This window comes from Dicentrarchus labrax, unplaced genomic scaffold, assembly GCF_905237075.1.
Source record: "Dicentrarchus labrax unplaced genomic scaffold, dlabrax2021, whole genome shotgun sequence".
In the NCBI taxonomy this organism is placed as follows: domain Eukaryota; kingdom Metazoa; phylum Chordata; class Actinopteri; family Moronidae; genus Dicentrarchus; species Dicentrarchus labrax.
In genome coordinates, this window is record NW_026136719.1 from 8,357,995 (window position 1) to 8,461,251 (window position 103,257).

Sequence of the window (103,257 nt, forward strand, 5' to 3'; positions counted from 1 at the left end):
ATAGATATTGTAAATAGTGTATTACACTCTAGTACTAGTACAAGAATACACTGGCTCAACTTAGAAAATGAAGGTAACAATTTGCAAGCATCTTTTGCAGTATTGAGTAAATCCTTTTATGGTCACACTAGCCGAATGAGTTTAGTACAACAAACATCATTTGCTTTGACATTTGTTTTGATTAATATTAATTCAAAAGCTGTGGATACATTATTTTAACTTCTTTTCTTACTTTCACCCAACTCAGAAATGTCTATGTAAATTTTGGTGTTTCGAACTTCTCTAATTTTTTTTGGTAGCTGGTCTAGCCTTTATTTTGAAACCCCTCTAACCACTCTCTCTTTGAGGTCTACTTCCCAGGGTGTGTTTTCATGGAGTGCACACATGAGAATGCAGGACTCAATTGGATGTCAATCAACCCATTAGGCTGTACCAAGTAGTCAGGAGGGGAGAGGGGCAAGGGGAGAGGAGTTTTTTTGTTAAACTCGTCTTTTGTTCAGTGTTTCTTCAGTTTATTATGCAGTTTGTTTCATCTGTATTAGTTAATAGTCAAGTGTATTTTGTTCATGTAAATACTATTCAGTTTTAAAGCTAAATGGGAGGGGTTTGGGTGCATTCACTGTAGCTGTGGGGTTGGTAGAGGCTACAGGTATAGAGGTTAGGTGGGGAAGCAGTGTCAGTGTGTTATAGAGAGGGGGTTAAGTTGGTTATCTCCCTGGCTGCTGGGAATCTGCTGCAACTGTAAACCTGCTCTTTTCAATCAGCCTGCTATCTCTGTGGTGAGGATTGTAGAGTTTGTGGAACCTGCTTTTGGACATAAGTAAAAAAAAAAAAAAATCAGAGCTCTGAACAAAAACATCCTGCCTGACTGATCCTGCTTATTTCTGCATTATGCTAGACTCGTCAGTTGCACTGGTTTTTATCTTGGCTGTAAGAGTTTCTCACTATCCAACCCTTACAGTGTGTGTTGGTGAGTCCCTTCCTGTCTAGGCTTTGAGGACAGCAATATGGTGGCTGTTTCTTTTCTCATCTAACACGGTGAATTAAGGATTTATTTTGTTTCTGTCTGTGTGTTTTACGTTAATCTGCAAGGTAAAATTACTGTTTTAGTCAATGGAGATCTGGTCTGAGACGCTGGTGCTCTAGTGTGACACCTAGTGGCAGATAATTTTGAATATAGAAGTCTAAAAAATAAACATAGCAATCCCATTTTTAAAAAAAAATAAAACTCTTCATTTACAGGTAGTATATCTAAACTATGAACTATGTCATACAATCATCTGTGCACATATGCCCACTTCCAACAAAACTTGGACAAAAAAAAAAAATTCTCATTCACAAATGGGAAGAAGTCTATTCAGAAGCTTCAACAGAGCACATCGAGTCAAATATTTGCAGGCTTTCACCAGGAATTTGCCAAACAAAACAAAAATGACAACAACTACGATCATTAATTGTAATATGATACGATCACCTACATTTTGGATGATGCATTGATTGCAGCAATGATCTGACTACTTCTTATTCTGCTGGTTAAAACCATGTCATCCTTTTAATTCATTACCTCTTACATGGTTTTAATTGAGATATTTGTTTTGTCAGACCTTCTGCAAAGAAATTACTTAGTTTGAATTGGCTTTAGGAAAGTTGAAAATGAACATATTCTCCCTCCTGTCTAGGTTTCAGTGGGAAATCAAATAAAACCATGTCATCCTTTTAATTCGTAGCCTTTTTATTTCTCAAAGAAGTAACGGCTTAATCTAATATGATGGTCAAATTAATATCTCACGGGAGAGGTTCAAACTCAACATGTGCTCTTTTCTGCCAAGGCTTCACTTGGAATTTAAAACTATGTCTTTTCAATTCACAGCCTTAATGTAGAACTCTGTTTCTCTTATGCACAGAAGCATTTACCGTATTGTGTCTGTGCACATCTTTCCCAAACACACATTGTATGTTAAGTGTTTCTTAGGTGTTCACAAGATAATGTTACACACGGTCGGGTGGCAAAACATACAAATTGGGTTGTTTTTCATCACATCCATGCCATGGCCTTCTAAATCCACATCTACAGCTGCAACCCTGTTGCCATCCCTGCGGACACACCCCGACCCCTCTCAAACAGATACACTCCAGAGCCCTAGAGGAAGATCAAAAGCCAGCCGGTCAAACCACCTTGGAGAGGGCCTAGACACCTAAGGACTCAGAATCTCCTCTGCCTGAATGGGATGTGACCCAGAAGAGGAAGAGGATGGCGAGCCAGATGTTCAAGGCGCTACGCTTCAGGGAGCGAACGAGGGCTGAAGTAAGCCCGAGTGAGCAAGTGAGTGACAGACGAAGTGACGTTTGTGGTGTACGGTACTGTATCTGCATGCGGAGGGATAAGAGCCACATGTGAGCCTCTTGTCAGCACACAGGAGCTTTACCCTGATGTGCGTCCCTATAGCCGCTCCTTCTTTCAACAGATGCACCGGTGACATCTCCTAAAAGCTGAGAGGCAGCTCAGTGAGAGGTTTTATTTCACACAGCTCTTCAGTATTAGTCTGAGGGGAGCTTGAAAGCTACCGAGGCTCAAAGTCTCTCACTTCGCTGAGCCAGTCACTCTCAAATTGGAGGAAATGTAAATGACTTACATAATCAGCGCCCTCCTTTTACATACACAACTGAAAAAATGTGAAGTCAGCACTGTTGATTACTGTAAATAGCCAAATATAATCAGTCATGTTCAGCAAGTGAATTTTTAGTTTGACCAAGTGAGCAGAATAAAACTGACATTTTATGTGGCTTCTTCTGCTGCATAATGAGGCTCATCCCTGACCCAGAGTCATGATCATCATGTGGGTGAAGTAGAAGCTGTTACTCTGCATTAATCATACTGCTACTACAATCCGCTTTTGCATGTTGTGGATTCTAATAAACGATAAGACTGTATATAAAGTGTGACTATGCATACATTTGGCCTGTGTATGTGCACAGGTACACGAGTGAAGACAGTGAAGCAACTCCTGTTGGTAGCGAGTGGATTTATTTCAAAATTACTGTGGATTTTTTTTCTCTTCACGCAGGATTTTTCCAATTAATTTCAATTTCAGTTGGCAGCCCTTGACTGCTGAGACAAAACACTTTTTTCCGTTTTATTGAGACAGATTGGCCAAGAGTGTTGCTGCCATCTACAGACTCGAGATTACATTTGCCCCCCACCCCCCAACACACACACATACAAAATGTAAACACCAGAGGCCTTGGATGAAAATGAAATGACCTGACACGTCTGCCTGCAGCAGAGGCGCTCCGAATGCACAGCATACATACAGAGCAGATTATGTTTAGATTATGTTTAGCACAGGGTTAGCTGTCTGAAAGTCACAGCTATAAAGGTTCAGGGCCCTACAGAATTACCCATGGTGCTTCCCTGACATCACCATTGCTTTTTATGTCGTGTACACTCAGGGATGTTGACATACAGTCGCTGTTGGTACTTTTTTGGCTTGTGACCCTTTAAAACAATGCAATGTCTATTTGTGGCCCCCTTGTCAAAGGTTGCATATCTCTCCCCATTATGGCTTGTTAGTTAAAGAATAATTTTGAGGGGCATGAGGAGGAAGTCATTTACAAGAAAAAAAGCAAAAATTATAGCTGTCTATAGTCTGAAAAAATCTACATAAGTTTGAGTTGCAGACAATATTGTTCAGTCCCTCCAAGAAGTTGCAACAATTAACACAAATTCAACCAATCCCCATGACTTCTGCACAACCTTACAATTTTGTCCTATAATCACAACTTTTGTGACCAATCGTTGTAGTTTCATGTGCAAAATGTTCCAAATCCAAAAACATCTCCAAACTCACTCCCTTGTTTCTAGTTGTGAAGATGCAGACCATGCAGACATGTGAGATGAAAATGCCTAACATTTACCCTGTGCAAACAATGCACTAGAACAAGTTGCCATAGTTTTTAAGGATTTATACAAAAATGCAACATGCATTGAGATATTTTAGAAACGCTGACGTGAAATCAGGCACCATAGGCCGCAAAAATTAAAGAAAAGCCTTCAAAATCCCGGATTGTTTACTTCCTAATAAAGTAATTAATCATCATAATTAATCATCCTGACCCCCTGAATTTCTCTTACAACCTCTTTGGGTGGTCTTGACAAGTTGGATAGCCATGCAGGGTTTATCTCTGGGGTTTACACTCATGTCCTTGTAGGTAATGCTAAACTTAACCATAACTGATACTTACCTAACAGTAACATCCACCTGACCCCAGTGAAACAGGAACTGTTTGAGCTCATGATAAATGTAATTGCTGTGAAACCAAATCAGAACCAACAAACTGTTAACCTCAGCACCTAAGCTGTCCCCAGTCGACTAAGTTTAAGTTAAAAATTATACAAACTATACCTAAAATTAGATGTACACACAGAGGTTGCTGTACCCTTTGGTTCCCCTGCCCTTGGGTGACCCTGGGAACAAATGCCTGCATGTCCCTCCTCCTGTCACCAGCTGCAGACAAACTATAGCACAGCTCCCTGTTGTCTGTTTGTCCTGTAGGCACAGAAATCACATCACCTACCAGAAAAAAAGGTGGAAGGAGAAGGGTATACAAGCCCCCCCATCTGAACTGAAAATAGCATACCTCTGCTGGATGGACCAACAGGCCGAGGTGCAACGGGTGACATGTGCACCGAATGGACAACTGCTTAGAGTATTGGAGGAGATATTTTGGAAATGTCATGCACTAGCATTATTAACATACCCCTTGTGTTAGCCTGTATGTGGGCTGTCACAGTAAGCAAGCAGAACAGGCAGGGAGGCTTGCACGGTTGGCAAAGAGGAGGGAGATTTATTATGGTTTTCATCAACAGGGCACAATTGGGTGGGACACACTAGTTGTTCAAAGGCTTGTCATAATTTCTGTCATCTATTTAAAGTCAAACTCAGGCAACAAGCAAAGGCAACGGCTGTGTCAAGAGCAGGGCAGACGACTTGCATTCCACAGATGTCTGCTGCTTGGAAAAGCGCCCTGTAAAAATTGCCATGTGCTGAACTACTTTCACTCCAATGGAAATGTTAACTGCTGAATCCCCCCTATGAGGGAAAAAAAAAAACACTCACAGGCTCATTGTGCCAGGTATGACTCAGCTTTCACGAGGTGTGCTGTGAGAGCACCTTCAAGGGGTATTATGACGATACGCATGGATTTCTGTTGTTTCGTTCACCATGTGCGCCTGTTACACAGAGGGGATGTTTTTACACCGCGAACTTCACTAACTGAGAAATGGCGTAATATGCATTGTTAGCAGTCCCAGTGGAAACCAATTAGTAGTCTGTAGCTGTGAGCTGACCAGTTGCCATTTGATTTTCTTTCGGCTTGTTAGATAGCACACTGAGAAGCATATTTTTTTGGATGAATTAACTGTATGTTTTGCACTAAAAAATGCAAACAGGTAAACTGATATTTGTCATTGTGAGCATGCCCCCCCCCACCTGCACACTTTTGGGAACCCATATTAAAGCTTTTCTGCCATTCTGAATTAGAAAAGAGTGTGAATGTGTTTGGGGAGGGGGTAATCCTCAATAGCCTCTGGGTGTTATGCACACACTCTCACCAGCTGTTTTCATCAGTATGGTATTGTGGTGGTGGAAGCCTGGCGGGTGCTGCCTCCCTGTGTTTGCACACAGTCACTGCTGCTGTTGGCAGTAATGACACTGATGCACAGTCACTCTCAATGATACAGGGGGTCAGATGAGCTGGCCTCGCACTGAACAGCACAATAACTCCCATTACAGGCCATATAGCTGTCATTGTATAGGTAATACATTCCAGCAGCAGCTGTCAGAAATATGGCTCACATCCCAAATCTGCATCACCACAGTACAGTAACATTAGAGAATTGACTTTGGGTTAATACACTAATGTACCTGTAAGCTGGTGCCAATTGTGTAAGGGCCACTGGTTACAGGCACGTGGTTTTATCTTTACACAATATGGGGTTTTTTTTGCCAGTTTTTGGGATGACATGACCTGATAACTGTGAGGTGAAGGTGCTGTTTAAAGTTATTAAAATACTTGGTTCATTGTCAATTTGTGTTTTACAAATTTGAATCTCTCACACTGAATAAAAACTGTAGATGCTTGTTGTTACACTATTCATGTTGCGGACGGCCGCTTGACTTCTGCTGAGAAAGCAAACACAGCAGAAGCAAAGTGTGTCTTTGATCCATGTTTATTCAAGCTAAAATTATTCCTGGATTATTGTTATTAAGACAGAAATACAGTAGGTTAATCCAGTGTCGACTTTGAGGCACATAGGAAAAAGATCATTGCTGACAGTGAGTGAAAAAATCATTTTCTACCATGTGTCTGTTAAATACAATAATATATTTATGGTCTATAGAAAAGTAAACACAATCTTCATATATGAAAACAATCTAAAAAGAGAGACATCAGTAGAATGAATAAGGCTAGAAGAGATGCAGTAGGTCCTTACACAAAGTTACAGTTGACAACTTTGGCATCAGTGGATAAATCCCTTGTATAAAAAAGAAAAAATGAGGCACTTTCTTATGAGCAACATTAGTGGCACTGCTTGTATGTATTCAATCACAAAATCACTTCATTAATATCAGACTTAATGGTTAAAATGCTGGCTTTGCTGTGTCAAATGGTGCAGTTATGCTGTTGAGTGAGGCACTTATGTACCTTCCTTGGCAGCAGGTCTTTAAGGTTTTAAACATGATCAAACACGATGAAGAAACATTAGGCAAATAAAGCCTCATAGCTCAAAAGAAAGTGCCTCACATGTTACAGAAAATAATCATGTAAAAAATACAAAAACTAACAGTTCAAAAGTTTAAAAAGGCCACTACTGAAAAAATATTTAAAATGCATGACTGGCTAGTTAGCGTGGAAACAAAATGCTGCTGCAGTTGAAAGGGGGGCCCCAGAGTTCGGCTTGTTAAACCGTGCTGCTGGGAAAGGAAGGCTGCTGCGACCAAGATTAACATTTTCTGCAAAGTGCCAGTTTTACTCCACCGGTCTTTACTCCACTCTTGGGTGCAGCACCTGGTCCACAAACATAAATGTACATCGAGGGAATCCGAGTGGAAGAAAACTACAATGTTTTAGTCCCAAGGAGGCTGTCCCACGCTCATTTACACAATCTGTGTTAAAATTCCCATCAGTTTCTCTCGAAGGCTTTTTCTCACAGTGCTGTGATCTTGAAGATGTAGCTGAGACTGCAATTTGAGCACCTAATTACTTCAAGATACCTTGTAGTGTTTTTCCACCCTTTGTTTACCAAAATGAGATCCTCAGATGTGCAATTTGATCCCTTGCCAAATTTTCCTTCCCCTATGTGCAAGGCAAAGAAAAGAACCTATGGGCTATTTGAGTATGGCATGTGGTGATGAAGTTACCTCCTACACTCACACACTTTTCTTCTTCTGCTTCTCTTAGTATGGCTCTGCCTTTAGACTTCGATATAGGCAGCATGTAAACACCATCCCTATGATCTGAGGATTGGATGGAGGGGAAAGGAAAACATCAGTAAAAGTGCAATCTCCACAGATACACATTTGTTTAAATCTCTGTTTATTTGTTTTAGCTCACCTGTACACAGGCAATCCCAACACCCACTGCTCCAATGATCTTCAGATGGTCCAGGATGAATTTCTCCAGTTTGGTGATGCAGCCGCCCTAAATGAAAAACAAAGTGTGTCTTTATGTTGCATCAGTTGATGTGGGAGTGTTGCTGAAGTCTCACTGCAAACAAATGTTATGTATACGGTTCGGATATGACAGCTCTTCTTTCTCTGCTCGTCTTACACTACACGATCCCAATGCTAACATACTGAGACATGATAGTAATACTGATCTAGCCACCTGTACTGAAAAGTCAGCCCCACTGACACCCCCTAGCACCCTTCATCCTCTCACCTCCACCTTGTAGATGTTGGATGGGTGGTCCCTGCGGCCACAGAACTCAGTGGGAGTCTTACAGCAGCTGTCAGGCACATGTCTTTGGCTTGCCTCTAAGGAGCGAATCCAGACGCTCTGATTCCAGTCGGATGAACTGTTGCTGCCACAGCACTTGAACTGACAGGAGGAAAAGACAGCTTAAGAGGGGAGTTTGGATGTTAGCAAATAAGTATTAAAAGGCAGTTAAAGTATGTAATGTTAGTATGAAACATTAAAAGTTGGTATAAACCAACGGCATAATTATTCAAATTCACAAAAGAAAAGACAAGCGAAACTCGGTGTAAAGGAATAGTTTGACAATTTGTAAATAGGTTGATTTTTTCTCACCAATATTTGAGAGTTGATATGAGAAGATCAATACGAGTCTGATTATGTGCAGTTAATGTGAACCCTACTGCAAGTGGCCAGTTAGCTTCACTTAGCATGAAGACTGAAAACTGAGAAACAGCTAGCCTGTCTCCAGAGCATATGAGCGGAGCAGGGAGCGGAAGGATTTTGTGTTGAGCGAGGAGCGGCAATTTTTTTAAAAGGTGGAGCGGAGCCTTATCTCTCGCTCCAATTTCGCTCCGGTCGCTCATGCCCAACCCAGAATGCATCTTTGCACCTGCGCACACATCCACACTATTTTCTTTCAAAACTATGGAGTTTAATGTGTACTTCAGAAAAGTAACTGAGAAGTCGTACAAGTGTACTATTCCTGTAAAAGTAACAGATGGGGATAATGTGGAAGAAAAAGAATGCGCTGACATTGTTGCAGTCGGTAAAGAATCGTTTTGGAATCTAAAAGGACACATTTCTCGGAAACGCGGCAGTCTACTACAGGAACTCACTGTTTTTGTCAGCTTAAAAACGAAACATTATCCTTATGTCTTAGTTGAGTTGGGTTGTATTTTTTAAATGAAATGAAAATACGTAGCCTGGGGAAAAACAGCCAAGCTCGTGTTTTATTTGTGAATAGAAGATTGCAGGTGAAGGTTGTACGATGCAGGTTTTTTTTTTTTTTCGAGTGGTGAGCGGAGTGGTGAGCGAGTGGAGTGGGATAAAATTTATGATGAAGTGGAGGGGAGCGGAGAATGCGCAGAACCAGGCGGAGCTGACGAGCGGCACAAATTGACAGATCTGTGAGCGAGGAGTGGAAATGGTTATTATACACTCATGAAAACAAACCTCGTTAGATCCTCATCAATGTTACACGCCTTTAAGTAGTGAACTGTAGCGGTGTTGGTAGACGATTTTGTTGCTTCTGGACAGAGCCAGGCTAACTGTTTACAGTATTAATTTTCAACTGAGTTACCAGAAGCTGGCTACAGCTCCATCAGTCTTCTCATCTAACTCTCAAGAAAGCGAATAAGTGTATTTTCCAAAATGTGAATCCAAATAAATTACTGGAAATAAAAAGTTTAGAGGAAAAAACAAAGAATAAATGTTGACATCTGACAGCCCCGGGCTTCTCATGCTTAAAAAACTGAGCATAAAAAATGAACCAACTGAAGTTTCAACTGCTGCTCAGATTTATCCATTCCTTCATGTGCTGTCAACTGGTATAAGCAAAAAAGAGGGTAAATTACAGCTGAGAGTGCAGACAAGTCCATCATGCTTAGCTGAAGTCGGAGGGACTTGAATCGGATTTATTTTGACTCGCCCTCATCACCAAAATCTCTAATCTGATGGGATGATAGGTTACCAAACACTGTCCAATCAAAAAATCACGTGTGAGTCCATGTGACTTTTGCTTTGAAGCTCTGGTTCACTCTGGTTGACATGATGGTGTGGGTGCAAACAACTAGAGAAAAGAAAAACTGTGGGTGCACTCTGAAAGTAAAAATCAGTTGTCATTTCAAAAGTTTGTGTTAGATTGAATGAACCTCCACCTTGTGAAAGTGGTAGTTGTGTCCATCCTTTTTTACACAGACACTTACCTCTTGCTGCAGTTTGTCTACAGCCCTGGTGACTTGCTCGTGGCCTTTCTGTTGATACTTCTGGGTCATGGTCTCCTTCAGATTCTGCTTCAGCTCGTCATTCAACTGTTCAGACATACAGACAGAGACACATGCTTTAGCAGCTCACTACATAGCAACACAAAAATCTAAGGGCCAGCACCGAGCATGACCAAGTGTTAAATTAGTTGCAATTGTTGACTCTGCTGGTGATGAGATTCATAGCACACAGATTTTAAACGCTCTCCCGACAATACATGTCATGGACAGCGGTTCTAGCAACAGAGGAGCAGATGAAACCGGGGCGATGGCAGAGGAAGTCGGTGTTTTTTTGTTCTCTAGACCAGTGGCAGAAAGCGCTCGCTGGAGGAGCGGCAGGTCTGGGGGGCTCAGTTTCTATGGCAACAAGCCAGCTGGGAAACCACTGTAAATCAAAGCGTGAAGGAGATATCAAGGGAATGAATGATGAAGAGAAGAAGGGAGGGCAGAGAGATGAGAGACGGGAGGTGAAGACAAAGAGGAGGAGGGGAGGAGGGAACAGGAGGGATGTGGTGGTGGGGGGGGGCGTCAGAGGGGAGGAGGAAACAGGAGGGATGTGGTGGTGGTGGTGGTGGGGGGGCGTTGGAGGGGAGCTTCTTTATTTTACCTGTTGACAGTTTGGGACACGCTGTGCCGATGAAGGGAATAGCTGCAATTCAGGTTTTAAAATGGCTCAGTAAGTAGACTCAGCGGCAGTGAGTGAGCAGCATTATGTGGCATTGTATGCATTAACCGCATACAAATAGAAGCAAACATGAGTTCAAGCATCTATTCAGGTGATGGCTGCATGACCGTGAAACCAGGATGCTCCGGTCCAACGTGGACGGCCAAGTCACAAAAAAAAACGTAACAGCAGCAGTTTAGAAGTGCAGTAAATGTGCGCCATCTACAGGCAAAGAAGGTAACAACAGAAGTTCACAACAGTGTCACCTGAAGGCAACGGCGGCTAAAGCTGCTATACTTTTTTTTTTTTTACATTTTTGACATTTTAAACTTGCAAACTGAGAGAGCTGAGAGCATATTTTCTGCTGAACACTGGTCAGAATACTAAGTTCACACTCATATCCTCATGTGTCCTCATTTCCCCAGAACTGTCCTTTTTGTTACTAGAGGGTAGGACTTTTTAACCAGACAAAATCTAATTCATTATGTAATAACACCCAGATTTTTGAAACAATCTGACGCATTTTGCAATAAACAGCCTGAACCCAATACGCAATAGGTTTTCCCACTTTATAACATTTGGTGGCCCTATAAAATGTGGGCGTTGCACTTTTATGAACTGCATTTTGAATAAGCTTTTTGGGGAAACCTCACACACAGAAAACAACAGCTACAAAACTGCAGATGAAGCACTGATTGCCTGCAGGTGGTGGAAAAAAAGTGCAGTAGTTATTACTTTCTTTGCCTGAAGGAGGCAATGCTGACGTGTTGCAGGTCTAAACTGCATTACTTCCCTTTACACTAGGTGGAGCTGGTTGACATGTGTAGAACTGGATAGACAATGACCAAACAGCCTCTCCTCTAGTGGAGAATCTGCAGCTTGCTAAACATGAATAAATGTGTTTGTGAGAGAGTTACAGGCAGTTTCCATGAGGTGTTTGGCATCTTGGAATAAAAAGCAAACGTACAGTTCTCACAACTAATTACCAGAGAGAAAACTGAGGAAGAACAACAAAGGAGGAAGAACAGAGGCAGAGAAGAGGAGTGGCTTTAGAGATTTGAGCAATTGATGCAAGAATCTTTTGAAGCGAGTGAAGGAGAGCTTTAGGAAGCAGGAGAGAGTCATGGAGCTCAGTGCCTGCTCATGTTCAGACGACTTGTGTATTATGAATGAGGCAGTTATAATGATAGCAGAGGACCTCTAGACTGAGAAAAGTCCTGTTGCTGAGCTACAAGCCACCAGGCTTTGAGACCAGGCAGTCGGACTGTTGCTGGTGACGAGCAAAGTCATGTTAATATTACACGAGGAGAAACGAAATTCTATTTTGTGAGTGCTTGCAGTATAGTCAGTATAACTCTACACTGTTAGAGCTGAAATGTGCCGGGGGAGGCTGTCAGTTTTCACATTAACTACAGAACATGAGATAAGAAAATAATCACTTGTAAGCAGGACTGTGAGCATTTAGCACATTCTTTGGGCTTAGCAGTGTTTTTACTCTCTTTAGTCATGTCTTTGTTTATCCTTTTTTAAGTGTATTTTAGTTAAAAAATGCATTTAATTGATTCTGACACAGTGCATTCAGCCTTGTTGTTGTTGATGTACTAATGAGGCATTTTTCATTCCATTTGGACTAAATGTACCACAAGTAATATGGTCAGTCTGATATTTGTATTTTTAATGGGCCGTCTTATATTTCCTCCCTGCAGTCTCATTTATCATGCTGTAAAATTACAGCGCAGCACATGCCACGTGGGAACTGAGACAGCCGTCTGTGTTTTTTTTCACCTTTGACTACGTGCTCAGATTAAGAGGCACAAAATATGTGCCAAGCATGCTCTATTGATGTTTAAGTACAGTACATCATCGCTGCTACACACAAAAACGGTTTTAATGTCAGATAATTTTCTATATTATGGTAGACGAATATACGTAGACTGTTCACGACTGTTTTCTTTTTTTAAATTCAGTGACAATAAAAAAATAAAATAAGACTTTTGTAATGTGCCAAAACAATTCCATAAAGACTGTATTATTACTTAAAACAAATCCTAACCTCTGTGTCAGATTTTAAATGACTTTTTTGTCATTTGAAATCAATCATTTTGAAATCATATCTGTCAGCTGCTCCTCTGCAATCCCATGCCTACAACCTAACATACAAATCCCAGGGTGCATTGTAAAATACATTTTGAATAGAACTTTTATTGGCCTGAGAGTGATTACCTGCTGGTAGTAGATATAAGCCAGGATGCCAGCCAGGATCTCCAACAGGAAGATACACAGCAGCAGGACAAAGTACTGGGGAGGAGGAGAAGAAAATACAGTTAGAGGATGGAAATGTGGTGAAGCAATAGGGGATGGTGAAGCATTTAAAGGCACACATGCAGCACTGTTCGAAACCTAGAGAACTAACTCTATTGAAGGGACTTTAGGACAATCTATTGTGATGTTAATTAGAAATAAAAATATTGGAAAACTCTGTCCACTCCAGGTTGGACAGACAGGTTGACTGCCGTGAAATATGAGCTGGGTTTCTTGCTGATGGCAAAGTGACTCTGTCCCAAATCCGTTAAACAAACTAATTCTAAGCAGATTTTGGGTATGTAGTTATATCCAGCAGTGTACTGAAAACAGTTCATTTTCCCATACACTCTTGATGTACACTATTCTACCAAGATGCAATGCACCAATGAAACGGAGGAGCTGGAGGAACAAACTAAAACAGCTGGTAAGTGAGTCGCAGCTTCTGACGTCTCAAGTACTGTATTATTTATTTTGTTGATTTGTTGCTATAGAGTACTTAAACCTGCAATAACTGATTTTTATGGCCACTCGAGGGCAGCAGAAACAAGTTGTGAACATGACATTAACATATCACCACCTTGTAAGCTGAAACTTTGTTTGTTAACAGCTGCTTATTTACACATCCAGCAGTTACGGAGAAACATATTGTTCACTTGAGTCATGTTTGGATCCACTTGCTGTCCTTTAACCATCATACATATGTAAATATAATGCAATCAAATACAACTGCACCACCAAGTACAGCCTAAAAAAACCTTCACAAAAGTAGGATTTTATTGCAGGCCTGGTGTTCTGGATTGCATTAGATGGTACAGGTGCAACTAATAAACTGGTAATAGTACTGCATACTACAAGTACAACTGTGCCAGCCCATAAAAAGAGGCCTCACAACAGATGACAAAACTTAGGCAAATTGAGGTAACCCCATTGTGCTTTCTCATGTTCAGCTCTTTCGCTCAACGTTGGTTTATTAAAGCCTGAAACTGCCAAACATTGAGTCATTGCCCAGTGGCTGGCACATCTTATACTCTGTGCCTTTTAAATGAGGTTTGGTGTTCAGAGTTTATCGTCAGTATCTGATTCGTGACCAGGCCCATGAGAGTTAGAGGGAAGGTCTGCTTTTCATGCCAAGTGTCTTCAGACTTAAAGACAAGAAGAGATATTATCAGACCAAAACCTTGACCCAAATTCCTCTGGCCCTGCCGCTATCAGAGAGAGAAAATCAGCCTGGTAAAGTGGACTTGGTCCTTGATTTGAAAGCTTGGGCTGATTAAATCTCAGAGTGGCTCTGAGCCTGAATGCTGAGCAGACTATAAGATGCATTTTGATGTTGTGTTGGTGGTTTGAAGGGAAGTATGGCAACCTTTAAAGATGCCAGAGTCAGATTCAAAGAATCAAACCTATGACACTAAAAAAGATGTGTGAAGATTTGATCCAACAAATTTTATACCCCATCCTTTATTGTAATGGATTTGGTGCATTACAAAATCTCCTCCCATGATTAGATTAATTCCAATACTTCCAAAAAGTACCCAAAGTGATTCAACAATAATAAAGCACATGTTAACTCGAGTTCTACGTCAAATGAATAATAAATGGTCCTACAGCTTGAACAATACATCAGCAGACTACGTTTTCTGACTTACAAAGGGGGAAATTGCAGCACATACTTCAATGTAAACATTTGTGCTGCTGTTTTTATTTATACTACAGTAAGGTTTTCCATTTAAATGTATGTTGTCTTCAATTTTCCGTTACTGTCATGTTTGATAATAGTCTAAATATAAAATACTCTGCCTCAGGAAATGTCTTTATCACAACTCTCTTTAAAACAGCTATCAGCTAATATGGTTTACTTCTTTCCTCAAAAATTGGCCTTGAAACTGCAATATCCGTCAGGCAGAATATGAAAGTTATAGGGATGGAAGCTGAGCAAAAACATATCAAATCTGGAGGAAAATAAATCGGTACTGCTATATAATAAAAAATAAACATCTTCCTGCTATTAAGTGGTTTACATCAGTCACAAATTGACTGAAATGAATTTCATGGCTATTTTTTTAATAATCTATTATTTTCACCCAGAGTAGAAATTGACCTCACAAATTTCAGTCAGTGAGGTAACTGTTCTTCTAACCGAGCTAATGTCTTACAGAAATTCTCTGCAGTTGTTGCTGAAAACAAGGACGGTCCGTTTTTCTGACTCTACCATACTTGTGGTCATTGTCTTTGCCTACGCTCTCTCTCTCTCTCTCTCTCTACACACACACACACACACACACACACACACACACACACACACACCAAAGCATGCTTCTCAGACTGATCCCACACAGACAGTGATGTGTACAGGGTGTGAGAGAGAACCTGTTGTTGGCTGTGGAGACTGAGGTGGTTGAATTACTGACTGCAGTGACTCCAGAGGACTCCTCATGATCTCTGGCACACACACTGTCTTACAGACTAATTTTATGTCTGAGCTGGCATTCTTTTCCCAGGCGACTTAAGGGCACAGTGTAATTACTGCCAAAATGACTCTCAGCAGGTTCATATGTACAAAACCTTCTTTTTTTTTAAAGCTCTGCAGTGGCTTCAGACTCAACAGCCTGCTGTGCTGTAGGCTTCCTGGCTAAAAAAGATCTAACATCTCATGGTAAAGTCAGACTCATCCTGCTGAGGTTGTTAGAAAATATTTGAACAGTTTCTTTTCACTTCTGTGTCCCTCTTCCACAACAGCTGGTTATCTCCAGAGTTACTGTAGTTTCTTTGCTTCTTTACTTTTCCTTCCTTTTCATGCACTTCCACCAGCATCCAGCAAACATATAGGAACAACACGTATCTGGAGACAGGATACACACATTTGTATGCAGCCCTGTATTTGACATTAGAAGTGTACTGCTGCCTTTACAATCACTGAGCGAGTTCAGAGTCACAATGAAGGTGACTTTGATCAGATAACAGTTGGACACGTGTTAGTTTTTGAAAGGAGTGACCTTTGGGCTGTATGGTGGACTCTCTGGCCTCATACAGCTAATCAATCAAACCTTTAAACTAACTCCAACTTGATGCAGACTCTATCAACCTGTGTCCAGCAGCTGGTGATTATCAAACTATCTTCAGTCTGGTGTCTAACTGACAGCGACGTGTGTTGTTTGTGTGTAAAAGTATAAAAGATTTAGTTGCAGAGACACAGCAACACGCTACTCTTCATTACAGTGAAATGAAAGCCCAATGTTATCAATTAATCCGTCACCTGCTGAGCTGAACTTATCACCTCTCCATCAACTGGATGACAGCGTAAATAATCATGAAATAAAAACTCAAATACGCTGCCTGTGCTGTCTTATATAGTGGCTCTATTCAGCTGATTATTTTCTTGAACAATCGATTAATCATTTGGTCTATAAAATGTCACCCAGAGATTTTCAATTTACTATGATATAAAACACATGCAGTTGGATTCTATTAAAAAAATAAATAAGATGATCAGTTAGAGCCATTATAGAATAAAAGTGAAAGATGTCAGCTGTAGTTTTATTGACGATTTGTAATTCATAAATAAAATATTTTGTATGAAGACAAACAGTTGGACGAGTAACGAGTTAAAAATGTTAATTCTTCCAAGATGCAGCGACAATATGTCATTCCATGAATTTACTTCTTTTGATGGGTGACATAAAGGCACACACAAACACATACACACACAAAACTCCATTATGTTCTCCATCTTTGGCAATCTCTAGCGATCCTCCCTGTCTCCTGACAAGTTCATTCCTTCTCTGTGATTCATGGCTGTGATCTCAACTCCTCAAGATGCACCATGCATTAAAAAACTCAGACACACACAGAGAAGGTGTGCACAGATTTCAAACTAAGCACTAAGCACTGTAGACCATATAAGATACAGACCACCGTTAAAAGAGATGCACTGTTTTCTTCACACCCAACTTGGCTGTATTTAAGTTATTCAACACCATATAGAAATGAATTGAAATGAGTAGCACTGTGTTTTAAAATACTTTTCATCTAACTCTTATGCCTTTGTTGAACCCTAAAAGACTGTCCTAAGAAACTCTGCCGTGCAGCTGAATAAATGCCTGCCGTTCATGAGCGAAGATCTTAACCAAGTCATGAAAGACTCATCAGGTTGCGGAACAGGAGAGCGGAGCAGCCTGACACAAATGAACTATGAAGCAGAGATCTCTTTAACCTTTGCTTCTGCTTACTGCTCTGCCAGCCCGTTGCCTCATTTAAAATCCAATCCAATAGAGAGACAGTGAAACAACAAATATAGCCAGATAAGAAAAAAAACAAATACAAAGAGATATAGAGAGAAAATAGAGATGCTGAGAGGCACTGAAAGACAGATAGTAAGCCGAGGGTTGAGCATTTTCCTTATATTTGACATATAAAACTTGTCAATAGCTTGATTGATAATAAAAACAGTAATAAATTGCAGTCATATATTTTTTACTTATCGTCATTTTCCTTATATTTGACATCCTATACATTAATATCATTCAGTGTAAATTACATATTGTAAAATACTGTATTGTGTCTCTCTGCTCATTTATTTTAAGTACCAGTGTGTTGGATTTAGTGGCATCTAGCTGTGTAGTAACAGATCGCAACTCTGTTGCTTCACCGCCCCCTTCCAAGCATGAAGGAGAAACTACGGTGGCTGCGAAACGCACAAAATCACAACCACCCCTATCTAGAACCAGTGTTTGGTCTGTCCCCTCTGGGCTACTGAAGAAACATGGCAGTTCAACATGGCGGACTCCATGGAAGAGGACCCGCCCCTTCTATAGTTTAAAAACGGCTCATTCTGAGGTAGCAATGGATATTATATTCCATTTCTGCCAACAGATTGTCCTAAATGTTACACACTGGATGTATCTGTATTAAACATAAAGTCCTAAATTAGAACTGAAACGATTAGACAATGGGGAAAATTAAAAAGCCCAAACATTAGTGCTTTTGTTGTTTTTAGGTTTGGACTAGTTGAAGGGCTCAGGGAAAGAGGGAGAGAGGGAGAGAGAGAGAGAGAGAGAGAGAGAGAGAGAGAGAGAGAGAGAGAGAGAGAGAGAGACAACTAAAGAGAAAGACAGACTGAGACACACTGAGACTTGTAATATGTCCAGACTAATTGTATGAAGTCAGTTTCTCCACAGGTGGATCCAGACTCTGTTAGGACTGCTTTCCATTTGGCTCCATCATTCGGAAGGAAAAACTTTCTCCGTCCTCTCCCTGACTCATTACACTGTTCTGTCGCTTTTCTCCTACAAAACAATGAAGCTGTGTTCGCAGACACACACCACACCCCTCTTCATGTGGGAGCGCTTTCCTCTTTTTCTCTTTGTCTTACTGACTTCCCTCATACTTTCTATAGCTATCACTAACAGCCCTACAGAAAGTCTGATAAGACCTTTAATCAACTGCAGCTACAGTATCCTGGTGATGCTATGGCTGCATCAGCTTTATTGTAGTGAGAACTTGTGACCTTTAGGTTACAGGACAGTGTTACCAATCACTGCTGCTGCTCTCGTGTACTCTCAGCAGGTACCAGGCACTCGCCACATACAGGAAAACAATTACTTTACCTCCTCCCTCCCCACCACCCCGCCCTTATGTTTGCCCTCTTTAACAATCTCGATAGCATCTCTCCTTGCCGACAAGTTCATTTCTTCTGTGATTCATCGCCCTAATCTCGACTCTTCAGGATGCACCGAGCGTTTCAAAACCACACGGGAGAAGAGGTGGTGCACGTATCTCGATTTACAAGTGCAGAGTGCTAAATCAGGTAATCTGAACGTAGTGGGGACTTCATTTATTGCGTCCAGATCTATTGACTTTTCAGTTATGTTTTAAAGCTTCAAAAAAACCTCCCCACACTGGTTGCCCTGGGGACCTGAAGTCAACACCCACATCTGAGCGTTTTTTCCCCTCAAATTTCAATGTCAACTAAAGCCAAAGACAGCTCCTTAAAAACTATTACTATCCAACACAAAATAGTAATCTCAATCTCAGTCTCATCCAGACAATAGAATATCTAGTTTTAGGTAAAATGAAACTGGTTTTGCCATTTTACTGCTGAAAAAGAATTGTATTATTAGAATTATTATCATTATATTACAAGAGTAACACATCCATTCCACTTACCCTTGACAGAATAGTTATATATTTTCTAACTACTGTTTTCATTTTTACAGATATAAATACAGCTATTAGCACAGGTGTCCCAAACTTACATGGATGGAATAAAAAGTAGTTTTTTGTCAGAAATTTCAGTCGTTACAAGTAATAAAATGAGCATTGACAGATGTGGCCGACAGTTGTTTCATAATTTGAACTGAACTGACACCGCTTTTCTTTAGTAGTTAAATAAATGTGTGTGCCATAACTTTGTTGTATATGTTCTCCTTTCCCCACGTGCTACTTCAGGAATGCTACGTATAAATACACTTTGTATGCCAGGTATGTTTTGGCTTCTGCCTTGTCTAAAGCTGACAATATCTAGCTGTGCAGAATTACGTGGACTCGTCTCCGGTGAAAATGGATAATGCCAAAGATGACGCATGTTCTTGCAGAGCTTATACGATGCAAACATTTGAGCTGCACACACAGTGGTGTGCATGCATAAATTTGCCATGTTGAAATGTGTGGATAACCGCCTGAGCAGTGTGTGTTTTGTGCATGAGTGTGTGCATAGTAGTGTGTTTGTATTTTGAGCTGGTTCTAGTGTCATGCAGGTGTCTCTGTTGGCAAAACCAAGTGCTGTGTAGAGAGTGTGCCAAATCAAATATGGGCACACACGTTCCTACTGTATGAACTTTTTGTTTTGTCTGAACTGAACGCAACCGAGGCTGACACCTTGACCTTGGCTGGCACCACAATGTCCTTTTAACAAACTATTACTTCTGGAAGTTGTATACGATGTCCCAGATTTACTTTTTGGTTTATTGTAGAGTTGAAAAATGCCAAGAATGACCTCAGTGACAAAGAAACTGATGCACATCTTACTGAAGAATATGCAATCCTGCTTTATTTTAGTCATGTTTTGTGCACAGAATCACTGTCTGAGAATGTCATTTACTTCTACAATGGATGTTAATTAAAAGTCTTTTGTCGCTTCACATCTGCTTAGTATCACCACATGAAAAATGTTTTGTTTCTTTCAACAATACGCTGATTAGCCGTCTGGCTGAAGACGGGACAGAAAGTTTTACTGAAAGTTACGGTTTTGCATCGAACAGAATAACAGACAGCAGTCTGCAGTGTTTTCCTTTGTTTTGTACCTGTGCAGGTGGTGGCCTACGGTGATCGACAGGGACCAAGTTTGAGAAGAATACCTGAAAAGTAGTACATTCCCTGAGGCTATTCAACACTAGAATGGTAAACCTTTGGCACTTCGAGGTGTATATTGTACAATATCTCATGTATATAATGGCTTTAATAGTATGACTGAATGTTGTCCTGTCTGTTTTGCGCTCACCAAGGCAAGTTACTAATAATATTGTTATATATGGCAATAGAGTTAACTCAGTTCAACAGTCAAAGATTGGCTCGTTTTTTATTATTAATAGTGAGTATGGCTTGGTTGGGACAGATTTCTTTCAGCATTAGGGTTCATTTTCAAATCACTGAACATTTTTTGTTTTTTCCACATCTTCAAGAGCCATTCTTCCTATCCCACTGTATAATTTCGTTTAGGTTGCACAGTACAAGTGATCTCTGTTTCACACACTTGAATATTTTCACGAGCGTGCTGTGTGAAGCTTCTATTATCTCTCTACCCTGACGTGATCTCTTACCACTCGCAGTAGCCTCCTCTGCTCCTTGAAGGTGGCACAGCAGCCCAGCACGCCTGTTACCATGACGATGGCTCCAGCCAGGACCAGTATGTAGGCGGAGGCAGCGTAGGTCTTGGAGGAGAGAAGGCTGATGTAGTCGCTCTTCTCAACCAAGGTCCAAACGCCCACCGCCATCACAACGCCCCCTGCCAACTGGGAGAAGAGCACAAGATAAGAGTCTGATGTCTGCCAGTGAGACTCTGGTCCCCAAAACATCACAGACAAAAACAGAGAGTGACAAAGAGGTTTCAATTATTTGTCATCCAAGTCGGCTTCAGAGAGCCGAAGGAGGATCCTGCAATGAGGGCCTTTCAATTGTTGAATGTGAACTGATAAAAACGACCCACCGCTGCCACACAAGATAATCTAATCTTGAATTAGTTAATGTTGCAAGATAATTGTGAATGAGCAAAAAGGAGCTGCTGAGGTTCGTAATCCAGGGCTGTCACTGCTACTGTGCTTTGATAAAAGTATCAACTTAACTGCAGGCACAGCGATTTGTCAGGTAATTAGACTAGAATTTGTCAATCAATTAATTTGGTGTCAGTTATTTTTCCAGCAAAATGCCAAATATTCAGCTTCTCAAATAAGAGAATGTGTTGCTTTTATTTGAACTATATCACAGTAAATTTTATATCTTTGGGTTTTGAACTGTTGGTCGGACAAATGAAAAACATGGCCATGGGCTCTGAGAAATTATGAATAGCATTGTTTTAACTTCTTTAAAAAAAAATTAAATGATTACTTTAGAAAATAAGTGGCAGATTAAGCAATAAATAAAATAATTGTTAGTTGCAGCCCTATAAAACCCTATAAATGCTAATTTTTAACAATTGTCAGTGGGGGATTAGGCATTTCTAAAAGGTTTTGACTTTAACCATACAGAGCAATCATGTGGTATAAAGTCTGGGGAATTACAAAGCATTAAGTGAATCCTTAAGCTCACAGGATGGACTAACTGTAATTACAAAACAGCATAAGAGTCGATGCTTCAATCCAGAATATATCTTTCATTGCTCGACATCTTCAGCATTATCTAAGCTAACAGTTAAAGACGATATGAGGAAAATTAAATTATAAAGATATCACAATGACGAGTCAGCAGATGGTGCAGCACTGCAACAGATATCTGTCATCATGCCAAACAGCCAATCTGACAGCCTGCCTAATTTAGATTTAATTTATAAAGGAAGACGATGGCTACAGAAGCGAGACACTGAGTCAGACTGTACCACACCCAGAGACAGTGTGGCAGGAAAACACACAGAACAACAGTGTTGAGCAAAATATTTCAGTCATCACTCTTTACTAACTATTAAGAGTAACCACAGTGCTTTACTAACTACCCAACGGGAGCAGTAAGTAGCTGATGTTACATTACTGTACATGTTCATCATTTTAGTAGCTTCTGTTTTAATTCACACTTTCATTACAGTTCATAGGCGCAGTTCAGAACAGTCTACACATGCCCACTAGGTCATGTCTTACTCATTGCTCATGACCACTAAAAAACAAAAAATCAAGAGCCCTGTCATCAGCTGCATTTAAGACTTGAACAGTTCAATCCAAACAGCTGTTTTCCTTTAAGATATTTCCAATGTATTGTTTAGAAATTGTTTCAAGAGAGACTATTCATCATGTTACCCATCACATTAAAAAAGTGACAATATTAAACTGGTGTGAAGTGATAATAACTTGTTATTATGTGGTTTTGTTCTTTACATAAAGCATCTCACAACTCTCCAAACATCATCTTTCATCATCCACAGAAGGATCCCAACCCTGAGAACCACAGTGTTACGAAACAGAATGAGGTTCAGTCTTTGCAGTAATCGCTCCATGTGGAGAACATGATGCTGGCTGTGGCTTTATCTGCTGTTAAAACTCAATGAACCACAGGAATTAGTGAATATTGAGTGTAATTGAAAGCGGCACAAGGGAAATTCAAACTTTGGCGACCTCCAGTGGCGGCAAGAGGTAGAGACTGGAACATGTGAAAGTCTAAGGACCCTGAAGTGAATGTAATGTTGTATCATTTGTCCATTCATAATACTTACAGGTTCTATACATGTTTCTTTTATATATCCATTATTACAGCCACTAAAGGCTTTGTTTAAAAAGGCACTGTTGACTCACTGTTGATTCAAAGTTATGTCCTTGGCCTTCAAGATTACAAGGTTTGTTTATGTTCACAAACACAGCAGACATGCATTTGAGGTCTGATGGCCATTCAAGTTTAGTCAAACTTATCTAGATTGTAGCTGTTGTTACATGAAATGTAACTTATGTATTTTGAATCAGACTGTGTCCTGAAAATCGTAAATGATTTCAGCCTAAAACTTCAAAAGGAGGATCGTGTAATACCCTACTAATATTACATATCGAAGGAAAAACCTCAGAAAATCCATAGCCAGCGTTCGTGAGCAACACCTCAAAAAAGGCAGACAAACAGAAATCCATGTGATCCTGCTCAAACAACTGTGATTCCTGAGCAAACAAAAGATTTAATTTAATAAGCATTCACTTTTTGTTTTTCACTCAATTTGGTGTCTTGAGTCCTCCTCAAAAAATAATTTTACTAATAAATATGAAACAGACATAGTGACCATATGTTACTCCTGAGGTAAATGGACAGCTGCCATTCAGTAAAATACTTTATAGTGTTGCAGTGTGTTCATTTTGCTGTCTGAAGTTCAGCTCTTTGTACCCACACTAAAGTATTGTGAAAAATATTGAGTCAAATTTAGTCAAAAGATTTGATTTGGTCCTGAAATATCCATATGGTTATAACTTGGGCATCTGGCACTGACAAGACTCTGTATTGTTTGCCTGCCAAATTCAGAGAGATGTGATTCTTTGGCAGACAGATGATTATCACATATGGGCAGAGCTGTATGTGCGACTTCACGCTGGGAACGAGTGAGAAAGAGACAGACACCCTTCCTTTGCTGACAGTGAGGCTGCCACACTGATGTTTGACTCTTATTTTACACGTAGTACATCCAAATGATGATCATCGTGTTATTTGTAGTGCTTTCCTCCTGGAACATCACGTTCTTGACAGTGGAAAGTTTTGGGGAATTAGGCTTTGAATGCATCTTCTGTGTCCTCCGTGAAAGTATGCAACTTGGCGTTGATTCTGCAAACAGCCGGCATTTATTTGCTGCCTGAATAAAAAGGCTTTGTTGAAGGGTTCAGACAGAGTTTTATCAGCTAATTCTTCCCATTTATGTCATGTAAAAAGCAAATTATTCATATAAATATGAGAACATAATGTGTTCATGTGTATTACCATCTCTATGTAGTGAAAAAAACACTGCCTTTATAGCTTTAGTTTGTTCAAACCTGAAATACCCTTTCCTTATCTTTATCAGGGATTGGGTTATTTATTGAGTTGTTTCTAGTTTAATCAGTATTACAATTTGGGCTGTTTATGGCTCTGATAAATGACCAAGACCACTGTGTTGATCCCCCTGGCTTCAGTCAGACAGATTTGTTTTCATGGGATTAGAGCAATGGACTTTAAAACTATGCACAAAACACAGACACAGGTATGGGAATGAGGTAAAAATGTATTCCTAAAAACATCTGCAGCTAAATGTATCAAGATAACACCTCTGACTATTCATATTCATGTCTGTCTGAGCTTAAGTGTGGACGATCAACCTTAAATTATTCATCGGTTGTGTTTCTGATTTTGAAATTCTGTGAATGGAAAAGTGGAGGGAATTGTTTGGTTACAGGGCCCACTCTTTCCCTGTACCCACCTTGATGAAAGTTTAAAGGTAAATTCGTTTTCATTTGTTTTGTTTTAAGTTTCAGCGTCACGTTCCGTGTAATAAAATACCAAACCAAAATCATTGCCAGCAAACACAATTTAGAGACTGAAACACAATTTTTGTAAACTATTTTGCCAAATTATGTAAACCACTTTATTTGAAGGTAAAACTATATCTCAGGAAATCTGCGTGAGAGCAAAATGATCTGCAAACTGTGATAAAGGCTTACAACAGAGAGTTTGGTAAATCATTTTACTGTCTTCCTTTGTTTTCTCTTCCAAATACATAAAGTTTGGCACAAATGGGGGTTTGTTTAAAACCTGTATGATTATCTGACAATTTGTTTCACTTCTTTTCGCTGTGTTACAAAATCTCAACAATTACCTTGCTGAGTGAAATGTTATTATAACCAATAAAAATGATGGCCAAGGCCAAACCAACAGACACTGCCCAAACTATGCAGGTGCTTCAAAAGCACTTCAGTCCAACACAAGCACTTTGGCCATTAAATCCTTTGTGCAGAATGGAAACTCACCCAGAAGAGAAAGTTGAATGTAAACAGGAGGTATTTCAGGCAGACGGTTCCACATGTTTCCTTTTTCTCCTCATAGACCCCCATGCTGCAAAAGAGAGTGGGAGTCATTTTAGTCAGTGCACACAGCATGATCAAGAACTACAATCTTGAACTTTCTCACAAAGAAATGTGTTGGTAAAGATAAATGTGAGCGTATAAAAACTCCTTTCTGCTAGCATTAGACATGGTTTAAAATAAGTTTGATACTACCGCAATATATTGATACCCAAGTTTTTGTGCCAGTATGGAACCAATCCTTTTTTTGATACCTAACTTTCGGAAATTTACTTTCATATTTGAGAAAGAAAACCAGCAAACCCTCATACAAGAAACTGTAACCAGAGAATATTTGGCATTTTTAAATAAAATATAACTGAAACATTAATCAATAACTAAAACGGTTGCAGATTTCTGTTGGCCGTTGTATCTCTTAATTGAATGATACCCCACTATTGATCCAATATAAAATAAGCTATATAAGTGCAATGTAAGCCAGCAGCTGGCATTGAGGATACAGAATTAGAGCTTGGGGTGCTTTTAACAAATGAGACGTTACAGGGCTAATGCAGAACATGGGGGAGTAAGCATCAGATCAGCAGTGTAGGCAGAATCAGTGAGCTGAGTTATTACATGTGTATACAGAGAGATCCATGACTAAGCACTGAGTAGGAGCTGAGAGTCGGCCAAAGGCTGGAAATTATAACCAACTGCTTCCCTGGTGCCTGGTCCCAACATCCAACGCCTCTAGAAGCAAAAAATCATGTTCTTTTACCAGCAAATGAATACTTTAAGCAAGCTATGTTTTATAAGAGAGAGGCAGCTTTAGTTAAAAGCAATTACTTTTACTTACATTAGATTAAAAATGTCACTCCAGTGTATTTAAAACAGGAGTGACTAAAGCTTATCCAGACAATCTCAGTATTTAAACCACAGTAATTGACACTGTATCAAAGTTAAACAGTGCTGTCACCACAACAATGCCAAACACGACTCTCCAGTTTGAAGTCTGTTAGATTTATAGATCCCATCACAGAATAACACTTGCTACCTGCTGCCTTTATGTAATCTTTGATTCCCACGTCTCACATCCTCTTTTTTATTTTTTTTTATTTTCAACCTCACAATTTTCTTGGCTCACTTGCCAGTCAAGCCCAGACTTGCCCTCCTCTGAGTGCCTCTTATCAAACTCTCCTTCCCCTCCTGACTCTCCCGTCTGCTCCCCCACCCCCACATGCAGTACTGTCAATTCAGATGAGCACTACATGAATGAGTAAGTCTGTCTGGGTTTTCTGTCTGTTGACCATCTGGTGGGGTGGGCCCTCTTAGTGAGATCTTGTTAATGAAATTCAAACAAGACTTAATTGACAACTCCCTATTTTACTTGTTAGAGCCGGATAGGAAACAGCTGAGTCAAGAAAGTAAGTCAACTGTTTAAAAAAAGTTTACAAGCTTTCTTTCGAAGATGTAAAAAACACAGCAGAAGAAATATCCCTTCTGCATGAAGGGTTTAACTATGGAGAGTTACACCGATGTGCATCTTATTAGCTTTAGTTTATTTCAGGACGTGATATCTTTATTCAAGGGCACATTAAACAAGATGGTAAATAAATCGGAGATATGCCACCTGTCTGACACACTCACCACAAATCACATTTAGTAGATAATGGCTGTCTAGTCTACCCCACGAGACTCCATGGTGAAATACTTGGAACGGCTCCAGTAAGGTTTTTAGTGTTATGTTGCAGGTTAATTAAGGTAGGTGTTTCCAGACCTGCTGGAGAAATAGTTGCAAAATTGCTGCACAAACCATTTATATTTTCTATCTACAACGTGTCATCGTTTGCTTTACGTTGTTAGAAATGATCCAAAAGTAATAACTTGGATAAAGTTTAAAATAAAACATCCCCACATGCAGCTACTATATTTAGTTTTCTCTGTAAACCAAGCTGATGAATAGAGGTATATAGATAGATATAGTACTTTTAAATTCTCTGATTCTAGCTTCTGCAAGAATTTGCTCGTTCTCTTGTTCTTAGACAGAATATTTTCTTGTTTTAGACTGTTGGTTGAACAAAAAAAGACATTTTAAGATCTCAGACTCTGTGATGGACATTTTTAACTGCATTGTATGGACAAAACAATGAAACAATTGAGAAAATAACCTGCAGCTAATCAATAATTAAAATAATAACTTAAGATAATTCAAAATATTCAGACTACAAATCTCATTTCATTCTAAAATCCGGTATTTTGACTTGACTGTCCACACCAAACTGTAAATAAAGCTTGCAGTATACTGTTATTTGCAAATGATGAAAACACTAAGCTGCTGATTTGAGCTGTTAAATCTCATTTGAATTGGACTTCATACTACATCTACAACTAGACTGCATTCAAAATGTCATTTCTGCACAAAAGTCATGGAGGTGTTTGAAATCCAGCATAGGGAACAAAAGAAAAGTATCATCTTGGATATTGTCAATTTAGGACATTTTTATTCAACAACAAGGATCTTTTGAGCTGTTAAAATTTGATTTACAATAAGCATTTTTGATGTATTCTTCCAGGGTTTCCCGGAGGAAACTGTTTCGTTGAGCCACTCAAGTCTCCTCCTGATCAATTTAGTTAGTGGACAAAGGCCAAAATGAAAGTCACAGCCATTACATGACATTAGCCGGGTGAAATAATTCTTCTGCTCTTTTCCCTTGAAAGCTTATTGTTTAATTTAAAAAAAAAAATGAGCTCATTTATAGAAGTAACCCAGGCTTGTAAAAACAAGTGCTCCGATTTAGACGTGTGTCTGCTAAATGTTGTGCTACCAGTCTGAACACAGCCTTTTATCTGGAAAGAAGAAAAATATACAACTGATATGTGAGTCATTGATCACACCTGTGACCTGACTCATTTTACTGTAAAAACCCAGTGGCATAAAAACCACGCTGTTGACTAGCTGCTTACTGAAACATCCTTAAAAAGAATACAATCAGGTTATTATTAATAAGCAGTGGCGTATGCACAGGTATACGCAGAATACCCACTTCTAAATCCCCTCTGATGTGTCTTAGCTGTCCTGGAAAAGTAAATAAAAGTAAGTGAGTGAGTAAGGAATACTTCACTCACTGTCTGTGGGGTAGTATTGATTCTTCTATGGCTCATTGTGAGTTCATTTCACAATGATCCTCACTGGTTGAAGTCAAGCAGAAGTGACCATGTGCAAATACTACTGCCTCATTTCTGTTAAATATGTAAGAGTAGTCTCACATTTCACTGTTTATAACACAGGGATGCTTATCCTTTGCTTTAACAATGAATTATGGCATACATTAAAGAGTATTTCCTCTTCTCCAGGTACCATCACACTATTACTAATAAGTAGTGTTATATTACATTATCTAAAGTGACGACAAGGGAAAGTTATGCTCGCTAAACATTTCCATTACAGATCACAACTGTGTCCTAACAACGGCTCAGCTCTGAAACCACTGGAAATATATATATATAAAAAAAACGATTTGTGAGATTTTGTACAGAGTTTGAGTTCATAATAACCATCTGTGCTGGGTAATCCCATCATGTATTCATTTATAGGACTGCCCACATTGATAAAAATCACAGTTTTGTATGTTTTCCTCGCTGAGTTTCAACGCATCTCTTCGCCTAAGCTAACGCTAAAGTTACACGTCTTTGGCTGCCCTCTGTGCTGCTGCTGCTCCAACAAATGTGGACAAAACGACCTATTTTATCAACATATTCTGCTTTTTAAAGACGGCAACAACATGGTAACACATTGTCAGGTAACCTAGCCTCCGTGGAAAGCTATAAAACGTTTCGGCCATATCGTGAAAAAGACGATAAATGCTGCCTGTCTGGGCAATGCGACACCGCAGTATGAGCTAACACAGTTAAATCAGAGAGCACTTCCTGCTTCCCCCCCCCCCCTCACTTACCTGCTGTTTCTGTAATCTTCTATCGACGTAGAGCAACCAACAATATGTTCAACTATTCCTAGATGTCGTCTGTTTTCATTCCACTTCCCCCCCTGGATAAAGGGCCTCTCCGACAGCAGGGTGAAGCTGGAGGCTAGAAAAATCAAAATGCTGAGCTCACGTCCAGAAAGTGAGACTGGAGCTGCTGCTGCTGCTGCTGACTCCACCCCGGGCCACCTTGCATGTTTCTGGGATTTTTCACTGTCCTGGGGCAATGGTTATGTGATGTAAGCAGATACTGTGGGATAAAGGGGGAGAAAAACCCAAGAAAAGCATGTTTGCAGGGATTTCTGTGTGTATATATATATATATATTTTTAAATAATCTTTACTTTACAATAGGGCTGCACCATTATGACCAAGTGCATGTAATTTTGATAAAGGTGAAATGTGTGACAAAACAGTGTGATGAAGTACTTTAGTCTGGTCTACAAATCTTGTTCTCCAGATTTAAATAAAACAGGTTTGTTTAATTCAAACCCCCCAAAATTTAACATTTAATGCATGATTTTAATAGATTTATTAGGGAAAATTTGTGTTTTTACCATATTGTGCAACCCTACTTCACAATAATATTGATTGATAATCCAAGGGTGGAATGTAACTAAGTACATACTAGAGCTAATTGTACTTGAGTATTTCCATTTTATACTCAGAGGGAAATATACTTTTTACTCCACTACATTTATTTGGCAGCTTTAGTTACTTTGCAGATTCACATTATTAATAGGCTACAGAATATAACCAACTAATACATTATGATGTATTATAATAGGTCAATATAAGGGGATACATTCACAAGCTAACAGTGTGTAAAGTAGCTGAAATTAGCTCCACCTTTAAAGTGGTGAACAAATGAATGCATCAATAATTAGAATCCAATGTTATAACTGCACAATGAGTACTTTAAATATATTTGGATTACTTTTGTACTTTTACTTAAGTAAGATTGAATGCAGGAGTTTTACAGTGTGCTATTGCTACTTTTATTTAAAAGATCTGAGTACTTCTTCCACCACTGTGATAGTCTGATAAAGAGGGTTTTTATCCCCACTATCAGCATATTACAGCATTTACACGTTTCATTTAGTTCCTATAAAGTAGGATCATTTCTATTAAATTTTAGTCAAATTAACATTTTCAAAGGGCTGAGATATGGCCCATCTCTCTTTTATGGTTGCTATGGGAAAAGTCTTTTTCGCCGTGGTTAATACTCGGCTTTTCCCTGAGGAAGCTGTAGTAAAACAGAAGACTCAATGATGATCTTATAATGACTATTATGGTCAGTTCATGCGACAATTACACAGTTCTTATCCCCAACCATTAGATTTAATCTAATCTGACAGTTGCCCACTTTACTCAGATGTTAATACAGCATTTCTTAAGTACTTGACAAGCCAGTATTTGAGTACAACGGTTACACCAAGTTTCCTGCACAGGTAAATGGGGCAGCATTGTTTTTTGTGTGTGCAGAAATGCACATTCACCACTAGATGGCAGTGGTTTTCTGTTTTCTTCTGGCTCAACTCCAGATATCCTTCCTAGAAGCCTTACCGTAATCTGGAATGGAAATGTGACTGAAGAAGCACAGACAGTGTCCACTTATAACCCATCTTCATTTACTCATACTTAGCTACGGCCGTGACTTCTTGTCCTTTGTAATAAATGTCAGTCCATAGTTAAAAAAACTGAACTTTATGTAACAAAGTAAATGGATTTTGCATTATTGTTTTTTTCTCATTCAAGTTTTTATTTGTTTTTTAAATAAAGAGTTGGTACATGTCAGCATTTCAGGGTTACAGGAGTAACCCGTAGTACCAAACACGGTGTAGGAAATAAGAGATAAGTTAATTAAATACAAATAAGTAGCATAATCAGAGGTGAGAAATACAGTCCACAATAAAATGAAAAGAAAACATTGCTCTTTATATAAATCCAAAAAGGTCCCTGGAGGAAGTCCCACAACCTAAACTACATTATAATATACTGAGGATCATAGTATGCAATCTCTACCATTGCATCTTTCAAATTGGGAGCTTATGTTATATTTTAAGACTTCATTTTAGTAATAGCTACAGCATCCTGTCACTAGGGTGTATGTACACAAAGCAACCACAATCCATAGTATGTCATGACAAAACTCTTGTGCCTGTCTATTAGAGAGCAGGCGGGATAAAACCTGTTACTAGGACAGACACAATCTGTGCTGCACAGTGTGTTGTTTGTGGCCACATGCATCATCCGGACAGATACTACCTCATTCTCTTCTGATCAACCTTCATTTACAGGTACATACACTTTTTTTTTCTTTAGGCAGCAGTTTGATGGTAGAATTGATATTGTAAAATAGTAAAAGGGAGGATATATATTTTCTGTGTGAAGCAACAAGCTGCTACGGAGTTTCTTAAGAAGATTAAATGGTGCAGTACTAAGAACTACAAGTTGGGAACACATTAACAACAACAAAGGGTTTCTAAGTTACACCACTATATTTGTCAAAGGAAAATTTATTATTTGACCAACTGATATATTTCTGATTACAGTTTATAAAAAGCGAGAGTAGAAATTGACGACTCTTTGTCTCGGATGTGTATCCACGGCACTGGACAACCTTAAACAAGCTGTCTCACCTTTTAAGACTGGTATTATTTTCTGTTTTCTCAGTTTCTGCCCAGGAGCCAGTAGGGCTGCTAACCCAGAATCTCAGTGGGACAGCTTCCAAGTATAGGTAGTCTTCTGGTCGACGCTTGACTGTTTAGAAGTGGACATAATCTTCCACACACCTGCCATGGCCATGCCAAGCTATAAATACGGGGGTCATAAGAGGATCCACCTGGTGTCAGAGTGAGGTAGCCTGCTGTATAGTGATCCTGGCTCATAAGAGGCCAGAATAGCCAAGGCAAAGATTTACAGTACCTACTTAACTAATACTCTCAGTGGCGCAACGGTAGTGAAAGGAGGACTTGTTTTTCTCAATTCATAACAAGCAAGTAAATAAATAGTCTGTTTTAATGTAATGGATGAGAAGTAACCTGAAGGAATATATACAGGAAAGGATGTTCTTTTGGGAGGCGAAATGCTTTTTGACTTAACGGTAAACTGTGATTTAATGTTTACTTTAATGTTTTTAGTGTAGAATTGTAATTGTATTTAATCTTAATATGTGTTGTGGCTTGTTTTGGAGGTTTGTAATTCAGCTGCCACCAGCTGTGTCTGGATATTTGCAAAAATCCCCCAAGTATAATTGATTTTATTAATTTCAGGTACATTTTTGTTGTGCTTAAAGGTTTGGTTTACCCAAATGATTAACATACTATCTCACCTGCCTCTATTTGCAAATAGCCATGCAGATAGTTCTGGTTTTATTTGTCCAGGTTTTGAGATATCCAAGAGGCCAAGGTCCATGCCATTACAATAGAGGTGAATGGAATTTCATTTTTGGTGCTCTCGGTGTTGAAAAACAAATACAGGACATCTCTCTCCAAAATCAGCATCCCAGTCACTCTTGAGTATTTACAAGAACTGTTCCTTTTAGTTGAAAGTAGTTCCAACAAATACGTTGGATGGATATCTCAAAATGTAAACAAAAAAAACCCCAAATTATCTGCATGGACAGATACTACTGACCTGCTACTGAATTATTAAGCAAGGCCAGTCCAAGTCGTTTGGATAGTACAGCCTCTCCTTAACAGTGAATAGCAACTTGTGTGAGTTGCATTCAGTCATCAACATGCCAGTCCATGTTTAACTTCAGCAAACTGTTCTTGGTTAGTCATACTTTAACCACTGTTGCACGAGTTGCTGCTAGAAGCATGAGCTTCCTCCCTTTGAAAAGTGTGATTCACCAGGTGAAGGTTTATTTTGTCATCTGGGTTTCAAATGCTTCTATTAATTAATAAGGTCAAACAAGTTGAAAGTTTACTGATAGTAAATAAGGACCAACCCTCATCACATCATGTGGCAGTTAAATGGATTCACTCCATCAGACAATTTCTGTAACAAGTCTGATCATGTCTGGTAGGAACATAACAATATCTGTTTTTTATTCTCTTTCGCATTAAGTCCATGCTTTAAGTGCTTGTAAATCTGCAACAGAACAAGACTCACACTGTACAGTAAATACAGTCTTTCAGCATGATGTGTTCCAGCAGAATACTAATGTGTCTCTGCTGTCTCCTTCCACAGAGTCTCTTCAGGATTTACTTGGGTGTTCATCACTTTTGATAGGAAGAAAACCTTTACCCTCGCTGATTGACAATGCTGGAGGTATCAGCACACTGTAGACTGCACTGCGCTACCACATCTCTTCATGTTGGAGCTGTAAAAAATCAGCAGTTGTGACATGTTGGCATCTGTGACTTCCAGGAAGCTCATCCCAAAACTGGACTGTCCATTTCTAATTTTGAAAAGACTTCAGTAAACAGGACTAATTTTAACAACAGACATGGAGCACTATTGTGTGTAACTATCATCTGCATTTGGGCAATCACAGCGGAGCCATTTGAAAATCTCACTAAGATCTCCAAACAGTCAGGACTGTTGCGTGTGGATTGATGTTTCTATGTAGTGTTTGTACGAGTGCAGTGCAGCCTTGGATCCATCGTGGAACCACAGTCCGCCCGGGCGCCCAGCCTTCGGGCCGGAGACGCTCCAAACCAGCAACTACTCTCTGGTGTTATTGATTCAGCTCAGCCTGCTCTCCTTCGACCTGTTCGTCAACTCCTTCAGCGAGTTGCTGCGGGGTGAACCGGCTGTCCAGCTGGTACTTTTCATGTAAGTAAGAGTTCCTCATTGTTTCAGCTGCCAAGCATTAAGTTTGGCTTGAGGGGAAAACAAATCTAAAAATAGTAGGCTTTAGATGTCTATAATGACTCATTTGGGATGCTGGGATGGAATTAAATAGCACTGTACAAAGACAGTAATCTTTTTGTTCCTGCTGGTCACATATTTTCTTTTCTGTCATCTTCTCCTTTCCTGTATGCCTTTCTTCAACAGTATCCAGGACATTGCCATCCTGTTTAACCTGATCATCATTCTGTTGATGCTGTTTAACACCTTCGTGTTCCAGGTTGGCCTGGTCGCCATATTGCTGGAGCGATTTAGAGCTCTGCTAATGCTCTCTGCTCTCTATTTGACCCTCAGTATCATACTCCATTCCTGGCTTATGGTACGTACTGTATGGGCCCAAATGGGCAGAGATGTTATTTAAGTCCTTCTAAATGTTACTTTATTCCTTTTACATGTAATGGGGTATTCTCTTCCCCTGTTGTTGTTGTTTTTTACTTGTAAAGTGCACAGAGACTCTGAGTGATGTGCACTTTAAACTGAAGTTAAAGTTATAACGTTATGAACTAAATGCACTGCATGCTTTTTTAATTTCACATATTTATGCTTCATTTATAAAAAGGTATTAGGAGCAAAATCCTACAAAAATGTGACTAAATTGAAATATGTGGCTTGGAAAATTTGCAAGCAGTGAAATGTTTAATTTGTCATTTATAGCCTTTTTAGTCTAACTTGTCAATTTGTCCCATCAGTATAGTTTTATAGAGTAAATATACATATGTTAGTGTTTTGGTTCCTTTTTTAACATCTTTTTTATTAAAAAGCACCACAAGAAAATGATTAATATTTTCTGTATAATCTTTACAGAATTTGCGTTGGCTAAACACCAACAGATTTATATGGACAGACGGCCTTCAGGTTCTCTTTGTGTTCCAAAGAACAGGTAAGATGACCAAATATATTTATTCATCTTATCTGTCCACACAAGCATATATATAAATTACTGTCTCTAGAGCTATGTTAAGGACTTAAAAAAAAAGTAATTTTCCCTTAGAGCAGAAATATTAACAAGAGAGTCAATGCTGCTTTTCAGGTCTAAACATAATTTATAGAAGGACTAAGTAAACTGTAGCGTAACCCTCCCCACACACCTATAGTGAGTGTGTTCCTCCCTCCTCTCTACCAGCAGGCTCCAGGAAGTGATCTCACACCGCCATGTGGGTGTGACTTTCATACACGTATAAGCTCATAAGTGGATAAAGGATTTATTGTCTAGTTGTTGTTCTCTGTAGGTGATCCCTTATTAAGTATGAGTACAGAGTGTAGAAACGTTTTGTCTCTCTGTTTTGTCTGCTACTTAAGACCCACCCATACGGTTACTAAGTGTGTGATTCAGTGTTACGTCACCAGTTCACAAAATCTCTTTCATTATGAACAAACCTTAAGACACTGAAAACTCAGCTGGGCTGAGTTGTACTTTTCTGATCCTATACATAGTTGTAAATGCTGGTGGGAATTTCCCATTTCTGAGTGTGTTTTTGCAATGCTAACGTCCATGTACAATTACATATCATCTCTCAATTAACCTTAATTATTGTGCATAGTCATAACATACGCAAATTGGTAATGATTAATGCTAACTAAAACAGGGCATTAATATATGTATATACACTAATGACATTTGTCATGTTTTTATGCAGTTATCTTTTAAATGTAGTTATCATTGTTTTGGTTATGGATATTGGAAGTGTGCAGTGCATTTCCACTGAACTGTAACTGCAGTGACTCAATGTGATGGATGTGAAGTATTTGCAAGTTGATTTTCAAGACAATATTGAAAGTTAATATGCAGCAATTGCATGTTTGTAGTAACTGGGTTAAACAGACAATATATTAACATGGTCTCTTATTTGAAAATTTAGATAAAAAGCCATAATTTCCCATGTTAGTTATTGGGTTGGCCGACACAGGACAGTGACAGTCCTGAAAGTTGATTGAAAAGTGTATTTTCTGTATGTTTGTAACATATTTTATTCTGTTTACAGCTTCCGTGTTGTACTACTACTTGTACAAGAGGACCTCAGAGTATCTGGGTGACCCTCGCCTCTATGAGGATTCACCATGGCTGCGAGAAGTGTTTGCTCAGGTCAGACAGTGATCCCACTGCAACAGAGCACATGATGGCTCGGAGTCTAGAACTGGTGTAAAAATGGCACAATAAAAACACATGAGAAGCAAATTTGGTACAATAAAGTGTGCATGTGAAATCATACAATGAGAAAACATAAGCCACTTCAAAAACAGTGTATTTTAAAGGTACAGGAAATATATATGAAATGCATTTTCCAATACCACGTTTTGCGAACACTAATTTGCTAATTTAACATAAGAAATCCATTCAATGCAACATCAGCACTATAGATGTATTCGACAGGAACATTATATTCCACATAACATTTAATTCCAAAGCAAATTGTGCCAAAAGTAGCTTAGAACAAGGCTGGGATGTTTCATCAGGCTTGTTTTGCTGTTCAGATGGTAAAAATGACATGAAAAGTGAGATCATGGTTTTTCTAAAAAATAATCTGATAATACCAGTCACCACATGCCCTTTTTCTTTTCTTTTGTTAATGGTGTACATTTTTTTGTTGTTGTTTTATACAAATTTAAGAGTATTTGAGTTTGTTGTAATGTTGAAGTTGAACAGGGTTTAACTTTTTTATGGCTTGGCCAGTTACCGATCTCCTCTGTAAAATATGACTTGTGCATCTGAGCCGGCTGTGTTTCATTTCACAATAAATGTCACAACGTAAACATGTTTGTGTGTGTGAAATGTACTTGGTCATTTCATTGAGACCCCTGCTTCAGAGCTTGTTCCGAAGCATGACACTAGCCGACTGAAGCGGAGCTGATCCTTCAGTTCATTGAACTCTTTGAGGAGTGACTCCTTCTGCAGATTGAACTGTACACCAAGAAAAGAGGAAAGGTTTTCATCAGATAGGGGTTTCTTTATGTGAAATGAAAACACTGATATGATTTTCAAATTGATCTTGGATAAGAGGGACATATTTAGTAAAATAAATATATTATGATAAAATGAATAAATACAGTAAATACAAAGGCTTAGATTTGTTTGTGACAACAAAGCAAAAGAAACTAAAAAAACCTTTTGACTGTAGATTTTTCAGCACTATTGATAATAAATATTAATCCAGAACTACTCCCAACACCATTTTTTTAAATCACTATGACTGATAAAAACACCAGACTAACTCACCTTTGTTGCATATTTATAAAACTGCTCTGCTTCCTCTTGTCTGCCAGACTGAAAACAAAAGGTTTGTTACAAGGTTAGTTCAGGTCTCTGCGGCCTGCTTTAGACAGCGAAAAGGTGAATCTGTGTTTAACTGTGTCCCAATTCAGGGGGTACATTGCTGAGGTGATGTAGCTCACAAAGGTGTTTCCTTCTTTGGAAATGAGGGTCAAGACCTTGAAGTGGTTGAGTCACTGAAGAATATGACAGGGTCATTGTGTCATATCATGTCTTGAAATATAAAAGTAAAAGGAGGCAGAGCGGTTTGTGTGTTTTCAGAGTGTCATCATCACTCACCCTGAGGCAGATCAGAGATAGGTAAGCCCACACCTCTGCATTCTGGTTGTTCAAATGGTTGGCCTCTGTCAGTGCTTCCTCAGCTATACACAGCTCCTCCAGCTACACAGACAGACACACAAACACAACCAAATCCTATCCCATCAGCTCCACAGCTGTTTTGTTTACAACTTGTTGGCTTACGACAGTACATCCAAGAGTAACCTGGCTTCTGTTCACATTAGAATTAGGACAGTACTTAAATCTTGCAACCGCATTGTGAGAACAGAATATTTTGTTTGCCCAGCAGTTTTGTTAAGGAAATAACCCCAATGTTAACTGCCTCTAACACCATAATGTCACAAGATACATCATGTAAATAAGAGTTTCAAAAACCTTTCAAAACCAGAATTATTCAGGTTTAAATTTCAGATTGCCATAGTTTTTATCACTATTCTTGTGCTGGAGGTATAGCTTTACCCGATAACAGGCAGTGCCCAGGCCCAGCCAGGTCAGGCAGGACGGAGACTGCTCACAAGCCTGCAGGTAGATAGCTTTGGCTTGGTCAAACTGAAAGTTAAAAACACAAACATAAGAGATTTAGTTACACTGTAGGTTTTTACAATTATAATGCCGTGCTTTAACTTGAAAATAACTGTAACCATTTCTGTCTGTTCTATAGCAGCATGACTCTCATACAGTTATACACATTCACATATAGAAATACAACAGCAACTCAATCATAATTGTGCTGAAATTAAAAGCTCATTGTACCTTACGACCTTTTGACCAATTTTGCTATTTTAGAAAAAACTTATTATGACTAGTTTTTCCAAGGTGTGTGAGAGCCTAGCTTGTACGAGGGGGAAAATGCGTAGTCTCTCCTGGAAATGCACCAGGTGAAATCCCCTGACTCATCATCAGATACAGTACACATGAGTAAACTGTCTGACTGATCAGATCAGCTTGTCTCAATACCTGACCTTCTCTTGCTGGAGGTAGATGGATCCCAGGCGGAGGAGGACAAGGTGGGAGTCTGATGGCTGCCGTAGGAAGTTCAGGCTCCGCTCATAGCTCTCCTGGGCATCACTGAACGCCCCTTGCAGGTAGTGACAGTGACCATTCAGAGCCCACACGTCTGCATCCTGCTCACAGCGTAGACAACACTTCTCAGGTCAGTGTTCAGAAGAGATGCTAGTTTAATCAGGCTTATGGTGTCAAAACCAATAAAAAAATATTATTTAATCAAAAAGAACTGGTTCCCTACAGCCAATTAAGAGAATGATTCACAAAAAGTATTTCATTCACAAACATACCACGGTCAAGGAAGAGTACATTTCTGGCTTCACCAACAGGCCTTTCAGAAGGAAACAGTAACTAACTCCCTCTTGCTGTCAGTGTTAATGGAACTTCAAAAATTTTAATGAACTAACTTGAGATTTTGGACCAATTTGAATCAATTTAACAGCCATGGCATTATGTTTTGTTTCATATTAACAACAAAGTGTTCTAAATATGCTAGAACTCTGATTTATGGATTTGGTGGCAAAGCAACAATATAGTATTAAGTGCTTTTCACACACTAAACTGTGGAACAAAAATGATTTGTCATTAAGGAAGGTGTAACATTTCTACGTAGTTGCAATAACTTTGCTCTTTAATATAATCAAACTACTTCGGAAACATCCAGGTATGTGTTGAGGAGCACTGAGGCATTAAAATCTGGGGACCAAATGCTTCCTTGGTCAACTTCACCCATTTCCTCTTTCTATTGTAATATTTCAGACATAATTTCAAGGCAGCACAGGAGAATCAACTGCAGACCTACATATACATTTTGATAAAGCAATTAAAGGTAATAAAAAATAAAGTCAGTTGTCTGATAGACTAGTAACTGTACAGTTATTGTAGATACTAGGAACAGTAATGCCCTACATCCTTAGTAAAGGTAAAGTAATCTCCAGCACAGATGATTACATATTTTATCTTGAAATCTGTAAAGATCTTTAATAATATACGTATTATATTACTATACATATATATATATATATATATATATATATATATATTACTTAGTCCTCTTTGTCAGCTTGCACAAACAACAATGAGGTCAAAGAAGTTCATAAATCCCAAATTAAATGTGAATCTTTGCTGCATTTTAAATATGGTATAACTTACAGACTGTGGCCGTCAAAACAGCTCAGAATAATAGAGCAGAACAGAAGCAGTAAACCATACATGTCACATTTTCCACACAGTTGCTCATTGTTGCAGCCTGTAGTCAGAGTGTGAGTACCTGGCTGCTGTGAAACAGCACCTCCTTGAGGCTGGCACCGGCACTGCAATAGTCAGCTCTGAGCAGCTGCAACTGGGCCAGATGAAGAAGATAGGAGACACTGCGACCACTGTCTGACCACAGCAGCTCCTGGGACAGCGCATGCTCCACCATCTGACAACAGTTATAAAATTACCATTATTCATTTGCATATCATTTTTTGTCAAAGCCACGGGGAGTCACTGCAGAGGGGCTAAAGAGCCATCTGTGGCTCCGGAGCCACAGGTTTCCTACCCCTATACTTAACAGAGGGTCACATAATGACACTACAGCAGAACTATGAATTGTAGGTTGTTTTCATTCATATTTTACCAGTGTGAGTGACACTATGAATGTTTTTACCTGCAAGGCAGTGTTCTGCAGCAGGAACTGAGCCGTCTCTGTGTAAATGGTACAGGACAGCTTAGCTGGATCTGATTTGGTGCTGATACTTTGTGCAGGAGGTTCTTCCTGTGCCCCTGAGTCCTCGTCTCCATATTCTGGGTCTAGGAGAAGAGAATGAAGATAACATGATGACAGTAGCATTGGCTGCTCCAGAAAGCTATATTCACTGCCACAGGCCTTCAGGCTGAAGTGCACTGAGAGCATCAGTCGGTGTATGACAGATGTAAGAGATAAGACACGTCTTGCCAACAGAGTGCATTTAAACTGTGTACAGATTGGCAGTACTTACTTTTAATCTACATTTTAGGTTTTCTGTCCTGACAGATTAAATATTTACATAGATACACTGCAGATCCATCCACCGAAGGGCGAAATGAAAAACTAACACATCATTATTAATAAAGAAACAGTACACTCTTCTTCTCTGACTGCTTTTACTCCAACTTTATCTCACCTTGCTTCACAGTGGGAGACTGACATGCAGGAATGGTCATCTCCTCTTCCTCCTGCTGATGTTTCTCCTTGTCTTTCTTCTCCTCCTTGTCTTTCTTCTCCTCCTTGATCTGTGTGTGTTTCTTTGCCTCTTTTGACCACAGCTGCCTTCTGGCCTCCAGAAAAGCACTCTCAGACAGGATGGATTCATTCTGGCTCTCATGGAGCAAACCTGAACCGCAGACCCAGAAACGTGAAAGAGAGACGACACATTTCCCAGCATGCAACTCTCCTGCTTTACTGCTCAGGGTCATTTAGGGTCAGGCAGATGTGAATGTTATTCAACCAATGTTGCCAAATGCTGATATCTGTGCTGATTTATGATATCTTGTGTATTTTCATTATCAGGTATTCTGCCACTTTATTCCAACTTTCCCAGAATTTCAAAAACTTACTCTATAATGAAACATGACAAATGAATTTAATGTTATTAGCTTTTAAAGACAGATATACCTGTCCACATGATGAAGTTAAACTCTGGGATCCATCAGTTTAATCATATCATTCTGTGTGTCTATATGTCTATATGTGCTCTGTGTTGGCAGCAGGTTCACAGGTTAATTCAATTCAATTTAATCTCACCCAGCAGCGTCCAGGCCACCACAGAGGGAGGGTCTATGATGGTGGCTCGCTCCAGGAAGGTCTGGGCCTCCTTGTAATGCTCAGACATCGCTGCCAAGACCCCACACATAATCAGGCTGGAGAGACAAGAGGATACAGACACACAAGTCTTGACTTCCCAGTTCAGAGACACAAAGTAAAGTTTATGAGTTTGAGCGTTTATCCATTTATGTTAGTGCTGTGTTGCTTAGCACTGATTGGGAGCAGTAAACTAGAAAACTAACTAAATGTTTGTGGTGTCCTGTGACACCTGACAACTATTTAATTCTCTGTTATGGATATATAATCATGATATACAGTGCAGCACACACATTCTGGTTTTCAGTGCTCATGGGTCCCCCTCCCACAAAGCAGGAATCACCTGTTTCTATATTTTCTTGAAGTACAGTTTGATATCCTGTAGATATGTTTTGTTTTCAATGTAACTGGACCATTTCTGACCTGGGTTTGTGTGCCTGTTGGATGGACACAGCGTCATGAAAACATTCTTTAGCCTTCATGTAGTCTCCGGTCCGCATGTAGAGGCTTCCCCACTCAAACTTGTAGGAGGGCTCACTGGGGTACCTTACCACTAGCTGTAAAAAAAATAATAATAAATGCAGTAGCTACCTTAGTTATTTTACCAGCCAGAGTCATTATCTGCATAGAGATCATAATGCATTACTACTGCAACATGACTCTGCCACCTGATGCAACAAACACACAAAAACACTGATATTCTCCAATGGCAATAAACAAACAGAAGCCAGGGTGTACATTAAGGCATATTTGTATCAACAAAACAATTTAGCAGTCATAGCCATGCATTTTGGTTTATAGGTCTGAAAAGTGAATACATTGACATCTGTGATTGTCAACCCTGCTGTTTAATTCATTTAAATGAATATAGTTAAAAGTTTTACAGCAAGTTCGTTCCCTCGTTTATTCAGAGTAAGGAGCAAAAGTATTAGGAAAGGCGAGCATGTTATTGCACCTCTTGGTAGTACTGAACAGCCTGCTGATAATCCCCAGTAAGCTGAGCCTCTCTGGCAAAATGTCTGAGCTGAGAAGAACTCAACTGGATTTCATCTGGCGAGTCATCGTCAACATCATCTGAATAAATCTAGTTAGAAGGAGAGGATACAAACATAAATATGTAGTATATATATATATGTGTGTGTGTGTGTGTGTGTGTGTTACCTTGTTGAGCGCTATGTGCATCTCATCCACCAGGTAAACATAGAGTTTGCTGACAAAAACCTTTAGCTCCTGAGGGTCAGTGATTGGCTCCGTCTGCTGCATCGTGTCACGTACAATCTTCACCACTGCATGCTACACACCAGAAACATAAACACACACACACACACACACACACACACACACACACACACACACACACACACACACACACACACACACAACACAGTATTTATAAAGTCAGATAGTAATGGAAGAGCCACCACCAGGAGAAAAATCAGGGCTGCAGATCTTCTCCAAAAAATTAGGATTCCCTCTACTTTTATCCATCTACCAGGGATGTGTGCGGTTGTTCTGACCTTCATCTGTTCCTTGAAGGCAAAGTATCTCGCAGAGACACTGAGCGTTCCCATCAGCTGAACCTTCATTTGCTCCTGGCTGTAGTCTCCTGACGGCTTGCATCTTGCTCCAAACAATTCCATATACTGGTCTGAAACATGAGTCACCATGTTGCCTACCTGCTTGTGGAAGTCCAGCACTGCCTGCAGGAGCACAAATGGTGGAGAGAATTTAGAAAGTAAGCAAGTCTCCACTGGTGTGTAGTTATATTGTGTGTATTTATCTGTATATGTATATCTATCTGTGTCTGTGTTTTACTCTTTCTGCTCTGCTAGGACCCGTTGGAAGTGGAGATCTGGGTGGGATCAACTCCTTCACCCTGCAGGAAACAGAGACACATCTTAGCACATTTTCACTCATTTGTGTTCCACAGTCAGCCAGAAACCCAAGAAGCAACGGTAACGTAATACACCAGAGGGCAATTGAGTTCATTTTAATAACCAGTTGACTTCAGAAGCGAACATTTTCTGATAGCTCACAAGTTTTAGCTCAGGGCCACAATCTAGCAAGACAGTGTAACTAATAGAACCAGGTCAAACTCAGTACCAGTAGTAACCAGAAGACAATTTATATATTTATATAGCACTTTACCTTCTGGCCAGCTCCTCTGGAGTTGTTTTGGGTACCAGTGGTTTCTCCAAGGCAATCTCAATGATAATATAAGTTCTGGCCTCTAGATACATCTGTCATTAACAGGAATGAGGTGTTACAATGCTGAAGGCCTACCAAAATATTGCATCTAGATCTAGGTTTATAGTGTATTACAGTATTAAGGATGTATTGCAGAAATGTAACCTTAAATTGCTGCTGCTGTCACTGCATAGGTATTAAACTATAACTTCAACCACAGTTTCCAGTAAATGATGCCTACTGTGTTTGTGACTGCACTACTGTATTGAGTTGTGTTGCTGTTTAGTGGAAGCTTACATTTCCCTCCGTATTGACTTGCGTTGGCTCAGTTTCGGTTAGGCTGTCGGTCACACTGCCAGCCCCAGCCATCCTGCTCTGATTGCCAGATTGCTGACATAATGAAAACAGGATACATTAGGGTCCAAAATTTACAAACACAAACTGAGACTTCCAAGGTTACAGTTTGGTGAAAATATAAAAGAAATTTGTTTTTCTGCTGTTGAAATCCTGTGAAATCATTTGTTCGAGAGGTAAATAAAATCAACTACTGGGTTTTGCCCAGGTTGGAAAATTCAAAAACTTGTTTTACAGTATACGTTTTATATGATTTTCCAAGGCCTGGGAAAGGTTTTTTAATTAAACTTCCATGTAAAATGAACCTCTTCTGACCATCGGGACCTTGCTGACCTTTTTGGCTGGCTCCTTGGAATCCTTGGCTCCCTTGTCCAAGTTCTTCCCTGCCTTACCCCTGTGCGAGCCTGCAGCTGAAGCACAGGCTTTGGCTAGGTTGGCTGCAGCCTTGGCCTCCTCCTTTAACACACTGACACTCGAATTGGCCTTTAAGAACAAGATCAATGACAAACTCACTTTAATAGGCGCTTTACAGTAAACACACTATGTGACCAGTATTAGGCTAATTTAGTAGAGTATTTTAAGTGAGGTCTTTATTCATGTTTCACACAAGACACAGCAGGCCTGTGCAGTATGCATTCTATGACTTATCACTTTACTGAACTCACTGAGACCAAACTGATATTGATTGTTTTTTTTAAAAAGCAGATGGAATTCCATATGTGTTTAAGTTATTCCTGGTAGACATTATATGATATTTGATCCTTTAAATATAGACTTAGATAAAAAAAAGAAATAAATAAATGAACCAAAATGAAAGCAAATTATTTATATTTATATTTCATATTTGAGTGACCTTTTGCAGCAACTCAGCCTCAGAGAAAGGCTGAATGCTGTATGCTCCTCGGATGCGGTTGACTCCAGGATACAGCAGCCGGCCCATGTCCACAAATGCCACGCCATGGAAGGGGATCTCTGGGTTCTCCTCAGCTAGCTACACACAAACACACACAAACACACACAAACACACTGTGTGACTGGATGAACTTGCCAGTCTGTCATGGATCTTTGCTTCAGGTGTTAAAACCTTCTGAACCTGTCCTTCGATAACAAAGCCATCTCACCAACTTGGTTTCTGCTGCCTTTGACAGCGGAGCCGACGACCTCATAATCTCCACTGGCCAGAGTCTGTTCTCAGTGATCCTATACCGCAGCCTGAAATGACATTGATATACATATTTTCATGTGTTTTTCTGAATCTGCATCTCTCTTTCTGTTTTGTCTGCTAGTGCTATTTCCACACCCAGTGCTGCAATTCACTGATATGCATTCTGTAGTTTTATTCACAAGGATCTGACTTTTATTCCAAGCATTAAACCTGTTAACTTCAGTGTTACACAGATCATAGAATCCTAGGTTTATTGTATGGTCCCGCGGTAAAAAGATCAAAAGACTTTTACAGATTTCCTTTCCATCTGGCGTGAAAGACATTTTAGTACACTCAACTATATTCCTGAAATGTTGTTATTTTGTAGAAAAGTTCAAGACATAGCCCCAAGAAAATTTTCCCTTTCTGGAATAATCTCGTAAAAGTCATGGCCAACAGGTAGCATGATGGTCAGGAAGAGTGAGTTGTGTGTGCAGATGACCTGTTAATTCCTTCTGCATCCACGAAGCAGCACATCTCTGTGTCCCAGCTCACCCTATTCTTCATGGTCTCTGCCTCAGTGCGAAACCTCCGGTCCTGTTGGAGCATTTAGACCTTCAGCCTCAGACCTTCCATGCTGAGTAAAATGTTTTATATGTTTCAATCTTCTACAGTATTAGATATGCTACTAAGGTCAATTTGCTTTTCCTACTTTAGATATACATTAACTAAGCCTTTGTATCAAATAACTGGCATTCTCTTTAAGCCTGTCTATCAAATGAAAGGTATTTTTATGGCATCCTCCACTTTCACGCAATGCCATATATGGACAGTTGGTGACAGTAATGTGCCATACTGCAAAATCTATCAAGGCACCAAGGCATTAGACAGGATTGGCAGTATTGCAGGCTGCATTAGCAGTTACCTCTAAGCCAGTCAGCTCACCATCCTCCTGTTCAATGGGCTCTGCCTGGAAAAAGGCAGCAGGCAGAAAATGGTTCCCTGGGACCAGCATGGCCTGATGTGGCCTCTTCCTCTGTCGGCCTATTTCCTCCCTCTGCCCTCCAGCCATCAGCTGCCCTTCACAGAACACCAGTACCTGATCTTTCTGGGAGTCAGAGGAATAACACAGCCACTCTGCGGCATGACAATCATAGATAATGAAGGCTTGAAATGTCCCTACAATTTTGTTTTCTTGGAATGCTTGTTATACTGTTATGTTATACTTGCCTTAAACATTCAAATGAAATGTTATGTGATTGTCACTGGTTCTGTTCAGTGAAACGGCATAAAGAAACTACATTAAATGGCACTGTGTAACACTCACCTCTGCACTAAGTGGGACCTCCAGGGCTGCAGTGTATGTGCAGGGGGCAGGGCCAGGGCCAGACAGCAGCATCCATGACTCAGGGACGGAATAGGCTGTCTCCACAGTTACCCTCAGCAGGTTGGAGGCTGAGAGTTCAGCCTCAGACAGCACTGGATCCGATACACTGACACACACATCCAGAGTCGACTGCTAAAGGGGGTCAAATCATTAGGCACATTCATGTTTTATTTATAAACTGTTATATTGCCTGCAAATGCCATTTTTAAATTTCCTACCTGTGGTTCTAAGCGCCATTGCAAACACTGTTGGGAAAATATTGAGTCATTTACTTTTTTGGACCTGAAAGCTTACACTGAGTGAATATTGAAACTGAGTGACTACTATTAGTTGATCTCTTTGTTTTTTGGGTTTTTTTTTTCAATTCTTTTCATACTGTGCACCCATTACATGCCGAATTTCCATACTGTTGAGACACCTGCACTGCAACCTACGGTGAGCAACCGGTCACTAAGACCATGACATGAGAAAGCCACGAGAGCTTTTTCATATGATAGTAAAAGGTGTCTCATGGTGACATGTTGCAGGTTGAATATTCTCCCTAGTGAGCACAAATGGAATTACCTTCCTCTTCCACTTCAAAATGACTTTGCTGACCAGTGACTTCTGTGTGGCTTTAATTGCTGTCTCCTCATTCCGGCTGCTCTGTGATTGTAAGACATTCACTGATAGAGGAATCAGAAGAAACAACTACCATCTATTTAAGGTCTCATACACCACTAGCTCACTGGATTAACTATACCAGGGGTGGGAGATATGGATAAAATATGACATCACGGTATATGTATTAAGTATTAATATTATGCATTAATGTTTTTTTCTACAAGAATACATATTGTGAAATGGTAAATGTTCCGGAGACTTAATAGAGAAACCATTTATAGATAAAATAACCACATGTGTTTGCCTCTTTATGGCTCATCCACTAAATCAAATATCAGAAACATTAAAGGAATAGCAACAGTACCTCTATTTTCTCACTCTAAATATTATCATATTGCCCAACCCAAAACTAAACCACATTTTACCAGATAGCAGCAAAATGTTTTTAAATCCCTGTCTAGTGAGTAAAACAAGTTAGTATGTATTTTTTCTCATAGGATGCCTGCCTTTTCCAGAATATAATGTATTTTGGATTTTTGTGGTGAAATGTGCAATTAAATAAATGATAAAAAACAACAACAGCCCAACTGACACAAAGCGTGTTTGAAGAGTGTGTTTGGGTCTGAGGGCCATGGGGAGTTTCCTGCTTAGCCCGACTGGTAATCCAGCCTTGGCTGCTGGTATAGTTTAAATGGATGGATGAATTAAGAAGACAAATTCAAGGGCAGAACTCAGCACAAAACACTGACAGGAAAACTAGAAATAACATTTATGACATTTAAATTCATAATAGATAACTATAATTAATTTGACAAGTAGTATCAATTTCACTTAGAAAAGTAACAACAGTATGGAAACCATTAAAACTCTACTACCAACACATCTCATTAGTGAGTAATTCATGCACATATAATAATCTTTTGTCAATGTAGAAGGGAATATAAATGAACACATCATGTGAACCTTTTGCTATAACCTTGTGTAAACTTCAAAAATACAGGATGAGGATGTGACCTCAGTTATTCAAAATTGCTATGACACCAACAATAACAATGATATTATTGTCAAGACGTTAACCAACCGACCTTGCTACTGGAGTCCTGGACCTCTTTGGCTGGTGAGCTGGTCACTGGTTTCAGTGGGACTGTGGACGAGAAGCTGCACTGACCTGACGACAGAAGAGAAAATCATTCCAACATGAAAGTCCTGCCCTGTAAGGGAAGCTCTTCGAAGTCCGTTTCTGCTGTCCTGACCTCTACATAAAGCAACTGACTGTGGAGAGAACCCGCTTTGTTTTATTACAATTCAAAAAGACATAATTACAGGTACAGCTGTACCTTGTAGCAGTGGCAGCAGGTCGACCACAGCTTGGCCCAGCACCGCTGTCTTCGCCTCAACTTTCTTCTCCTCAGGCAGGACTTCTATCACTGTCACTGACAACATAACCATTCACATTAAACAGTGCTGTGAAAACTGAGGGCTGTACGGACTGGCATGAAAACTCCCTCTGCTTTCATTCAGCAGTTTGAAAATTAGTGTTTTTACAATGTTTAGTGATCATTGTTTCAGTTTAAGCTGCACTAAGAAGACAGTATACTCAATTTTTTAAGAGACTTATGGGGAATGGACTTGCTGTGCCAAGGCAGAATATCTGCACAGAATAAGTGTTGGATGGTTCACATTATCAATATCGCCATAAGTGAACTACAAAATTAAAGTATAATCTGGTTATTTTCACAGTTAAGCCAGGTCTTCTGAAATGTAATGGAAATGGAATTTATTTTGTCAGTTGGTTATCAATGCACTATTTTGAATTTAGGGCACAACTCTCACCTTAGTAAAAATATTATGCAATATGAGACATTTCCCACGTAATTATATAAATATATTAACATCACGTTAAAGCCTAAATCTTTTCATCCCATGCTCCCTCTGCCATCCATAATGAATTTTGCCCCTGCTGTCCACAAACATCCTAAAACGATGTTGGTATTCTTCAATTGTATGAGGAGGTGTGGCATTTCCTGTTGGTGTATGGTGATCATGAAGACATAACCAGCTAAAGTATGTGTGGCAATCAGAGAGACGCTGATGTCCAATTTGCAGGAAGTCAACTAGCTGAACTGACCGTTAGGTCAGACATCAGGAGACAGAACAACAGAACCACTCAGCTTACGTATGATCGGTTTATGGGCGATGTTACTGAGAGCCTGAGCATCATTGGGGTAGTGGAAACTGCAGGTAAAGTCATAGTCAATATGCTGCTCCACAGGTTCAGACAGCTTCTTGTCTGACTCTCCCAGCACTGTTCCATCCAACTGAATCTCCAGAAAACTCTGTAAGCTGTCTGCCTTTTTTCCTTGCTGAAAAGAGAAGAAACAGAATATGTAACATTAGGTGGAAGCTGTCATCCACACGCCTTCTCAGCTTGTCTGGCAATGTTAGTAATGTATAAAAGCAAATCTCATTAGGCTCATTGGTATGCTGCCAAGCCCTCATGGGACCTGTGGGATGGCTTTTTGATCGGTTGTTTGGTTTGATGCCTCTGAAAAATGACAATGGTATATAATCTGAAAATACAGGTTTGAAGTTATATATAGAGAGGAGAACTGGGCAAACACACATCAGCTTATGTTGAGTTTTCTCATTTGGCAAAGATACAGAAAGGATCAGAGGTGATTGTTAGATGACAATTTACACTAATATTGTACTGCAATTTTGAGACTGGTGCGTTGGACAACTTGTTATTACAAAGTAACATATTAAATGCATCACTTTTACGTTTAAATTTTTCCTCGTTCCCCGCTGGTGAATGTAATAATACAGATACAAACAAGGGAAAGGACAACAACAACTGAGTGAAACATCAGCAAATGAATTCTGTAACTGTCTTAGCTCTAACTAAGTCTTTGTGAAAGGAGGACAATTGAATCAATTAACGTTAATAATTCTATTTTTTGTGTCTTATCATTTAGTAACATGATCCATCTCTCATGGGATTACTGAGGAACATCAACAACAAACCAAAAATACATTCAGCCTACTCGTTATCCTGCCAGATATCCATCAATGCTATTGAAATAAATATAAACAGTCTCACATAAATACAAACATAAAGAAACATAACGCAACCATAAACAAACCTACATGTAACGTTATGCACCAGTTTATATCAGTTAACACCTTGTAAGCAATATTCAGTCATAATTCATAAATAATACTGTTGCTTAAAACTGTTGTTTTTATAACAGCTCGGTCTATATTGGTTTATTTTCTTATTTAACTTTATCTAACTAAAAGGTAGAGCGCACATTCATATTAAGTTAAGTGACCTTTAAGAACACTTCCATCAGTTTAGACGTTAACTTAGCTTAACGTTAGTTAACAATAGTTATCATGTGTAAAGTGAATCACTTTTGTTACACTAACTAACGCTGAATGAGCTTACCAGGTTATTTCCACGGACGACAGTTACTGTTATAGTTAAATCTGTTCCCGCAGTGCTGTCAGGTGTCTCCATTGTGCAGACAAACGGTAACGTTAACGTTAGCTGCCGTTTTCAACCGTGGTTGCTGTCTTCTGTTAGTTACGCCGTCTCGTTCCCACGGCAACGGTGATACTCACTGTGGTGAGTTCACGTACAATCTGAAATATACCAGTAATATCTATAATTCAGTTATTTCCTAAATGCTTTTCAGGCCAGTATAAAAACATGAATGATGAATTAAATAATGAATGAACATCAGCATCACAGGAGTAAAACAAAATAACAATAAATTAAATCATATTCTATGTTATTTCTGCTTTTATTGCTGCTAAACTTGCATTGCCACTGCATGATCTGACACCTGCTTTCTGTCTTTTTCCACTTAATCAATGGTGAAAGTTGTTAAAGGAAACTTTTACAAATACTTTTCACTGCAGGAGGAATACATTTATGTAGTTTTAGCTTTTAATGTTGGATAAAAGTAAGAAATAGAAGTCTGTCCTACTCACTTTCCTCTTTATTCACTACACAGTACCATTTATCATGCTGCTGTATCCAGGGCTGTATAAATGAGATATTGAGCTCTGCAACAGTTTACTGTTTATGTAACTTATTTTCTCAGTCAGCTTCTTACTATGAATGATGTTGTCCTACTACACATTTTTTTTTAAGCCACTGTTATTGCAAATTTGTTTGTTTGTTCAAATTGTGAGGTTGTGATTGTGTCTGTCTAACCGAGCTCCTCTCACTGGACCAAGGTTTTGTTTTGTACTTTTGACATGCTTGAATAAAAAATAAAATAAAAATAATAGCACACTGTCTCACTTACTACTGTTATCTTTATTTATATAGATACAGGAATGATAAGATAAGCCTTTATTGATCCACGGGGGGAATTGCAGGTGTAACGGTAGCAGAAATAAGTACAGATAAATAGAGAATGGTTAAATAATAATAATAATAAGTAATCAGAAGTATATAAAATAAATAAATTACTTTATATACTTAATTGTTGATTGTATTTTGAATATTTGTAACTATAAGCTGTCAAAAAAAATGGATTAAAAAGTGCAATTTCAACAGCAAAAGTAACAAAAGTACAAAAGTAAAAAGCTGCAGAAATTATCAACTCCTCTAAATTGTATTTAACGTTAGGTAACGTTATCTGAGTAAATATAATTTAGTTACTTGAGTAAATGTAATGTAGTTACTTGAGTAAATGTAATGTAGTTACTTGAGTAAATGTAATGTAGCCCTCCTCGACACTAGGGGGCGCTCCAACCCGGAGTCAGCAGCCGTCACCTTGCTCCGCTCCATGTCTAAACGGCTCAGCTAACTACTTCCGGGACTTTTATTATCAATGATTTTGTCACTTTTGGGAGATTAAAACACTACTCAGGTGTTTGTCTTTTGTTGTCGTCAAAAATGTCGTACAACTACGTGGTAACGGCCCAGAAACCAACGGCAGTCAACGCCTGCATCACAGGTAAATATCCGCTGTTTGTCGTTTGTTTTTGTGCAGCGACGAGCCGTTCGCCACCTGCATGCTAGCTGAGCTCCCGCGCTGCAACTACAGAGCCCCACACGGGCCTGTAGTAGCCACTAGCTCTTGTTTTTGCTATCTCAAATGTTTACTTGTTTGTCAAGGCACACTTCTCTGTGTGCGAGTCAAAAAGCCACACGCGTTTTTTATGTTCAAACGCACATACGATCGGGTCAACCTTTCGTCGGATCTTCTTTTTGGATCGTTAGCTGTTGTCGTCCCCAACCCCTCCGCAACCCCTCCGCAGATCAAATGCATTTTCGTCTTGCTATCAAACATGATCCTATCGCCACACAGCTTTGGCAAACTGTGTGAAACATGCAGCCAGAGTGTTTTTATATTTATTTATTTTCTGTAAATAGTTCCTCTCTTGGAAACCTGATCAGAAATCTGGTGTCGTGGTTCGTCCTAACGTGTGTGGGCCCACAAAAATACAGGATGCGTAAAAAGATACCGAAACCAAGACTTTGGTGGCATTGTTGAGTCAATATTACCCTGTTTCACATTGCACGAGGTCCCAACACTATTTGGTCCTCGATAATCACCATGTTGATACCGAGATGAACATAAACGGGCTATGCTCCACACGAGTTTATCATTCTGCAGGAGCTTGTAAAATAAGACAAGTTAATCCCTTTTAATAAAGTCCAATCCCTTATGACAGGCCTATAAAGTGCTGTGTGAAGGCATCATGTGTTGTCCTTGAGTTGATATGGTTCCTTACGATCATGTCCTTGGCCTGTTTGTTGTATGATTTGTTAACTTTCTTGTATGACTGTTTCATACTGCAATCAGGGTGTCCTTTAAAAGAGAGATTGGTCCTTCCTGTTTAAATAAAAGTTATAATAATGATAATAATAATGATTATAACAACAGTTCTGGTCGGTATGACCTAAAACGAATATCATATATTTAAAAAAAATAAAATCAGGCAGTTAATATCATGACTGGGCCTAACACTGTAGGTTTATAGTGGCTTATACTACTGTCAGGAGCACATATAATATATAAATACAACACATGAAGTATGAACAACATCATATATACTGAGGGCTTTGGTTATTATAGGGTTTTCTTGGCCCCACAAAATGATACAATATATGGAGGAATCAGAATGTAAACAATTTGTATTGTGCAAACTGAAAAGTTGTAAAAACAGAACTTAAAAAGATATACCAACAATTTTAACATCGCTAATATGCTTTGAAATAGTTGTTTAAGTGTTAGTGTTAAGGGCTTACTAAGTAAAAAAACAAATTGTTACACTTTTTTTTGCATAATGGTGTTTTGCCCTGTTAAAGAGAGTTAGTTGTAGGTTATAACCATCAATAAGAAGGGTACGCAGTTAACAGGGCTCCCCTCTCAATACACTACACAGCTTGCTCCGACTGTAGCGCTCTTTGTGCCTAAAACAATATTGCTGCTGCCTATTGAAGAGTTGTTTTCAGCTGTGCAGCGGTAAATTAAAACCGGTATACCGGTTCATCCGGTATGTTGCCCACCAATAATAATAATGCATTTTACTTCTATGTAACATTACGCTTAGAATTTGACATGTAGCTACACATTAGATGTTTTAACTTCACCTTCCTTGAACTTTTTAACAGAATTCCCTTCGATACTAATGATGTGATTATAAATAGGTTGCATTCTCCATCTATATCTCTGTATGAAAATGCTTCTCTACCGGCCTTCATCGTAATTCACAAAATATTATAGTGATATAGATTTAAATTTGAAATGTTTAATATCGCCACACTATCAAGAAAACTGGGATTTTTCGATGTTGTTGGGATATCTCTCCAGTCCCATCACTGATATTCATCCACTTTTCATTTGTTTGTCGTATTTTCCTCAGCTACTATCACCTAAACAACAGTGTAATAATAACGTTATAAATGTTGGTGCATCTACAGGTCACTTCACCTCTGCGGAGGACCTGAATCTGCTCATAGCAAAAAACACAAGATTGGAGATCTATGTGGTCACAGCAGAGGGGCTGCGGCCCGTCAAGGAAGTGGGCATGTATGGAAAGATTGCTGTCATGGAGCTCTTCAGGCCAAAGGTATGTGTTTTGAGGGTGTGAGATTGGTAGCAGTGTGTAACAGTTTCTTAAAATGAACTAGTTGGTGTGCTGTGGAACAACTGGTCAACTACTAATTGTCACTGAAGATCAATGTATTTGTGATTGCACCGTGGTGTAAGTTACTTGGCTAACTCGATAATAAACCTTGTTATTTTAGATAGAATGCATATCCATTTCTTCTCAAGGCACGGGGCAGAAAGTGCAAAAATATATTTCTGGTCTATTTTGTTCCTTAGTCATCTTTGTGTTTATTAATCCATAAATGCTTTTTTTTTATTATCAGAAAAAGGAGGTGATGTCACACAAATGTTGTACCTCATAGACATGCCCTAATTACCTTTTATCACTGAAAGTTAAAGAGGAAAAAAACAGACACATCCCAAACATTAGTTATTATTATAGCCAAAAATACATAACCCCAGTGGAATATTTGCTGGTGACTGTAAAGTGAATTCATGAACTGGTAAGGTCTATCCCTACTAATTAGGCTGGTGGCGGTAAATCAGATGGCTGATGGCCTATAGTGGTGAGCCAGTTTGATTAAATTGGAAATCTGGCCTTTGCATGTTTGGTCTTTGATGGTTTTGGTGTCTTTTTTCCATTCGTGCCAGGGTGAGAGCAAAGACCTTCTGTTCATTCTCACATCCAAGTACAACGCCTGCATCCTAGAATACAAACAGAACGGAGAGAGCATTGACATCATCACCCGTGCCCATGGCAATGTCCAGGTGGGTGAGACAGCAGCACAAATATCATTCTTGAAATTCACTGTATGGTAATGTCATGAAAAAAAATCATGAATTTAAGGTGTTTCGGTCTTATTGTTTGTTCATTTGAAGAACAGTATGTATTTTGACTTTCTCTCATTAACTTTAGTTCAATGCACCACTCTTGATATCTGTCCTCATTAATGAGACTTAAGTTATACTGTCTACATTTAGCCAAGTGCTGTGCACAGTCCCATTTTGCACTTGTTAATAGAATATGCTGTGATTTAAATTGGGAAAGAATGTTTTTCGAAACATTTCAGTGTTGTTGTTTTGCTATATCAGCCAAGTTGTGCAATTCTTAGGTACAGAATACATTAAAACCTTAAACCTTCCAAACCAAATAATCTTTTGCAGGATCGTATTGGGCGTCCATCAGAGACAGGTATTATCGGAATTGTAGATCCAGAGTGCCGTATGATCGGCCTGCGGCTGTATGACGGTTTGTTCAAGGTGATCCCATTGGACCGGGACAACCGTGAGCTCAAGGCTTTCAACATCAGACTGGAGGAACTGCAGGTTATTGATGTTCACTTCCTGTACGGCTGCCAGGCCCCAACCGTCTGCTTCATCTACCAGGTACTGTAGGAGGAGTGGTGTTTGGATGTGGGAGTGTTTGTGTAAGGGAATAGAAAAGACTATGTTGGTAAATTCATAGAGGTACAAAGCATTTATTGTGTGAATTTATCTAGTTTTATCTCGAGCCCACAGTCATAGTAAAACATTTTATTGTAGTTTTGTGTAACAGCAGTTTGACGGTAAAGTTTAAAAGGGGCCCTGTGGACTTTTCCTGTAAACAATCAAAAGTCATGTTTACATTCAGTGTTATACACCAAAATACAATGTGTGTATCCTCGAGTTCTAACAAATGTGCATTTCCTTCCTTATGAAACATTTGCGAAGCTGATTTTTAAAGTAAATCCACCATTGTACATCCATGTTAACCACTGGTAGGACTGTGTGTCATGCCACCTGTATACTTGTATATCGTAGGACCCTCAGGGACGCCATGTTAAGACCTACGAGGTTTCTCTGAGGGAGAAGGAGTTCAACAAGGGCCCCTGGAAACAGGAGAACGTGGAGGCTGAGGCATCTATGGTCATCCCAGGTAATCAGAGCGTATACTGTATGCATTTGTGATATGATCAGTCATTTACTCAATTAGTAAATCAACAGAAAAGGAAGAACTGCTAATTATAGTTGTAGCCTTTTTACCTGGATTTTGGTAGTATAGTTCAGTTCACATCTTCAGATCAGATGTTTACAATTTTTTTTAAAGATTCAGAATAAAGATCTGATGATAATCAGTCCTACCCATTAGTCAAACAAAAACAAGCTGTTTAAAATGGATGGTTGATATTTTTTGACATTAGATGGTATTTATTAATGTATTAATTGGTAGTGATACGATGGATCTATGGACATGAGCTCAGGCTACATCCTTCTTGTGGTTAAAAAGGTTCTGACAAGTCAGCAGCATGTCAGCAAAACATCTATAATGTATGTATGATGAATAATTGAAAACAGAGCTAATTGATAAATTGATAATGAAAATGTCATCAGCTGCAGCCCTACTTTAATTTATACCTGCTTAAAACATTCAAATTGTTTCCGTCTGAAATTGTACAAATTGCTGACTCTCGTGACTTTGTGCTTGTATTTTAGTGCCAGAGCCATTTGGTGGAGCTATAATCATAGGACAAGAGTCCATCACCTACCACAATGGAGACAAATACTTGGCCATTGCACCACCTACCATCAAGGTAAAGACATCAAATCATACTTATTTGTAGTGCTCTGTTTTTGTCATTCATCTAATGGAAAAGTAAAATATTTAGTTGTTCAACTTTAGTTATTTTATCATTCAGCAGTCAGTTGCAGGATAATAAAGTGTAGAATTAATTTAGAGTGTCTAGTAACACCCCAAGAAGGATGTTATTTTCACGGTGTAATAATATTATTTGAGTAATTATGGTTTCCTTCCATAATTGGGATTTAAAACAAATAGGACCAGACTGTTATAATTTTAATATAAAGCTCATATTCAGAGGAAAGGAGAGGTTTCAGAAAATGTTGTCTAGTTAAACAGGCATTTTTTGGGAAATTAAGTCCCTGATGCATAGCTCTGCTTTGCTCTTTGATATAATGAAGTAAAATAAAAATGGTGGTATTAAAGCTGTCGTTAGAATCTGTATTATATGAACATCATATTTTAGACCCTGAGGTGAACATGTTGGGGTTTATTTGTGATTAATTGATGTTGCCTTTAAAGGCAAGTTAATAACAGCTGTGATGATGACTTCAGCTCCACACACACCATTGCTTTTAGTGTTATCTTATCAAGATTAAGTTGCAGTCTGTACTGCTCTGCGCATATTTAACAAAGCTCAAGGCCCAGAGGAGCTTCTCAACAGCATCCTGGTTCTATAATTAGATAATGTTCTCTCACTGCCTTGCTGCGTTTTGGTACCATGGCCTCATACGTTTTTCAGATTGTTCAGATGTAGTAACTTCTAATTCAGAGCTGCGTATTCATGATTTAAAAAATATATGTTTTTGCTTGACTTATTGGCTCTGTTTATAACTAACTTATCAGTCTGATATCGGGGTGATTTTGTCCTTTTTCAAAATTCATTCAACATTGGCCTTTTTTTTAATGTGGACATTTTGGAAGGCAATACCAAATTATCTATGTGTTACACCAGTTTGAAATTTAGAACTACGAGTTCCCATTCAGCAGCCTACGGGTAAATGTTCAATCCACCTGCTGTAGATAACAATGCAAGAATGAGATACTTTGTTGTGCCACAATAATTGAGTTTCTTACATTTCAGTTGTTGTATGTAATTTGATTACCCTTCAGTTTCAGTGCTACCAGAAATTGTAACTAAATATGTGTTGATTGTTTTGTTGGTAGTAGAAATATCACTGTTCAGCGCTTGTTGTCCCTTTTTAATTTTATCGTCCAGCACTCGTGCAAATGAAAGTTCTCAATTAACATCTTTGTTTTCTTGGACTTTAAGGGCTGCAACATAACCTTGTGTTTTGGACCACAGTTTGTGTATAGTTTTAAGTAGTTGCTGTGCAGTATTTAGATGAAACAAAAACGGTACTGTGTGAGCACCACATTAGAATCTACAAGGTAGATCAACAAGGTATTTTGCTTGTATAGTAATTTTTGAGGTGGCTCTTTTGTTGTATATTTAGTTATGGCACACCATTTACTTTAATTACAGATTCTGTTCATTTTCCTGTGACACTATGATTTGGATCAACTGACAGACAAACAAACTAACGTAACGTCCTTGGCAGATATAATAATGAACATGAAATATGAATTTTCCATATTCAACTCAGTAGGAAATTAGGCATTCCTTAACTCAGCATCCATACATGTTCCATTACATTTTGTTAAGTGTTGTTTGGCATACCACAAAGTCGTCCTTACCTTGACCCTGTCAAAAATAATAAATAAATAAACAAATAATAAATGCAACACAATTATAGCTTCAAATGCTCCAAGTCTGCTGTTGTGTCATCGTTGTCTCATTATGGACTGCAGCTCATATCTGTGTCCTGATGATATGGTTTGTCTTTTAAAAGCCTTAAACAGCCGGCACACTTACCCAACTCACAAGCTGTCACGTCTCTGTTACAACTCTGTTTCCACAGTTGCATTGCCCAACATTGCTTAGCAGATGTTTTATGGAAGATGTAGCCAAGCATCTGTTGTCACTATGTGTGACTAATGAAACCCCACTCTAAATGAAGCTAAAGTTTTTATGTTCAACTTTTTTTCACATCAAATGCGACATTAGTATTCGACTAAAATACGCTAATTCCAGCACTGTCAAAAAAACACAGACGCGTATCCTTTGATGTATAACAAAACTTTTGGCAGCTAATTAATATATTGTCACTCTTGAGCACAGAAGTGAAAAACTAATGTGAAACGCCAAAGGTTCTGCCTGTATGGAGGTCTGCTGAGTGTGTCTGAGCTTACATAATACGTTTTGTAGACTGGTCTATGGTGAGCCAGCTAACTGGTTTTGCTTGTAGAATCCAACAAGCTACCCAGCTGCCATTCAGTCAAGAGGGCTGCTAGAAGTTTGTTTGAAAATTGTGGTTCCACGACTTTCCAGAAGAGGTAAGCAATGCTGCTGGCAGGAGGATTGTGGAGATAAGTTGTGTAAAGGATCGTTCAAGTGAGAAATTGACTCAGCTTGTACAGTAGACAACGACAATAACAATACCTTCTGTTGAAAGAAAAGTAGCGCAAGCTCAGTCACACTACATGGTTTTAATGCTAATTCCAATCATGGCTACTATTCTTGCCAGCTCATCTTGTAGTTGTAATGAAGACAGCAGACGGGCTCTCCCGCTACTCCAGTTAAAACCTCCTAAGATGTTTTGCAACCATGTTTTGGTATTGCCCAGTGTAGTTAGGCTCATGTTGTGTGAGGCAGCCAAAGTCTAACCAGGACTGAAAGCTGTGAGTGACTCTGACAATATCCAAAGGGAGTTTTGTTCAAGTGGAAAGTAAAATAAGACATGTTATGTGTTATTCAGTCCTTTTCTAAGCTCACTAACTTCACTCTGTTTAAGTGGTTCTGCAGCTTTATTTGTGGAACATCCCTTATATAATACTGTAAAATATGACAACATGCATCTATGCAAAAGTCTGAAGTCACGTTCATCCCAGCCAGGTTGATGGTATCAGCCAGCTTAATCGCAGATGTATTGGTGTCTGGGTATATATCTGCTTATAAGTCAGTACAGAAATACCAAAGATATGTTTCAGATCATTTAGAATCAGTGTAACTGTTACTGTTGCATAATTTGTTAAGTTATTATTCAACTATAAAATGCCCTGGTCCATACATATTTTGGCCATATTTTAATTATAAAATTTAAGGACCCTTATCAATATGTCTGCTTATGTAATGTGTTGTATGTAAGTATTGTACAAAAGTCTTTCCTATAAATACCAATGTGTCTCATTATATTTGTAGTCAACTTCCTAATTGTAGTCTCAAGCATGGAGCAAATAACTATAGATGCCAAATCTCTTCAAGCATGAACCTTTGTATTCCTCCTGCTGCAGTGTACGCAGGTTCCTGACAGGACAGCAGGCAGACTTGTTTAGTCTGTACTTTTCATGTCAGGCAAAAATTTGAAGAGTCTCTAGCTCAGTGAGTCAGATTTAAGCTGTACGCTGGGGAAACTCGTCTGAGTATGTTTTCATAATGAGACGGAACAAAACAAACACAGTGAAGACAGGTCTCTCTGGCTGTACTTTGACATGCTCATATATTAATATATATATATATATATATATATATATAGATATAGATATATAGATAATGCATGGTGAGGGTGAAGACTTTATTTGTACTAGTTAGGCTTATTTTTCTCTGTGAGCGCTGTTTTAATGATTTGTTCGTGTCCCACTCTCATTTGCAGCAAAGCACCATAGTCTGTCACAACCGGGTTGACCCGAATGGTTCCCGCTACCTGCTGGGGGATATGGAAGGACGTCTGTTTATGCTGCTGTTGGAGAAGGAGGAGCTAATGGACGGCACAGTGGCTCTCAAAGACCTGCATGTGGAGCTGCTCGGAGAGGTCCTCTATTTATCTTATTCTCTATGTCTCTTTATCTCTGTCTGCCTTCACCGTGTTTATCCACCTGCCTTTCCTCTGGCATTCCTCCCATCTGCTTTTCTCTACCTGGCTCGGCCACCCTTTCTGCTGCTTGTTGATTTTCCTCCTGCTGCCTTTTCCTCTCAGTACTCCCTTTGTTAGAATTGACTTTTTAATGGTTTATGGCCCTGACAGGAGCTAATGGATCAGTCTACACTTGAAGTGAAGATGAAGATGATCACACCTCTTTGTTGTGCCTCTTTGCCAGGGGGTCACTTATCCCTTTAAGTTGATTTAGACAATGACTGTATGTCAATACTGTGCTTGAAGCTAAATCTCATGTTAAAGGCACACAGCGTTTGACTTGTGGCACCTATCTCTAATGACTTGCCTAGGAGTTTAGAAAGGCAAAAAGCTTTTCTGCTAGTCCACTGAGTGATGCTGGAACTAGAAACAATCAAGCCATCTAGGACTGCTGAGGTAGAGACAGATTGCTTTTCAAATCATTCTTAACTTTTTATGACCAGTCTGCTCAGTCAACAGGCAGCAGCAGCAGCAGCTCTGCATTAAGATGTCAAAGAAAAACGCTTATCTTGTATCAGTATCGAAATCAATAGACATTTTTTACAGCAGCCATTTGACACAAAATAGTAGGGTTAACACTGGTATTACCAATGGCACTAATTAAGATTCAATGTTTCCTGAGCTGAACCTTTTTAAAGTATCATTGGTAACACCTATGTTTACCCTACTATTTCATGTCAAAACGGCAGCTATGAAAAAGGAGTGTGAAAACCATGTTCACGTCAGGCTAAATCTGAAAACATCAATTACGTGACAGAGTTCTGTTTGTTTATACATTACTTTGATAAAGCGAACGCCCCAGAAGTGAAATTTAAAACAGTAGGAAAGTTACTTTTTGTCTTCTTCCTTCTCTTCCATTTGGTAAACAACAGAATTATACATTAATAATGTTATCTGCCATCATTATTATGACTTAGCCTAAAGTGATGCCTCGTAATTGCTCATTTTGTTTGGCCAACAGTAAAAAAAGAAAAAAAAATGTTGATGTACATTTTTTTGGGAAAGATTTGATATTATTACTCAGATGACTTATATAATAATAATTAGATTATTTAATTAATAATTCATGTAATAGTAAAGTGAATATCTTTCTTTTGGAGTATTGGTTGGACAAAACAAGCAATTTGAAGATATTCACTTCAGTTCTGGGAAATTGTTCACTACTTTCTAATATTTTAGAAGCAAAATTATTTATCGAGAAAATAATTATTAATTGACCAACGAAACTAGTCTATAGCCATGCTAGCAGCTCTGCGAGGCTGTACTTAGGCATCATCAAAGTTAGCCGGATGCATTAACGTGGTGGGCAGACTGACACATTAATATTGTCATCCCTGTAACCATGCTGCTAGCATTGCTAAAAATGATATAATCGTGCGTTGCAGCTCTAGTGTTGATGTGGCCTTCAGCTGTTTTTGTGTCTCCAATGACAGACATCCATTGCTGAGTGTCTGACCTACTTGGATAACGGTGTGGTCTTTGTCGGCTCCAGGCTGGGCGACTCCCAGCTAGTGAAGGTAAGCAGCAAGAAACTGTTTCACACCTTCTGCAATCATTGAAATTCTGTGAAAGTCTGTAAAATTCTTCTGCTGTTAGTAATAAAATCATTTTATAAAGTGAGATGGAGTTCTTTGCACTGTATTATCTTGACATCTTTTTGAAGTACCTTTTTACATTTGCATTTTGATTTCTTAAACTTCTATTCTTGATAATCGTTAACAGAAGTGGCAATTGCATGGCAGCCGAAATTATGTTTGTCGCCCCTGTTTATTCACTGATTTCTAAAGAGGGTTCTGTTCGGTTTGTCTCTCTGCAGCTCAACGTGGACAGCAATGACCAGGGCTCGTATGTTGCGGTGATGGAGACATTCACCAATCTGGGGCCCATTGTGGACATGTGTGTGGTAGATCTGGAGAGGCAGGGCCAGGGTCAGGTAATAAACAAAAGCTGATTCCTTTTTAATTCTATGAAAAGAAATGCCTCCAGCAAAACAGGAAAGACACGACACATGTTATAGCACAGTTACAAATTGAAAGCAAATCATACAGATAGAATAAAAGGTTTCTTAGGGCGTTCGCCAGAAGATGTAGACATGACATCGTGATTACTGAAAACCTGCTTAACAGTCAATGGAAACACTTTATAGCTTATGGTGAGTCTTCATCTGTGTTTTCATCTTTATCATCCTCTTTGTCACAGCCTTCAGGGAATCTGGCCTTATACAACCAAAGCAGCCGGCTTCTTGAGTAGTGTTAACAGTGTTTTTGTCAGCAGAATTAAGCATGCAACGTACTACAACACAAACCTGCCACTGGCCAGAATAGCCGGAGACAAATTTTCAGGAGATTCTTGCTGACATCAAACACATGGCGGCTTCCTGCGCCTTTTTATAGGCAGTCTGGGTGTTCTTTATTTGTCCAGTCTATTTTTTTTGTTGCTTGTGGTCCCTATTTGCCTGGCATTAGCATGCGCTTGGTATCTCAGTTGCATCTAGATATGATTTATCTGGACTGCAGTTACACCTGATGTTAATATGCACCTCTGGTACACAAACTTAAATTGGCCTTCTTGTTCCATTGCAAAAAGGCAGATTGCTGTGCATGTTATTTCCTCTAATAATATTTACACCCTTTAAAACTGACAGTGAAGACTTTGCCTCGCTTGTTTCCTGTCTGCATTTATCCTAACAATCCATCATCTTTAGCACTTCTGTATACTTAAATTTGTTTACCTTCAACTGTTGTCAAACAGTTTGTATTCTAAACATAATGCATGCAATATAACCCGTATTGCATATTAATGTCAAGTTTAAATGACAACAAAAAGACACAATTTCATTTTTCTACCCAGTGAAGGAATTTATTCTTCCTGTACCAGTTCTTTATATGTTAAATGAAACCAGATGCTGCTGAATTAATATGTTTTGTTTCTGGAACATTCTTTGAGATGTTAATGCACAAAATATAGTTGGCAAAAAAATGTTTTGATTTGAGCATTTGTCCTCCTTGCGTGAAATCAGTGAGGCAAAGGAAGATGAAACAGTGGAATACGAGAGGGATACAGTACAGAAGGTTTTGTTGGCAGGCTTTGACTCCAGGCCTCAGGATACTTGATGTGGTTCCAAAGGCAACGGTCCACTAGAGCACTCAGCCATTCTCTGGGTACAGACCAGCACACTATCAGCCACATACTGTATTCATCCACAGACACTCGAGCTCATTTCAGTCTGTTGAGTCCCAGGACTAAAGCCAATCTCAATTGTTTGAATTTGCCATTTGCTGTAAATCCACAGAGCATTTGACCTGGTTATTTGGTGTGGACACATTCAAGACAGTTAAGACAGTAGAGGTGTCTGAGTGTGTGTGTGTGTGTGTGTGTGAGAATAAGCTCGGAGGAGTTAGGTGAGGTGCCAGGTTCACAATGGTTATTTCCATTAGGGTGAAGCTGTTGGGTGGCAGGTGGTAGGGTCTGAGATTATACAGGCTCTGGTATTAATCCTGTTAGTCTACCATGACTGGATGAATGAATAATATTCTGATGCAGACACCAGAATTATTTACCTTCAGGGTGTTGGATCTCAACTCTGTTGCCATGTTACAACTGGCAATCTGAGAGAAGCTTCAGAAATCCTTCACTACTAACTGCTACTGCTATAACACTGACTCCTGCCACTACTTCTACCTTAACTTGTACTTTGTGTGACATTTACACCAGCATTAATGAGTACCAGTGCTTGTGCCTATGAGGTCTACTATTGTTACTAAGATACTGTTTAAGAGTAAATAGTAAAATTAACAGAATTGGGGCACATGGTAGCTCAGGTAGGTTGGGTCCTTACCACAGCAATATGTGTTCGATTCTGGTCTCTCTCTCTCTCTCTCTCTCTCTCTCTCTCTCCTCCTGTCTATCTTCACCTGTCATATCTAATAAAGGCTTAAAAAATACCTAAATAAATAACAGAATCAACCCTTTTTGAAAAGGGGGAAATGAATGCATCCCTCATATCTCAGTCCATGTCTTTGTGTATTTTTTTGTGTTGCTTTCAGCTGGTGACATGCTCAGGTGCATTCAAGGAGGGCTCTCTTCGGATCATTCGCAACGGCATTGGGATTCATGAGCATGCCAGCATTGACCTCCCGGGAATCAAAGGTTTTTTTCACCACCTCCCTTTCGTCTTGACTTTATCTGGAGCTTAATTCTTTACTGACTTGACAGTAGAGCCACTTCACTCTGCACATCTGTTTGCCTGGCCTTGCCAAGACGCCAGCTGTTGCTCTTCCATGCTTAGCATGTGAGTGTGAGCAGATGGCTCAGATGTCATAGGACCTAGCTTGGTACTTTCAAAAGAACAGGAGAATTGCCAAGGTTGTGGTTGGAAACATTTGTTTTCATTTAGTAAACCAATGAGCACTGCTATGTCTGCGATAGTTAACTGTCAAATTGAAGAATCCCATCAGGTTTAACAATGGCAGACACCTCTTAATCTCAGAAAATGAGGTTCCTCTCCCAGGACTGTTCACTGATGCTTAAATGAGACACACAGGCCAGGTTAGGTCTGCTTGCACTTGTAAGGCTTCAGCTGTTTATTGACCATCTCTGCCCTAAAAGTCTCAGCTGCTGCCTCTTTCCCTTGGCCTCTTGATGAGAGGCAATTATTCACTTAGCAAATCAATGGCTCTCTGAGAGGGATCGGCAACCTGTACATCTTACAAAATGTCAACATTTGACAGATGGAATACTTAAAGATCGGCATGGGTACTGTCTATATATTGTATTTCTCCTGCTCTGTAGAATGTTTCAGAAAGTAACTTTTTAACGTCCCCTCTTGAATTCCCCTTCAAGGTTTGTGGCCGCTGCGCTCTGAGGCAGTCAGAGAGACAGATGACATGCTGGTGCTCTCTTTTGTGGGTCAAACACGGTGAGTGTTTGTCATGCAGGATGCCGGATAAGTGTAGCATCACTTCTGAATGCCTGTATCTTATCATAACCGTGTGCTTTCCCCCAGAGTTTTAATGCTGAGTGGCGAGGAAGTCGAGGAGACCGAACTTCCTGGCTTTGTGGACAACCAGCAGACATTTTACTGTGGCAATGTGGCGCATCAACAGCTCATTCAAGTTCGTATACACACACACACACACACACACACACACACACACACACACATTCAGACTTGCAAACACACACGCATACATCCGTAAATAGTTCTGTGTATAAAGTACTTGTGCCGTCACTGTCACTGCCCATCAGAACATGCTTTGGTTAGTTGGTCCTCTCTTAGAATTTGCTGACTTGCAGTATTTGTACATCCCAGTTGAAAGCAGAAATAGCGTCTAATTTTACAAAATTCAAAATTAATTATAGAAATTAATTATTAAACTGTGGCCTTTCTCCATTTAATAAGATATACTTTGCTGGAGCTGAATCATACATGATTGAAAGGGGCAGTTGTGAATATGAAGGGTGCAAAAGGACTTCATGTATTTTACATTTGGTTAAGATGAATATTGTACTTACATTTAAATTCAAGTGTTAGCCTTCCTCTTTTAAAACAAGGATGAAACCTGCTGGGAATTCTGCCAACATTTAGACCCTCAGCCATAAATCTTTAGGTTGTTATGACAACATTGCTTGTGTTTTAACTCTCTTGCCTCTCTGAGTTTGTATTTTTACATTACGTTGTTTTTACACAACTCTGGATTTCTGGCCTAAGAAGTAAAAGACGTTAGTTGTGCTAAAAAAAGCTGTAGAGATGAATTTTTTTTTTTACTTTGTCCTTCAGTGGTTTTATCACAAAAGACACTGCAGTAGACAGTGTCAGGGACACTAGAACTGATGGACTGAAAGCAACACAGACTGCGCACATTTTCCTTTATAGTTTTGTATCGTCATTTTAACTTTGCTTTAATCACATAAAGTAGTAACAGTAATGTTTTTGATACTAACAATGAATCAAATTACTTAATGTAACATGAAAGGGTACACAGAGTCATATAATTGGAGATAGTGCTAAACCCAATAAGAATGAATGCCAGACTCTGCAGGTCTTTTTAGTTTTTAGTTTGTTGTTGCTCATTATTTCGGTCCCCTGTCCCGCACATAGACTGTGTGCTTTGCAGCTCCGATTAACCCTGCAATAAAAACTGCTGTCTCCAGCAACCGAGCTCAGACAACTATGAAATTGCAACATTTAAAGTGTAGCACCTGTTAAACAACGCTGAACATCTAGAAAAACCCTGATATTATTTTCAGGGGAAGTTGGGAGACCATGCCGTAGCTAAAAGGCTACTGAATATTGGAATTAACATTTGGCCATCAACACTCCAAAGCAATTATCGTAGTGCCTATATGCCAGCATAGCATAGCATCTGCCTACCGCAATGTAACCAGATTTAATAGTTAGCCATTGGCAGTTTATATCCAATTGTTTGAGTACCAACTACATGCAAACATACAATACATTACATACAAAGTATCTATAACTGCATGCACGCTGACATTAGAAACTACTACACTATGTGGTTAACGCTGAACCTGATAAACTGCATATTAGCATTTTCATTTTGAGCTTGTTAGCACACTGAAGAGCTACTGGTGTGACTGTGGACTCTTGTTTGACAAAATGCCCTCCCCAATTGTTTGCACACCAGCTGTTTCCCAACAGTGTGTTCTGACATAAAATGTATCTCATGAAGAAAAGATGTTCTCGCTTACATTCACAACAAGAGGTCGAATTTAAATTGATTTTGTCTCTTCGGTGCAGTGATTTGCACTGGAAATGGACAATATAATCTTCTTCCAGGTACTCCATTAAGGATCCTATATTGAATATATGCTGTAGTTTCACAATTCATTACACCACTGTATTATGTGAGCCCCCTAACAGTGCACCTCCATTTATAGTTTGACTGTTTGTACCTACTGCAGTCTGTTAATGAGGCTCTTTTCTGTCTTGCTTCTACAATGCTGAATGGCTCTCCCCATCACATTATTACATTTTCAATATTAAAATGTGTTTCTCCTTAACCCGAAAGGCTTTTACGAGGTATTCACCATCATCTTTGCTACATGCAATACAAATGCATTCCAATTAACTTTTATAACAATATTAATAGGTCTTAACTAGGGATTTTTCCTCCGATCTGAGTCATTTAATATTGAATATCTGCCGATACTGAGTCCCAATCTGATTTATTAAGATAATACAGTTGCACAGTGCATGCTTCAAGTACAAATTTACTAAAATCAGTCCGATGCTTTAAATCAGCCCTTAATGCTTTTTTTCCCTCTGTAATCTTTTGGTCTTATCGCTGTCTGAGGGAGTTTCTCTCTTCAGTTTTTGATGCTTCTGCCTTTACCTGAGTTACCTGAATGAATTGTCTGTGTTCTGCTGAGCCTTTATTTCTGTTGTCTCTACATCTTTTGCACGGATTACATTCATTAATTACTCTTATTGGCTTTTTGTTCACGGGACTTTTGTTGCACTTGCAGTGGTGTGTTTAGTGTGGTTGTGACAGATCTCTACTGCTTTCTCCTCCTGCTCTCTCAGACACACACAGAGTTGAGCAGAGTGGAGATAATAAACAACGACAGAGTTGAGCTTTGTGAGTAAAAACATCTGTGTGACAGCTGTGTGACAGCTGATGTAAAACAAAGTATCGGATCGTATCAATAAAGCTCAATATAGCAAATAGCGTTTAGTTAAAAAATGCCTTGATGTGTGCCGATACCGATTGTTGAGATCAGATCTGGACATTCCCAGTCTTAACACAAGAATAATAACACAGTGTCTGTTTTGATGTTTCATAAAAGGGATATATGTGATCAAACAAATGCTGGACATTTATCTGTCATTAACATTTGTGTTGTGATGGAACTGCTGTGTTCTCCTTTAATACATTATAATCCTTCAGTGGTTTCTAGTAAGCAAAATGTCATTGTAGACTTCAATATGTTTCTGCTCAATTCTTCACTTTTATCTTCTCTTCCTGATGGGTTGCTGTAAGTGCCCTCATAGTTCTTAAACATTATCTCAGCACTCAAAGATCTGGTACTTTCTCAAAATACAAAATAACTGGAGTGGATTAAATGCAAAGTGATTTATTTTCTCTCAACCATCAAACACACAGTCTCATCACATTTATATTTACAAAAATACAAATTTTGTGTAAAAAAAGTCTCTTAGCAATGAATCAATTTCTTTTCCGTCATACAAAGTGCACAAACAGTGCTGGTACAGAAACACATATAGGCAATGGGATTTGCTTTGAAACTGCTTTATATTTTAGCTCCCAGTCTCCACATCATCCTTTCTGTCACTTCCCAGAAATACTGTGCAAAATAATATTTTAAAAAGGAAAAACTGTGTGCCTCCAGATCACGTCAGGCTCTGTGCGCCTGGTGCTCCAGGAAAGCAAGGCATTAGTGAGTGAATGGAAGGAGCCACAGGGCAGGAACATCAGTGTGGCTGCCTGCAACCACACTCAGGTGGTGCTGGCCGTGGGACGGGCCCTCTACTACCTGCAGATCCTGGCAGGAGAGCTCAAGCAGATCAGGTAGGACATATATACGGAGACACAAGGGGATAGACCCATTGTTGGTTAACTGATATTTTCAGGCAATATTTGACTTGATGATAACTTTCTATACTACTAACACAGCTGCTCCAGGCCATGCTATAGCACTTTGAATCATGGATCATACGGTTACCCTTATATCTACAGTACATTATATATAAATCAATATTACTGACTTCTTCTTCAGGATATCTGGAGATTTCTTGGTGAGATATCTAAAAAAGAGATTTGTGTGCTGTAAAGAAATAGTTTGACATTTTGTGGAAATACACTTTCTTGGTGGGGGTTAGATCAGAATTTGAAACCACTTTAATGTCTGTACTGAAAAATGAAGCTACCACCAGCAGCTGCTTGGCTTAGCTTAGTACAAAGAAGAAGAAACTGCTAGGGTTGCTCTGTTCATTCAACATGATATAACATGTTTATTGATGAGAGGTGCTGGTAGGCAGATTACCTTCTTGTTACCTGTCTCTGCAGTTTCCAGTCTTTGTGCCAAGCTAAACTAACCGGCTGCTGGCTCTAGCTACGTTTTTACCCTACAGACATGAGGGCGATATCAACCTTGTTATCTAACCCTCAGCAAGAAAGCGAAAAAGCCTATTTCCCTAAATGGCAAACAATTCCTTTAACGCCCACCATGTCTGTCTGTGGGTATGATGGTGAGACACCTACAAACTGTGTCAGCTTGCAAGTTCAGAAAAAGCTTAAGAGTAAAAAAAAAAAATCCCCTGGCTGTGATGTTTATAAAGATGCCTTTAGTGTGAAAGCTACACAGCCATTGTTAGTCAGTTAACCAAATAACTTAACTTTTGGGTAAGAAAGTTGACTGCAGAGAGTCTTGATGCCTTGCCAGGAAACAATAACAATCAAGATATAGTGCTCCAACTTACTTATGTTAACAGATTAGTCTAACTAATAGAATTGCAGGTTAATTGAATAGTTAATATGAAACAATAGCAGGGAATAATCTTACATATGACTGCATACTCAATACCCAGCAGAACTGTTGTATGAAAACTTAATTAATCAAACATTAATTCACTGTATTCCCAATAGTTCAACAACTTTGTCTGTGACTCAGTTATGTGTTATTATTATCCTGCACATCTTACCTTCATTTTAATATCTTCTCTCCTGCTCTGTGGTAAAGTTTGAGATGAGGGATTTGCATCTCATTTTTAAGTCCGAAGTGGCTGGTGCACTAGAACTGTAGTCTTACTTTTTATTATATTTCTGTCCTGCTGCTGCTGTTGCGGTTTACCCTTGTGGCTGTCTTTGTGCCAGTATTGCAATAAAACTGCTTTGAGCCACTATTTTTTTTTTTACACTAGTTTAAAAAAGGAAAAGAAATCATGGATACACAAAAATGTGTTGGGTTTTTTTTTTTCAGAGAGAGACACAGCTTGTAAAAATGGCCACCAGGGCTCCTTGAAGCACAAAGTGTTTGTTTGCAGCCCTGAGAGTCGGTGGTTGATGGAACAATAAAGGAGACAGAGTAAAGTGTCTCACAAGAGCTGTGAAATAATGTTTGGTCTACATCAATAAGTGCCTGGATTCTTGTGTGAGCCGCAGAATTCTGTAAATACTAGATAGTCATAGTTGGATTAAAGGTGTTTACATGGCTGAAATGCCCTTCTATATTGAAATTAAAGTGTAAGTGCTCAACACACTATACAGTGATTATCCTTACATTTGCATTATTTAGTGGCCTTGTTCTATTACAATGCAGAAGTTAGTCCTGTTAATTAACAAATGAACAATTTATATCTTTTTTCAAACCTTATTTAAATAGCCTGATCTGTTTTTATTATATTTCTGATTTTTTTGAAATGATAGAGAGTGGGGTGGGAAATACAGATAAAGTCCTTTTTATTATTGTATATGTAATCTTTATATTGTGATGTTGAGATCTGTCCAGAGCCTGTTGATAAAATAAATAGACAAGAATGCCTGTGATTGTCAAATGCAGTGATTTAAATACTTGACAAATGAAGATACTTGATCACATTGATGGGAAAATCAATATATTGCCATGAATTGTTCCTAGTCTGTGATTTGCAATGTTCTCTACAGTAGCCTTCTACAACCAGAGATATTAAAGAATAGCTATAATATAATTAGACATGTATATGATCTCCCAGCATTGTCATGTCAGACAGCTCTGAAATACTGTATATCGAGTGTTAACCAGACATTTAAATTCAGAATAATGACACTGGAAATATAATTCATCCCAAAAAAGCATAGGCACTCACAAACTGCTAAACTTATCTTGACTGATGTGTTGCTCTGTGTCAAAGCTTTTGATGAATATTTTTTAAGTATTAAGAATTTAAGACTAATAGGCAGACTGTTCAAAATATTGTTGCTCGGATTAAAATTTCACAGAATACCACTGACCTACGGCAGGATGCCACCATTTGTCCAAAAATTTTGCCTAAGTTTAGTATTCCTGCAGTGTTTGTGGAGAACAGGTACAGGGGAAATGACTGATCAACTGCTAATCATTTTGGCATTTGTCAGGTGGAGCTGCTGTTAAGGAAATAAATTCAGACCAGAGCTTAAACAAGAAAGAGCAAAAATCTAATTATTGGGTAATGATCAAAAATCATCATCATGGCCAACTGACCTTAGAGACAGAAATCTTGTTGCCTGTCCACACACTGGCCCCCGGTGATCCCTCCAGTTTTGATGACGTAGATGTAAAATGAATGGTTTTCTGGGAACTTTAGCCAGTGTGAACTCACAGCTCAGGTCTCTAGATGAAACTTTTCTCAATCTGCATTTCACTTGAGAAAAATTGTAAAATGTGTAACTAACACATTTATGCCGTTTTGTTTCTGCTGTGAGTGTCAAATTTTGTCACACACAGTCCACATTCACACAATGTGCAGGGCAGCTTGCTACTGTGTTTCTCACATCCTCTACACCTTTTTTAGTACCACCGAGATGGAGCACGAGGTGGCCTGCCTGGACATCACACCTCTGGGGGAGGGTGGCGGTGAGTCACCGCTCTGCGCTGTGGGACTCTGGACCGACATCTCAGCCCGTGTGCTCAAACTGCCCTGCTTCACAGCCCTGCACAAGGAAATGTTGGGCGGAGGTGAGAGAAAAGAGAGGCAGGGTGCACTGACGTTAGAAATGTAAAGCTGTTACTGGCTTGTGTAGAGGGGTAGGTAGACGCAGACAATTTCAAATCAAGTGAAGTTTATTTCTTTAACCCAATAGCATATACAAAAGTCTGGGTGGGCTTACCTAACCTAACCCAGGCTCTCTCAGAAAGCAAGAAAAAACTGCCCAGAAATTCTTCACACATGAAGGGGAAACGAATCCACAGCCTGAATACAGGCCAGCAGGGTTTGTTACCTTACTTGGCCGTACAGTTAAATCCTTACTAAACCAGGACAAACTGTAAGTTGTTTGAAAGCACAAAGCGTCACAGCTGTATCTGGGTGAATAATTTTAATCTCTGTGTCACTGTGATAATGATTATTTAGTAATAAGAGTTACATTTTAAACTAAACATAAAAGCCCATAAACTTACATTTTTATACGTTTTTGCCTCTCTGAATTTAGTTTTTAGTATCACATATATAAAGTTTGATTTTCTTTTTTATTCCAGGGAAATTTCAAAGAGTAACCTTTTAAACAAATATATAAAAATAATGACTTTAATAAAAAAAAAGTTTAAGCTCAAGTTTTTTGGGGTATGTAATTTTTGTATTTGTGCACAAAAAGTTGAAGTCGTTTTTTTTATGAATGTTCTTGGGTAATCGACCAAAACTATCTATATTGAATTCACATTGTTCAGCCCTCACATCCATGAGGAACATACAGGGTAAAGAAAAAAATAATTTGTACAATTTGTCATTCACATTGTTGAATCAAAGTTGTAAATACAAATAAATTGGTCATTAAATGAGCTAAAATTAGTTTTTTTGTTTAAAATCAATTCCACCTTCCCATGAACCAATAGTGGTAGAAGCAGTTGCACTGGAGGAAGACATTTAAATAGAGATCCCCTCCTGTCAGATGGCTGAAGCTGGGGAAAAAGATGGATTCAGCAATGGGATGATAGTAATACACTAGTGTCACTAGTCCAATAGAAACATAGTAAATCCAGTAAAAATATTAATATATAATATAAACATTTCTGTTTCTTGCTTAGAATTACACAAGAACATTAATACCCTTTTTTTCAACCATTGGAGTAGGCAGAATGTGAAACTATTCCTTTCAGAGGGCCAATAAATAAGTCCAAAGAATGGATCTATAATGTAGTAGCGAAAATGGACTGTATATCCAGTTTAATTTAATGGATGTAAATGGAATCTCCCATTAAGTGCCACATTTTTTAGCACTTGAACATTTACTGTGCTACCAACCCGAATGCATTTAGTGCACAATTTAGCCACTTGAAAAGTTTTTAAACTTGTGTTAAAATATGCAAGAGGGGACTTGACTACTTTTTTTGGTTAAACTTATCAAAAAGTCAGCAGCAACTGGAGACAAAGTTTCATAACATGGTGAACCGGTACAGGAAGGACTCTTACTTTCCAATTAGAATTCTTCATCCATGAAGAATATTTCCACACTCTGTCCCACAGTGGCACACATTATTTTCCAAGTGCATTTGATTGACAGCTGCTCGATGCTCAAACTCTGCAAACTGTGCCGTCTCCCCTAACTGGGACAGTCTGAGTGCAGACTGTTATAAACAGGAAACCTTCAGATTAAAAGCTAATATGCTATAATAATTGTTGATACTGTTAGCTATGTCATTGGAAGTAGAGCATTTTAACAATCCCACACTGCACAGTTGCAGTTAGTTATTTTAGTTTTGTCAACCTATATTTTATATTTTTAATTTCTATTAACTTTTCTGTATAGCCCTGTGTTTGTGTTTTAATGTTTTGGCCTGTTTATTTAAAATAATTGACGTACATTACCATGGAAACATGCAACCTTTAAAGTTGCTACGTTGTGCAGACTTTAACACTGTCGCTTTAGTGAGCCAGCAAGCATTTAATCAAAGCCAATGATATAATTGGCCTGCACTTAGAGAAGACATGGATAGGAAAACGGAAAACACAGAAGACTTTATATTTACCCTGCAGCATTAGAATGTTTTTGTTTTTTTCAAAAAGTTGCCATTCAGTCTAGCCGATAACCCTTATTGATTTTTCTGACAAGACATTTTTGCAGACATTTATCACTTTGGTATACATCCATGAACCTGTGACTCCAGAGTACAGGAAATATAAATCATTTTACTGTCTGTGTCCTCAGAGATCATCCCGCGCTCAATCCTAATGACCACCTTTGAAGGCAGCTACTACTTGCTGTGTGCATTGGGAGACGGAGCGCTCTTCTACTTTGGTCTGGACCTGCAGACTGGTAGGTCATTCACACAACCATCACTACACCACTTTTCCAAAGAACTTCTCAAACTTCTCAGACTGATAAGGGCCTCCAGGCAAGGCACGGGCAGATGTCTGTAAACATTTACATTTTTAGAATATTATTTCATGGAGAATTGCATAACTGTCAGAAATATATTTGAATCCAATAGTGGAGAAACTTTGCTGTCTGAAGAAATTAATGCAGTGAGTTTGGTTAAAAACCTGCCATCTGACTACAAAAAGAATTCAATTATATAATCAAATGCTGTTATTTCATAGAAAGAATAAAGTCCATCAAAGGAACTTGTCAAGTACGGTCAAAACTACCAGGAGTAACTTTTATTGACCAAAATGTATCATTTTGATCATAGCTGTTTTTATATGGAATTAGACACTTGTTTTGAAGCCCGACTATTTACTTAAAGTAGGTAGTGGTCAAGCGTCTCTTCATTTTATGTTTTTCTTTTTGATGTAGCCAATCAGGAGCACTTTAAAGCTGCAATAACTGATATGTGTAAACAAGTTGTGAACACAGCATTGACAAGTCATCACCTTTTTAAGTTGATATGGCAAACTTGTTAGCAAACAGTTGCTTATTCACACATCCAGCAGTTATAGAGGAACATTAAAGCTCCGTAAAGCTGGGGGGGGCAGATTCAGGTAATAATTCTTTGTAGGTTCATTGGTAGCGTTGCTCAACAAAATGTATTACTATTATATATTATATTATTAGTATGGGTCAAGCTCCAAAAACACTTGATCCTACATTTTCTATTATACAGCTCAGTAGTGGTTTAGTTAGACGCATGCATGCTGAATGCTCAAAGCTTTTAAACTCCACAACCCCAGCTTGTGATGAGAGTCACTGAAATGACATCACCCAGTCTTGGGATTGGAGTTATCAAGTTACCCAGGTGATGTCATTTCATGTAATAAAAATAAATTAAAAGCCACTGAAAACATTGTAAAACTGTTTTTATGGACGTGGAATAGCCCTTTAATTACTGAATTGCTCGCTGTTCTAGCTAAAGCTGGCTTTAAGGTCTCTCTTTTAACTTTTAAATTGCTACATGAACGGGAAACATCTTATTTATGAGGCAATATGTTCCAGCATTTTTTAAATGATTATTTTCTATTACTTAAATTACTATATTTGAAGAGTAAAGAGGAAATTAGTATTAAGGAATTGGAATTCTTTCTCATTACCCAGCAGAAAAACTGACATTTGTCAACATTTTTAAATTAAGACTAAAGAAGCAGCTTTTTCACCTTTTTGATTTCAAAAAATACATTTCAGCACACAATTGCAGTATGTTTTTTCTTGATGAATTGTTTGGTCCCAAAAATGTCAGAAAAAAATGCTCATCACAATTCCCTAATGCAGGAGGTGACATTTTCAGATTGCCTGTTCTGTCGTACCAACAGTCTAAAACTAACACATGATCAATTTGTTATCACATAACACAAAGAAAGACAGTAAATCCTCACATTTGATAAGCTGGAATCCAAGAATAATTAGCTTTTGTGATTTAAAAATAGCTGAAGTGGTTAATAGATTATTAAAATGGTTGCAGCTTAATTGTATGTTTTTTGATGATTGATGCTGATCAATCGACTAACTACACTCAAGTGTCCAGGCAGTCAAAGAAACCCCTGCAGACAGTGATCAGAAACCTGGGTGTTAGAATCATGTACACAGTGATGAATCAGGTTTTTCTATGTTCCTTGTAGACATCTTGTTCTGAATTTAATCAACAGAATAAGACTCTCAACCAGGATAGTAGTTTGCATATAAATGTGCTCATTCATTTTGCTTTAGTCTGATCTGCCCATGGTCTTAAAATGTGTTTGGTGGTCAGAATGGACAAATGTCGAGGGTATTAAAAGCCAAAGCTGATGCAAACTATACACTACTAACTAATGTTAAGAAAAGAATTGTTGTACACAAATTTAAGGAAAAACTTAAATGAGTAGAGACAGAGGGCTCAAGGGCGCATCCAACCAGTCAGGTTTGAAAAGCATTGAAAAAGAGAATAATTTGCACACAAGGACAAACTTTCTAGGCTAAAGGCAGTTAGCAAGTGGCTCTTTTGACCCAAACAATGATTAGTACACCCACCTTTCAAACTGGAGTTAAACTTGTTTGTGTTTCGATCTTTTTTCCTCCCCTCAGGCGCCCTGAGTGAGCGGAAGAAAGTCACACTTGGCACGCAGCCCACTGTGCTGAGGACCTTCAGATCGCTGTCCACTTCCAACGTCTTCGCCTGCTCTGACCGACCCACCGTGATCTACTCCTCAAACCACAAGCTGGTCTTCTCTAACGTCAACCTCAAGGAGGTCAATTATATGTGCCCACTCAACTCTGAGGGCTATCCTGACAGGTCAGCAGCGGAACTTTTACTGCTCGGGCATTTTATCGGCCTTCCTAGAAAATTCTTGTTGTTTTATGTTTTCTTCCTCTGTGCACACAAACAAACTCTGTTTTTTTTGTTCCAGTCAATACCTGTTCAACAGTACAAACGAGTACAAAACAAGTAACAGACCAATCAGTATTTAAAAGGGAAGGCTGTGTCACACATTCAAGAAGCATGGGGGGAAATCACATCCCTATCAAAACTGTCATAGTTTTGCACATCCCTATATACAGTACAGCATTAGAAACACTTAAACATAAACAAATAAAGATAGCCAACTAATTAAACCGGGGGAGGCCACTAGGAAGATCTAAAACAATATAGATAAATCAAAGGGGGATTAGAGACAGCATCCAAAAGACAAGCACTTACATTGAGGGTATATTGTAAACCGTGCAACCCCATAGCAAATCAGCTGTATGTATTAGTATATCGCATGGTTTCCTGACTTAATCCACCAGACCCTTCAGCACATTGACTGCCAGTGTAGTGTCAATTCTACAAGTGGGGACCAAATTTTATAATCATACACTTACATCATCAACATCAATCATACACACACACAACCTGTATGTCAAATACTTCATAGGTATTTTTCTTGCATAGAAAGTAAGAATACCTAGTAGGGATGTCCCGATCAAGTTTTTTTTAGCCCCCCAGCCTGATCTGAGTCGTTTAATATTGAGTATCTGCGGATACTGAGTCCCGAATCCAATACTTGTATTATTTTTTTAGATACAGTTGCACAGTGCATACTTCAAGTAGGCTACATTAAAGTTATTAAAATCAATCCAGTGTATATGCTTGACGATTGAATAGCTCTGCATTGCATTAAGAAAAAAAATGCCTGCATCAAACCTGTTCCTGTTCGTGGAACTTGTTGATGTTGCAGTGGCGTGGTGAGTTCGGTTGTGTCGGATCTCTACCGCTCTCTCCTCCGAGCGCGTACAACCCTGCCCACGGTGAAACTCTGCAGCGGGCAGGGCTGCTCCTGTTCTTACTCACCCACAGAGAAGTGTGGAGGAAAGAAATAGTGAAAGAGCTGATGATGGCTGGAGTAAAACAAAAAGATCTGACCGATAAAGCTTAAATATAGCCGATACCGATCAGTTACAAACTGCCCTGATCGGGTGATTGTTGAGATCGGATTGGGACATCCCGAATTTTTACATAGAGGTCTTTTGGAATGTATACGTTTAACTTATGTGTGTCCCTTTGCTAATGCTGCTGCATCTTGTTTTTTTTTTTTTTTTTTTACAGCTTGGCTCTGGCCAACAACAGCACTCTGACCATCGGTACCATCGACGAGATTCAGAAACTCCACATTCGCACGGTTCCCCTCTATGAGTCTCCCAGGTCAGTCCCCCTGCTCAAACACTGAGTTAGAATTGACCTTCAAACTAACATTTCAGGCCCATCGTGTGTACAGATATACAGCTTGTTCCTAATGTTTGCAGTGACTTTGTCTGTTTGCTCTGATTCAAGCGACTTTCTCCTGTTTGTTTTGTTATAATTCAGCTGAATAAGTTTCTGTCCCCACTTTTTTTATGCTCAAAAGTTTAAGCGACAACCATGACTCAGCGTTGTTAAATAAGTTATTAAAAGGTTGATTGTTATGTTATCCAGTCAGGAAACAGAATGCAGTCCCCCACTGCATCTTTTCTATTCAGTTTACCCCTGTTTGTTCTTTTCATGTTTACCAGCGTCTTCCATTTGTTTTCTCTCGTCTCTCTCTCTCGCTCGGTTAACACCCCACCAGGCGGATCTGTTACCAGGAGGTTTCCCAGTGTTTTGGGGTTTTGTCAAGCAGGGTGGAGATTCAGGACGTGAGCGGCACCACATCTGCCGTTCGCCCCAGCGCGAGCACTCAGGTACTGTAGCTCTATGTTCTGTTTGGATAATAAACACCCAAGGGCTTCTTTGTTTTGTACTCTTATCTAACCATGCATGCTGACTAAGAACATTATTTATAACATTAACTGGGAACTTGTCAGGACAACAAATGTCTCGTCCCATAGTAAGTGTATTAGAACTACAATTTTCTAAACCAAGATTTAAATCTTAATGATGTTGTGTTCAGTTTGATCATTTATTATTATAGTCTAAGAGTTTCAGAATTTAATCCATAATTGAAGCTGTTACCAACCCCCCTGACAACTTTTTGTTTCAGCATTACTCCAGAGACATGTAGGTAGTAATTGGAGAGTGCAGTGAATGAAGACAGTCAGCCATTTATTGCATTTACTAAATTTAGCTATTGCGAGAGTTCAAATAGAGTTCAAATTACATTAAAAATAATCATATTTTGTTTGATTTGTTGTGAAAGAATACTGACAGTGAGGTTTCAGCTGCCAAGAAAGAATAGTAGGACCAACATTGAAAAGAGATTTATACTTGGAGAGCTAATCAAAAAGTCCTTTCAGCCAGATTTACAGTGACAGCATGTGTTGTGTCCACTCAGCTTGGCTCTATAGCTTCCCCAAGGGGACAGGTGTGTACTTTATTTGTGTTTGTATTTATTGCTGCACACACAACTTTGTGGAAACAAAAGCAGAGCCAGAGCCTCTCACACGTGATGACCAGAAAGATGTTTACCCGATTTTAAATGCTGCACATCTGGTGCTACAGATGGTGCCAACTGTGTTGTTGAGCTCACGCAGAAATAGAGATTTAAATTGCTTTATACTCTTTATTAGGTTTCTCTTTGTCTCTACCTCTCTTCCTGTCCTGTCTCATAAATCTGCATCCTTTCAGGCTCTCTCCAGCAGCGTGAGCTCCAGCAAGCTCTTCCCCAGCAGCACCTCTCCCCACGAGACCTCCTTCGGTGAAGAGGTGGAGGTTCACAGTCTGCTAGTGGTGGATCAGCACACCTTTGAAGGTGAGAAAGCTGAATGTACATTTCCATTTGATCTCACAGACCTGGCGCTTTCATATGGAGCTTCTGATGGTAAAATATTGCACTCAGCTCTTAGAGTAACCAACTTAATGCAGAAAACTCTATCCACAGTCTGGTCCCAGCACTCATTCAGCAACCTCTTTGTTTATATCTAATCTTAAAATGGATGCACACCTATTTTTACGCATCAAACTTATATTTATCTGTTTCATTGTCCTCAATTTAGGCTTGTGTACCTTTTGAATATTTATTAAGTTATTGTTTGTACTTACATGTTCATAAAGGTGCCCCATAAAATACAGAATATTCCTCAATATCTAAACTCAAACAGGCTCTTTACGGAGTAACTGAATGATTGAACATGTCGGGCGTCATGCAGCTCATTTCCATGGTGAAGCCCACTGAATGTGGCAGGTTTTTGCTCCAGTCTGTTTTGCAATGCAGATTTTCACTGCACCAAGCCTTCCTTTTTAAAAATCCAAGAGTTACCCGGCCCGCATAAATTAGGGTATGTTATATGTTAATGATATGTAAAGAAGGAACTGGTTCAGCACGTTGTGTCCCCAGCTGGATCCAATTTATCAATGTGCGATCAGATAACTGCTCATTTAGATTTTCATCAATCAGACGTGAAGACATTCTTATGCAGTAGTGTAGTGTATATACTGTGCATTACACTGTAGATGAATGTTCATCTAACTTCGGTGTGTTTTTTTTTAAAAAAAGAAATGCAGGGTTCATATACATAGTGTTATCAGTTATTCAGTTACTGCTTTACACCACTGGAAACTAGTTAGGTCTAATAAGGTTTGTCTACAATGAATGTTGCTGTTACAGTCACACACCACTGTATAATCATCATTGGATGTGTCAAATATGTTTTTATTGATGCATCATAAAATAAACACTGTGTAGGTTAGGTCCAAATGCTGGGGATAAAAATGAAACATGTATCCAATAAAACTAACAGTAGAGTGAGGGAGATGAAAACGTAGGTAATGATTATGCAGATCTAATTGGGCAAAATACAGTAACTGAAAACATCTATGTACCATGGATGTGTTATGTCCACAATTTCCGTTCATAACATAATTTCCACAGTGTAACTGGCTTGATCTGGGAACGTGGCAGCTATCGCTAAAACGACATCTAATGCAGCAAGAAAAACAGTCAGACATGCATATAAGTTGTAAACAAACTTTAACAATGTTAGCCTGAAGTTATTATAAAGAGAAAACAGAGGCATATTGTCCAATTATTACCCAAACTTTCCATTTTATATGTCCATCACAGTTTACAAACAGAGTTCCTGGGACAGCTTTGACATAACCGTTTTTTTCTGTGATTGTTTCGGGCATTTCAGGTGTGCTCACTTTCTTTAAATCCCGTCTGTGTATTTGACCACTTACATTTTCCCTTGTTTCATGTTTTCCCTGTCAGATTTTGTTGTAGCAATGTTAGCTTATTCCTAGAAAATAAAGACTCCAGTCGTAATAAACCAGAATTGTCCTTTTAAAACTGAATACAGAAGAACAGATAAATGTATAAAATGTATTATGCTGCTTACTCTCTCTCTTACCTAAGATATATGTATGTTTTATTTCTTTATCAGTTCTCCATGCCCATCAGTTCCTCCCCAGTGAGTACGCCCTTAGCATGGTGTCATGTCGTCTGGGAAAAGACCCGTCAGTGTATTTTATTGTCGGCACCGCCATGGTGTACCCAGAGGAGGCTGAGCCCAAGCAGGGACGAATCATCGTCTTCCACTACACTGACGGTCAGTAGCCAGGCTTTTCTTCAGCTTTCTCTGTTTTCAGCAAACCTAAATGTACTTTGTTGTCTGTTCCTCAATCTTATCCTGTTTGTCTTCTCATCTAGCTAATTTTGCTTTGCTCTCTCTATCCTTCACCCAGTTTCATTTTCTCCTCCCCGCCCTCTGTCCTGTTTTCTCATTCATGGACACTTTGTCCTACCATGCTCTTGTTTCCCTTCTCACTTAATCATTTTCTTATCACTTCTTATCAGACTTTTCTCCTCTCACGACTACTGATTCCCCTCATTTTCTTTCATACTCTGTCCTTCTAAAGGTGCACTGCTTGCCTTTCATTTATCCTCCTTTTAGCTTCTCATTCTACCTTCATCATTATTCTGAATGCCTCACCTACTCCTTTTCGCTTTCTACTCGCAGTTATCGAGCGGTACGCTATCCTCTGCCTCACTAAGATCTTGTAGGTGCTAGTTTAGCTTGACATTGAGCTTGTAACACTTTGAATATCAACTAAACAGACAGACTCACAGACATAGTGCTCTTCCCTGCAGGTAAGCTGCAAACAGTGGCTGAGAAGGAGGTGAAAGGAGCTGTCTATTCTATGGTGGAGTTCAATGGCAAACTGCTGGCCAGCATCAATAGCACAGTAAGTGGTGCTTGAGTTTTTTTAGCAAGACATACAAAGCCATTGAGTTTTTCCAACTGCAGTTATGTTCCATGTACAGTATGTTTTGAAAACTTGAACAGAAATGTAGCTTGAATGTTAAATTTGCTTCATGGTGCACATTTAAATAGTGTCAGATGATGTTTTTCTCTCAAACTCACCATTTAAAATCTTTAGTCTCAGCCCTTGGGAAAGTGCTGACCAAGTGCCTCTTTCAAGTACACCTCCATAGCAGTTGCTTATTGACTTCCCACATCACAATTTACCATCTGGTCCAGGGATTAAATCCAGAATCTCTCAATACTGCTTGTGTTTTCTGCCCATATGTCAAGAAAACTGTCAGTTGTGTGATTGTGTTTACACTGGCGGTTGATACAAATAACTGGCCAGACTTTACATTTGCGGAGTATCACTCAAATTGTTGATTCACTCTAAAATGAAGACAGACTGGATTCACAGTCACAGATGATGTGAGAATATGTTACTGTTACATGTAAAGTTTAAGCATTTCCAATACTTTTATCAGTACTGTCCCTTTTTTACATTTAACAAAATATACCTTTTCAGTTCATCAGTGTTTAATATGGTTTTGACACGGTTGTACAAGAACTTAAAATAAAAGATTAAAGGTTGTGAGCAAAATAAGACCAAGAATCTGAGCCAGAATTTGATGCCATGTTTATATTGAAGTATTGAGGTTCAATACCACAGTCTGGAATGGATGAGGTTCATTTTAAAGTACAGATGATGTAATTTTCACCAGAATCCAGACATTTATTCCTTTATTTTCTGTTATTTCACCATGTTCACTTGAATACCTCACTTCAACCTCTGGATGACTTGTGTGTTTTAACTTTCCTTTCTTTGATTGTTTAAGAAGCCTATGATCTGTTCAGGAAGAAAAGTGCTTCCTCAGTCATTTTAAAGTTCAATATGTAAATAGATTTATCCCATATGGATTGCTGTGTGAAATCACTTGACATAAAGTGTGAAAGAAACAGCTTCCCCCCTACTGTCCTGTAATACCATGCTCATCCACACTGAGCTATAGATAGATTAAAAGGATTAAAAGCTTGAAAAGGAAGCTTTATTTTAAGATATCGAGAATCAAACAGTCATGAGTTATAGATTTCTGGAAGTCATCACACAGTACAATAACTCACTTCCTACCATTTACTTTCGTTAACATTTTCTTTATGGAATTGGATTTTAAAGAACTCTTTTCACTCTAAATTACTTGAGTGATATATCAAAATTAGTGACTTAACCTTGCATTTATTGGTGAAGCTGTAGCGGAGTTCAATCACAGAAAACTTTTACATTTCAACTATCAGTCACTTCATTTGTTTTCATCTTATCTGAATCAAAGAGTACATGTTTTTTTCTAAAGTCAAAGTTAAACAATCATTAAGGACTAATCCAGAATAGATGTAATATCAATTTTCCCTTTTGACAGCAGCCTCAGTAGAAAATAATACAACATAGTGACAATATCTGACATTAGTTGCTTGTGAATTGTGAAATGCCTTTTTACATTACCTTTCTAATAATTTCATCAACTGGACACAGCACACTGATGCATTGTTCTCTTTCCTCTGACATTTTCTTGGCTGAAAATGTTGGACTCTTCATCACTGTCACTTGCAAAAACTTCACATTTATGTCAGAACCCCTTCATCTGAGGGGTGTGAAATGTTTTCTCTGGAAATGCAGGAAATTGCCTAACTGAAGAAGAAACAGACAAATTAGTAAAATGTATTTTCCAGCATAATTTGCAGGAATATAATTTGTTTGAATCAACAGCCAGCACACGGCTAATTTCCTATTCAAAGCTAAGTAAAACAAAATCAGTTGTTGTGTGTATATCAGTTTTATATGAGGTTATCAGGACTATTTCTTTACCGGGCACAATAACTTCCTTTGGTCTTTGCCAATACAAAATATAAATCATTTTTCTGTCTGCTATTGCTTGCATATATCTTCAATAAATCACTTGCTCTTTGTTCTCCTTTAAGAAAAAATTTAGTGCCTCCTAGTTCTGCATTAATTAAACTGTATGTTTCTACATAGATGGAGACCTTACTTTGATGCAGCCCTCCCATCTGGCTGAGACAAGAAGGAGCATACTGATTACCTGTTTAATTATTAAAAAAATATTAAGAATACATTTAAAAACATGTTGACATTTTGACAACAACCAGGGGACTACTAAATGTGATTCAGTTGGACTTATTTTATTGGAGAGATCTGGATTTGAGCTAAATCAATAAAGCATACAAGCAATATATATTCTTGCCACTGGTATCAAATACCAGTTGAGCTTCTTGATTTAAGATCAAGTCGCAGGTACATTTCTTTCTACTTTTTTTATATGCTTAAAAGCACATTTATCGATGCCATAATTTCAACATTACTAAGTCTGGAATCTCCGAATTTTTTATGCCATGGTACCTTTTTGGAGATGTTCTCAACATAATTCTTGCAGTAAGTGAGAGTGATCCAGAGACGCACCTCTATCACTCACTCACCCGACAACCATTTTTAACAATTGTTACAAAGTGCAGACAGTGTGAAACGGTCAGTGTAATTAGCCGTTAACTGTTCATGTAAAGTGGCAGCAGATAACTCAGACTGCTAATCAGCACTCCAGCCTCACACTCACTGAGGCTCATCTTATCCAGAGTGATAGCAACGCAGATCTAAAGTGTCAGCCAGTTTATCAAACACGAAGCTAATTGCCGGTCCCTCTACCTTTGGCAGCTTGTATGACAACAAACAATTACTCACGTTGACTGTTTGTTTCAGGTCCGTCTGTACGAGTGGACGGCTGAGAAAGAACTGAGGACCGAGTGTAACCACTACAACAATATCATGGCCCTTTACCTGAAGACCAAAGGAGATTTCATCCTGGTAGGAGACCTGATGAGGTCCGTCCTGCTGCTGGCATACAAACCCATGGAGGGCAACTTTGAAGAGGTGAGATGTGAAGAGGGTTTTGAGAAAATAACACAGGAACTCAAAAGGGGATGTATGTGGTTGCTATACCAGAAGGATCAATGAAATCACAAGTCGGAGTTGCTGGTTTTCAAAATATGTGGTGGCTTGTTATTTTCTACATCCTCGGATGCCATCACACATCAAACAAATATTTGGTTGGTCCATAATTACATGTTTTAACTTCTCTTTGGTGAATAAATGTTCCTTTTTATCTCTCTACAAAGCATTGTAGCACATATACCTCCAAGCCTTTTGATGAGCGGTGTGTTCAAATTGATTTGTGGTTGAAATATGAAGAAATTTGGTGTTGAGTCACACACGCTGTTGAATGCATGCTGTGGTGCTGTGCTGAGAGAGACCTGTAAGAAGGACTTATTTTATTCAGAAATTCAGAAACAGAAAGCAACTCAGAATACCTTGACATTTTAAGAAAGTAGGAATTTGTAACTATTGGAAAAACAATACGAATTTTACTTTATGCTAAGCTAAGGTAATTGTCTCTGGGCCCCAGCTTTGTAGTTAACGTGCACACATGATAGTGGTATCGAACTTAAAAGCAGAAAAGGTGGATAGTGTGCACATCCGATCCCAGTTGGGTAAAGGTTCAATATATGTACATGTGGAGCAGGAGTCATTTTTTGTCTGTAGCCTGTTTTTTATTTACATGGATGTTTGCCCGATGAAGATTAAAATATTGCGTTGATAAAAAACTCCTATGCTTGCTAAATTTAGTGTGTGGGCAGCGTGTCCTTTTCCTTCGACTGGTATTTATCTTCTCATGTGATTCTCAGGAACAAACAAAATATCCCCAAAATGTTGAACGATTCCTTTAAAGAACAGATTCTAATTACTGTCTGACATTCAGTGTTTCACCAACAAATTGTCTTCTGAAGCATTAAGCTAGACTGTAACATGAGAGTGCAGACTCAAATATAATCACAATCTGTGAGTGTGGTGCTTATTTTTCTTCATAAAACATTCTTTGGACGAGCATCTGATCACGATGCTGACAGTTTACAGGCTGCAGCTAGCGTACACAGATCGAACAGATGTTCCTGACATTTTTTGAGTTTTTAAAATACCCTTGAAGACATTCCTTCTATGGTATTTAACAAGTGTATTGCCATTGTACTGCTGAAACATGTTGACAGTTTGAATTTCAGCTGTTGTTTGGAACCAGCACCTTCCTTGCTCATGGATAATACAGTATTGACTTGAATGATCCTTGAAACACCTCTGTGTTTACTGTTCCAACACATGTGTTGTTTTTTTGTGTTGTTTTCTTCGGTTAGATTGCACGTGACTTCAATCCTAACTGGATGAGTGCAGTGGAAATCCTGGACGATGACAACTTCTTGGGGGCAGAGAACGCCTTCAATCTGTTTGTCTGCCAGAAGGACAGGTGAGGGAAACATAAAATCTTATTGTATATAAATGCTGAAGTGCAGTGAGATTTTATGCACATAAATTTCAACCTTTTCCGTAATCATTAAAATCCCCTGAGCTGCTCCTCTATAGCCAAACTGACAAAAAGTTTCTAAATCACCTCTGATAGTTATCCACTGAAATCACCATTATGTCATTAGGAGGCTGCTCTTTCTACACAGAGTCCCATGATACTTTTTTAGAGCAGCTTTATTGATAACAGCATTGTCCTTGCATTTGTTTCTGAAATTATGAGTCATCTCTGCCACTGAGCTTTTAGCCGCTCGGCTGCATTTCCCACTTTAGTCATTTTCTATTAGACAAGTGTTGATTTCATGGAAAAGGAGAAAAGATCTGGTCTGAAATTGAGTGTGTTACATTTACGCCACTGCTTATTATCCACCTAATACATCAGGTGGGACCACTCAATGCTTTTGACCTTTATTTTTGTATCATATCTCTCTTCCTGTTGGTTTCGCCACTTTACCTCACCCTTTTTTCTATTACCTCTCTATCGCTCTCTGACCTTTTTCAACACTTCTGATATCTCTGCCCGGCTTGTTTTTCTTTTGCTTAATCGATCAATAATTCCCTCAAACATTTCTTACTTTGCCTTTGACATCTTTTTTCACTTTGTTTTTACTCTTTGATTTGACCTCTCCTCACTCTCTTTGCTCCTGTCTCGTCCCCTCTATGTCCCATTGTTTGTAATCCTTTCCTCTCCCCCCTTTATTTCTCTCCCACCGTCCTTCCTACGGTCAGTGCGGCCACCACTGACGAGGAGCGCCAGCACCTGCAGGAGGTTGGGGTCTTCCACCTCGGGGAGTTTGTCAATGTCTTCTGCCACGGCTCGCTGGTGCTGCAGAACCTGGGCGAGAGCTCCACGCCCACCCAGGGCTCCGTGCTCTTCGGCACCGTTAACGGCATGATTGGTAGGCGCACAGACAATTTCACACTCACACACTATCCTATGACCCTATGACACGCTGCAGGTTATATATTAAATATACTATGTATCCTATACAAATTCTTTATATATCCTCTAAAGCTCCAGTGAAGCTGCTCAGTGGCAGCAGATCTGACTGTGGTTGTACTGCGCAGCTTCCAGGTGTGAATGTAACTGAGAATGTGATCAGACGTTTTTCTCAGTGAAACGTCCCTTTATAGACAAAGATGTAAAAATTAAAAAAGAAACACTGGTTAACACGTCGTTTCTTTCTTTAATCTATACCAACACTTCAGTGTAAAAGTAAGAATTTGTGGTTTCACAGGAATGTTATATTCCACACTTTCTCTCAGGTGGAAGCATTAACTTCCTGGAGTCTCTATTGGTTGCTGGGGTAACTGCTGACACTACAGCACATAACTCTCGTAACACAGAAGAGGTCTGTTTTTCACTTTGGTTTTTGTACAGTGTAAACTACAAGATTTAACGTGTTAATTAGTGAGCTTTAGAGGAGCTTTTCTTTCTTTTATTTAGTCAGGGGGGTTTGACTGAGAGTAATGCTCTCTTTTTCAGGAACGCCTTGATCCAATTAACACAGTTACACATTCACTCCTGGAAGCTTCCCAGTACAACCACAGTCTGATCTGCTGCCCACTGATCAATAAATCAGAGCAGTTTGGGGTTACCAAGGGAACCTTATTGGGGGTACCTTCACTTTCCCCACCCAGTGAGAACCAGGCGGTTTCCCATTGTCTCCAGCCTTTGTGTTATTCTTTTTTCATTATTTTTCTCCTCAAGGGTTAGTTCATCCAAATCACAAAACAGCATATTCTCCAGCTTATTACTGTTAGTTTCTACCATATATTCAGCTTCTCTCCCCACCTTGTTTAATTGAATAATAATATCCAATATAATCCACAGACTTCGCTGAGGACTGTTTTACTCTCGGTAGACAATAGTAATAGTGAGAACAGTAAACCCAGTCCCAGTGAACATTTTAAACAATTTTTTATATATTTGATTGTCAAATCCTGTGGAAAAATCTCATGAAAAAGTTACTTTCATGTAGCAAATGCAGGAAAGTAAACATCGTCGGGTTGAGACTGTAGCTCTGCACAGAGATGGTTCTTATTTCTAGTATTTCCAATAATCAGCTGACTGCAGTAGCGAGAGCTCAGACCAATTAGGCAGTACACATACTTTTGTCAAAACAATTTATTCAGAACTGATATTTCCATTTCAGAAATGGAGATGAAAGGCAGAGAAATCACATTTTTACACCTCATTACTCAGATTTAAACTAGTAACTTTCAGCCTGGTAATAATAATGGCAGAGATGAAAAATATAGAGTGCACATAATTTGGACACAGCAGTAATTTATACCATGCAGTAACACACAGCAGGTTATTTCACCTCAACACCTTCTGTGATTCTTTAAAAAGTCTCTGAGGAAAGTTTAACAGAAAATGAGAACCCATTGCACATTCCAGTAAAAACTTTCCACATCAGCCCGTAAAACATTATGGGCTTGAGTGTGTAATGAAGGAAAATAGCCCTACTGGTCTTATCGCTCCTCGAGATGCTGTGATATATTAGATGTTTCTGGGAAGAAGCTGCAGGCCACACGATCATTCTACCCAAAAAGCAATCAACAAGTGGACTAACTTTTGATAAATTTGTTCTTGGAAACAGACATTTTGCTTTAGAAGGCCTCTTGCTGCTGATAAATTTTCTTCTCGACTTGATAGGTGTACACAACAGTTGGTTTCATATTTCACTGTGAATTAAAATAATCTTTCTAGAATCCATCCTCATAAAACTTTTAACTTTTCAAGCGAATATTTGACTGTATGCATCCTTATACAGGTTATTGATTCACTTTGTGACATACAGTAGGTAATTTGGACTGACGCAGTGAGATGGAGTCAGCAAATGGTTGATTGTGGTGTTTTTGTGTCAGTCTCTACGTCAGGTGCTGTCAACAACAGCTGAAACAATCTGTCAATTAATTGATTAGTCTGGCAAATGAAGCCCACATTTTAACCATATATTTCTAGAAATTTGCAAAAACAGAATGCAAATTCATGTATTTCCATCCACTACTATTCACTCACTCATTCATTCATGAATATTAGGAGTTGGTTTGTTGAGATAAACAGCTGGTGGCGATGATTCTCCAGTTGGGTGCCATAACAGCATTGCCAGAGAAGAGGATGCAACAAGACCTAATTTAAAAAGCTAGGTCTCCTAAAGTCCAAACTCCTAAAAACAAAACCAATGTGGAAAATGTGTTGGAAATACGGCATTTATGCCTGTTTCAGTGGACATTCCTCACAACTAAAGCAAGATATGACAAAGCTCAATGTTTGTATTACACTTTTTCACAGTTTGATTTGATAGATACATTAACTTTCCCACCTCAGTCAAGGGTAAACATTCTTTTTAGATGTGTATACATTTCCACTCTTAATATATAATAAAAATGTACATTAAAACAGGTGGATGGAAACTCACTTACTGTAATAAGACTTTAACAGCTGCAATGAAAAAATAGGATAATAAACTGAGTAATTCTAAGTATATAATGACATGTTTTAAGATGCCTCTCAAAAACAAACCAATTATGGTGTAATTGAATTTTTTTCATTCTATTTTTCATTATTTTCTGACATTTTGCAGACAAAAGTAAATCCATGAATTGAGAAATATAATCGGCAAGTTAATTGATAATTAAAATAACTATTTGTGCCAAACCTACTGTCCTCCAAACTGGCAGTATCCAACACTTTCTTCTGAAGGGAAACAAGCTCTGCATTACAAATCAGTGTAACCTTTTGTTCAGTTTGCCAGTTTTTTTTTGTGTCAATTTCAGTGCAGATTATTTCCCAGGAGCATCACAATAATGCACTCACTGTCACAGATCTTGAGTTTTTAGCATAGATGAAAGCATGCTTCTCCCTGAAAGCTCTGTGGTGTTAACATTTACAGGGTAATCACTCAAAACATTTTTGGAATAGTCTTGAATTATTGAAGTATTGAAATCATACTACTTTACTCCTAACATCGTCCCAGTATACAAGCATGAAACTTGCATTAGGAGGATTGCAGTGACGCTAATGATCTTTTAATTTATTTATTGTAAAGCTGTTTTTTGCGTTCTATTATGAATCGACTCTCTTGCCTTTATTCTAGCTGATGGTAAACACTTTTGATTTCTCATCTGCAAAATCTGAATATCACGCCTTCAGAACAAGGATTGTGTTGTTGACTGACGTGTTTGTGTCTGTTTGTGTGTTAGGTCTGGTGACGTCCCTGTCCGAGGGCTGGTACAGCCTCCTCCTGGACCTGCAGAACCGCCTCAACAAGGTCATCAAGAGCGTGGGCAAGATTGAGCACAGCTTATATCCTTCTTATATTCAGACTGTCACAGCACTGACCGCTGTGGTTGTCTTATAAATACTCAGAGAGAGCGAAGTGACAAAGCATTAGCGGTTGCTTCAACTGGCTTTGAAGGTGTTGGATAGGTGACTCATGGTATTCTTCTGATGATATGATCTGTATATAGAGCTGAAGCTATTAGTCAGTTGATCGATTAGTTGATAGACAGAAAATTAATCAATAGCAGTTCTTTTTTAAGCAGAAACACCACAGGTTCCAGCTTCTCCAGTATGAGTTGTTGCTGGTTTCTGTAGTCTTACAATAGACATACACTTATGACAAAGTATATTTTAGACCACTAGTGGACAAAACAATATAAGACGTCACCTTGGGCTTTAGAATATTTCTGACATTTTTAGTTTAAATGGTTAATTGATTTATCAAGAAAATAATCGTGAGAATAGTTGGTAATGAAAATAATTGTTAGTCGCAGTCCTTTGTATAATACAGACCAATACTACAGGAGATGTTATCTAAGAAACTCTGAAACTGTAGTGGTTTTAAATGATATGCATTAAAACCTAAATAACTGAGAATTTGGAGAATTATGGGTGATTGCACATACAGCACAGATAAATTTAAAGGAGTCTGGTATTAAAGTGCTTTTTTTAAAAATGTATTCTTTATATTTTGTCATAAAATCAAGTTAGGTTGCAATTTAAACCTCAGTTCACTACAGGTTCAACAGTACCAACACTGGATCCTGATTGAGTGACTGACACCTGCTGCTTTCTGAACTGTGATGTTTTTATTAGACTTCCCACACAGCACGCTGAATATTTGTTGACTGTGCCTAAGGTAAAAAATTTGATATTGTAGTGAAAGTGCCATCCTCAGGCGAATCATCAGCCTTGTATTGATTTTCCTTGACTCCGCTGCACCTGGAGGTCCTTCCACACAGAGCGCAAGACAGAGCAGGCCACAGGATTCATCGACGGGGATCTGATTGAGAGCTTCCTGGATCTCGGCCGAGCCAAGATGCAGGAGGTCGTCAGTACTCTACAGGTAGGAGCTTATGTTCATCCATCCTTTATCTACTGGATGTTGAACCAAATGATCATTTTTCTCTGCGTCTTTTTTTTTTATCCTATATTTATGGGGGGAAAAAAGAGTCGGTTATTTCAAAATTGTGAACACACTGAGTTGCCTCATACTCGAAAAGAGGATTAAGCACTCAGGCATTAAGCTTACTTAACAGTTCTCTCATTGCCAGGTTGTTGGCAAAGCTTGTGGTGACCTGTAATGTGCACAAATATAGTAGTTTCTTAAATTAAAGGGAGGCATAAGCTTGTTATTAGATGGTCTGGTCCTCTGCCCTGATAACAAGTGTATTGTGTTCGCCCAGAAACATCTGGTGAAGAGACAAACTAAGATGGTGGTGTTATTTTTGTTTTTGGCTTCAAGCAATGTTGAACCTTCAAAGAGCCTTAAGACAGTTTTATTAGTTGCTCCTGTGCTGAGAACTGGGAATACGCTTCATGGCAGAACAGGTGGCAAAATCACTTTTGGCAGAACAAATAAGCATATTGTGCTTAGTGTCTCTTAACTCTCATTGCATTTAAATAAAAAAATCATACTTTTACCTCATAAACAAAGGCTATTCCCTGTTCGCCTCTCAAGACCAGCTGATAAAAATAGTCCAAAATATTTTGATGATTTCTTTGCCAGGAAACAGTTTTTTAAAGCCAAAATTCTACTAAAGTTGGAACACTGCTTTAAAAATAAAATATGTTGCAGTATCAGTTGCTCACTTGCATCCTTGTCAAAATATGCTCTTATAACATAATGAATTGACCTGTTATCTTACTGTTGGAAAATTAGTGCGGCAACTATTCAAAATCTAGTAATTTGACTATTAGCCTAATTAATTATTCACTGTAGAAAACATCAGAAAAACGTAAGTAAGAGTAGGGTAGACACAGTTACAGATTATACTAATTAAGGCTCTGTTCCATAGTGTAACAGAGCCTCTCCAGGGAGGCAACATGCATAATAGTAGCACCCTGTTTGAACTCAATTGAACTTAACCTTAATTAGTATTACTGGTTATTGGTAGCCTTATGTAAAACTTTGAAACACCAATGGAAAAAGTCGTGTTGTACAGCAGAAAAAGCCAAAAACAACTACATTTTGCTTAAGTTTTTAGTTCATTAACATCACTGACATACAGAAGAAAAGTGACACAAAAATACACTGATAAAATGCAGTCATTGAAGAAAAATAGGGGGAAATTATGCAATCAATGCAGTATAAGAAAGATAAAAGATTCCCAGGACGTGTAAAGATCCAGTTTGTTAGATTTGGTGGCCTTTCTCCTTCCAAATGTGGATTAAAAACTACAGTGGCTCTCTAGAGCCAGTGTATTTGTTCCTTCTGGGCTACTATAACATGGCGGTTCAAAATGGCAGTATCTGTAGATAAAAACAGCTCATTCTAAGGTAACAAAAACATAATGATTCTTACTTTAAGTCGATTATTCACTATTGAAAACATAGCTATGAATATTATATTATATTTCTGCCAATAGAGCCTCCTAAATGTTACACACTGGACCTTTAAAATCATATTACCACAGAACTGACAGGACTGTTGACTCAATACCACTGAAGACACGCGTCTCCTTCTCCACACACCTCCACACCTACCTGTTCATTTGTTCTAATGTGACGTAAGTGGCACAGGCGGCGTTTGTCTCAGCAGGCGAGGCTCACTATTTGGTGTCGTTCAATTTCAGATCGATGACGGAAGCGGCATGAAGCGTGAGGCCACAGTGGATGAGGTCATTAAGATTGTGGAGGAGCTGACGAGGATCCACTAACCTCGACCGTCATCCGGACCCCCATTGAGCGACAGAGGAGGGTCCCGAGGAGGAATGATGGGCAAAACGGCAAGGAAGCGAACTTGGCTTGGGTTTTGCAGATTTGTAAATAATTATAAATAAACAGTGTGTGCATGTTCGTCCTTCAGACTTCAATGATTTGTCAACCGTTGAGGCCCTGAAGGTGCTACGCGATGACTGTAGCCCGCTTCATTTAGACAGGCCTCTGGGCGAAGTGTGTAACACCCTGTTTGGACAACAAAAAGACCAAAGTGAATACATTGGTCTGAGTGTGTTTGAGTGTGTGTGTGTGTGTGTGTGTGTATGCGCATGTGTGACTGCGTCTGTGTGGAATAATGGAGTTTAAATAGGAAAAAAACCCAGAAATATTCGTCACCAAAAACATTCTCTGGGACATTTGTGAAAGTTACAGGCAGGTTGAAGGTTAGCAGATCCTCTACACCCCACAGTTTAAATCTGACTGATTTAAACTTTTCAAGTTTATTATTGAAGTCTGGAGTAAACACGCTGTATGAAAAACAAAATGAGGAAAATGATAGATTTATAGCTATTTTGTCTTTGTGATGTTTTCTTTGTTTATTCTAATAAACTTTGCTTTAGTACTGTTAACATGTGTGTCTCAGTTTGTCCATATTCCTGTTCCTTTATTATCCTCATAATCAGGCTCCTCTGCTCTTATTCCAAGTAATTGGCAACTCATTTTTATCGACGTCTATCATAGCCACGCTAGCAGCATTAATGTTGGTCAGTTGGCTGTTCCAGCACTTTGGTCCAGACTGGAATTTGAACAACTACAGAGATTCAGGCTCTTTGGAGGATATGCTGTAATGACTTTGGTGATCCCTTGACTTTCCCTGCAGTGCCACCATGAGGTTGACATTTCTGCTTGAAATGTCCCAATAATTATTGCATTTGCTTCCGTCAAATTTGGTACGGATGTTCAAGGGCACCAGAGGATCCATCGTAATAATTTTGATCCAGAGACCTTTCACCTAATGTCCGGGACACAAAATTAGCACCAGCCACCAGCCGAATGACGGTGAAATATGCAAGTGGCTGATAGATGTGCTTTACTCATCAACCAAAAAATCAGTGGTAATCTATTGAGTGTAGTGATGTGTCGTCAGCTCTGTTTCTTTTTTTCTAAATCAAAACAAGGAATAATAGGATGATCCAATAACATGTTTGTTAAATATAATCCAGAAGGATTTCACTTTGGTAATAACATTAAGACCCCATGCATGGTGAGACTTATATGTCGTGCAGGTCGCCAACATTCAAAACCTAGTTCAATATGAAGAAAAAGTTCAATATCTGTGTAATACCTTGAGGGGTTTTATACCAAGCATAATGTGTAAAATATAGCTGAATTTGGCAGAATTATAGCCAGAAGTGGAACCAAATGAAGAGCCGTTTGGAAGCTGAAAGAGACGACTTTTACTGCTGAGCTGAGCCAAATTATCTGACACACTAAAAAGTGTCGGGATGCCCATCACTAATTGAGTGGCTGGTAAAATTTAAACATTTACTATCAGTTTGGGGGGGGAAAAAAATTTTTTTTTTACCGTGTTTAACTAACGCTACCATTAAGCCTTTTGTGATTACAAGATTTTGATTTATGATGAATACCCATCAGCCTCAGCTGTTCTTTGTGTTTAGTGCTAGCAAAGAGTGTTGTTTTTAGCAAGAATTTACTCGTTTCGGCTTATTAATGTGAATATTTCTTTTAGTCTTTTGAGGTAATAAACTAAATATATTTGGGTTTTGGACTGTCAGACAAAGCAAGCAAGGTGATTATGTCATCTTGGGCTTTAGGAAGTCTTTTTGTACAATATTTACAATTTATTGACCAAGACAATACATGACAGCTTATTTGATAATGAAAATAATTATTTGCATTTAATAAAAACTGCTCTTTATTCGGGCTGTACTGCATATTTTAGTCTTCGGCTTTTATAAACAGGCGTTTAAACACAGTTAAACAAGTTGCCCTTCACAGTTACTTGTGTTGACCTCGTTCATCAAATTAAAACAGCATCTTGGGCCTGGTTTACAGTTAATGCAGCCTTGCTACTGGAGCCCACCGCCTGGAGCCCATGCAGCCATAATGATCCTTTATGCATCCAAACGAGAGAAAAAGGTCTCCATCTATGTGTGTCAGTAGATCATATTGTGTGCATACTAAACATGCAGGATTTCCTTCTTGTTTCTTTCTCCGACCTGCTGAAAATGCAGAATATTAGTACATTGTTTTCTCAAGCGTCTCATTAATTTCAGTCGTGTGCATATTTCTTTTCATCTGCAGTAAACAGAGTCGAATTGGAAGATACAAGCTCTTTCAGTCGAATATATCAACGGTATACAGACTGAAAAACTGGCAAGGGGACAGGGTAGTTCTCTGCACCTTTGCATTTTTTAACCGAGGATTTGAAGCAATATGGTCAGAAACTGGCAGTGGATGTCCTCTGCCAGTTCTCCTGAGCTATTTTTGTCCACCTGTCACTATCCTGAGGCATACAGGCCTTTGTTTTGTTCTGGTGTTTCTTTACCCGATTCCCCATTCACTCTAGATTGTTTGCATCCTCACTCTTCCTCATATTTACATCTGTTTAAATCCATTTAAATAAATAACAGCAATGCACGGAGCAGGCAAGCATTCTGTCAATATATTGTGCTCGTAAAGACTGAAAAGGCAAATGGAAATTGAATAAACAGTAAATGTGACTTGACTGACAGAATAACTGAATATGAAATGAATTCATCTTCCTCCAATGATTCAGATCCTTCCTCTTTTCATTGACGTAAGATTAAATTTGAGACGTTCTATGATTGTAAGCCATGAGGAAAGTCATGCTACTGAGATTTGTATTTTCTATTAAGGATTTATGTGAACTAAATATGATTGTGCTAACGCACACTGCAGTAATGCTTTACCAAGGACACGCCAGAAAACAGGATGCCGTGATGGGTCTGTATGCAGTCATATTTACCACAGCATTTATTCTCTGATGCAATAAGGTGTGAAAAATATAACACTTGTTTTTCCAGGCAATGTTGCTGTTGAGAGATTTGATTCATAATTAAAATAACGTGTTTTAGGTTTATGTGTCTTGCTCTTTTATTTTACAACAATCATACGTCTCTAAGGCAAGATCCATCCACAATCCAAATGTAAAATTAATTCCGCCATGTTGAACCCGTCATGTTTCTACAGTAGCCCAGAATGGACAAACCAAACACTGGCTCTAGATGGCGGCTTTCATGTTTTTTGCAAGTTTTGTTGCTACCGTAGTTTCTCCTACACACTTCACAGCCTGTATTCACTCCCAGGCCGTCTAATACAGACGTGACTAGCATTCAGTTAGCTGTAATCTGCAATTTCACCGCTAGATGCCAGAAACTATAACCTGATAAACTATAACCAGGGCCGCCCATAAGGGGGTAAAGAGGGGAAAGCTTTCTGGGGCGCAATAAGCCCAGCAATAATCATATTACACAGGAGAGAGGGAGCATGCACACGCACTGATATGAGTAAATCGGATTGAGGGAGATCCCATTATCTGGACCTTTTCAGGCGCCCAGCCGTTTCTGTAGATGGGCCTGATCCTGATGTTGATCCCTTTTAATAATCAGACTAACATTAGATAACAACAAAATCAAAGCTATTATGTTTTCTTGTGCTCTTAAATATTTGAAGCCTCTAAAAACTTGGCTTCAAACGTTAAACATTTCTCTATAACATTAAATATTCATGACTAAATAAATCAAAGGTTGGGAAAATAATATTCCTTTTTATTAGTTTGAGTTTTGACTTAATCGACTTTATGTTGATGGGGTTTGATCAAATTTTATCAAACCACATCAACACAGTACTAAAAAACTTCTTATACCACAGGGATGCCAATCAGTGATTATTAAAACTAGCAGAATCAGTTATACAGTGATGTGGCCAGGCCATAACATTACGACTGCCTTTCAAGCCAGAGAGCCAGCCCCAGCAGTTTAACCTGAGCAGATACAATGAAGACACCTGTAAGGCCTCGTCACGCCACCGAGTATATGCTCTTTGCTTGGGTGAGGATAGGATTCAAGGATGCTTTAAAGATGCACTAGGTGAGAGAACGGTGTGAAACGTTTTCTGATTTCTAGTGGGGCTAGATAAGGTGGGATGACTGCTGGACTACTGAGCAGGCCATGGCGGTAAGAGGATACTGCCTATCAAGCCAGCCAGACCCAGCCACAGCAGTTTAGCCTCTGAGCAGATACAATGAAGGTGTAAGGCCAGGTCATGCTGCAGAGTCTGCTCTTTGCTTGGGTGAGAGGAGGAGTTAAAGGCAGCTTAAAGGTGAGTTAGGTCAGAGCTGAAGAATCATGGCGTTGCCTGTCAAAAGGCTCAGTAGATTTATGATGACACAGCCTGATGCCCACTGACTAGTAATAGTACAAAACATCTATCTATCTATCTATCTATCTATCTATCTATCTATCTATCTATCTATCTATCTATCTATCTATCTATCTATCTATCTATCTATCTATCTATCTATATGCATTATTAAGGATAAATTACATACCAATAAACAACTTGTAAGTGAACTATTATGATGACTTTGCACAACATTATTACATCTATTCACTGTAGAATGTCATCTGCATTATAACTGTAAAATAAATGTTCATGTCATGGGGGGAGGGGAATACACATACAGGAAAACCGAAGATAACCACATCGATGTGCTATATCAAATTTATATCAAAATTGAATAACTTCTAACCTCCATCTGAACGCCCTACAATCCACTTAAACCACTCACTTATTACAAAGATAATTTGATCAAGAACATAACTGATTGAGCCTTTGACCCCCAACTATTCTCACATTTTCTACATAATTTCCTCACATTGCAGAAATGTGCTTGTTCAATACCCATTAAGATTTCTGGAATTCTTCTGCCACGGTTCAGCAAAACAAAGTGTAAAGCAGCGGTTCTCAACCTAGGGGTAGGGACCCCTGCTAGGTGGCGACAGGAAAACTCATCTCTGATCAATATTCACTGGAAATTATTTGCTCAAAATTCATACTAATCGCTTGTTTCACAAAGACTTCCTGCTGTTGTTGTGTTCACTATTTGGGTTCATTGTACAGTTTATCAGTTTGTTCTGTCCTGTTATTGTTATGTATTACATTAAATATGAAATAGGAGGTCAGGGGTTGCCAGTTTACTCAATGTTAGAAAAGGGGGCCCTAAAAAAAGGAAAAAGGTTGGGAACCACTGGTGTACAGCAAGGCCAAAAAATGAAGCATTCCTACATATGTTGGTTTTACGTAGAAAGAGAAATAGACTTTTTTCACAGGACTGACTTTGACTTGCCATAGCAGAAACAGCAGAGGTGGAACTAATAACATTAATGATGGCTGAGTGCCACAGAGTGTCCCAGGGAGACGTGCAAGTGAGCCATCATCCACAGTACCACGGTCCTGGAACTGGCAATTAAATGGATTAAAGCAATAATTACTGTTATTATTTAGACCTTTGCATTTTGTACTATGACATGTCAAAAGATTTGGTGTAAGGAGCACTCAACATGCACAGCAGGTTTATATTCTGCTAAACACCACTATACCACCCTCAGGCAGGTCTAATTTATTGGATTAAATCATCCAGAATCTGTCCCTCAAACCCTAAATAGGGAGGTTTCCCTTCTGATTTACATTATATGTGATAGCACCTACAGATGGGTGACAATTTACAATCTCCAGACACCCACAGGCATTCAGTTAATTTACATAATTTTAATTCTCTTCAAACCAATCAATGACTCCTCATTTACTGTATGAAATCTGTTATGTTTCTCTACTCATCCATTTAAATTCTTCCTTTAATTTGTAACCCGTCTGTACGTACAGGACAAAAACACAACAGAAAGTAACTTCAACCAATATAAAAAAAGAAAAGCAATCAGATGTTTACTCTTGCACAACCATTGTTTGTGTAGTACTTGTGCCATGTCAGAGCGAATACAACACAGAAAGTTTCCATGTAGTGGACCTCTGTGTAAACTCAGATTATAATGACTCAGATAGTACACCATGTACAGTACACCAGAATACAAAACACACAGAAACGCATGTGCATGTGGAGCGAGGAGTGTAACTTATTAGCTGTTTCCACCTACACATACTGCGTATAACCCACAGAGCTGGAGACAAGTTCAGGTCTCATCTCTGGTTGCTCTTGAAACAGAAAATCATTAAGTGAAGTAGAAGTAAATTATACGAAGGAAGGGTTTATTTTAACTCGAAAACACAACGATACAAATCAAAACACCTCCTAAAATAACTCCTGCAAGGCACCAAACATCACAGATTTGGTTATATCTTCCTGTGCACCAGGCTCTCAGGCTGTATTTTACCTTAAAGGGGGAAAGAAAGGTCAACCATGTAGAACCACCTCTGGGAAATGTCCAGTACCGCTGTCTCGTAGCGATTAAGCCGAGCAGCTTCAATGGAGCAGCTGGGAGGCTGAAGCAAATAATTTCACCTGAGATTGTTTGACGTGCAGTTATCTGCTGAGTCTAAACAGGTGTTAGGGAGTCATGCTAGCTCTACTTTGGCTAGTTTTCACTGACAAGAATTTTTCTTCACCTCAGGCTGGTTTGGCTCCCAGACACATTTCACATCTTTTAATCCCACTATGCCGGAGCCAGAGGGCTCTCCTGGCCTTTCCCAGCACAAAAAGTGTCTTTCATGTCAGGTACCCCAAAGCTTTAAAACACCCCGTCCCCCAAGACCTTCAGCAGCCACTGTCAGTTACATATTTTGATTGCTGTGTGTCTCTCTGTGTGTGTTAATGGTAATGAAGGAACATGCCAGCATAACAGTGTGGTTCATTAATTCGTTTTTATTAGTTTTTGGACAATGGAGCTCTATGGCACAGAGAAATATTCAGACTTTGGATACACAGACAATACTTATTCATAAATCAATTCATTGCTTTTGGTATTTTCATGCAATGTTTTGACAATAAGGAAAACATAGAACCGATCAGTGTGTACTTACTGTCCATTCTCACAGGTTGTCAATAGGCTCACCTGGAACGTGGATGAGATCAGGCAACAGCTGCAGGAGGTGGTGACAACAGATTAAACAGATTAAACCTTCATTGCACAACATGAGGCTAATAGCCTGCAATCTCGCATTAAATATTGCAATCTCACAGAAAACTTAAAATTTCTACTAAACGTGGTGTTTGTGGTCAAAACTAAGAGCCAATCAGCTCTTTGATCAGGTGACAACCAGGTGTTTCCTGGTTCTTGCAGGTGGTGTAGAACTACTGCAGCGCCTCTGTCTCTTGAAGTCATCGTTTCCTATGTGTACATCTCAAACATGCCTTATATCTGTGACCTGCACATTAACCAAAAATCACATTTCCTTCTCACATTATTTAATTAAAAAATATATAATTTAGCAATTCAGTGTTGAACTTGGTTGGGGGACTGACCAGATTTTTTTAGTGGTCAAAACTGATGCTGCAGAGGCCGAGATATCCTGACTGTGAGTCCCCAGAAAGAGTAACTAACTCCACCGGATCCTACATTTCCCATAATTCAACTTCTCTCTCTCTCTCTTTATTAGACCTCCCCTGCCTTGTAGAAACACATCTCTCAAACATCACCCTGTTTGGCTTCTTGTTCTGTCTTTGTAGACTCTAAATAACCCTGATGAAATAAAACTGTCACACAACAGAATGTAGTGCTCATTGAAAAGTCTGAAAAAAAAACATTTTCTTATTTCATGTCCTTTTATTAATCTCACTGCCCCTCAACTTAATCTTGAGACCTCTTCGGGGGTCTTGACACCCAGGTTTGGAACCACTGCACTATACCAAGTCCAATTTTAGTTCTCTGCTCCTCATTCCTCATTCAGAGGTGGAGCACTTACTGAAAGTGTGTTTGAGTGTTTCATTGGACTTGCTCGTCTACACAAAGAAAACCTGAGCTTTTTGTCATCGATTCAAGTGAGTGAAACTCCACATTGTCCCTGGATGAACTACGTATTTTCCCTGAGGACAGAAGTGGACTATTTTATGGAGTCTAAACAGCATGGTTAATGCATTCAGCCCTGGCAGGGGGCCCCTACTTTTTGGCACATAATTTGTTACTGCCATTCCAGTCCTGCAGCAGCTGAGGGGGAGTCTTGCCTCAGTTGCTGTATCCTTCTGCAGGTCTATGATCCAGCCACAGTAAATCTGGTCTTGGGTGTTTGTTTTGTCTTTGTTTTTTCCAGTTTGTTCTGTTTTAAAGTGTTTTTCAGTCTTACCAGAATGAGACTACATTATTTCTGGTTGTAGTATGTTGTTGTTTTGTTTGCAGGATTTGAAGTCTTATGTTATGAAATGGATTCTTTCCAATTCTGACAGAGAGATTTTGAGTGTAGAAATATTAAGATCATTTTTCATCCCGCAGAGGAAAAAAATATCTGCAGTAATGCATTTAGACCTTAACACCCTGCAGAACTATGGTAGAATTTGATTACAAGAAGATTGCAGTGTTGCTTTTCTTAAAGATTGTCTCTATTGCCTGCCCAATCCTACAATTGTCCATAATAACACAGGAGGAGGAATATGTATGTGAGTGCTAACACAGTGACGTGGAGATTTCAGGGTTGGTTCAAATGCATAAATACACGATGGTACGAATGAAAAGGAAGCTGAGGCCTCCTTTGTGTACTGGTAAAAAGAAGAGCAGCCATCTCTCTTTAAATTTAGAGACGTAAATGACCAGAGCTTACTCCATGAAATCACACTTCATTGTGTATATAACGTTTGATGGAAATCTGTTTTCGAGATCACTAATACACACTCTCTGGAATCATTTCCATCCAATTGTGTTAATAATGTAGCGCCTTTAATCACATTAGCCAGACGTAAAATGCGATTGGTTTTGATACTCAGGCATACTGCATGAAATATTCAAATGGAGGTGCCCTACATTAGGCGATGAATTTCTTTTTTGTTTTTTTAGCACACTGGAGGCGAGTGTCTGATAACACAGCCTTTCTCTGATAGCCATGTTAAGATGCTAATCTTGTAGTCCAAACATATAATTATCTTGCAGAGGGAGAGACATTGTTTAAAAGTGTGCTTCCTAACAACAAAGAGACAAACCACTGAGCTTAGGATGTTGCATTTGTTTGTCTGAGCAGAGAAAACAGACTGTGGTTTTGGGTGATAAAGGTAAAACTATTTTAAATCAATATTGTCTCCAAAA

The 103,257-nt window shown here is 38.9% G+C and overlaps 4 protein-coding genes across 12 annotated transcripts; 2 read left to right on the plus strand and 2 right to left on the minus strand.

Moving 5' to 3' along the window:
* Nucleotides 1-6,213: 6,213 nt before the first annotated feature.
* LOC127351310 (CD151 antigen) lies at nt 6,214-29,270 on the minus strand. Its single transcript, XM_051378666.1, has 8 exons — nt 29,081-29,270; nt 25,095-25,179; nt 20,742-20,933; nt 12,847-12,921; nt 9,903-10,007; nt 7,942-8,100; nt 7,615-7,701; nt 6,214-7,517 (listed from the first exon to the last, which is right to left on the minus strand). Exons 2-8 carry the CDS (start codon nt 25,176-25,178, stop codon nt 7,458-7,460), a joined length of 762 nt encoding a protein of 253 aa, XP_051234626.1. The 5' UTR covers nt 25,179; nt 29,081-29,270; the 3' UTR covers nt 6,214-7,457.
* cfap70 (cilia and flagella associated protein 70) lies at nt 29,153-50,619 on the minus strand. Of its 7 annotated transcripts, XM_051378660.1 has the most exons (29): nt 50,466-50,619; nt 49,194-49,380; nt 48,355-48,450; nt 48,103-48,185; nt 46,979-47,059; nt 46,633-46,659; nt 46,355-46,546; nt 45,953-46,135; nt 45,530-45,624; nt 45,005-45,095; nt 44,737-44,874; nt 44,217-44,366; nt 43,827-43,919; nt 43,491-43,582; nt 43,158-43,218; nt 42,860-43,042; nt 42,504-42,635; nt 42,298-42,426; nt 41,766-41,899; nt 41,286-41,401; nt 40,666-40,875; nt 40,170-40,312; nt 39,789-39,941; nt 38,476-38,637; nt 37,973-38,062; nt 37,514-37,615; nt 37,181-37,228; nt 36,742-36,865; nt 29,153-29,357 (listed from the first exon to the last, which is right to left on the minus strand). In XM_051378660.1, the coding sequence occupies exons 1-28, from the start codon at nt 50,535-50,537 to the stop codon at nt 36,746-36,748; spliced, it is 3,363 nt and encodes a 1,120-aa protein (XP_051234620.1). In that variant the 5' UTR covers nt 50,538-50,619; the 3' UTR covers nt 29,153-29,357; nt 36,742-36,745. The 7 variants fall into 7 exon arrangements, with proteins under 7 accessions (XP_051234620.1, XP_051234621.1, XP_051234619.1 ...); XM_051378661.1 differs by lacking the exon at nt 29,153-29,357 and having other exon boundaries at nt 36,193-36,865; nt 46,355-46,543; XM_051378659.1 differs by lacking the exon at nt 29,153-29,357 and having other exon boundaries at nt 36,193-36,865.
* On the plus strand, nt 31,314-36,102 carry LOC127351311 (transmembrane protein 138-like). 3 transcript variants are annotated; one of them, XM_051378667.1, is made up of 5 exons: nt 31,314-31,406; nt 33,304-33,891; nt 34,114-34,285; nt 34,771-34,846; nt 35,949-36,102. In XM_051378667.1, the coding sequence occupies exons 3-5, from the start codon at nt 34,160-34,162 to the stop codon at nt 36,059-36,061; spliced, it is 315 nt and encodes a 104-aa protein (XP_051234627.1). In that variant the 5' UTR covers nt 31,314-31,406; nt 33,304-33,891; nt 34,114-34,159; the 3' UTR covers nt 36,062-36,102. The 3 variants fall into 3 exon arrangements, with proteins under 3 accessions (XP_051234627.1, XP_051234628.1, XP_051234629.1); XM_051378668.1 differs by lacking the exon at nt 31,314-31,406 and adding an exon at nt 31,933-32,212; XM_051378669.1 differs by lacking the exons at nt 31,314-31,406; nt 33,304-33,891 and having other exon boundaries at nt 34,107-34,285.
* A 1,196-nt stretch (nt 50,620-51,815) lies between the features above and the next one.
* Nucleotides 51,816-94,596, plus strand: ddb1 (damage-specific DNA binding protein 1). Its single transcript, XM_051378658.1, has 27 exons — nt 51,816-51,990; nt 53,964-54,112; nt 54,745-54,861; nt 55,258-55,479; nt 55,894-56,008; nt 56,566-56,663; nt 60,364-60,522; nt 62,058-62,141; nt 62,441-62,557; nt 64,671-64,773; nt 65,467-65,542; nt 65,630-65,738; nt 68,998-69,176; nt 72,137-72,300; nt 74,487-74,594; nt 76,773-76,980; nt 78,274-78,369; nt 78,773-78,884; nt 79,768-79,891; nt 81,522-81,686; nt 82,229-82,323; nt 85,147-85,317; nt 86,631-86,740; nt 87,526-87,695; nt 91,009-91,111; nt 92,030-92,153; nt 93,883-94,596. The coding sequence occupies exons 1-27, from the start codon at nt 51,930-51,932 to the stop codon at nt 93,964-93,966; spliced, it is 3,423 nt and encodes a 1,140-aa protein (XP_051234618.1). The 5' UTR covers nt 51,816-51,929; the 3' UTR covers nt 93,967-94,596.
* Nucleotides 94,597-103,257: the final 8,661 nt, after the last annotated feature.

Coding starts and splice junctions, on each gene's coding strand:
- LOC127351310 (XM_051378666.1), bottom strand. CDS start 25,178: ATGGGGGTCTATGAGGAGAAAAAGGAAACATGTGGAACCGTCTGCCTG. Junction 20,934..25,094: donor CATTCAACTTTCTCTTCTGG/GTGAGTTTCCAT, acceptor CTCTTCTCCCAG/TTGGCAGGGGGCGTTGTGAT. Junction 7,518..7,614: donor TTGGGATTGCCTGTGTACAG/GTGAGCTAAAAC, acceptor TCCAATCCTCAG/ATCATAGGGATGGTGTTTAC.
- LOC127351311 (XM_051378667.1), top strand. CDS start 34,160: ATGCTGTTTAACACCTTCGTGTTCCAGGTTGGCCTGGTCGCCATATTG. Junction 34,286..34,770: donor TACTCCATTCCTGGCTTATG/GTACGTACTGTA, acceptor TAATCTTTACAG/AATTTGCGTTGGCTAAACAC. Junction 34,847..35,948: donor CTTTGTGTTCCAAAGAACAG/GTAAGATGACCA, acceptor TTCTGTTTACAG/CTTCCGTGTTGTACTACTAC.
- cfap70 (XM_051378660.1), bottom strand. CDS start 50,537: ATGGAGACACCTGACAGCACTGCGGGAACAGATTTAACTATAACAGTA. Junction 42,636..42,859: donor CCTTCAAGGAACAGATGAAG/GTCAGAACAACC, acceptor TCTGGTGTGTAG/CATGCAGTGGTGAAGATTGT. Junction 38,638..39,788: donor TGCTGTTTCACAGCAGCCAG/GTACTCACACTC, acceptor CGCTGTGAGCAG/GATGCAGACGTGTGGGCTCT.
- ddb1 (XM_051378658.1), top strand. CDS start 51,930: ATGTCGTACAACTACGTGGTAACGGCCCAGAAACCAACGGCAGTCAAC. Junction 65,739..68,997: donor CGCATCAACAGCTCATTCAA/GTTCGTATACAC, acceptor GTGTGCCTCCAG/ATCACGTCAGGCTCTGTGCG. Junction 87,696..91,008: donor CACCGTTAACGGCATGATTG/GTAGGCGCACAG, acceptor TTTGTGTGTTAG/GTCTGGTGACGTCCCTGTCC.